Source organism: Hypomesus transpacificus, unplaced genomic scaffold (assembly GCF_021917145.1).
Source record: "Hypomesus transpacificus isolate Combined female unplaced genomic scaffold, fHypTra1 scaffold_30, whole genome shotgun sequence".
Lineage (NCBI taxonomy): Eukaryota > Metazoa > Chordata > Actinopteri > Osmeriformes > Osmeridae > Hypomesus > Hypomesus transpacificus.
The window spans coordinates 2,095,342-2,215,027 of NW_025813826.1; the positions used below are offsets into that span (position 1 = coordinate 2,095,342).

General features: G+C 42.1%; 5 protein-coding genes and 3 long non-coding RNA genes across 8 annotated transcripts; 5 read left to right on the forward strand and 3 right to left on the reverse strand.

Moving 5' to 3' along the window:
- The first annotated feature begins 1,861 nt into the window (after window positions 1-1,861).
- Window positions 1,862-2,866, forward strand: LOC124463643 (gamma-crystallin M2-like). Its single transcript, XM_047015453.1, has 3 exons — window positions 1,862-1,935; window positions 2,171-2,413; window positions 2,540-2,866. Exons 1-3 carry the CDS (start codon window positions 1,903-1,905, stop codon window positions 2,831-2,833), a joined length of 570 nt encoding a protein of 189 aa, XP_046871409.1. The 5' UTR covers window positions 1,862-1,902; the 3' UTR covers window positions 2,834-2,866.
- A 9,405-nt stretch (window positions 2,867-12,271) lies between these two features.
- Window positions 12,272-38,333, forward strand: inpp5e (inositol polyphosphate-5-phosphatase E). The gene is made up of 10 exons (XM_047015370.1): window positions 12,272-13,923; window positions 14,780-14,903; window positions 15,089-15,186; window positions 16,617-16,741; window positions 28,281-28,400; window positions 28,733-28,840; window positions 29,008-29,169; window positions 36,241-36,356; window positions 36,439-36,575; window positions 37,153-38,333. The coding sequence occupies exons 1-10, from the start codon at window positions 13,082-13,084 to the stop codon at window positions 37,283-37,285; spliced, it is 1,965 nt and encodes a 654-aa protein (XP_046871326.1). The 5' UTR covers window positions 12,272-13,081; the 3' UTR covers window positions 37,286-38,333.
- Window positions 38,334-38,493: 160 nt separating this feature from the next.
- pmpca (peptidase, mitochondrial processing subunit alpha) lies at window positions 38,494-46,387 on the reverse strand. Its single transcript, XM_047015371.1, has 13 exons — window positions 46,291-46,387; window positions 45,492-45,694; window positions 45,307-45,386; window positions 45,051-45,133; window positions 44,806-44,900; window positions 44,519-44,619; window positions 44,120-44,383; window positions 43,935-44,027; window positions 43,724-43,842; window positions 41,099-41,189; window positions 40,852-40,914; window positions 40,620-40,764; window positions 38,494-39,588 (listed from the first exon to the last, which is right to left on the reverse strand). The coding sequence occupies exons 1-13, from the start codon at window positions 46,335-46,337 to the stop codon at window positions 39,419-39,421; spliced, it is 1,554 nt and encodes a 517-aa protein (XP_046871327.1). The 5' UTR covers window positions 46,338-46,387; the 3' UTR covers window positions 38,494-39,418.
- A 2,753-nt stretch (window positions 46,388-49,140) lies between these two features.
- Window positions 49,141-50,511, reverse strand: LOC124463640. Its single transcript, XR_006955586.1, has 2 exons — window positions 50,351-50,511; window positions 49,141-49,629 (listed from the first exon to the last, which is right to left on the reverse strand). It is a non-coding gene; the product is annotated as an uncharacterized LOC124463640 (long non-coding RNA).
- Window positions 50,512-50,937: 426 nt separating this feature from the next.
- LOC124463650 lies at window positions 50,938-51,964 on the forward strand. The gene is made up of 4 exons (XR_006955589.1): window positions 50,938-50,967; window positions 51,191-51,241; window positions 51,368-51,418; window positions 51,915-51,964. It is a non-coding gene; the product is annotated as an uncharacterized LOC124463650 (long non-coding RNA).
- A 262-nt stretch (window positions 51,965-52,226) lies between these two features.
- Window positions 52,227-53,344, forward strand: LOC124463648. Its single transcript, XR_006955588.1, has 4 exons — window positions 52,227-52,264; window positions 52,467-52,522; window positions 52,794-52,890; window positions 53,269-53,344. It is a non-coding gene; the product is annotated as an uncharacterized LOC124463648 (long non-coding RNA).
- Window positions 53,345-53,366: 22 nt separating this feature from the next.
- Window positions 53,367-56,252, forward strand: LOC124463567 (G2/M phase-specific E3 ubiquitin-protein ligase-like). Its single transcript, XM_047015315.1, has 6 exons — window positions 53,367-53,522; window positions 53,722-53,977; window positions 54,103-54,254; window positions 54,414-54,652; window positions 54,804-54,920; window positions 56,179-56,252. The coding sequence occupies exons 1-6, from the start codon at window positions 53,425-53,427 to the stop codon at window positions 56,250-56,252; spliced, it is 936 nt and encodes a 311-aa protein (XP_046871271.1). The 5' UTR covers window positions 53,367-53,424.
- A 34,889-nt stretch (window positions 56,253-91,141) lies between these two features.
- Window positions 91,142-108,598, reverse strand: LOC124463568 (C5a anaphylatoxin chemotactic receptor 1-like). The gene is made up of 3 exons (XM_047015317.1): window positions 107,733-108,598; window positions 91,415-91,589; window positions 91,142-91,240 (listed from the first exon to the last, which is right to left on the reverse strand). The coding sequence occupies exons 1-3, from the start codon at window positions 108,596-108,598 to the stop codon at window positions 91,142-91,144; spliced, it is 1,140 nt and encodes a 379-aa protein (XP_046871273.1).
- Window positions 108,599-119,686: the final 11,088 nt, after the last annotated feature.

Below are 119,686 nucleotides of genomic sequence, written 5' to 3' on the forward strand. Positions count from 1 at the left end.
TTTTTCTTACTGTAAATAATTTAGTTTTTCATTCATACAGTAACACTAGTAAAAGCTGTGAAAAACTAAATCCTGTCCAGTTTCTTTCAAACAATAACCCACATACAGTAATATGTAAATTAGTACTGTTGAAATTGATATATGCCATGTAGAAGAAGTGCAGCCTTGTGCATTTTCAATAAAGTAACTGTCATCCAAACTGTAGCCTTAGTACATCAGGTAATACTGACAAAGTACACTGTTACATTGACAACATGACAAAAACAAATTACTACCTTGTTCGTAAACAATGACACAATGACTTTTCATTCTGAGGCCTATTCCATAAAGTGAGTTTACCGAATAAGCCAGACTTATGTCAGTTAGTCAGACTCATTTCTTGTTCATTCGGTTCCATAAAGCTAGCTCAACGTAGTTCGAACTCGGTTACTATTGCAATTTAGGCTACGAAACTAGTCTGGTCAGGGTCAGACTAACTGTCAGCCTTAGCGTGACTTGGTGCTTAACCAGACGTCCCTGTAACACTGACCCAATGAGAAGACGATGATTTACCACGTATATTCTCATTTTCTTATTCTCATCAGTTAAACATTGATAGAAAATCAACGTAAATAGCCTACATAGGCTACAACATTTAGCCTGATGCATTAAACAATGATGAACAATGCTTTGATAGGGTACACCGTAGCCGTTAATGCTAAATGTATGGATGTTAGTTTGTGATTTCAAATGTTTAGGCTTCAGGCATAGGCCTACATCTCGATCTAAATTATCGAGTATAATTATCATAGCAATATAATTGTTAACAGTAGCCTACAATTGCAAAACAAACCTAAATCCGCCCTCCATTTCCCCGACACAAAACCCATGTTAAAAAGTTAGCACTAGGCTACTGGATAATATTTTAATTAATAGTAGGCTATTTATTTTAAACGATGTCAAAAAAGTCAATTTAGATGAGTTTAGAGGGTATTTTTTAATCAACGAAGGTCTTTTCGTTCATGTCGTCAATCATGGCGTGTCATTTTACTTTGATTGAAGCGGTGGATGAGGGAGCTGTCATTGTACACGATTTAAAGGGGACGTTCTTTCTGGAAGAAGTTATGTGGCCGTGTGCATTGCTTTTGCCGTGGTGGATTGTATGATCCATGTTTTACCTCTCGGGCTGTTAAAAAATAGGGTGCACGCGCAATTAGCTTGACTACGTAAATCTGACTTGAATTAGTAGGACTGCGTGAGTTGAAATTGGCCTTTATGGAACCGCTTAAGCCCCACTTGACTATTTAAACTTATTCAAGTCTGGTTTAGGACTTTAAGTCTAGCTTTTTTGAGCTGCCTTTATGGAATAGGCCCCTGATATGTTCATTGACATAAATATTTACTCATGAGAGATGAACTAACGATTTTAAGTGGGTTACTAGCTTTAGCAACATATCCATTGTGTAAAGCTGTTTGTACAATTTTTTTTGAGAAATGCACTTACTATTTTGCACATGTTAGGGATGATGTGAAAAACGCACCAAAGCGACTGAGAAAAACAATTATGCGGATGTCATCTTAACATATATTTTTTTTAATACCCTGGTTGTATTAGCGATGTCATATGATTTCACTTAACCAGACCTAAACACAAAACAATAGTTACTGTAACTGAATAAAAAATGTATCACATGCAGAATATACAGTAGCTATGACTGAATGTCATTGTTAACTTTTTTGAGGCACCCCGTCTCTGGAAATATAGACAAACCCTCACAGCTCCATGCCCTTCTATGGCATGTTGCTGGCTCAGGATTATTTCACAATGGGCCTCTCTGCCTGTTAGGTATAAAAAGAAAGGGTTAAGCAGGTATGAGTCAGTTCAGGATTAAGAGCAGTAACAACAGCAACAGCTGAGCCAAAATGACCACCTCTAACATGAATATGATGAGCAAGGTAGGTACCACTTTACTTCGCTGATGTTTACACCAGTATTGATCACCAGTATTGATGTGGATTGCACAGCTAGGAATGTCTTGGTGTATTAACTGTAGATCCTGCTGCCATGTTGGAGTTGAACACTTTTTTACTAGGCCAGTGCCATAGATCAACTCCTGAGATTGATATTTATTTGTCAGACTGTTCAATTAAAACCATTGTAAAACAATTTATTTCTTTTTTTTCTATTCAGATCATCTTTTACGAGGACAGGAACTTCCAGGGCCGGTCCTACGAGTGTATGAACGACATGTCTGACATGTCCTCCTACATGTCCCGCTGCCACTCCTGCAGGGTGGAGAGAGGATGCTTTATGGTCTACGACCGCACCAACTACATGGGTAACCAGTACTTCATGAGGAGGGGCGAGTACTCAGACTACATGAGCATGATGGGCATGAGCGACTGCATCAGGTCTTGCCGTATGATCCCCATGGTAAGAAGTAAACCTACTCTCCAGGCACTGGGATGCCTCCGTTGTTATGTCTATGTATCAATGTCTTTGTGCTATGGGATGGGGTTTCACTTAATATGCACTGTTTAAATCTGTGTCCTACTACAGTACAGAGGAAACTACAGGATGAGGATCTATGAGAGGGAGAACTTTGGAGGTCAGATGTACGAGATGATGGACGACTGTGACTCCATCATGGACCGTTACCGCATGTCCAACTGCATGTCCTGCAACTTGATGGAGGGCCACTGGCTGATGTACGAGCAGCCCAACTACAGAGGCAGGATGATGTACATGAGGCCTGGAGAGTACAGGAGCTTTGGACAGATGTTTGGAGGCATGGGAGGCATGGGCGGCATGAGGTTCATGAGCATGAGGCGCATCATGGATTCCTTCTACTAGATCTTTTGCACTTAATAAAGGAATCTTAAAAAAACAAAACAATCTGTTTTATTTAACATGAACCATGAAAACATTTTCTTCACAAAGCCATTTTTATCGCTATGACACATTTTGGGTAAATTGGGAAATCTTTATGTGTGCTGTAGGCTGACATGAAAGTGTACTGTACCAGAGCCTGTCTACAGGAGAGCATTTTCACTCCCTGTTAAGCCCCATTGTACCGAACGCTGTTGCAGTTACACCAGAGTTCCACTGGGAGTGATCGCGGTCCAGTGCAAAATGACACTTGACCCCGGATACCCTTAAATAGGCTGACCAAGTGATCGGGCCAAACTAGCCTGGCTAACGGAGGTCGCCTTCTCAGGCAAATGACGAATGAAACAGGCTCGGTTAAAGAAATCCGAGATGCTGGCTATCTTCATTAGGCTCATATCTACATTAGGCAGTCCTCCCTGACGTTTCTGATGTAGAATGGAGTGAAATTCAACATTGTGCACACTGCCAGTGAGCGAGTCTGACTGAGGCTAACGTCAAAACAGTGTAACGGGGACGCAGTCTCACTCAGATTGCCAGTTTAAACAAATCTGAAAAATAATCGGACCAGCTGCCTACAAGCAGAATTCCCATATCTCTTGAAAGTTGCCCTGCTTGGCGTTTTAGATGTACAATTGACTGTAAAACTGTAAAATTATGAACTTTGTGACATGACGTGAAGATATGGATGCCGCTCGATATGCGGTCTGTACCGGGCGACATTCTCACTCAAATTTCAAGACTTTTGTGACCCAAATCAAAATTCTGATGCGAGAAATCAATGGGTAATCGCTTTCTTTCTTATAGGCAGTCCTCTTCAACCTTTTTGGTCTTTCTAAATCTAACTGTTTGTATTATCCGTGTGGTCCTTTTGCCATTTTAAATGCCATCCTTTCCCAGTTTTCTGCAACTATGTTGCGCGCGCATCCCGAATGTTTCTAACAGCCAGCAGTGTGTATGGCGTATATATGGCACGTGTAAACCCCTGTCATTGATACGCAGAAGTATGAGACGGTTGGCGGAGCGGACGCCATGCCGACTGCCATGCCGAGTCTTCACTCATAATTCCCGCCTCTGAGTTGAAGCCACGCCCCCTACGCAAATTGGGGCCAGAAGTCTGAAACTGAAAAAAAAAGAAAAATTAAAAAGAAACTGAAAGCAAAAAACTCAAACTCAAAAAATACAATTGAAGCCATAAAAAAAAAAATGAAACTGAAAGCATGAAATGTCAAACTATGTGAAAAAGGAAAATTAATAACTTATTTTAAATATTTCCAGAATTTTATCGACATTTTATTCAACCTGAAAAAAATTTGGTACACTTAACCATGTATTAAACATTTTTTTTTTTTTTGGACCAAAACGTACATTTTCAATGTCAAGCTTTAGTTTTTCTCGATTTTTTATCAAATTAACAAAACATTTGGCCCTGATTTAGCTCCATATTTTTGCAGCGCGTTTCTATATTTGCAGCGTGTTTATGTATTTGGTTGTGTTGTGTGTATTTGCAGTGCATTTCTATATTTGTAGCGCGTTTGCTGCGCATGTGCTGCGCGTTTGCTGCGCATGTGTTGTCAAATACATGAAGATGTTTTCTTAATTTCCATGTGTTTTGTCAATTTGCTTGTGCTTTGTCTATTTGCAGCGCATTTGCACATGTCGGCCACCGTAGTACAGCTCCATAGACCTCCATTCATTCCAATAGTATGAACCTGCAGAGCCGGAGACCCTGGAGGCCCCGGGAGAGCCGGAGAGCTGCAGTTTCAGGACCGCAGTTTCAGGACCGCAGTTTCAGGACCGCAGTTTCAGGACCGCAGTTCTAGAACCCTGACAGCGTTACTACATCGCAACAAGATATTATATAGAAAGGTATAATATTTGAAAATATGTTATAATAATATAGAAAGGTATAATATTTGAAAACGTGTTTGAATACTAAATATTGGATAATTAAAGACATTTTAATCATATAAAATTTGAAAAAATGTGCATATTTCAAAGATGTCGTGATTTTTCTCACGTCAAAGTAAAAGTTTCCCCCATCTAACTCGATTAGCCTAATATGGGTTATCTATCAGTTACATTTTAGGGTATTCACGTTTATAAACTTGCCAATTAATCTTTATTGACTTGGGAGTTCGCCCTTCCAACTTCATTCAATGTATCTACTTTTTTAGGGCCTACTGATATCTACAGGTTAAATAAACTAATGTCAAAATGCTGTAGGCTTAGTCGTGTTTTTCCATTTATATTTGTATTAGTAATATTATAATATCACATCAATAAATTGTATTGGCCCCTTAGTGTGGTGGTGTTGCTGTAAGTTGTTAGCTAACTGATAGTGCTTATAGATTCAACATTCCATTGAACTTCTTTCACACATCTGTAAAAATATATACATCATGGCAATTCTAAATGTGCAGAGGAAAATGGAATGTGCAACTGAAATGCAGGGATAGCAGCATGTGAGGTTCTTATGCACTGATGATCCTGTGCACCCTGCTCGGTCCGTGTACCTTGTGGCCATTGGTTTTTCTATTTTGCAACCCGTGTTGACAAACGCAAAATAGGGCCGTAATATCGTTTTGTCATTTTTGTAACTCAAACACACATTTAAGTATTACGGCTTGTTTTTGGTTGTTTTGTTTTTTTGGGAATAATGAAATAACCATATAACACAAATGGTATAACGAGCCATTAATCGTTGTTTTGATTATTCCATATCCTTCATGTTAATATCGGCAAAAAATGAACAATTGCCTCGTAATATCGTTTTGTCCAGATTGGATGTCAGAACCAGATTATGGGGAAAGGCTTGGTTTCCGTTGTTTTGTTTCATTTTGGAATTACGGAATAACCATATAACACAAACGGTATAACGAGCCATTTACTCATTTGTTTGATCTGCCGTATTATGCATACTGGCATAAGTGAAAAAGAGAGAGAGGGGGAGAGACGTGAAATGATTGGGGGTGTTATTACTATCGAACACCAGAGGGCAGCAACGACTAGCTTTTTAAAACATTTTCCTGTGATCTGTAGGCCTACAATCTTGACGGATTACCAGCAGGTTCTTTAGTAAAAGACACACACCAAACTGGAGGCACATGTTGACCGAGTTTGCTAGTTGCTACTTAATTAATAAATCTTTGATGAACCCAAGTTTCTTTAATATATATTAGAAACATTACAAGACGGGGCTCCAGTATCAGTTGAAAAAGATAATCACCCTTGCAAGAAACACTCCACGCCTTAACCCTCCCTCCCTCCCCCCACCTAAATTACCGGTTTCAGCTCTGTTGTACGTTTTAATGAAGTGCATTGAGGCAATCATAGTGAGCAAGTTGAGGTATTGTGGGCTACCTTTGCATTTTACATAGACACACAGCTGACAGAGGCACTGTTTTGGATACTTTCAAAGTTCTGATCATATTCAATGTCCAAATTCAACTTCTTCAAAGTCCAAAAACAGCACGGAGCAGCAACGAGAGGGTTCCCAGGAAAATCAGATTTCCTTTGTCTGTGCTACACCTTTTATATCCATCAAATTACACCCCTGAACGTTTAAAACAAATCTTTTGGCCTACTACAATTGTAAATAACCTATAACTTCTGCTCCAATTGGGCCTTGATGCAATGCTATGTCATATTTTCTGCTGTTTCTGCAACATTTTGGGGGACTAACCAGGGACCAAACCAGTTCCTCTATTCTGCCCTACTACATGTGTTTTCCAACACCAGTTGCTATCCACCCTGGGTTATAGCCCTTCACCATTGTATGGTGCCATTCATTCTTCACAGGTCACAGGCATCAAGTCAAAGTGAATAGTAACTGGTCCAACTCCATATCCAAGCCCATGGTATCTGTGGAGGAATACAGTCATCACACTTGTCAAATCCTCCCCACACAAGTCCAATGACTTTAATAACTTGTGTGTAGGCCCATACTATAGCAGTTTGCTGACATACAACACAGATGAGACTGAGGAGAGTGAATTAGAGATAATGGTAATGGGAGGGTGTTGCACTTTTCTGCTTCTCTTTTTCTCCACTCACTTTACCTTCTCACGCTTTCCAATTGTTTAAGTCTCTATACTCTATTCTCTCTGTATCCTGCATAAAAGATGACTGTGTACTGTATATCAAAACAATCCGGCATATCAATCCATCTGGATAAGAGCGCCTGCTAAATGACTAAATGCATATATCTCCACACTCAGATCCCATCACCGTTCCCCAGCCCACTGCTGTTTTCAACTAACTTACATACTACAACAGCATATAACAATCCCTGAAATTCAGATATGGCTTTTGATTTTGGAGTGCCACCCCAAGATTTCAGTAGCCCCATCTGGCCACTCCTATAAAACATTTCTGTGGGTGCCACTGCTTTTGCCTGTTTATGCTTGCACTGCAATGAAGAAAACGATATGACAACAATAATGTTTAATGTAACTGGCCCCTCTAACAGCACCACTGGCCCCAATGTAACTGCCCCCCCCCCCCCTCCATGGTCAAGAACCTCGCCTAGCTACATTGCAAATCGAGACAAGAGCCTTTTCATAAGGCCCAGTGGCAGACATGCTGTCTGAGGCTGTCAAATATCAGCACTGATGGAATGCCTCCTGTACAATTAAAGTACGCCTACTTGGTTGGAACTAACTTAATATTTAAATGATGAACAAACAACAAGAAAAATTGTATGTAGACACAGCCGCCCCTCTAATTGCATTCATTCTCATTCCCGTGGCTACGGTGGTCTCAAGCTAGTATACTAACTTTAAGCACAGAAGTATAGGCTAATATATGAATCGTCACAAGCAGAACAGTAATTTTCTTTCTAAGGACATTTTAAAATGGTGTGTAACAGCGTATGATTGCATTGATGTTGGCTAAAACGTGTTGTACATTGATGGAAAAATATATGTTTTTTATTAATAAAAAGGGAAGATTTGCTCACTGATTGCCTCAATGCACTTCATTAAAACGTACAACAGAGCTGAAAGGTAATTTAGGTGGGGGGAGGGAGGGTTGGGGAGGGTTTCTTGCACAGGTGTGATTGTCTTTTTCAACTAATACCATCGGGCCCTTTTGGCCTTGTTTGAACACACACTGGAGCCCCGTCTTGTAATGTTTCTAATATATAATACAGAAACTTGGGTTCATCAAAGATTTATTAACTAAGTAGCAACTAGCAAACTCGGTTAAACGTGTGCCTCCAGTTTGGTGTGTGTCTTCTATTAAAGAACCTGCTGCTATGTCGTCAAGAGTGTAGGCCTACAGATCACAGGTCGTTGCTGCCCTCTGGTGTTCGGAAGTAATAACACCCCCAATCGTTTAGCATCTCTCCCTCTCTCTCTTTTTCACTTGTGCCAGTATGCACAATACGGCCGATCAAACAAACGAGTAAATGGCTCGTTATACCGTTTGTGTTATATGGATATTCCGTAATTCCAAAATGAAACAAAACAACGGAAACCAAGCCTTTCCCCATAATCTGGTTCTGACATCCAAAATGAACAAATCGATATTACGAGGCTATTTTTTTGTTGTTGCAGATATTAGCATAAAGGATATGGAATAATCAAAACAACGATTAATGGCTCGTAATACCATTTGTGTTATATGGTTAGGCTATTTCATTATTTAAAAAAAACCGAAACAACCAAAAACAAGCCGTAATACTTAAATGTGTGTTTGAGTTACAAAAATGACAAAAAGATATTACGGCCCTATTTTGCGTTTGTCAACACGGGTTGCAAAATAGAAAAACCAATGGCCACAAGGTACACGGACCCACAAGGTACACGGACCGTACACGGACCGTTTAACAAAAGTTTCTGAAGGCAAGACTAATATTATTTAAATATATATCATTTCCTATTGTGGTTAACAGTTACAGTATTAATCTTCATCTTTGCTCCAGATAGACATGTCAACAATCTATGCTCGCGCTTAACATAATATCTTTGCCATCATGTCATGAACGTTTTTACGAAAAATCCATTCCGTTTTAAAATAACGGGAATAAACTATATTAACAACATTTCATGTATGTGTGACAACGATGTGCTAAACTTGCCACAACAAGGCAGGCAACTCAAGCCATTTCTCCCTATGCTCATGCAATTTAAGTCTATGGCTCATTCAGCTCAATGTAAATCGGCTATCGGCCAATGTGAACTTTGGTGCTCTTGCCCTGTTAGTATCCGCAAGCACATTTGCAGGCAACTTTTATTGACGTAAGCAAATAAATGGGGTGCTAGTTTACCCATTTCGGATTGGTCTCAAATTTAAAGATTATTCTATGAAAAAGCTAGTAGTATGAGCCAGGTTCAAGAATCGAACAAAAATTATTGGGGGAGATAGTTTTGTAAATGTTGACTGGAGTTAATAGAATAAAAACGACCGGTAGAGTCGGAAACCTAACCGTAATGCAATACCACCTACATCCACTGGGGCCGTTGCTTCAAGCCGAGGGGCGAGGGCTTGGGATAGCCTACCGAAGTTCAGTTAACCAATGTCGTTAGCGATTCTAGCTAACGTTAGTTTGCTAGCTGTATATAGCCTAACATTTGGGTCTTGCCGCTGTTTGATTGACTGCAATTATTATCAAATGTTATGTTCTACTAGCCATTTGCCTACTTTAGCAAGTCACAGTATTTCCAAGCCCTGATAATATAACTGAGAAGTCAGTAAATAATTCCTCTTTCAAGTAATGAGCTAGCCTGACGTTGTCATACTCATAATTGTAGTCAGAATATAAGTCTGAGAACTCTCCGTTGGGCTTTGACTACAGGGCGTGTTTCAAACGAGCCTAGAAAACAAATGCCTCTTCGCTCAATTGGATAGATCTACAACCAATCAGTGCAACAGAGTATGTGACGTATGTTAAGCACCGCATAGTTGTTGTCAACAGAACTAAACTACAAGCAGACTTGAAGTATGCTTGAAGAATGAATACAAACGATTTTTGCCGGTGTTGTAAAATTAATTTAAGGGTAGGGAGAGTACTTGTTCACACGGTCAACCTTTGAGCGAAACAATAATGGGCAATGCATATACGAACAAGTTCTCCGTTAAGGATTACAACTCCATCGGGGCCAGCTGATAAATTAAACTTTTACCGAATCCCGTAGGAAGGACGGCAAAAACATATTTTCCATTGACAAATGCCTTGATTGCGTCGCTCTGTTCCTCTTTCAAAATTAATGCGCTGTCGATGTCTTCTAAAACAGACTCGATGGCAGAATCATAACATCCCAGATCTCCAGCGGTAGCCATGTTTGTTCAAAACGAATTCAACTTCAGCGCTCTTTTGTGTCGTGGGTGATTACGTTACCGTTGATCATCTGTCCATCATCGTATAAAGCCCGCCCTGGCAATTTCATTGGTTCGCCCAGATTCTGGTTTTCTGTAGTTGGTCCCCAATACGAGACCCTCCAGACCCAACTTCCCGACCAAATTTTTTTGGGGGCGGGGAGAAGTTGGGCTGGCAGCCAGGCTAGTAATGAGCCCCCGTTCAAGTCAAATTAGCTGCACGGTAGTGATGGGAAGTTCGGTTCTTTTTACTGATTCGGTTCTTTGAATCTCGTTCAGTAAAATGAACGAATCTTTTTTCGAGTCATTTGTTCATTTCAGGGGGGGGGGGGGGGGGGGGGGGGGGGGGGGGGGGGGGGGGTTGGGAGCTATACGTCCACTGCAAAGGACGTATAGCCCCTATACGTCCACTGTAGGTTAGTGCATGACATGTGCACCAGCAAATACTATTTCAAAATAAATTCCTGCATTAAAATAATGTATCATGAGTTTGTATGATTTGGTCATGTATTATCACACTAGCATTTAATTATCACGTCAAACAATTACACTGCACTAAACTGTAAGTGTAAATGTAAAGTGAAAATAACAAAACCAGTCAGTATGATGACTTGAGCGAATATCATTCATTCACGTCTTACTAAAACAGCGGCCACGCGAAAGGGAATAAGGAAACTGTTTCCTCTACTAAAAAATACAATGCAGGTCACGTGAAAAAAGGATCCAAAGACTCGTAGAAAGACCGAGTCGGGGAAGGAACTTATCATTCGTTTCCTCTAGCTACAGAGCCTATGCAGGTCACGTGAAAAATGATCCAAAGACTCGTAGAAAGACCGAGTCGGGAAAGGAACGAATCGTTCGTTTCCTCTTGCTACAGCCTATACAGGTCACGTGAAAAATGATCCAAAGACTCGTAGAAAGACCGAGTCGGGAAAGGAACGAATCGTTCGTTTCCTCTACCTACAGAGCCTATGCAGGTCACGTGAAAAATGATCCAAAGACTCGTAGAAAGACCGAGTCGGGAAATGAACGAATCACTCGTTGAGAGGACTCGTTACTCCCGAGTCCTTATAAGGATTCGTTCAAAATGAACGAATCGTTCACGAACGACACATCACTACTGCACGGTCTGTAGAGAAATTGGGACGAAGCTGCAATACAGTAGGCCTACATAACAGAAAGTGTTCCATTCTGCAGAAATTGTGTAAATGTTTAATGTAACAAATACAGTTTTTTATAACACCTCAATTGTTATAATTTGTATAATATTACAGCTCATCTTCGTTGGTCAAAGGCACAATGTTTACCCGGACGTTACCCGGACGTGACTTTTGTGCATGGAAAAGTGAAACGTAAATGTAGGCTAGTGTAGTGCCTCAAAAAGTAATGTCAGGCACTGAATGATCTCTAGATATAAAGAAAACGCTGACTTTCACTCGGTGCTATTCACTGACAGTAAAAATAAATTGTATATGTGCACTGCTGTTCGTAGACGAGCTCCAGAGGTCGTTGCTGCGTTGCTAAATGATAGCAACTCACCAGGAGGACGCTTCATCAACTCTCCACTCATTCTCCTCGGTACAATGAACCGTTTAATAAATGAATCATTTAATAAATGATACACAAATCATTTATCTGGCTTTGACGGCCGGCTGCGGGCCATCACAAACATTAGTGGTTCTTGCCACCTCTTCTTCATTCTGGTCAGTCGCCATAGTTTTAGTAGGCTACTACTAGACTGAGGAGGCTACAGTACTCTGCTCCACGAGTCCCCAACGTGACGTCATCGTCGATTGCGCTATTATGCTAATACTAACACAAAAAATGACAAAAACTGGTCTTAAAACACGAGTTTGAGACACGATTTTGAGATTTCTTGTATAATATACATATCTTGAGTGCTTTATGTACACATTAATCGAGAGTGGTGGTTAACCTGCCATATGGCCTTTAAAAAAGAGTGATTCACTCTTTATTATGTCTATGGTTCTCCCTATATTAGACATTCTCTGACTAGAGCGGCTCTTCTGCAGGCATTTTCTTTGTCACGTAGAGGGCGCTGTGATTTACAAAGCTACATGAATTACCATACTGCTCTTTGTTGGTAACGAAAACCTTGTTGTAAAGCGTTGCTAAGGAAGTATTTGGATTTTGAGCTAGCTTGACATGAAAATAATATGAAGCCAAAGAAGTTGCTGAACAAAAACGTAGCTTACGCTGAGGTAATTTGTCTAGATAACGTTTGTCATCAAGGCTAAATGGAATCGTGTGGATTTGTCTAGCTGTCTACTAGCTTGCTATAGTACTGTACTTGTAGATGGGAGACAAACAAAACAGCTAGACTAGCTAGCTCTACTGTACAGTACCAAACAGTACTACTAGCACTGTACTGTAGCTGGGCTAACTCGTAAGCTTGTAGTTAGCTAGCTAACTACGTTATCTCAATCAACGTTACTCAACGCTATTTCTAGCTAGGTTCTTTTTCGTGAGCAATATGTCACGTGCTATAGGAGATGCTGCTTCAACAAAATATTTAGACATGATAGCTAGGCTACTGTAGTCTACTGTATACGGTCTATTTAACTTGCTAGAAGTAGTAGCGACTGAATACTGTGTCTGATTAACGAGCAAAACCATTTAAATTCAAGACTGTGTTGTTTTTTTAGCAAGCCACTGAGAAATATGGATTTCCAATATAGCTTGTATTGTTAGCTAAGCGGCGGAGAGAAATATGTTTTCACGAACCGCTTAACACGGTAGTTAGCTGTCGGTCAACTAGAGCTAAACATCTTGTTAGCTACCCAGCTTCCCCATTTTCTCTACATCAATCAAAACTAAGTAATACGCGAATGAAGTCTCCGGGTCCTACAGACGTCTGACCAGAGGACATAGAGGATGAAGATGACCGAAGATGGGGAAGACACCAGCCCCTCTCACCCAGCTGCTTCTGTCCTGCCTGGAGTAACAGGTGGGAAGGACCCAAGTAGGGTCAACAATAACAAGGAGCTGTTTACGGCACCTACACCAGACGTTAAAACCTTCAGGGCCCACAGCGACACCCAAATCACCCCTCAAGAGACACGGGACATGAAGAGCAAGTCCACTACTTACCAGCCTCGCCCACCCCTTCTGCCCAAGCCATCTGGCCATTTGAAGGTAGGCAAGAACAGTTCGCTGGAGGAGAAGGGGAGAAAGATACGGAGATCTAGTCAGGAAAGCCTAACCGACCCCGCCGAGACAGGCTCTTCCACAGACTCCCTTAAGGATGACCATGCAGTTTCAGATGTGTTTACCTTTAGTGGTGCTGCCACCTTGAGGAATGAACAGAACTCAGCGACTGTAAGCGCCCAGGTTCCTACACGGTCTCCCGTCTTCAGGGGTAGGGGCCACAGCCTCTCAGAGTACGAAACGCAGCCCCACAATCACCAGAGCGAGTCTGCAGAACAGCGGGTGAGGTCTTCCAAAGTGCGCCTCTCCCCCCTGGATCCCTCAGGAGCACTTCCTGCCCTGGAGCAGAATTTGGTGTCGGCGACCTTAAGAACGTCTAATCGGATTGACAGGGATTGCGTGGATTATGGCATGCTGATGGGGAGAGGAGGGCCTGGAGAGAGACTGCATAGGAACCTGAGCGACAGCCGGCTTCTAGAGAACATGGTGTCTGACAGCTCCTCCGTCAACTCCATGAAGTCCACCTTTAGCGTGCTGAACCCCATCAGACCCAGAGACGTGAGAAACAGGTGGGTTCAGGACAGGAGACTCTTACCTGCACATACGGAGGTTGATGAGCTTTAGTGCAAGTGGTTACTAGCAGGTTTATCCTCTGGGTTGATAGGCTACAGTGTATACAAGTGTGCTGTTTTTAGGCTTTCTTGAAGCTTTCAAAGCAGAATTTGAGGTTTTGGCTTTAGATATGTTTCTGATACCCCATTTTTAAGGGAAGGTCTACTGGAATACACTAAGTTACATGGTTTACTTAAATACATTCAGAGAAAAATACTTCCTGTGATGTTGCAAATAACATCAAATTGCAACCCTTCACTACGATTACACTACATCACTGGCCACAGTTCACCTTTGTTGGACTTACAGCATGTTAAGATGTGTGCATGTGATCCAAGAGCTTGCTTTAACACAGAAAATTGTGAAAGATAAGATAAAATGGTTTGTGTGAGGAGATTGACCATGTCTGATTAGCACACCTATTGACAGCTGACCTGGAAATAAGATGGGTCTTATTGGACAACCAGTATTTTAGCAGCAGGAATCAGTGCTCAAGCATTTAAGGGACTTATACTAGTATATGTGCGTTTAAGAACTGATAGGTACAGTACTCTGTATTACACTACACCACACAGTACATCACTGCATACATGCTACATTACACAGGTGCAGGCATCATATTGCTGTGACAGTTCTTCCTCTGGGCTTTGTTCAGGCCCGTAACCAGTGTCTGAATTTTAGAGAAGTCCAACCACAGATGTAATTCATAACAGAAGGGCAACATTTAAATAAATGGTTTTGTGGATGCTCTTTATCAAGGTCCAAACCTTGGGTACCTCATATGTAGTTACGGTCCTGTCTGTGTTGTTGCAGGAGCTTTCTGGAGGGAAGTGTACTAGGCAATGGTGCATTGTTGGGGGCTGAGGAGCTAGACCGCTACTTCCCTGACAGGACTCTGGGAATCTACGTAGCAACCTGGAACATGCAAGGAGAGAAGGTTGGCCAACCAAACTCAGCACACAACCTGCAACTGATGGTTTTGGAACACTGAGAAACACACTGGGAAACACACTCTTCTCCTTGCTAGTACTTCTTCTACTGTACATGAATATCTATAACAACATCTGACCACCATGCTAACATATCATGCTCAAATCATATTAACAAAAGTATTATTTTCAGGGACTTCCAATAAATTTAGATGACCTGTTGCTCCCAACGGACTCTGAATTTGCACAGGACTTTTACATTATCGGCGTTCAGGAGGGATGTCCAGACAGGTAGGAGTCGTTTATATTGCTTTTCAAGCTTTCCAAATTTTTACGCAAGGGTTAATTTGTTGTGTATACAGGAGATTCAGCAATCCATAGTTAAGACAAAACACCCCTGTGATACAAATTCATAAGACTTTAAAACAAATATCATTATAGTATTAAAATGTAGGAATGCCTGAGTGTGACAAAGTGCCTCTACACACACATTTCTGGAATAGATGTGAGTGCAGTGCTCGTGATGCAGCTGGTGATGACAGTTCTTCTCAGTGGCTTTGGTACCTATTTCTATTATCACAGTTGAAATTATCTACATCTCTGAAATACTTGTTCAAGCTCCACATCATCTATTCTAGTCACTTATTCATGTCGTAATAGCAATTTCTCATGATTTTAAACAAATTTAAATGCTGTGGGAGATTCATGCAAATTATTATGTAACCATCATTTGTCTGGTGACATTACCTACGTTATCAATTGCTTATGTTATGTTGATCAAAATGTATTATATTGGTTCTGTAAAATTGTCTTACCACCACAAACATTGAAACTTTTAGGTAACCAAATTAACTGATCTATACTGAAAGTATATCCACTTTATATTGTCGTTCTGTTGGCTAGCCAGCAAACCCCTTTGAAAGCAGCTGATTATCGGTTGTACAAGCGAATTTGCTTCTAAAAAATTAAACAGAATTTCCCTATTTTCCTTAATACGAACTCCGGCACTCATTGCGAATGCTTTTGTTAATTGCATTAGTTCAATCGCGGTACTGCACTCCGTTGGATTATGAAAAGGACACCTGCAAAATATGAACTTTGCAGAGTGCCCGGCTATTCAGATATACGTAGGAAACGCGGACAAACAGACAGACACACAGAATCAGAATCAGAAAGGGATTTATTCGCCATTATGGTTGGCACAGACAAGGAATTTACTTTGGCAGGAAGGTGCATACAATAAACATATAGGAACCTAAATTTAAAATGTGTGGACTATCTATACCAAGGGTACATAAACTAGCAGTACTAAGTGGAATTAGAATTAAATAAAATGTACAATAAAATAAAATTTTAAATAAAAGTTGCCATAAAATATAAGTTGCCAATTACAGTATGAAAAAGAAAATGATACAAATATTACAAAAGATACAAATGTACAAGATAGAATTGTGTAAATGCAATGTGTTTTAAGCAGGAAGTCATTTAGAGTCAGTGTGGACCCTTGGCCTTGTTGAAGAGGCCAACAGCGACAACAGATTCCTGGCATTATTAGAGATATGGTAGTATACTGACCTTGAGATTGTGTTGTTGTGTGTGTGTACATGTGTGTGTGGGTGTGTACGCATCTTGCGTTTGTTGTGCATGTGTGTTCACGTCTGTTTGGTTGCCGTGTGTTCGTGTGTGTACACCTGTGTGTGTTTGGTGTATGTGTGTGACAGGAGGGAGTGGGAGATTCGTCTCCAGGAAGCCCTGGGACCATACTACGTCATGCTGTATGCTGCATGTCATGGCGTTCTCTATCTCACTGTGTTCGTCAGGAGGGACCTCATCTGGTTCTGCTCAGGTGAGTTTTATGCCACACACCGGCGCCATGGAAACACCCTTGAAATGGGTGTGTACTATGCATGTTATATGTGATACTACGCGTGTTTGTTTACGCCAGTGGTTCTCAATCCTGGGGCCTGTAGTACGAATCAAGATTTGTCGTTAGCGAGGTAACTTTAGGTTCAACCCAGGGTTTTTCTGTACTACGACGGTGGATCACTTGTTACCGGGGTAGATCGTCATGGTAAAACATGCTGAACGCCTAACCTGGTCGGGAGCAGGTTAAGTTGGAGATCAGAGATCAACCGGTATAAAATCCCCGCCCACTCTCATTCTTGACGATGATGTCGTCACCGTTAAGATCCTGTGGAGCTTGTGGTGCGCGGATAGTGAGAGGTGCGCTCAGAAGAGCCAGAACATTTAGAGACTGACAAAACCCTTTTGCATTCCTTCATGAGTAGGCCAATCTTTATGAATGATGTATATTCTTAGCAGAGGGAATTACGTAGCCTATCTTTGCCAGCTTCTTGAGCTTTATGTTGCCAATGCGACACATTGCTCTGCACTCACAGTTCCACAGACTGTATGCATAGTGTTTCGTTATTTTGCTATGGATACTTTTATAGTGGGTGATGCGGAGAACCTGTGCAAGAACACGGTTTGCCATGCAATTTGCAAAGGATGTTCTTTCTTTAATGGCTTTTGCCGCCATATTCTGATTAATGGAGTGATGAAAAAGTGCCCTTGGTAAAAACTTTGGACTCTAATATGTTGACAAAATGAAACAAGGATTTTTACTCAATGTTCTGATTTCCGTTCTGGAAATGTATGCAAATGATATCGTATTTTACAACTTAATGCATCATTTGCTAATTTAAACGTACATTTACAGGAAACTAGTAATGAAAACAATATTTGACCTACTATTAGTTATCAACTGGGGAGGTTTCATGTTAATATGTTATACATATTCACTGGGGTGTCTCCCCTTAACCCCTTTGTCCTTGGGTTGATTTGATCCATTTTCTAATCATTTCCATATCAGAAATTGGGGTTTCTTTCAACCAAAACATTTCAAACCAAAAAGAACAATGTGTATCTGTACAATGCTCTTCACAAGTTAAATAAATAATCAATACTCACATTGAATTTTGATGTTTCATTCACTTTTATAGCATTTTTCTAAAATAATAAATAGGACAATAAAAGAGAGAAGTAGTGAAAACCCCTACAAAAGACTCAAAAGGCACAACAAAAAAGGTATAAAAAGACCAAAACGCAGAAAGAAGTTTAACAAATACATCCTCATGTCCATCCTTCTCCCTTCCCTAGGAACACAGAAAAAGAATGTCAGTGTAACTAAGTTTAGTGTCTACAACCACATTTGGCATACATACTGGCGTATGACTATTAGTTTCACTGTTACCTCTGTATGGCACAGTGAGACGACAGTGGGTGGTGGCAGCAACACCACTGTATTTCACTTGAACTGCAGAGAACAGTAATACATTTCACTCCTACAATATTCATAAATAATTCTTGAATGAACGTGGTCACAGAGATTACTTGAAACATACATATGCATGGGTTTCCGAGCTGCTACCTCCAGGGTCTAAAGAAATGCCGCCTTCCACTCCTTCCATGATAGGGTGACCCTGATAGCTGGAGAGGGACAGCTCCTCGGCAGGAGTGAAGTCCCGTGGAGGAGGGCCCCCCCAGTTTTCTTTGCCAAATTTTTGTTCCTGTTGGCTGCAAGCAATTTCATTGTTCTATAGGCCCTTTGTAGCTGTACCAATATCCTACAAAAGGGACTGACGCAGGCAATTCAGCCTTGTACTTGTTGGCCTTAAAATATGAGCAAGTATTGCCTACTGCTACTTACCGTTTTGAAATATGGTTTTAGATTGATTTTTTATTTGCTCCCATGATAGTTTGCCACTGCCAGGGTTGCAACTAAAATAATACAGCAACAAAAGTTTAACGTTATGGAATGCACAAGGATAATTATGGTCACAACTTGTTATTCTGGCCTGCCAGCCCAACTTAGCCCCGTCCACAAAAACATTTGGTCAGGAAGTTGGGTCTGGGCTCGCTAGTTTTGGCAAAAAGTATGTCCAAACAAGGGCTGTTCGGACCAATCAAATTGTCAGGGCGGGCTTTATTTGATGATGGACAGATGATCAACAGCAACGTAATCCATAGACATAATAAAGAGTAGACGCAGCATCGACCGCTACTGCCTACTGGCGCTGACGAGCCGTGGGGCCGCCATCTTGGAAAGGGAAACCGCTCCACTCTGTGTCATCTGTTTGGCTGGGGCAATGAGCTGTCAGCGCATTTAATTAATCTTACCGAACTCAATACCGAACTGATTTTCAAGCGGTATGCTTTGCTGTAAAGGTCATACATGTAGTTATGATGCAGGACATGGGTATTCTTTTCACAAAATAAAACCAATAGTATGGTAATGTTAAATTTTACTTGGGAAAAGTAATCCCCCGAGCCCTGTTTGCGATGCACAGTTCTGGTATCTTGTTTATTCTGGTGCTAAGCAACTAGGAATTTGGCGCAAGATGGCGGCCGCATTTCTCTCGCCCAGCAGCCAATGCGGCATCTACTCTTTAGCTGCGTTCGACATTGACTGACTTCATGCAGCGCTGCAACCAGCTGCAGGCGGCTGACTTGAAACAGGAATTCTGGTTAGACTTTTTGTCCGACTTGAGACGGCGTCGAGGCTACGTCGCCACCGAAGTACCGTGAAATCAATTTGAGAACTGCCGGCTGTGTAGCCGAGCGCATTTTCTCAAGAGCAACTGCACGGGTTCTAATGACGACACAGCTATTTCATGATAGGTCAGACTCCAGACTCACACACAAAAATTTTGACGCGCGTTTTGTAATTATTCTGACACCTTCAGTTTCGCTAATGTTCAAATCCGGACCAAACTGTTTAATTGAATTAAACATTTGTTCAAGAAAAGGTTTTATTCCGCCTCCCCTGTCATGCATGTTTTTAAAAAAGACCGTGAAGGTAGGGCTGGGCGATAAATCGATAAAAATAACTATCGAAGTAATGACTTCCCTCGATAAAGATATCGTAACATTAATTCATTTTCAATAATATCGATAATGTCGATAGAGAATAATTAGGAACAGCAGTCCATTTAATTTCTGTGATGCAGCAGGAAGTTGCGGAGAAAAGGTAGCCTACGCTCACTAAAATATACTGAGCACCTCAAGTGGAGTAGCTAATGTTAACCGCGGAAAATTAGTATTATTGCCGAAAACAGTGGCAGCGATAGCCATGGCGAGGGAGGAACTTCCAATGAAGAAATTATTGATTAAAAGGGTTCGTCTTCTTCAGTTATTTCGAAGTTGTTTGGCTTTTAGAAATCCGATAAAGAGCAAAACAATGTGGTAATACGACAAACTGCAAATGTGGACTTCTTGTTGACGTCGACCTACGGTCTCGGTTAACAAACGTTTTAAGAAATCTCTGCTTTCAAAGGTGTTGGTAGATCTGTCAAAGTCCATATTTGTTTTTTATATAATATAACAACACGTAGGAAAATCCCAAATCAAACACGACGAATCTGGAGCAGACGCCATGTTGTCAACATCTCCAACGCAACCGCTTGCTAGGTCCGTAAATCGTTTGCTGACCCCTGGAGAGGTCTGCAAAAGGTTTTTGCGGATTTCCCAGTCTCTGGACCAATAAGAACAGCGTATTGGTCCAATTATAATACTAATATATAAGAAACTTTTTTTACCAAGATCACTCGTTGGAACATGCAGAAAGTGTGAGTTTGCGCTACGGTATTGCTGGGTAGGCTATTGATAAAAAGCAAGGTTTTAAAAAGCTTAAGTTACTTGACCCCAGGTATGTGCTCCCTGGTCGCAAACATTTCTCTCACACCACTCTGCCTAAACTATGCCGAGTGTAGGGAAGAAGTTGAGGAGGAGACTTATTTAGCTACCTCTACAGATCTGTGTTCTATAGTTTAATTATCGTTATCGAATGTAATTATAAATACATTGCTCCAGACTAACTTTTTCCCTTGGTTGCACTGGTGCGCCTAACTTTTTTATTTAGGTGCACCAGCACAACATTTAGGTGCACCCAATTTTTTCCTTGCTTCACCACAATTTCAAGGTCACCTTTTTAATCACGCTCCATATACATTCATATATATATTATGTAAATGATCTTAAACAAGAATAAGGTGTAGGTAAATATTGGTTTTATTTGAATCACAATAAAAAAAAAAATCTTTTAAGTGCTTCACTGAGCTGCCAAACTAAAACATTGCAAGCAAAATAAAACATTTCAAAATAGAAAGTGCTACTGACCTAACATTTCATGGCTCAAAGTCTTATAGCGGGTCCCCCCTTGCTGTACCATACCCTTCAGATGGCCAACACCTGTAATTTGGCTTTCTTGCCCTTTGGCCTTGGCTAAACCATTTTGCCACACTCTTCCCTACCATCAAAATCTTAGCTCCATGGGTTAGCTCCATGGGCCAGCTCCGTAACTCCGGAGCTAATTTTGACAAGGTGCCACATGAAAAACTTGAAATGTGTTGGAGGGCAATAACTTGAATTTAATTCTGCTCACTATTCATTTTCCCCCATTGTAAAAAGCAGTAAAGTATATATTTTGATTAGCTGCTACTGGTTATCAGAAGAATAAGGATATTCTGTAAATAGTTATATAAATATTTTACATGTTGGTCAACTAGGAAAAGACTATCGAAGTAACAGTAAAAACTAAAATAATCATTACATTAGTGTTTCTTTTATTTTTAAAAAGGTAATCTTCACAAAAACTGAAAAGTTGTTTTGCAGTATGTTAAAGATATGCAATTGATCAACTTTATACAAAAAGCAATACTTTTTTTCACTTCCTTTTGTTCTGTGAGAGGAATCCAGTGGGTTTGAACAAGTGCATCGAAATCTGGCTGAATGTCTGAGGTGGATATGCGAAGGACAGTTGCAGGTGATGATCCGGGTCTGCAATTTAACTAGCAAACCATCAGCCCGCCCCCACTGATCAGTCAAGTTCTTATTATGTCCGCGTTAGTTATTTTCTTTAGTCCCTTAGTGCCGATTCAAATTATAATCCTTCAACACAGCGACTTTAGCGAACAAGCGCACATATGTAAATCGCCTGATCACTAGTCTTTCAGGACTAGATGTTTACTAGCTCTCAACACATTTATTTATTTTAAATTTTTGATTTACCTCACGCGGGCCGGATTGGGACAGCCTGTGGGCCGGTTGTGGCCCGCGGGCCGTACAATGTTCAGGTCTGCCATAACTGATTCTCTGGTGCTCAGGTCGTAATTTCAATCACACAGCACGGAGCAGTGTAGGCCTACAGGAATATCTAGACCACAGCCAATCAAACACAAAGACCCGCCCCACCTCTGTCTCTGATTAGTTTAGACCACGATATGATCCACGCGCTCGCATTATGTGGAATTCCTTTCTAGCAAATCAAACCCTGAATACGTTGTTGGTTTGGGCTAAGCCCCGAATGTTTACAACGTGATTAACACTCGGATCGATAAGCAGTCTTAAAAATGATAGCAATATAAAAAATAATACGATCCCTTTTCGTATTCATGATACCCCCCCAGAAATTTGTGATGTCGTTCGTGAATGATTTGTTCATTTTGAACGAATCATTAGTGTGACTCGGGAGTATCGAGTAGTCTTAGTCTAATCAGAGCGATTCGTTTATTTTCTCGTGTCCAAGAAAGAAAGAAAGTTAAAACAACAAAACCTATAATTATCACTTGTGAACAAATATAATTCACGTGGATACCGCCTTATTCCTAGCTCCCATGATCCATTTCCTGGATTATGGGCACGACTTCCAGAGCTGGCGATTGTCATGGTACGCTCAAACAGTCATTGCGGTAAACTAATTCTGATGCGAAATAAAACATGTGGGGACAAACAGCCTGTTACACCTGAAACGGGACAATTTGATCATACCTCTGCCTTCTACTATCGAGGGATGGGAGGATGACCTGAATAAAGGTGGCCTCAAATAACGTACACTAGCGTATTTAGCTACTTTATTAACTCAGTTGCTACGGACGGTGAAGTGATGAATAACCTGAAAACCTCTGAGTCTTATCCGTAGCTACCTCCACAGCAATAAAGTTGGTTGCGTTTTAATAAAGGAGGTGGAACACAACCATGTCTACCTTAAAGCAGACAGAGCCTAGTCAGAGCCTCAAAGTCCCACATCACCGGTCCCGGATTTTAGTTTCATCGTCAGGTGAAATACAAACGGCTGGGTGCTCGTGTTGCTGGACCAGAGGCCTGTTCCATAAAGCGAGTTTACCGAATAAGCCAGACTTATGTCAGTTAGTCGGACTCATTTCTTGTTCATTCGGTTCCATAAAGCTAGCTCAACGTAGTTCGAACTCTGTTACTATGGCAACTTAGACTGCGAAACTAGTCTGGTCAGGGTCAGACTAACTGTCAGGCTTAGCCAGCGGCGTAACAAGGACTTGGCGGGCCCGAGTGCAGATCTCACCAACGGGCCCCTTACCGACCTATCGTCAGGCGAAATTATTGAGTTTTCAGTTTAGCGATGCGCAAGGAAATTTAGGCTACTCATGATGTACAATTAAGGGTAACGACTGCTCCTTCTATGTGAAGATAGATTACGGTTTTCAAAAGTGAACGGCTCTGACTCGCGAGTCTCTGGCTCTAGATTATGCTTGCTACAACACGGAATGAGTATAATGGAACAGTCAGTCATGAGCCGACGTATCTGCGACATTTGAAATAGAGCACAGAGATGAGAAGAAAATCTGATCATTTACCAAGGCTTATCCGACGTTATGAATGACGTTTCGATCTGTCATGTGTGCTATCTGGGTACTAGTAAAAAAAAACTGTCACTTCGATGGTGAATATTTGATTTTATGTTCGTTAAATATGCTAGTTTACATTTAGTCTATCTAGCTTCAGCTATTTTCCGACTACATCCTGCACATAGTTTACTATATCTAACCTGGCCGCTGCCTGGTAGCCTAGGCCTATATGTGCATTTTTATGACGTTTAATAGCCATGTCAACTGCATACACCAGACAGTAAACGTTATGTAATTATTAGCCTACCCTGGTGGCTGAGTTTCACACTCATTGCTGTTGCCGAGCTGGGGGTCAGACGTAGCGTCCTCTTCAACACGCTTCGCCACAATCCAAATGAGGATAGTTTTGACAGCTTTGCCCCACTTACAAATTGCTCTTTTCGTTCCTGCCGCTTTCTGGAGCCACTTTTATGTTAAAGGGCATGGCATGGGGTAGCCTAATTCGCTTCAAAACGCTAATGCAACACAACTGTAGTATCCCAACAACAACTGTCTGTGGTATTCCAACAACTGGATGGGAACAATCGTGTGTGGGTGGGCGGGAATCTTTGACAACAATATTACCCAGACATCCTTGCTATTTTTCGAGGGCAATATTACTTAATAAAAACGACATTTGTTTCATTCAGCAAAAGGCCAATGAGGAAAAATTAATTATTTGCTGTTGTTAACACTGACTGTTTTTAAAATGTTTATTGGGCAGGTGATAGCTCATAATTCTGAATAACTGACACCATAATTGAGAAATGTTTGCGAATTGATAACACTGGATCATATGGGATCTTCAACTTACGGTTTTACAGCGGTGCAAGGGGCCCGGTCAGATTGCCTCAAGGGGCCCGGTCAAGTTGTCTCACTTTAACGGTGAGATCGAGGACGGGCCCCCTTTCGCCACGGGCCCTAGTGCAGCTGCACTCCTTGCACTCCCTATAGTTACGCCACTGGGCTTAGCGTGACTTGGTGCTTAACCAGAGGTTCCTGTAACACTGACCCAACGGGAAGATGATGATTTACCACGTATATTCTCATTTTCTTAGTCTCATCAGTTCAATATGTTCAACATTGATAGAAAATCAACGTAAATTGCCTACATAGGCTACAACATTTAGCCTAATGCATTGAACAATGATGAACAATGCTTTGATAGGCTACGCACCATAGCCGTTAAATGTATGGATGTTAGTTTGTGATTTCAAATGTTTAGGCATCAGGCATAGGCCTATATCTCAATTTAAATTATCCGAGTACAATTATCATAGCAATATAATTGTTAACAGTAGCCTACAATTGCCAAACGAACCTAAATCTGCCCTCCATTTCCCCGACACAAAACCCATGTTAAAAAGTTAGGCTACTGGATAGTGTTTTAATTGATAGTAAGCTATTTATTTTAAACAATGTCAAAAAAGTCAATTTAGATTAGTTTAGAGCAGGGGTGTCGAGCTCCGGTCCTCGAGGGCCGCTGTCCTGCATGTTTTAGATCAGGGGTGTCAAACTCATTTCGCATCGTGGGCCACATACGGCCTAGGGAGATGTCAAGTGGGCCGGACCATTAAAATTATACCATACTCTGCTATAAATAACCAAAATATCATGTCTTTCTTCTGTGTTATCTAGTTTAATTGATATAAAGACCATATCGTATAAAGTCCGTCCAACCGCTTTAACAAGTAATGATCTCTTCGGTGGTGTAGTTGGTTAAAGCGTTGTACGACTACATGTTGTTAATGCGAATCTGGGATCCCAAGTTCGCGCCCCAGTCCAGTGAATCTCGTACGATATTCTTTAACTTTTACTGTGAGAAAATGACATAATTCTAAAGGCCTACGGATGTATCACAACATTTTAATGTGTGAGCACTAATATCAGATCAAAATGAACACATGTAGCCTTAATTAAATATTGAATAACGTAGGGTAGTCTACCGTCGGAGACAACCACTACACCTCATTCAGCCAGTTTAAACGGCTGCTAGATGACGCTGTTCATTTTCAAAGCGCCGATAGTTCGGCTCTTTGGGCCGGCACAATCCGGAAGAAACCACCAAAGCTTTACAAGGCATCGTTCGCCCATCCCTAGTAGAGACCAAGGTATTAATTGATACCGTCTGCTGTTTTCAGTCTGTCTCAGTGATGCGGCTTGTCTTCTACTCTGATGGAAAGAGTGCGCCCCTTAGCGGATAATCCATGAATTGCAGCGAATTAAAAATATTAATTCCATGTCTTTTATGCATTTTTTCCACTTTCAAATTATCCTGCGGGCCTGATCGAACCTCCTTGGGGGCCGGTTCCGGCCCGCGGGCCGTATGTTTGACACCCCTGTTTTAGATGTTTCCCTGATCCAGCTCACCTGATTCGAATGAATGGTCGTTATAACAACCCTTTTAATCGAATCAGGTGTGTTGGAGCAGGGAAACATCTAAAACATGCAGGACAGCGGCCCTCGAGGACCGGAGTTCGACACCCCTGGTTTAGAGGGTATTTTTTTTTATCGGTCTAAAAAAGTCCTCAACCTATCCTATCGTTCACGACGTCAATCAGGGCGTGTCATTTTACTTTGATTGAAGCGGTGGATGAGGGAGCTGTCATTGTACACGATTTAAAGGGGACGTTCTTTCTGGAAGAAGTCATGTGGCCGTGTGCGTTGCTTTTGCCGTGGTGGATTGTATGATCCATGTTTTACCTCTCGGGCTGTTAAAAAATAGGGTGCATGCGCAATTAGCTTGACTACGTAAATCTGACTTGAATAAGTAGGACTGCGTGAGCTGAAATTGGCTTTTATGGAACCGCTTAAGCCCCGCTTGACTAATTAAACTTATTCAAGTCTGGTTTAGGACTTTAAGTCTAGCTTTTTTGAGCGGCCTTTATGGAATAGGCCCCAGGGCACTACTAACCCATAACAATTCCTATATGAACACTTGCATCCCACCTTTACTGGCAGAACTGCAACTAAATCTGTGGAGGTCTTTCGTAGCCCAAACTCAAAGAAGAATGTGGATTTCCTCCGTCGGCTTTTTGTCCACAAAATGAAATGAGTACACATACACATGTCTCTTCAAGGCTAGGTTTTTCAGTCCTCATCAGTTGGCAGGCGATGGAAACCACCGTTTGTCACAAGAACAATCCCTTTTTGTTGTGGGTGTGTGTTCAACACACTGTCGTTGAAGCCACAGATTGAGCCAAGTCTGGTTGTTAGTAAAGCCGCGAACACCGCAACAGGTAGGCTCCGCAATTACATTTTATAACAATAATAAGTTTTACATTTAACAAAGTTTTTGTAAAATTACAGTTGAAATTACTTTCAAAGAATCACATCATTACAAAGAATCACTGTTGAGCTGGGACTAACGTATAGCAAGACGCAACTTCCGCTACTCATCGGTATTTGCACCCATAATAATTTCTACAGTAGACCGCCTGAGAATAAGGTGGCTCAGAAGAGGAAACAGAAAGGATTTGTTTACATTTAGTCATTTAGCAGACGCTCTTATCCAGAGCGACTTACAGTAAGTACCCCGAGGGCAGTAGGGTGAAGTGCCTTTCCCAAGGACACAACGTCATTTGGCTTGGCCGGGAATCGATCTGGCAACCTTCTGATTACTAGTCCGACTCCCTCACCGCTCAGCCATCTGACTCCGACGACTACCTTGTTTACTTTCGCGTGACTAGGTTTAGTAAGACGTGAATGATATTCGTTCACAAGTAATAATTACAGGTTTTGTTATTTTTACTTTTTTGTACTTTACTTACAGTTAAGTGCAGTGTAATTGTTTGCCGCGATAATTAAATGCTAGTGTGAAATGACCATTTTGAGTCATACAAACTGTGATTATGCATTATTTTAATCCAGGAATTTATTTTACAATAGTATCTTCTGGCTACCCTAACCCTTGAGGGGCGGTTCTATGGGCGTATGTGAAGCCCTCTGTGACATGCTTGCGTGTAAAAAGGGCTATACAAATACATTTGATTTTATTTGATTTACATGCAGGTCTACATGAGAATATGATAAATGTTTGCAGTAGACGTATTTAGGCCAGGGAATTGGCAAAAAAAAAAATGACCCCCCCCCGTATGACGTATACATAATGACGTTGCCAACATAATCAACACACAAACTTAAGACAATAACACAAAGACAATTCCATACAGCTCTATCTAGCATTCTCAAATGGAACCGGAGAGTCCAGCAGACACCAGCACTACGCAGCTGATGGCCCTGAACCCCCAAGAACATCCTTCAACAGACAATTTTATAGCACACAGTTCTCAAAAGTCATTGGTCCATAATACAGACATGCAGCTATACCGAATATCTTCTGTCATTGGTTAACTCCTTAGAACAATGCAGTTGAATCCACATTGTCTTCAGACCAACTGTCTCTTCCCCCCGGGTGACGAACTCTCAAGTCACCCAGACTTCACGTCTCTAGCTCCTAGTTAGGTGTCATAAAACTACAGTTGGCATCTCTGCCAAATGGAGTTGAATCAACATTCATTGTATCAAGAATCTTAGCCAACTGTAAACTTCTTTTAAAACAGCCAACAGCCCAACATTTCTTTCACATAACCTAATGCTGTGTACTTGTTTTATATGCCTAATACATATACACTTGCTTTCATGCGCTGTACTGTAGCTGTAACTCTTGCTTTTCCTTGCGAGCAGAGGTGGAACATGCCACAGTCACAACAAGGATCATCTCCCAGATCAAGACCAAAGGGGCTGTGGGCATCGGCTTCACCTTCTTTGGGACCTCCTTCCTCTTTATTACCTCCCACTTTACCTGTGAGTGGACAGGAAGGCACCCTCTGTTTAGGAATGGAAGTAATTGAATGTAAATAGGAAGTAGAATGTGCATGCCCTTGGATGAACAACGATAAATAATAATATTAGTATTATAAAACATAGCAGACACTTTTATCCAAAGCAACATATAGGTGGGGATTTGAACCTGCAACCTGTTGATCTGCTGTCAAACGCAATACCACTGAGCTATACCTATCCCCTACATTTATTTATATCGGCGTTAAATGGTTTATTTTGCATCAAAACTCATAGAATGCACAGGGTAAGTGTTGAACAGAGCAACCAGTCATTCCCACATTGTTCTTTCCCAGCCGGAGATTCCAAAGTGTATGAGAGAGTACTGGACTACAACAAGATCATAGAAGCTCTGGCTCTTCCTAAAGGCCTCCCAGACACAAATCCATATCGCTCCACTGCCTGTAAGTCAACTTGCTCTTCTGCTAGTAATTTTGAAGCATTTTTGTGACAAGTATTTCACTGCTTAGTAAAACATTTCTAACCAAAACCTTATGTCTGGATAAATACTAAATATAATAGTGTTGTGTTGTGTATAACGTTAATAAATTCTGTAAATGATCATTCTCAGCTGACGTGACCACGAGGTATGATGAAGTCTTCTGGTTCGGGGACTTCAACTTCCGTCTGAGTAAAGACCGCGTGGGAATAGAGACCATTTTGAGGCAGGCGTCCGGCGTGGACATGGCACCCCTGCTTCTGCACGATCAGCTCTCCAAGGAGATGAAAGATGGTAGGCTGTCATGAGGCACGCTGTGTGTGTGTGTGCGCGCGCATGTGTCAAATACAAATAGTAAATAATGATCAGAGCTGCCAACATACACAATTTTGGCGTAGCAGATTTACGATTTCCAGGCCCCAATTACGCTGCCACGCTTGACTTGAATATCCTATCCTTGGCTCCAGACTGCGACCAAATGGTCGCACTTTGCGACCAGTTTTTGAGGCAGTGAGAGCATTTTTTACAAGTGTAGCATCCAAGGTGTAAGGCCTGAATATCTCGTGGTATTGGACAAAAACTCATAGAACTGGTAACTCTTGGAGCTCATAACCATCTCTGTTTATTTTCTTTCTCCACACTTATTCACCCGTCGCTCTCTCTCAACGTCATCAACCTGTCACACTGGTCTTAGTAACAACATTATAACTGACAACCGAACACTTTGTTTCAACTCTACATACGTCCCCCCTTATTGAAAGAAATGTCCACATTTCAATCCCAAAATAACAGACCCAAAACATACCATGTATACATACAACAATGCATATACACCAAAAAAAACCTGATATATATACTCTGTGAAAATGGAAACATAAGCACAGAGAAAAATACAAACACAGTCCTGCGCAGTCCCCAACCTAGGGCACAGGTGAGGAAACAACAGACATGTGACTCTTACACACGTCAACACAACCAATAAAAAATTTAAATACATCCGAGGGCACAACGTAAGTTGTACCCTTACAATAACACATCAATTCAACAACCAAAACCCTAGCCCAATGTAATCCATAAAACGCTCTGTTGACCTCCCAGCCCTAGTTAACCCTGTCGAGGCAGGAACCTGTTATGGCAAATCCATAAAAACAGGCCCTGGTTCCAGCAAAGTCCATGCCTACCCCGGCAGGTGAGCCTGTAGAGCTCATGGGGTCGGCCAGATCTCCTTGCAGCACAGCAGGTGTGGATAAGTAAAGGGGGTTTTCGGCGCGCCCTCCCCAACAGAAACCTCTGGCAAGTTGTAAGGGCGTAGCCTGTCATAATGGATAGTCTGGAGAGGAGGCTCGTCCCCGAATGGGATACTAATCTGGTAAGTGACCCCCACATCATCCCCCAGATCCAGTTGTTTCCGCACCAAGTATGGCCCCTTCCAGTGCGGAGCCAGTTTACGGCGGCTCTCTGTAGGGTCATTAAGCCACACAAGATCCCCAACCTCGTATGGCTTGTGTCTCATCTTCATATCATAGTGTGTCCATTGCTCGCTGCCAGATTGTTGTCCATTGTCTGCCCAAATACTGTGTCCAAACTGGCGAGGAGGGAAGAAGCAAAGCCTCCCGGAGCGCCTCGAACAGGGTTGCACTGTGTCAACGGACCCAACACTACATCCACAGGTGTCCGAGCTTCCCGGCCATGGGTGAGGAAGAACGGCGTAAACCCTTTGCTGGCATGGACACTGGTGTTGTACGCAAATGCCACCTGCAGAAGAAAAGAGTCCCACTCCCCTCTGCAAGATAGTAGAGTCTTCACCAATTGGTCAATCAGTGTCCTATTAAATCTCTCCACCATGCCGTCAGATTTAGGATTGTACGGTGTTGTGTGTGTTTTTCAAACCCCCAGCCTCCCGCACAAAAATCTAATCACATCGGACTCGAACTGCCTGCCCATGTCTGTATGCAATGTTTCCATGACACCATGTTCCAAAATGTACTTAAAAAGACACTCAGCGACAGTGGTGGCATTCTGGTCAGGGATGGCATATAGGTTGACAAACTTTGTGAAGTAGTCCTCGACAACCAAAACGTACCGGCCGCCTTGAGATGTAATCGGCAATTCCAGTATGTCGGCCACAACCCGTTGGAACGGTCTCTCCACTTGTGATATTTTCATCGGGGCATGATGTCGGGGTACTGGCAACTTTCGTCTCTGACAGGCATAACACCATGTTCGGATACCACTGTGCATAGAGGGCCAATAGTACACACTTCTCGCCCGTGCCAAGACACGTTCATAGGCAAGATGAGCTGTCAAAGGGGCCCCATGGAGGTGTTTCAGGACCTTGGGTACCAGGACAGCAGGAACAACGACCTGGTTGGACTGACCAGTCTCAGCCCGCCAAACCGCTCGACATAACAGGCCATCCACGAATGTCAATCGCGGAAATTCATGCCACAACATCCGCAGACCCTGACTGGCACCCTTTAACCTCCACCTGGGTGGTCTCAGACCCATTTCCAGCCAGGACAGAACTTGCTCAATGTCTGCATCCTTCCTCTGCAGCGCCTTGACATTTAAGCCATTGTGAGCCATTGTGAGACAGCGTATACATCAAGGCCTGGTCTGTGAGAGTGCCGGGGTCAGGGGCTGCCTGGAAGCAGGAGCCATTATCAGCGGCCTGTGTATCAACAGAACACACTTTACTATAAACTTTGTCTAATTTTATTTGGCGGGCTGAGGCTGGTCAGTCCAACCAGGTCGTTGTTCCTGGTACCCAAGGTCCTGAAACACCTCCATGGGGCCCCTTTGACAGCTCATCTGGCCTATGAACGTTTCTTGGCACGGGCGAGAAGTGTGTGCTATTGGCCCTCAATGCACAGTGATATCCGAACATGGTGTTACGCCTGTCAGAGACGAAAGTCGCCAGTGCTGGTGTTCACTAGAGCAGTGTTTCCCAAACCTTTTTTCTGGGGACCCATATTTTAAAAGTCACAAGCCTTCGCGATGCAAGCCAATAGACATTATTCGTAAATCACAAAATTAAGGTGGATTTGACCATTATTGAACAATAATGAGGATATTCCATTGTTATTTTATTGTTATTTCAGAACTTGTAGGCCTACTGCCATTGTTAATAAGCTATCTCAGACTGAGTGATCACTTCTCGCTGAACAGTTGAACCAGCAATATTTAAAGAAGTTATCCAATAAGTGCCTAATTGGACTATAAATATAGACTATAAAAAAAAAACATATAGCCCATTTCTTCTTATTTTCAACATTCAATTGAACCAGAAATATTGGTACAAATATGTAAAAATTACAAAAAGATTACAAATTATACAAAACATGTACCATTTCAACATTGCTAATGGGGTAGGTAGGCCTGTCTGCGTTTTTGTAGCGCGTTCCAATCTGGGGTGCAGGAGGAAAGCGCAACACGCATATCAGGCGCAGCATTCAGTCTGTTTTTGTGCTTTGTCTTCATTTTTGTGAGCACAGAAAATCCAAATTCGCACATGTACGTGGAAAGGAATAAGCATAGAAATACTGGCCCTACTGAGGATAGGATATTCTGACGAAATGCTTATCCAGAATGACGATAAGGTCACAGATCCATAGGGTCAGTGCTATCGCAGCTGAGCTGCAACAACTCTTTTTCTTCTGCAGGACTAAGCGTCAACTCAAGCAAAGTATCAGGACTCTAAAATTCGAAGGGATTTTGCATCCTATGTACAATTACCCAGTTGTATGGGTCCAGCTCCAAGGCCCAGCGGCTGCGACGTCCTGTCCGGTCGTTGTCGATGGTAAGCCGCCGTAGGCCCAACAAATGCTCTTGACGAAGGCTGTCGCATTTTTTCTCTCCCTCCCCTGACCTTCCCTGCTCGGCTTTTATCGTATTGTCTTGTCTTGTACATACTCGAGAGACTCTCCGCATCACTCTCCGAAGCAAGAAGCATGGAATTGATTAGCTGGTCTCTCAACGCAATTGACACCATCTTGGAGGCCATAATGATGAGTACACTGTACTACCCCAATCTTATCTGCTTTCGGCCCCTCAGGCCTTGGGCAAGGCCGTTGCTGGAACAACAACTCCCCTGGAGAGCGCTGCAGTGAGACTCTGTAGTCTCTTCCCTTCCCCCTCCCACAGACACCTGTGGATCGCGTCTCTGTCTTGACCAAGGATGTCTCCATGGCAATACTATCTGCGAACTGAGAATCTGACTGATTGTGGACTAGGCGAACCCAAGCACACACCCCTTCCCCCATCCAACGCCTTCGCCTGCTTTTTTTTTATCTCCCTCCCCTCCCCTGACCTTCCCTGTTTGGCTTCTATCGTATTGTCTTGTCTTGTATATAATCTGTAATGTTGTACAATGTATGTGCTTATGTGCTGAGGTGTTTTTTGCCTGTTCCCACACTGTATTCCCCTTGGAGCATAGACTGGGGGTTGCCTTTTTTCTCCCCTCTCCTCATGTAATGCTGAAACCTTCTAGATGGCGCTGAAAATGGCTCCCTCGGTAGGCTTCTTCCTGCCAAAGTAAATTCCTTGTCTGTGCAAACTTTCATGGCGAATAAAACTCATGGATATTCGTCAGCGTTGCCACAACCGCAGAATAGCTTCGCTCGCATCTTTCTCCGCCGCCATTTCTGAACTACAACTCAAACTAGTGCACAACATCAACGTCATCGTTCTCAGCCACTCCCTCTGTTTGCTGATTGGACCTACAAAAAATGTGTTTCTGAAAACCGACTGATGCACTGAAATCCTAGCCTGGCTGCCAGCCCAACTTAGCCCCCCCACAAAAAATTGGGTCGGGAAGTTTGGTCTGGGATTGCTAGTTTTGGGAAAAAGTATGTCCGAACAGGAGCTGTTCAGACCAATTAAATTGTTAAGGCGGGCTTTATACGATGATGGACAGATGATCAACAGTAACGTAATCAACCACGTCACCAAAGAGCGCTTGGGTTGAATTAGTTTTCAACAAACAACATATTACGTTGCTCTGTTTGGTTGTAGGTCTATCCAATTAAGCGAAGAGGCATTTTTTTCGGGTTCGGTTGAAACACGCCCCATACTCACAGCCCAAAGGAGCGGTTTAAGACTCATATTCTGACTAGAATTATGAGTATGACAATGTCAGGCTACTGAAATCCCAGACCTAGTTTAGAAGCAAAATCCAAATTGAGCAGAAGTACGTAGGAGGGCAGAGCCAGGCTAGTGTCATGGATCCTAGCAGCTAAATACTTATTTAGTACTATCATTGCTACTGTATCCCTGCCTGTGTTTGAGCTGTTGTGCTGTTATTCTCAGCAAGTATCATGTTGTGGTGTCTGAGGACTGATCAAAAAGTGCATTATACATTTAAATCAGTTAGCTAAGACTTGCATGTACAGTACGTAATATCAAATTAAATAATGCATTTAAACTCAAGCTTATATGGTGCGTCGCTGTATATCAGTTGTAAAAATGACAGTAAAAAAAACGGACCCATCTGCAACCGACGCAGGCACACATTTACATTTAGTTATTTAGCAGGTGCTCTTATCCAGAGCGACTTACAGTAAGTACAGGGACATTCCCCCGAGGCAAGTAAGGTGAAGTGCCTTGCCCAAGGACACAACGTCATTTGGTGTGGCCGGGAATCAAACTGGCGACCTTCAGATTACTAGCCCGATTCCTTAACCGCTCATCCACCACACCCCACAATTTCCCCAGAAATTGTACCAGGGGCGATTCTAGGATCAGACCTTTAGGTGTGCTCAGTCCCCAATGAGAATGTGACATAAATACAGTGCCTTGCAAAAGTGCTAAACCCCCTTGCTAATATAAATCCCTAATTTCACTGGATAACAATTAATACATTTATGTATTATTGTGCAAAATATTGAATGAATGAAAAAACTAAGGATGTCCCTTTCTTCATGAACTACCAGCATCAAATGATAATAAACAATATATTTTAAAAATATATATAATTTTTTGGGGTGCTGAGATAATTTTTAGGGGTGCTTGAGCACTCCTAAAAAGGGTCTAATTGCCACTGAATTGTTAGCCTGACGTTGTCATACTCATAATTCTAGTCAGAATATAAGTCTGAGAACTCTCCGTTGGGCTTTGACTACGGGGCGTGTTTCAAACGGGCCTGGAAAACAAATGCCTCTTCGCTCAATTGGATAGATCTACAACCAATCAGAGCAACAGAGTATGTGACGTATGTTAAGCGCCGCATAGTTGTTGTGAACTAAACTGAGAGGCAGCTAAATCTTTACTGACTAAACTGCAAGCAAACTTGAAGTATGCTTGAAGAATGAATACAAACGATTTTTGCCGGTGTTTAAGGGTTTAAGGGTAGAGGGAGTACTTGTTCACACAGTCAACCTTTTTGAGCGAAACAATAAAGGGCAATGCATATACGAACAAGTTCTCCGTTTAGGATTACAACTCCACAAAAGAAAAGGAGAAACCACAATGGCCACTGGGTTTTCATTATGTCCCATCTTCTTCGCGACCATCGAGGCCAGCTGATAAATTAAACTTTTACCGAATCCCGTAGGAAGGACGGCAAAAACATATTTTTCATCGACAAATGCCTTGATTGCGTCTCTCTGTTCCTCTTTCAAAATTAATGCGCTGTCGATGTCTTCTAAAACAGACTCGATGGCAGAATCATAACATCCCAAATCTCCAGCGGTAGCAATGTTTGTTCAAAACGAATTCAACTTAAGCGCTCTTTTGTGTCGTGGGTGATTACGTTACTGTTGATCATCTGTCCATCATCGTATAAAGCCCGCCCTGGCAATTTCATTGGTTCGCCCAGATTTTGGTTTTCTGTAGTTGGTCCCCAATACGAGACCCTCCAGACCCAACTTCCCGACCAAATTTTTGTTTGGGCGGGGAGAAGTTGGGCTGGCAGCCAGGCTACTGAATTGTACCCTCTCTAGTTACAATAATAAATGCATTGCAGGACAGTATAAGGTGTGCCCCTAAATTTTTGATTGCACTCCAAAAAGTGTCAGTTAGGGGCTACTGTGCTCCTAATAAAAAAAGTTAGTCTGGAGCCCTGCATTACACAAGAAATCAATGTCATTCTTTTAGCAGGCAGCCTTGTGCATGTGTTGACATCCAAACAGCCGTAAAGCTCACATACAAGCCGTCATATGTTTAGTCCCTTACGTCGGCAAAGAGCCAATACAATCGGCCGAAGGCAATTTTTTTTTTTGCTTGCTACTACCTTCAAAAACAATGTTGGCAGCTCTGAATGATATACTTTGACCTTTTTTAAGTTGAATTGTGTGTTGGTGTGCGTTTTGGTATTGTGTGCATATCATCAGATGCGTTTGGGGCTGAGACTGTTGTCTTGTATTCTAGGTTCTATATTTAAAGGTTTCCAGGAAGCACCCATCCACTTCCCACCCACCTACAAGTTTGACATTGGTTGCGATGTTTACGACAGCACCTCCAAACAGAGGACCCCGTCATACACGGTGAGCTTTGCTGCTCAAGGAGTCCTATCACAGAAAAACCACAGCAAAACCAATAAATGTATTTTCTCTGTGTGCATTCCAGGACAGGATACTGTACAGAAACAGGCAGGCGGACGACATCAAGGTGGTCAAATACACCAGCTGTTCATCCATTAGGACGTCCGACCACCGGCCTGTTATGGGCATGTTCCAGGTCAAACTGCGCCCAGGGAGAGACAAGTAAGCCCAGCTGGAACTGGATCCTAGCTGGACAGCCTGCTGGCGTTTAGCTCTCCCAGTTTAGATACAGCAGATGATGCCCTGCATAGCTCTAAACCCCAAAAAAGATGACAAGTATTATTTTTACAAAACAATTATTATATATGTGTATATAATATATATAATCTGCCAACGCTGAACCAGGTCGTCACCCGGAATCCAGTCTCCATGACGGCCAACAGCGAGTTTCCCGGTCCCATCCAACGTCTATAAAGCCGAACAATGGATTTTGGTGTTTCAAAACCCATTGACACTGTATGACTATGTTTAGCTTGTGTTCTGCTCCTCTCTCTTACCAACCGTCTCTGGAGGAGGGGATCCCTCTCTGAATTGCTCCTCCCAAGGTTTCTTCCATTTTTTCTCCCGGTGGGAGTTTTTCTGGGAGTTTTTCCTTGTCTTCCTTGAGGGTTTAGGTTGGTTGAGGGGCAGTTCTATGGGCGCATGTGAAGCCCTCTGTGACATGCTTGCGTGTAAAAAGGGCTATACAAATAAATTTGATTTGATTTGATTTGATATAAATGTGTGTTGTGTTTTACAGCATTCCCCTTGGGGCGGGCCAGTTTGACAGGAGCCTATACCTGGAGGGCATCAAGAGGAGGATCACCAGAGAGCTGAAGAGGAGAGAGGCTCTGAAGAACCAGGGCAGCAGCACCGTTTGCTCCATCTCCTGAACGTGCGTTCGGACCAAACTCAACCTGAACAGACCATACTCAACTGGACCAGACCAGACTCAACTGGACCACAACAGACCAGGCCGTTCTCTCTGGAAAGAACCAGACTCTATTCAAACTTACACACGACCAGCAGGATTGAAAGGGACACTGTTGTTTGTCTGTCAAACCCCAGAATCGTGTAGTGAAGTTATTGACCTCTAGTGTGCTTTGGTGGGACTGCACAAGGTGGAGTAGGCTAGTCCTTGAAGACAAACAGCACACAAAACAGTCTGGTGTATATTTATACAACACTTTTGTGCAATGAGACCTTAGAAAGCTTTCCAGTGAAAGAAGAAAATCAGATGACCTTGGAGGCAGGGTGTCTACACTAGGTTCTTACACAATTTGAATTTAACAAGCCTGGGTGACATGGACCATTCCTCTATCAGTATTCTAAATGCCTTGTAAATGCATTTCCATCACTAGCTTCCTTAACAGTACATGCAGAAGCCAACTAGGTGGGATTCATGTCTTTAAAGATTGTTTCTATTCTAGATGTTCACCAAAGTTAGAATTGCACTTCAGAAATCTCTTGAGATCTGGCAAGATTTTTTGTAAAACCCCACTTTAACCACTGAAAGCTTTACAAAAAAATAATGTAATTTATTTTAGAGCTTGATGAAAATACATTTTCTGCAGTACTCTAACAGTTCATAATATTCGGTGTGTGGTAACCTTTCCACTTGTCCACGGTCTGTATCTGGATTTAAGATGATCTGCTTAAATGAGGTTGGAAAATGTTGTATAGGTCCCTTGTTGAGTTCGAAACAGTGTGTGGTTCAATGCCTTAACATTCTCTTGACTAAATCAAAACCTTTTGCAGAACTGTACTGTGGTGATAGGAGATCAGTAGATGGGTTGTGCTGGTGAATCATGAGTCATCCATCACTCGTTAAAAGTGCCTGTGATCTTGTCCTCAGGACTCAATATTGTTAACAATCAATATGTCTTTTTTAACTGTTTTTTTGTGACGTAACATCACATAATAAATATATTTTATTCATTCTTTATTTTCAGCCACAGATGTTTCACAGCAAGCATGTGATATTGTGTAACCTTTACAGGTAGTGATAATCCACTTATGACCTTTAATTTGTCATGTAAGCCCTTCCAAGCAGTACTGAAAGTCAAATTACATTTGAAGATGTTTATTTATAGTAATAATTATGTTTTAATGGGTTCGTCAACAACATCCCACACGGAAGACAATGGGCCTGCATGTGGTACCATTAGATAAAGAATACTGTGTTCTTATATTAACATGGTTTTATACAAACTTCATTTACTGCCCATATAAATGGTAAAGTACTACATATACTTTATGCTGCCCCATTTTAGGTCAAACACAGGAGCATTATCCAATTCCTTTTTCCAAGCACCAAACACTTCATCAGTGCAAACACACAATAACACATACATTCAGGGCATTACACAACAGGGTGGTTATAAGCGGTTGAAGGGCATGGGGACAATGTACATTCTACTGATAAGAATAGTTTTTCACATCCCAGTCATTCTGAGTCTAGTCACAAGTCTTGCCATGAGGATTGCAAAAGGTTTGTTTCTTTCAATAGTTCCTGTGCAGTACAGAGGAACTGAGTTCATCTGCAGACGGAAGAGGTGCTAATCAGCTGAGGGTGCATCTGTAAAACGATTACAAGAAACTCAATTACAAAAAACACTCTCAAGTGTGTCCTTGAGAGGGTCGTCTGTAACTACTGTGCGTAACACAAAGGAAGCAACTTCCTAAACGCTACAAACATTAGAACGTCAAACTCAGCCATTATCCTTTATAAAAGTCATTTGGCAGCTTCTCTTCTCTGCATGGGCCTAAGTGTTGGCTTTATCAGTTCACACACACACCCTTAGAGCTAGAACCCACTGAAAGCAAACGCAGCTGAGGAATTTCCTCAGACCAAAAAGAGAGAGAATGTAAGTGTAATAATATTTCTTGACGAGGAAAAACAGCAATAGTAGTCCAGACTTCGTCCCCTTTCACAGAGCTCCACCAAGACGGATAAGTGTGGGATTAAGTGTCCAGTATATACAGTAATGGTAGCTTGCCACTGGCTCGTTGAATAACAAGGCTATCTATCGGAAGAGGCGGTACATGCGAGGCAGGCGCCCATCCTTACTGGACAGGGCAGCCTGGATGTGTTCATAGGAGGGCATTTCTGTCAGATCCCCCAGTGCTGCTACAGCCGGCTTGCTGCGGAGCATTTTGGCTGTGACCTTCTTAATGTCGCTAGAAGTGACATTGCCTGAGAAAAGGGGAACCGAAAAAGAATGTTTATTAGAATGCACTTCTAACTTTATCAATATGATGTTAGACTTTCCTCTCAACGTCAAAGGTGGCACAATACTTTGCAACACTGAGCTACGAATTGGGTGGGTAGAGAAACTGTTGGTTAGAGCTATAGTATATCTATAAAACATACATAGTCAAATTCACCTGAAACACCTAAACAAGGCATACCCAAAGAAAATTAAAAGCTGTTGGAGGTGACATTGAAGTTATTTCCCCTGTTGTCAGAATCCCTGTAAGTGCTAATGGTTTTGAATAATGGAACCTTAAAACACAAATATAGTTGCAAGCCGAAAAGAGGTGGCCAAGCAGGTCAAATGACCCAGAAAACCTTAGACATCCTCAGAAGCAATGCAGCAAGTTTGGTGTGAATACATCAAAGATTTGCTGAGATGCGACCCAATATCCTGTTTACCGGCTTTGCTGCAAATTGGCTGTTTGATTGGCTGCACCGAGTAAACGGTTTAGAAAATTGAAAAACCATGTCATAATTTTTGTGAGGCTTGATAATCTCTGCCAAACTTTGTAGGAGTAGAGGAAAAATAATTTTTCTTCAAATCAAACGCACCTTCAACTTCTGACCCAACATGGCTGCCACAGACTCCAATGGAAGAAGAAGATGCGTAATAATAATGATAATAATAAGGTACAAAACACAATAGTGGCTTGGCAGCTTGGCCACCAATGAAATAGAAAACACTGAGAGCGCCCTCTGTCCAATGTCGCCAGGAGGGTTTGGAGAGTTAACATGATTAAGTCATATACTTTATCCATACTAGGATAAAAGGTTTTAGTTTTCATAATTCTTGGCTCTAATTAAAAGGTGGTACTTAGAGCCATCATATCCCATATCCAAATCCCCCATAAGTATTGCTGACACAGCAACTGAAGCATTATAGGGCATTTTCTGATTCCTCAGTATTTATTTCTGATACTTCCCCAGACTATTAAGAGTACAGTGGATGTTTCCGAGATAGCAGTACTCACTAATGAGTGTGCACAACTCATGAGGAAGCTTCCTCTTTCCCGTGGCGAGAACCTGGCGGCCCACATCCTCAAAGATTACCGGCCTCGACTCTAGATTCATCATCAGCATCGACTTGAGCTGCGTCTTGGCTCTCTCCAACTCCATCTGACAAACGAACAGATTCATGGTAAGGTACAATTGTCACAAAGCTTTACCGTTCAAACAAATGAATACTGATGATTGGTTTGTTACCTCTCCTGCAGTCCCAGCCATCTGAATGAACTCTCTGGTTATGATCTCCACCATTTCCCGAACCTGAAGCCACACAACAGAAATCAATTATGTGTTATACAAAAGCTGTAAAATACAGCCAACCAAAGTAAGCCTGGTCTAAGGTTCTCCACAATACTTTTACATGCCCCCTTTCTCTCTATAGTACAGATGCAGCCCAACCACAACACGCAAATCTGGGTTTGTTCAGGTGCAGGGCGCAACCTACCTGTCTGGGGTCCGCACTGGCATGGATGCACAGCAGACCATTGTCCTCATAGCTATGGTGGTAGGCTGTAGCGTTGTACATCCAGTGATGCCTGGACAGCAAAATACAAGAGCATTATGTCCAAAAGGAACATTTTACTCATTACGTTTCCATGATGTTATCAATTCGAATCTAGCTTTATTCGGACAATGCAATTTTTTGGGGCAACTAAAATTATCCTAATATATACAGTGCCCTCCAAAAGTATTGGAACAGTGAGGCCAATTCCTTTATTTTTGCTGTAGACTGAAAACATTTGGGCTTGACATCAAACGATGAATGTGAAACCAGAGATCAACGTTTCAGCTTTTATTTCCAGGTATTTACATCAGGATCTGATGCACAAATTAGAAAATATCACCTTTTTGTTCGAACCCACCCATTTGTCACGTGAGCAAAAGTATTGGAACATATGACTGACAGGTGTGTTTTGTTGCCCAGGTGTGTCCTATTACATACATTATTCAATCAATAAATACCACTGAATGTCTACACTCAGGTTCAGATTGGGTAAGATAGGTTTTGTCTATGCAGACTGTATTCAGAGGTGAAAACAACATGAAAACCGGAGCGCTGTCTTTGGGTGAAAAACAAGCAATTGTGAGTCTTAGAGAAGATGGAAAATCAATCAGAGCCATTGCAGAAACATTGGCCATAGCCAGTACAACCATTTGGAATGTCCTGAAGAAGAAGAAAACTACTGGTGTACTAAGTAACAGACCTCGAACAGGTAGACCAAGGAAAACATCAGCAGTTGATGACAGAAACATTGTGAGAGCTGTAAAGAAAGACCCTAAAACAACTGTTAGTGAGATCAGCAACAACCTCCAGATGGCAGGAGTGAAGGTATCACTATCTACTGTTCGCAGAAGACTTCATGAACAAAAGTACAAGGGCTACACCAGAAGATGCAAACCACTCATTAGCAAGAAGAATAGGAAGGCCAGGCTGGAATTTGCCAAAAAGTACAGAGATGAACCTCAAAAATTCTGGGACAAAGTTTTATGGACTGATGAGACAAAGATTAACTTTAACCAAAGTGATGGAAAGGCTAAAGTTTGGAGAAAGAAAGGAACTGCTCATGATCCCAAACACACAAGCTCATCTGTGAAACACGGTGGAGGTAATGTCATGGCTTGGGCTTGCATGGCTTCTTCTAGGACGGGCTCATTAATCTTCATTGAGGATGTAACACATGATGGCAGCAGCAAAATGAACTCGGAAGTCTACAGAAACATTTTGTCTGCCAATTTAAGGAAAGATGCAACCAAACTGATTGGCAGAGCCTTCATCATGCAGCAAGATAACGACCCAAAACACACTGCCAAAACAACAAAGGAGTTCATCAGGGGCAAGAAATGGAAGGTATTAGACTGGCCAAGTCAATCTCCAGACTTAAACCCTATAGAGCATGCATTTTACCTGCTTAAGAGGAGACTGAAGGGAGGAACCCCACAAAACAAACAACAACTGAAAGAGGCTGCAGTGAAAGCCTGGGAAAGCATCAAAAAGGAAGAATGCAAAAGTTGGGTGACGTCAATGGGTCACAGACTTGCTGCAGTTATTGAAAGCAAAGGATTTGCAACTAAATATTAAGTCTTATTCACTTAAATATGTTTTAAGTATATCTGTTCCAATACTTTTGCTCACATGACAAATGGGTGGATTCAAACAAAATGTGATATTTTCTTAGTTGTGCATCAGATCCTGATGTAAATACCTGGAAATAAAAGCTGAAACGTTAATCTCTGGTCTCACGTTCATTATTTGATGTCAAGCCCAAATGTTTTCAGTCTACAGCAAAAATAAAGGAATTCGCCTCACTGTTCCAATACTTTTGGAGGGCACTGTATGGCAGTGAATAAACCGAATCATTGGCCGAAAGCATGTCATATCCCAGTAGGATACGTAGCGCTGTTTTCATTACAACTAGTGGTGATACAGCCCTTTCCGCTTGACTTCTTAATCACTACCAACAACAACATCATCAACATTTCGAGAAAGACGGCGAACGGAGAGCAAATTGAAGCTGTCACTCTACATTTCGTGCATGATGACAATAGGAGTACTGCTAATGCAAACGGCGCTATTGGCTCGCGTTGTTTGTTTGTTTCTGCCGGGCAGGCTCCCTGCAGCGACAACTTATCGTCTTTTTCGACTTCCAGGTCACGACTTGGGATGGAGGGAGGGGGGAGGGCGGCGGGATCTCAAGCATGCTCAAAGACGCAGAGTCCAGTTCATAGCCTAATTCACCATTTACATGCATGCGATGGTCAAATTATCAACCGACTCGGACCAAGTTATCTCGGGGTGTCGATCGGATCGTAGTCGCAATTATTCTAACAAAGGTGTTTACAAGAAAGGGATAATTCTATTTCAGTCCAAATAAGCCAGAAATTCGAATCCATGTAACCACGGTGACTGATCAGAGGTCATCATTTTGCAGCAAATGCAACTTTGATTCTGCTCTCACCATAAGACACAGACATTGTATATATAAATAGATAGGTAATAAATTCATTCCAATAGGAAATTTCAGAAAGTTATTGAAAAGTTGCTTCTTTGTTTCAGGTTTGACACCCTCACCTATTGAGCACGTTCAGGTAAAGGCGGGTGAACATGCCTTTCCCAGGGCCCCCTGCAGAGAACGACCCTCCTCCCCCCATCATCATGTTGAGGACAGCAAAAGGGATGAAATCATCTTCCTGTCACACAGACAACAGACACGTTAAGCAACAAAGACACCTTCAATAAACAGAACAGGACAGGTAGCAGGAAGTGGGAGGAGCTAACCAACCAGGAAGGAGCAGCTCTCCAGGCCAATCATAATGTGCGTAAGCTCAGGGATGGGCGTGGGGCCAAGGCTTACATCTGACATGTCCTTTTCCATCTGAGAGGAGGAAAAGTGGGTTCTAGCAATCAAGTAAAAACAAACTATGACATGAGTTCAAAAGCAGACAACGACGAACAATCTGCTCTCACCTTGATAATGCCACCAGTGTATTGTGCCACAGAAAGGTCAACATTGGCCGGAGTGCTAGTTCCCCAGACTGGTTTCACGTCCAGTAGGTACTTCCTGGCACACTCCACTAACTGCTCATGTTCGATGCCCACGCCTGCTAGCACCATGCGCTCGGGGCAGAAGTAGCTCCGCAAGTAGGAATGAAGCAGCTTCTTGTCAATCTTATCTATGTTGTCTATGGGGCAGAAGCGTGGCAAACCCACTGTGTTGCCCCGGTATGCAGCCTAGGCCCAAGAGGAAGAGTAGTGAAAAATGACAATGTCAGCACTTTCACAATTACTTTCAACTCAAACTATTAAGGAAGTCCGGAAATAATTGACACAGTGGAAGTGAGATTGAGAGAGAAAGGCATGACTCACTGCATGGATCATCTCAGTCAGCAGAGGTTCAGGGTCAGGGCGCATGCTGAGGTCCTCCAGCTCAAAGCGCACTGCCATCCTGGTCATCTCTATCTCCTCATCTAGCACAACCCATCAACAATAAAAAAGAGACTTCAGCCAAGTCAATTTTGACACACAGACACGCTCACAGACCGTCAAACTCTTGACACGTTCGCATTTTAATTGATTTCAGTATGCCAGGTCTATGTTAGAGGAAACTAATTATAAGCTGTGTCTGTGTCGTTCAGCGTACAGTTTGCACTCACCCAGAAGACGAGGCTGCAGGACAGCATCAGAAAGAAGACTGACAACAGTGTCCAGTCCCTTTACCTCAGCAGAGATGGCATACATAGTGGTGTCTCTGAAGTCAAATAAACAGGAAACAAGCTACATGAATTTAAATGTGCTTACAAGTCAAATATGCCATGCTATGAAACATTTTATAAAACCATGCCTATAATTTTGTCTAGTTAGTCTTACTGGTGGCATACTTGGCTATAAAAAAGCATACCTAGATGTTTGGCAGTCACATATCCCTCCATGCTTTTCAAGTGTGAGGAGTATTTCATCTCTACTACCATACTGGGCTGTGGACTGAAGAATACATGTTTACTGTAATTGCAAGAGAAAGGCCTACAATTATAATGACCATTTTATTATATGAACCATTTTACAATGATAAGGGTTTATTCTGTTGGCTTGTTTAATTGGAGTGAGGGTATAGGATTAGTGTATCACAAGAATATATAAAACCCCTTGCCACTTACAGAAAAGGCAAGTTTCTCCACAAAGTGTGAAATTCCACTTGGGTATTTTGTCTCATGCCTGGAACCTGAATTTACTAAGACTGTAGAATGGGAAAAAACAGAGTGTATGGGCGGCTCAATTAATTCAGGTTTTTAGTGAAATGGTTTAAATAAGACTGCAAATATTAAGTGTAGCAGGTACTTACTTCCAACTGTGCAGAATTGACCAAACTTATTCTGGGAAGCAACTTTTAGACCATTTTCTAAAGTCGTGATTTTTGTCTCATATTTCTCATGACCATCCACTGATGCAAACACGGGTTTGGGGATCCCAGGCAAGGGTGAAGAGAGTGAGATATTTGGATATCCACTGCCACTGCTGTATTTCCTGTATGCTGCGATCCCACACCTTGAAGGCAACGACGACTAAATTATGTTGTTGTTGTTACTTGTAATAAAAATATGTTTTCAACTAAACAGTAGCTTTGCTTTTTCTATAGCCATGCAAGGGTAGCTAGCTAGCTGAACACAATAAACTACTGCAATGAAATAACTTCCAAAGATCCTCTGCTGTAGATGTCGATGTTTGGTTAGTTAGCTGACTAGTTTGGGACTTGTCATCTGTAAATGACTAAATGTAAATGACTAAATGTCTCACACCAAGCCCCTGATGTGACTACTTCTAACTAACGGTAGCACTAGCTATCTAACAACTTGACGTTCATTCCCTTGGGTCTCATCAGCGAGGCGAGCTAGTTTGACCACTGTCTGGTTTGACTGTCGAGATTGACAGCCAGCTGAAGGTAGGTAGCTAGCTAGCTAACTAACACCCCCACCTCAGAAAGCTATGCAACTAGCACTAGCTAGCAGTTTGCATCGTTACAAGTATTCACGACCAATCGATCGGGTTTGAGGAGCAAATCTAAACGTAAATAACGTTGGTCAAACATCAAAAAGCTTAGAAGACTCACAACACTTTGGTTAATATAAATAATAACTGAATACCTTTGGACACGTCCCCAAGTTCTACACCTAGACATGTGCGATGCCATCTTGGATTCGCTGTGACCACTAAATAACCCGGATCACGTTGGTAGGGCCAGTAACACTTCCTCTTCATCAAATCCATCAAATTATTTTAACAGAATCTAGCTGTTCGTATTAGATGTAGGCTAGTTTGTTGATGTGTCTCTTCCATTTATTATTTCTTTACAAGTAGACTTATGTGCTCTTAAAATTGATCCTCAGACCAATTATTTGTTTGTAAACATACGGGATGCGTGCGAAATGTGGTTGCAGAAAACCGGGAACGGATAGCATTTAAAACGGCAAAAGAACAACACGGATCATACAAATAGTTAGATTTTAAAAGGCCAAAAAGGTCGATGAGGACAGGCTTTAAGAGAGAACGCGATTCCCAATTGATCTGTCACATCAGAATTTTGATTTGGATCACGAAAGTCTTGAAATTTAAGTGAGAATGTCGCCCGGTAGACCGCATTAGGCGGCAGCCATGTCTTCCATGTCACAAAGTTCATAATTTTAGTTTTACAGTAAATTCTGCATCTAAAAAGTCGAACAGGGCAGCTTTCAAGTGATAGCCTATGGGAATTCTGCTTTTAGCCAGCTGGTCCAATGATTTTTGTGATTTGTTGAAAACTGGCAATCTGAGTGAGACTGATCGATCTGCGTTTTGACGTTAGCATCAGTCAGACTCGAGTCGCTCACTCACTGGCAGTGTGCACAATGTTGTATTTCACTCCATTCTACAGAAATGTATGGGAGAACTATATACGAGCATGCTAGCCAGCATCTCGGATTTCTTTAACCAAACCTGTTTCATTCATCCTTTGCGGAAGCAAATCAGTGCACTGAAAGTACCCGGATGGCGCACCGGAAACGGTCCAAAAAAACAGTGTACAACGATGGACCATGGAGTTAATATATATGGCAAGCCGTTTTATCATTTAACCAATGAATTCTTGATATCCAAAATTCGAATTTTTGATATCAAGAATTGAATTTTGGATATCAAGAATTCCAATTTTGGATATCAAGAATTGCATTTTGGATATCAAGAATTCGCATTTTGGATATCAACAATTGCATTTTGGATATCAAGAATTCGAATTTTGGATATCAAGAATTGCATTTTGGATATCAACAATTCGAATTTTGGATATCAAGAATTGCATTTTGGATATCAACAATGTATGCTAATGACTTTCATGTGGGTGGGAGTAGGCAGTCTACGTAAATTCTGTTTGCAAAGGCGTAACATTTTCTACGCTAAGAGCGTTGCCCACTGCGGCCATTGTAGACTTTGCCATCCGTTGGCGTTCGGTTTAGTTCAACATTGATTTTGAAATGGATGAAGTTGGATGTTTAGAGACCCCAAAAAACGTAATCATTGTCCTTTTTTTTATTTTTATGAATGGATTGTATGTGTAACATAGTTTTCTGGGTTCAGATTAAATTCAACTAAATTGGCAGAACTACACCAACATACGCACGAAAATGTATGAGACTATACCACCCAATACTTTGAAGCACTACTGGCATACATTAAGCTTTCAATTATTTGTAATAAAACTACTAAACTTTCCTCTTGGCCTATGTTTTTCATGTGGGAGGGAAAAGGCTGGCATTGTGTTTTATTATCTCGCAAATATGTTGAAATAATGCAGTTCATAACAAAAGATGCAGTCATTAATTTCTAGGACTGGCATTTCCAATGGGTGTTATTAAGTGCTTTGAGCGGCTAGTCAAATCATTCATCTGCTCCTCGCTGCCCCGCTGCCCCCCACCCTGGACCCTATGCAGTTTGCATACCGGTCCAACAGGTGTACAGACGATGCCATCGCTCTGACTATGCAGACCGCTCTCTCCCACCTGGACAAAGGAAATACGTATGTGAGGATGCTGTTCCTTGACTACAGCTCAGAATTCAACACCATCATCCCCTCCAGACTGGTCTCCAAGCTTGTGGACCTGGGACTAAGCACCTCCCTCTGCAAGTGGATCTTCCACTTCCTGACGGGGAGGCCACAGGTGGTGAGAATCGGTGACCACACCTCATCCATACTGATCACCAACACAGGCACCCCCCAGGGCTGCGTGCTCAGCCCTCTCTTGTTATTCACTAATCAATAGAACTTTCACAAATCAATGGATACTTAGTGTGTTCTCATGTGAGTTTGTTATTGATAAGAGTAGATTGTGTGTAGTCAGGTTGAATAGATGTTCAGGGTCACGAAAAAGTACTGGGTGTACGTCCCTTGTGATGACGGGGAGAGCTCCACCTATGATCTCTCTCTGCCCTGAGTGGTCATGGGCTGGGAGCTGGAAATCTTTCTCTGTGACCGTTGTAACACCATTAATACCTGACTATCAATATCCATGTTGACTTTATTTGACCCTATAAAACACGTTCCCCCGACCTTTGAAGCTGGGAAACATGATTGAGACCTAAGCTTGGTGTTGTGCCGTCATTTATTGTCAGAGGTCTGTTTTCTCTCCCAATCTGCAGATCAATAATACATGTAGTCACTTATAAAAATACAGAACTGAACTTAAGTCTCCGTTAATGAAGACAAACAAGACACTTTCTTCATCAAAGGTGAGTTCTCTGCTGGGGATCACGCTGGACAGCTTGGAGAGGGAGGCTGAGAGTAGCTGATGGCCATCATGGACAACCCATCTCATCCCCACAGTGATGATACAATGGAGAACCCACAGCAACAGAATAGACAGCCACAATAATTACAGGCCACAGTACAATTCATTAGCTAGTAAGATAAATGCAGATATGATACATTTTATGAATACAATGAAATAAACACAATGGAGATGGTGTATTGCAAACAAACTTTATTAAAAGAAAGCGATTATAATTCTTACAATATAAATGTGACTTTGGATTCATTTAATAGCTTCACATAAAACATTACATTGATACCTGCTCCCTCTAATAACTACTTATCCCTGGCACATGAGATGTAAAGGTAAAAGCTTGTAAACAATCTGGGCACATTCCTCTGATCTAAGGTTGCTGACATATCAAATATCAATCAAATAGTAGTCGGAGTATGAGGTGTTGTCTTCTGCTTCTGCTGGTGAGATCAGATTGGATTACCATTACAGTCACATTTATATTTTTGCACGTTCAGAAGACCAGCAGCTCAATAAACATAGGTGAACTGTATCCTTTCTTCCGACTGAATCCAGATGAGCTGTTCAACCAGGTAGACAAGGTCCACCATGTGGGCTGTGGACAGCGGCTTTGGACAAGGTCAGCCTGGTGTTGTCAGGCCAGGTAGTCATGATCCAAGGACTCTGGGCCACCTACAATTCAATAGGAAACCAGAGAAATAAGAGGGACATTTTTTTTGATCAGGGGTATTCAACTTCCATGCAATCTTGATTCTGCAGTCTTTCTGTTTTACCTCATCCCCGTCACTCACCCACCCAGCAGTGTCACAGATAAAATGGATGCCCTGATTGGAGCCTTCAAATGAATACAAAAACTAGCTTGTCCAGAGTTACATATTAAGGGACTTAGATTTAAAACAATTCCATCATCAGAATTGTGACTGACCTTATCCACATCCCACATATCAAGACGACATGTCTGGGGAAATTAGGACGTTGTGTCACCATACACCGTAGGCTACCAGAGAATGTCTCCTTAGACAGGCTCTGGCATTACTTTTCGCAAGCTACTAGTCTGTATACTCCAGCAGTCTCCAAACCTGTTTCTGAAGGGCTACTTGCCTGTAGGTTTTTGATACAACAACACTCATTTGACCTGATACGAGTTACCTGATCAACCAGATAATAATTAGAATCAGGGGTGCTAGTGTTGGACCCTAAACCTACTGGCAGGTAGCATTTCAGAAACAGGATTGGAGACTCGTATAGTCTATTATATTCATATCTTTTCACGTTTCATGATGAGCTAGCCTAGCTAGCTAGAGTACAGTAGCATTAACGTGTGCTTGCTAGCTCGACTGTAGTGCTAGTTATCGAACAAAACAAAGTATAAAAGCCAAAACTAGTACAGTACCTCTTTTGTTGGGTGGTCCACGTAGGTTTCTTATGAGATTGTGAGACTTTTTCATTACAAACACTTACATAGACATCTTCCAACCCGTCTGCTACGGTAGGAGCAGACTAAACCCAACAGAATACCTACTCTTGCGTAGTGTACGCAACGTTTTTTTAAACTCCCCCCACTCCCCTACCCATTGGTTTACAGCTTTAATGACGCAAATGTATGCTAACTTGATATCCAGAATTGCATTTTGGATATCAAGAATTCGAGTTGTTGATATCCAGAATTGCATTTTGGATATCAAGAATTCCAATTTTGGATATCAAGAATTGCATTTTGGATATCAAGAATTCCAATTTTGGATATCAAGAATTGCATTTTGGATATCAAGATTTCGAATTTTGGATATCAAGAATTGCATTTTGGATATCAAGATTTCGAATTTTGGATATCAAAAATACAATTCTGGATATCCAGAATTCGAATTGTTGATATCCAAAATAATTTTGGATATCAATAATTCATTCTTGATATCCAAAATTCGAATTGTTGATATAATTATAAAAAAATTATAAAAATATAAAAAAGCCTATATAATTCCACGTGGAAACCTCTTATCTGGAAGTCAGGTGTGTTCAAAGTATGTGTTTTGCATCTGAAATAATATTTTATGAAAGTTACACTCTGTCTCCTAGCACTCCACATTTGTATGATGCTATGAATGTGAAGTGTTTCTTTTTTGCGTGACATTTGAAATTGGTGATGGAGTACACATTGGAATGAGGTATAACAAAGTTCCTATTACATTGGACGAGACTGAAGGTACATAAGTGTGGAATGTATTTTCAATAGATGTCTGCAGCAGTGGTCAACCCCTCCACCACACCTGCTCAGTCCAGCCAAGTAAGTTGCGTTCACTTACTCCAGTTTAGTTTTAAGGCTGACATGAACATTAAATTCAGATTCTCAAAGTTCCTATTACATTGGACTAGACTGAAGGTACATACGTGTGGAATGTATTTTCAACAGATGTCTGCAGCAGTGGTCAACCCCTCCACCACACCTGCTCAGTCCAGCCAAGTAAGTTATGTTATTTTAAAGGACAGTTAATCCCAAAATAAAGGCAGTTTGTTTGATCTACTAAACATGAAATTATGAACAATCGATAGAATGGTGTAAATTGGGGGCCAGAAAGATCCACAACAATTACAAAGGGTTGACTGTGTTCAGAAAGACCCCGAATCATTTAACCAGACAAAGCAAAAAGTGGTCAGATGAGTGAGACCATGCGTTACAAGCGACTTCACAATTAATGGACAAGTTGAAATATAACTTAATACACATAATATTTCCTTACATGACATATCATGTGGTCAGCCTGTTTGTATTCTAGAAAGGTCATACCTGACAGTATCGTAACTCATTGAACCCTGTTCCCTGAAACAAGTAAGGCCCTTATGTGGACTGGGGTGAGCTCCACATCATGACCTCTTGGCTTAGAAGGAGAAAAACCTCTTTCTCACAGAAATTCTGCATATCGATAATATGAAGTAATTATGTAATTATTTTACAACAGATGTCAGCAGCAGCATTAATGGAAAATTCATTAGAGAGAGACATGTCATTTCAGGTAAACTCAAATTAATGTTGTGTCATCATTGGCCACGTTTCCTAGATTTGTTAAGAAGCTCTTAACGCTAAGAGCTTCTTAGGAGCGCTGTAAGAGCGTTCTAGAGCGCTCTTAGAGCACTCCTAAGAAGCTTGTAGTGTTAAGAGCTTCTTAAGGAATCTGGGAAATGCGGCCATTAACTTTTATTGTCTTACTTAGTTAATTTAATGAAATGAAAATGGAAGAAATTGTTTATATTCTTCTTATAGCTGGAGACATTGGACCCACTAGAGTGGCAGAATGCAGGAACGCCTGATGTGAGATATTTACGTGGCGTATGTTATAATGAACAACAGAAAGCAGGCATTGTTTCAAGTTTAAGAACATCTTTATAATTGTAATCGATTGGAGGGTTATATATGATAAATTCTGTAAACTTAAAGTACCTTGGCTTGTTTGCATTTTCATAGATTTTCGTATATTTATGTACAGTTTGTATCAACAAAACCTTTTTTGTAGGTGTTTTACAAAATTCCAACAAGCTCAGCAGTGGATGCCTCTCAAATTGTAGACAGGTACTTGCTGTTATTGATAAAGATATTACATTATGTATTTGTTAATGTATTTATTTGTGCCTGAATTTAAATCACCTCCTTATTTTGTGAGCTCCTCGGCACTGCTTACTAGTCAGCATAAAACACATGGCATTGGGTCTCATGTTATACTACCCTATAATACTTTACTTGTATTACACTTGTGTAATTGTGGGTTAGAATGCCCCAGGTTTATTATAATTGTGTATTAGGGTGAGTGAGGGTTCATTTGAGTTATTTTACACATTTGTAGAAATGACTTCATGCTGGCTGAAAATGATGAAGATAATGACAGCAGTGATCATGACAGCAGTGGTCATGACACAAATGACGAAAATAATTTCACCACAGTAAGTCTGCTTCATGCTATGGTAGGTCGGTCGGTCTTTTAATGAATAATAATCCTAAACCCCTCGGTGTAGCGGTCTAAGTCACTTGCTAAAACTGTTGTAGCACACGGTGCCCAAGCCTTTTTTTAAATCAGTCACAGAGAAACTTTGATCAATCCTGGAGAAATTGTCAGGGTGTTGGACGTGGTTACCATGCACCTCCTAGCGTGAAGCTGCGGGAGTTATATACTCTAACAAAAGGTTCTGTAGTTGGTCTGCAAAGTTACACCCAAACTAGCTGTGATATTAGCAAGGAAAAAATATTTAGGAAATGTTTCAAAAGGTCAGCCATCAGCTCTGTTTTTAATTAATCATTTTATTTTCATATATTTCCTCAAGGATGAAGATCTTAATCTTGCCACAGTCCTCAAATGTTTCCAGAAACAACACTTCTGCCAAGATGAAGAGGACAGCCAATGCAGCTCTTCCGACTCTGGCAATGACCTCCATGTTATTGTCCATAGGAGGAAAGTCCTATACAGTGCTTTTAAAGCAATGTCATCACCATCATTCTGCTGGAAGAAATCTCCAAAGGTGGAATTTGTTGGGGAGGAAGGAGCAGATTACGGGGGGCCACAGAGAGAGTTTTTCCGGTGGGTGATAAGTAATGCAATGATATTAAGAATTATATTATATTTTTATCCCATATTTTTCTCCTCCCAACTTGGTCATGTCAATCTCACTACTGACCATGAATTGGCAACTCTGAAATTAAATAGTCTGAAGGCCAGAGAATCTTTATTTTGTAACTCATTATTGATGCTTTGTGAAATTGTATTTTCTCTGTCAAAGACTCTTGATGCAGGATGTGCAACAGTCCGGTGTGTTTGAGGGTCCATCTAAGGAGCTACTGTTCACCTACCATCAGGGCCAGGAACAAAAGTACCTAAAGGTTGGAAAATGCGTTGGCTGGTCGATCGTCCATGGGGGACCGGGATTACGAGCCCTCAACAAAACACTGTTCGCTTGCATGTGTGGCCACAACCCATCCTTTAGAGATTTCCGTTGGCAAAATCTTGATGAAGATGTACAGAGTAAAATCAAGAAGGTATGAGCAAGCAGTATAACATTTGATTGACACTGAACTAACACATTAGTGTAAAACTGAGAGGTTGATCTGCGTCTACTAGTTGAGAATTGCATTAAAAACTCGAGTATATTTGTCATTGTCAGATTCTCAACTGCAAAGATGAAAATGAGTTTGCTGCCTTGCTCCAGGCCGAAGTTCTAGGCAACTGGTTAGCTGAGTGTGGCATATACATGTCAAAGAGAGAGGAGATCCCAAACACAATTGCATACATATGCAAACATTATGTGTTCATGAGGTAGTGACACATCATAATGACACATAAATATTTTTTAGTTGATAACTTTTAAGCTGACTTTACAAACATGTATGCAATCATCTCCGGAGGTTTAGAAATAATACTGTACTGTAACTATGTCTGATATTGCCCATGTTAAGTAATTACATCCATTTACAGAGTTGCAAACATCATCAAACAATTCACCGATGGATTGAACTCATGGGGGAATTTGTGGGATGTGGTGAAAGCCAACTATGCTGCCTTCCTGCCAGTCTTCACCGACATGTCCGTCCCTCTTACTCGCCAATCCCTCAAGTCACTCTTCAGTGTCAACTACAGTACCAGGGGCACCAACCGACGAGAGCAGGAAGAGGACACCATCTTCAGCTGGGAGGTGTTTCTCAAGATGGTAGAAGGTAAGATGCTGTTGTCTAGAAACACATTGACAATGTCAATAGAGTTTTGGATTACCCTAAATGAAATGCTAAATATAGCCAAGTAAATGTATACAAATGTTAACAACCGGTTCAGATGGTTAGGGTTAGCTTTCTGATCCTTTCTCAACAGACAGTCAAGCAGATGTCACTTTTGAGGACATCCTCATATTCATCACCTCAGCGGGCATGATTCCTCCACTTGGATTCCAGGAACAGCCTACCATTGACTTTTATGACCAGGAACAAGGCAGGTCCCGAATGCCATATGCATCCACTTGCGCACTGACCTTTTACCTTCCCAGAGGCCTGGATAGCGAATATACAATGAAGGAAATGGTCACTTCAGCCATAAAAAACAGCTTAGGTTTTGGAAAACCTTAAGTTACTGACAAATGAAATGTACCTATGCTTTGATAATCTTCAGTTACTTTTCTTATCCCATCACTTTGATAATTGCACTTTTGTCTCTCCTGTTCATAAAACTCTGTTCTAAAACTGGTACTTTAGGAAGCATTTTATCTGGCCTTTCTGGTTTTGATCTCAGTGTCGCCTGTAATTTGGCTGCTGATTTCAGACCCAATGTTCAATTGCTTTTCTTAACTTTGGGTTTTATGTAATCCGTTAATGTTTGATCTTTTAATGGTATTTTCACAGACTACATTGTATACAGCATGTGTACAGAGTTTATGGCATATTGATTCGACTGTAGGCTATAACAACAAGTTCACAAAATGATGTTTTAGGTTTGTTGAAAAGGAAGTGTTGGAATGGATGGCTTTTAAATCACCTCCTATAATTAAACAGATTACCTCATTGCTACAACTTGAGCTACAAGTCTGAGCTCTTTGAGTTTCTTGTGATAGGAATAATCAAATTCTAAAAAGGATAACATCTTGTTTCTCCCAAATGCAATCGTTTTTCGAACTGTCTGCACGTTGGTTAAAGGTACATTCTCCATCTGAGCCTGTTGACCTGTCGATGCATACTTGAATAAACAATGTGCAACTGAGTTATTGGTTTATTTGATTGCAAAATACACCCATCATTGTAGGTACATGTAGGATTACAGTTGCCATATTACAGTGCACTAGGTTCTGATTTACAGACAAAACACAACATGGTACATTATAAAAAGTATTACTGCTGCTTCCCCTTTCATTCACACGTAATATAAAGTATTCAAACATTTTGCACTTCGGGATACCTCAGCATGCCTGCAAACCTTTGCCATGCTGCTGCTGTACACATGAAGCCTAGTTGCTAAACTTACATTATAAAACATGGACAATTTTCCTTATCTATATAGCTCTCACAATGCTACACGTGTTTCCTTATTCCTTTCCTTACAAGAAACATACAGACTATCAGCTACAACACTTGTCTTCCTGTGTACCTTACTGCAAGAAACTGGACGACTCACATACATTCACTGTCCAATGCCAAATTCACTCAAAACTCTACAGCAGCTTTGATACCTCGGTTTTAAATCTGTGATCCCCGTCAAGGCATCCTGAAGAGCCTGCTCTTGTTCAGGCGTCAGAGCAACCGGAGGTGGTTCTACGATGACAGCCCGGTCTAGGTCATCATTATCAGCTTCAGCTTGCAACCGAGGTAGCTGAATATCATGGTTTCCCAACATCGTTTCCAAGCTTTCCTCTGTGTACGGATCCTCCCCAAAGACTCTCTGCACAGCTGTGGCATTTTGGTGAATGTTTCCAAGCATGCCATCCATCCAGATTTGATTGGGTGTGCAGTTGTGCTCTGTGCGTAGACTGTGACTGTTCCATGCAACTCTGAAACAATCCAATCTATTTTGGATTTCAGGCAGGTATGTCTTGTGCAGTGAAAACCTATGGATGTGGTCATTTGGTCATTTGGATGTGGTTTTGGATCCAAAATTAGGTCTTCCTCAAAAGAGTAAAAGAGATTGTAGAAACTGTGGATGACCTGGATGAACACATCTCTCCAAAGACGTTCAACCCGCTGGTTATGAACCGATCTGCCAGTGATGTGGCTACCACGACCCTGTCCATTTAACAAAGTCATTAGCAGTGCAACCAAAGTGTTTTCACCTCCACAATCTGACCTCACTCTTGATGGGACTCCATATTGACAAGTGGCTCTGACAAAATGTGAAAGCACAGTTGTAGCAGTGTTGTTTGTACTGCATCTCAGGAACGTGATCACACGAGAACGACCATCAATTCCAGCGTGGGTCACAAACCCCCATCTAGGAGTGTTGTTACCAAAAAAGGAAAAATTTATTTAATTGTACAGTCATCTTAATTTTATATGAATGTACCTATAAATTAAAGACAGATGTGTACATGCGGGCTTAATTCATGGACTGTCATTTAAATGTTTCTGTGGTTATACTACCATAATTCTAAATCAAGTTTCTCTATACAAATCACAAAAACATGTTATGTGGTCACTAACACATTGACACCAAGATAACTGAGAATACGCACTTGAAATGTTAAACTAAATAGCATTAACTAATAATTTGTGATTACCGTATGAGACACATGTGGCCATCTATGTGCCATAAACTGTTTGGAAATGGCACATGATAACTGCGTCTTGCAACAACGTTGCTCCACCTCTGGGCTGCTGCAGCTGGGTCCACCCTGGTCAGCATCTCACGAACCCGTCTTCTTTGAACCGTTATCCCCTCAGCCCGAAGGTATCCCTGCATCATCTGCATTTGAGAAATCAAATGTATTAAACAGGCAAAATCATACCGTCAAGACTCATCTGGGTTTTTTTGTGGAGTTGAAGGCTCAGTTACGCGATTGTGGCCGGGTCCCATGGAGCCTTCAACCTGGCTAAGCTTATGACAATGTGGCAGTTTGTCCTAAATTCTGTTTGCTCAGATTTACTTCCTGGTTAAGGAAATTAGTCTAAAAAAGCAGTCTGGCTATTTGGACAGGTCTTAGATTAAAACATGCCTGACGCAAACTTTGCTGAAGCTGTGAGACTGTAGCAGTGACAAATTCATATAGAATAGGACACTGGAAAAGGTGGTAAAAACAAGCTCTTAGTGTAAGACAATATTAAATGGTGTAGTGACCAAATAGGTTTCATATTATTTATAAATGTTTTATGTAATGAATATCGTCAGGAATTATAAAAGGCCTATAATAATTACCGTTATGCCTGATTGTGGACACTGTTGGTGTAGTCTGCTTATGTGTTGCTCAAGCTCATCATCGCCAATAGTTCTGAATCGATGACGCAAAGATATACCCAACAATATGGATTTTTTGTACAGATAGGAGGATGAACAACCCATGTTCCTGGCCATTGCTTTAATGGTAAAACCCTGTCTTTGGAGCACTTGTATCTGAGCTCTGGTGACATTAATAGATGGTCTCCCTCTTTGGCCTAAAACACAAAACATGTTTTACTTAACAGAAAAAAACATATTTTAGAAATATACCGTAGTTACACTTCTGTATCAAAATAAGTTCAACTGAATCTATCTAGCTAGCCTACTGCTAGCCATAATGGTCCTAGAAAATTCATGAGGTTTAGGAAGTGCTGCAAAACTTGCATTATTTTAAATATTTATTACAAAACACAGCAGTTATTATACTAATACTATCTGCAACAAATACATACAATTCATTTTTACGCTTAAACACATAGCTACCTGTTCGACTGCGTGGAGCTTGGTAAGACAAGCTAGCTGGTTCATGTGAATCCATGCATGACTTCAACTCATTCAAACTTTCTATAAGCTCACGAAACGTTTCAGGTCTGAAATGGTGTTCTACTCGATACAAGTTTGGAATTACTAAAGAAATCATTTGCAATTCACGGTGTCCTGCGGATCCTTGGTTCAATGCTCTTTCAATTGTTAAAATTCTCCTTCGGACTTGATTCAGTACACGCGCCGCCATGTTAACTAGCATTGGTTAATTGATAAAACGGCTTGCCGAATATAAAATAGAACATGCAAATATAATCCCGCCCCCATTAAGATCATTAACATACATTGTTGATATCCAGAATTCAATTCTGGATATCAAGAATTCGAATTGTTGATATCCAAAATGCAATTCTTGATATCCAAAATTCGAATTGTTGATATCCAAAATGCAATTCTTGATATCCAAAATTCAAATTGTTGATATCCAAAATGCAATTCTTGATATCCAAAATGCAAATTCTTGATATCCAAAATTCAATTCTTGATATCCAAAATTGGAATTCTTGATATCAAGAATTCATTGGTTAAATGATAAAACGGCTTGCCATAAATATAACTAGAGTAAGCTACTTTTGTCTTCCAAGATGGCGTCCCCATTCATTTCTATGAAAAGTGCTCAGTGGCGCAGTGAGGCAAGCGAGATTGCGAGACTAAACGCGGCCATCTTTCCACTTCCGTGTCTTCCTGTCTAACTTTAAACAGTGGCTCTTTTTTTCCCTAGCTCCGAGAGCTCATGTAAATCGTCTATTGGCCAATGTGAACTTTTGTGCTCGTGCCCTGTTAGAATCCGCCAGCACATTTGCAGGCAACTTTCATTGACTAAGCAAATAAATGGGTTGCTAGTTTACCCATTTCGGATTGGTTTCAAACTTAGCAAAAATCGGGAAAAATTATTCTATGAAAAAGCTAGTAGTATGAGCCAGGTTCGAGAATCAAACAAAAATGATTGGGGGAGATAGTTTTGTAAATGTTGAATGGAGTTAATAAAATAAAAACGACCGGAAGGAAACCTAACCGTACATGCAATAACACCTACATCCACCGGGGCCGTTGCTTCAAGCCGAGGGGCGAGGGGTGGGGGCTTGCGATGGACACTACTCGCCCTAAACGGGCGCCATCTTGGCTACGTAGCGGAAAAGGAGGAGCCCTTTCGTTAGCTTTTTCCACTTGAGTGGAGAAGCGCATTCATTTTGGCGGGTGTCGCAAACAGATTTGCGTCCGTCACTTCCACCAGGTGTTTAACGTAAGTGTTCCATTTGGGACAGCACTTATTAGCGACGGAGTGCACTGAATATATAAGTGCACTGTTTTGCAGGGCACTGTGTTGCAGTGTACTTCATAAAGTGCGCGGTAGTACACACAGCCAGACATTCACTGACTGCAGAGAAGATGGATGGATGGATGATTGAGTTACCAGTTCTGCATCAATGAATTTGGTTTTGTACAGCCAACTGAATTTATTTCTACAGAAAAGTATTGTTTGTAAAGGAGTTGGAGGACAGGCTTATTCAATTAGTTCCACTGTCACCATTCTTATGTTTCTATACTGCTACTGCACCCTTTGGACCCTGCATGACTTTGTTGTTTATATAAATGGCTTACTGCTTTATCTGGTGTAGAGAGGACCTTAGCATGATGCTCCTAATAGTCTTTTTTCTCTTCCCTCTGCTACTGTATGTCACCATCTCTGGACAGGGCCAGGTTAAGGTCATTGTCTTGTTAGTCTTACTGGTGGCATACTGAAACAAGGAACGTGGTGTTCACTAGGAATTGATAAGGAATCGGAATTGTAATTTTTTTTATCAGTACTCATCCCTAGGTACAAGTCCGATCAAGAAGCAGATACATGTGAGCTTAAGGAAAATCAAAATTATTAGTATTGTAGTCAGGGGCGGTGCGTCCCATTGGGCAAGACGGGCAGTTGCCCGGGGCCTCGGCCACCAGGGGGACCTTGTCGTATAGTACAATTTTCTTTAAATAATAATACAAATAAATTACTTGTCATTGCAAATGAATGGCAATTCGTAAGACAATAAGACCCAAAGACACGGACGCGGTCTCTTTTCATAATCAAGCAATAAGCCCCAAGAAGCTGTGGTTTACGCTGATTTTAGAAGGGGGTTGGACTCGCGGGGTTGGTTTCATCAATAAAAACAATTAGAAACAAAATAGTTTAATAATAAACCGTCATTCTTCCACTACTACAAAGTATAGTTCCTACATAAATCGTTGCCACTTAAGTTGATAATATCGACTTCCAAAAGTTATGAAAAACCAGGGAGAGGAATGCCAGAGATGATCTGAGTAAAGGAGGCGCTTGTGGTTGGCAAAGCTCAACCAAGATCTACGAGGGAAAAATATGGACAACATCCGTATTTGTTCGGCACATTTCTTGTCAGGTATTGTGAAATGTTTATTTCAGCGGCTCATAACAAATTTTCTATTGTAATGATAATATTTTTTATAGTAGGGCCTAAATAGTAAAAACAATTACTGCTTTTTTTATTTTACTGTGTGCTTATTTTACTGTAAAGCTGACATTGACAAAATGTAATTCATATCAAACTACTGCATGTGTATGGGTTCGGCGAGAAAACCAGGTAGTTAACAATATCGGGATATCCAACTGAAGGCAGAATCACCGGGTCGTCACGGATCCAAGTAGAGGGAGCTAACTGGTAGGGATCTGCACCGCCAATAAATCCTAATTTCTCAAAATATCAACCCTTTTCTTGTGGTCCAAGTCCTTCCCTATATGCCTTTGGATCTTGGGCGCGTTTCGATGACCATTTTGGTTGTTTAGACATGGCTACAGTTGTACCAAAGAGTATAGAATATACGTTCTTTGGTTGTACTCCGTTCAGTTGTTTACACCGAGTGCCTCCAATATGGCTGCGCATCCGGGTTACCGCCCAGAACGTGACGTCGGTGAAAACCCTCTATGGTTAACAGAATATATCTGTAGTGCGGCCGGGTGTGATTTGATTCATCGTCCACACATCGCCTGGAAGTCAGTTTTGATCAAATGCCAACGATCTCCATACTACATCTTGCCGACGTATCTTTTACGTATCTTTTTAGGCATGTGAAGCCCTCTGTGACATGCTTGCGTGTAAAAAGGGCTATACAAATAAATTTGATTTGATTTGACTTTTACACATCCGGCCAACTTCGGCAAGACGTATGTGTGCTATCCCAGATACGTATGTGTGATCTGGGTCTTCCTCCAACCAGTGGCGTGTTCAGGGAGTGGCCTAGGGTGGCACGGGCCACCCCTGATATCTGATTGGCCACCCCAATATCTTAAAATATGATTGGCTATATGCCCAGTCAGAAGCGGGCCACCCCTTGTGCCACCCCTATCAAAAATGTCTGGACACGCCCCTGCCTCCAACTAGCAACTCAGTTTGTTCGAAGGGAAAGTTCGGTCGTTCTGAAATCGTCTACTTTTTCCATTGAAAGCAAGCTGTTTCACCTTTGTCCAAGTTCAGACTGTAGTATATTGCATAACATTTGCTATGTTATGCGAGTTCGGCATAGACGCCATCTACTGTTAGGATGAGGTAATACCAGAACCGGAAGTGGGCTGGTTAGCTATACTTGTCCTCCCGAAAAGGTACCTTTGAAAGAGCCAGTAAAGCAAGTGAAAGGTGTAACGGAGTCGCGTCATTCTTTTACTAAAATATTAGTCAAGATATTACAGTGGCGACGAGGATGGGATTCTTGCAGTCAAAAGAAGATTGACAGGAACGCGCGAACCGAAAGCTAAAATAAAAATAGCGTGGTCGCGCAACCAGTGAATGACGTTGAGCCGAAGCTAACTGGCGAAAACATGGCCGCATTCCAGATCGGATGCATAACCGAATATAAAGAAGGACAGGAGGATTTTGAATCTTACCTAGAGAGATTAGAGCAATGGATGTTTGCAAATGATGTAGAGGATGGAAAAAAGGTCAGTGTGTTTCTTTCAGTGATAGGAGCAGAAACTTATCGTCTGCTGAAAAATCTCACTATGCCACAGAGACCTAGCACCTTGAGCTACGCTGAGCTAAGCGGGAGACAAGCAGCTCATTATAAACCTAAACCTCTCATAGCCTAATTGCAGAACGTTTTAGGTTTCAGAAAAGAAATCAGTTGGAAAATGAGCCAGTGGCAGATTTCATAGTGGCTTTGAAACAGTTATCAACTCATTGTGAATTCGGAAATCACTTAGATGAAGCACTAAGGGACAGATTTGTCAGTGGGTTAAGAGTGGAAGCCGTTCAGAGGAAATTGCTAGCGGAGAAGGACGTTACATTCAAGAGTGCGTGTGACATAGCAATATCCATGGAAATGGCATCCAAAAATACACTGGAATTTGCAGGAAAAATCAGAGAGACTGTAAATCAAATAGGCCCAAGGGCGGATCTAGAAAAACATTCATGGGGTGGCAAGAGGGTGGCAGGAGATTTTGAGGGGTGGCACCCCCATGGCAGAAGTATATATGTTGATTTAATCGCAGTCATATCAATCAAGGTTTATTTGGAATCAATGTTTATTTGGAATGCCCCCAAATTAAAACTTTTTAACTCAAAAACATTAGGCTACATTATTATGGCACATTATTAAAGCCTTAAATCAAGGATATTGAGAAAAGTAATCAACATGTATGTTTTCATTGATTTCATTGATTCAATCAAACCGAAGGTTGGACAACTTGGTCAGCTAGTAGTAGAAGAATGTGCAAAAAGTTAGAAGTTTGTATGGTCGATTTTGACAAACATATTTAAGAAACACTGAAAATTGTGTGTATTCAAATGTCTGTTAGGTTTTTCGGCATTCAGACTGTCTACTCTTTTACCCCGGTCCCTAAATATGACACAGAGCCTGAACGGAGGTACGAATGAATGAATGTATGTATGAATGTCTGTTGAATCTCGAATATAAGGCAGATTTCATCTTGGGCTCAGCGCATTGGGAGGGTGATTGGAGTTGTCTAGTGCTGCATTAACTTGCAGTGGGATATTAGCAGGCCCAAACGTAATTCGCGAGAGCAGAATTCCAACAAAAACCCGCGGAATTTCAAATAGAATGCATTGGTCTGAGGCAAACATTTAATGAACTTGTCCACTTGTATTACGTCTCTATTCTTTCAAAATAATTAACCTTTAAACAGAGCCCATTTCCACCAATGTAGGTAGTAGGTCTGTGATAGCAATCAAAGGAAGTTTGTCAACCCTGAAACTGATACAGTAATGTTCACGTGTGTAGACAATATGTAAACATTAAGTCAAAAATACCCAGATTCAGCCCTGAAGAATGACACGGAAACACTGACCCAAAATTACAGGAATAGATAGGGCCAGGGAGTTTTCAGGCAATCTTTATGAGAATGGATCAATACTTTTCTGCAAAGTCTGTCAACATTCAATCGACCATATTCGGCGTCAAGCTGTTGTGGAACATCTTCGGTAGCTCTGACACAAGAACAGGAATGCAATCGGAATTCTGCAGATTTTCACTCTGAATAACCCCAGAAAATGTAAAAAATATCCAGATTGTGTTGGAGCTTGTATATTAGAAATTCGCTCTCGCAAATGTCCGACTTGGCGGAGTGGGGAGGGGGGTTGGAGTCATCTAGTGCTGCATTCACTTGCAGTGGGATATTAGCAGGCCCAAACATGCAGTGGGATATTAGAAATGCGCTCTGGCAAATGTCCAACTCGGCTGCATTCACTTGCAGTCGGATGTTAGAAATTTGCTCTCGCAAATGTCGGATGAGTCGCAACTTTTCTTTGTTTTCAAAGCTTCCAACTGGGGTGGCAGCTGGGGTGGCAAGGATATTGGCAGTTGCCACCCCATGCCACCCCGGTAGATCCGCCCCTGAATAGGCCAAAATAAGGTAAATACAGGAGGTTGGAAAGGGAAGATGAATGAAGGTCCTAAAAGGACACTGCCACCATTATTCTAAGATCGGACACATTGCTAGGATGTGCCGGAATAAAAAGCTGCACGGACAGACCCAGTATGTCCAGGAAGAGATAAAATTAGAGGATGATGAAAATGAGAATGAGCTGTTTGGAGTGTATACAGTTAACACTGCATCAGATGGAAAACAGGGCATTGAGTTGTCCATGAACATAGAGGGAAAAATGGTCGACATGCAGGTGGACACCGGAGCTGCTGTGACACTTGTATCTGAAGTAGTGTACAAGGAAAAACGTTCCCACTCAACCATAGTGAAAAGTAACATGCAGCTTTCTACTTTCTCCGGTCAAAACATACCAATAGTAGGCCAAGTGAAAGTGAATGCAGAATACTAACAACAAAGAGTCAAACTACCTCTGGTGATAGTCAAGGGTGAAAGACCTGCATTGCTGGGACGGAATTGGCTGAATCACATTAAACTGAACTGGGCAAACACATTTTCAGTGGTGACTATGAGAAATGCAGTGGATGCTGATGTGGAACAAATTCTACAGCGATATGAGGGAGTATTTGCTGAAGGTCCAGGAAACATATGTGAGTTCAAAGCTAAAATCAACATGAAGCCTAATGCAAATCCTGTGTTCCAGAAAGCAAGGCCAGTGCCATATGCACTGAAAGCTGTTAAGAAAGAATGGGACAGACTTGAAAATCTGGGTATTATCTCCAAAGTAGAAAGAAGTGAATGGGCTTCTCCAATAGTGTCTGTACCAAAGGCCGATCTGCGGTGATTACAAGGGAACAGTTAACCAAAGTGTGGAAGAGGAAACCTACCCGTTGCCAAACACTGAAGACCTCTTCGCAACACTGGCAGGTGGTACTTTACACACCGGGGACTGTATGTATACCATCGCCACTCATATGGTGTTGCCAGTGCTCCATCAATATTCCAAGGTGTCATGGATCAGATTCTGTAGGGATTAGAACATGTGACCTGTTTTCTGGATGACATTTTGATTACTGCACACACGAGAGAGAAGCATTTGGAGATACTGGAGGAAGTGCTACGCAGGTTACAAAGGTATGGAGTGAGAGTGAAGAGGGCCAAATGTCAGTTCATGCAGGAATAGGTGGAATATCTAGGCCATCTGATTGACAAGGGAGGGCTACATCCAACTGAAACAAAAGTGGAAGCAGTAGTGAAGGCACCGACACCCACAAATGTTACAGAACTGCGCTCTTTTCTGGGAAGGTTAAACTATTATGGACGGTTCCTGAAGGATTTATCCACTTTATTGCAGCCGTTACATGAACTTTTACGAAAAGGGTCAGAGTGGGCTTGGTCACCTGACTGCGAGGCAGCGTTCGAGGGTGCAAAGCATCGATTGCTGCAGAGTACAGCGGTGGTGCATTATGATGTCAAGAGGCACATTATGGAAGATAGACAAGAAAAACCTATAGCTTTTGCATCACACACTTTGACTGTTGCAGAGTGCAAATATGCTCAAATTGAGAAGGAGGCGTTGGCCATTATCTTTGGAGTAAAGAAATTCCATAAATGTCTTTATGGTCGGAGATTCATCCTCACTACGGATCACAAACCACTTCTGGCAATCTTGGGGCCAAAATCTGCAATCCCCACACTGGCTGCTTTGAAAATGCAACGATGGGCACTGATTTTGATGGCATATACTTATGACATTGAGTACAGGAAGTCAGAAGACCATGCCGATGCGCTATTGAGATTGCCAAGACCAGGAAAAGACAGTACAGCTGAAGAAAGCTGCATTTTTTATTTTTCGGTTGTGGAGGAATTACCCATACATGCAACAGATGTTGCAGTGAGCACTCGTACAGATCCAGTTCTTAGCCAGGTGCGGGACTACACTCTAACTGTTTGGCCGAACTATCTGCAGAACGAAGCCCTGAGGCCTTACTTTATCCGCAGATCGGAGTTGTCAGTGGAACAGGGTTGTATCCTGTGGGGAATGAGGGTGATCATTCCACCATCCTACAGAGCAAGACTCTTAAACAATCTTCAACAAGGGCACCCAAGTATTTGCAGAATGAAGTCACTAGCGCGGAGCTATGTGTGGTGGCCAAGCCTGGACAAGGCTATTGAGGAAACGGTTCAGACCTGTGGTGCGTGTCAGGCATTGTTGGCCATGGCTAGCGCGTGTATGGCAGAGAATACACATTGACTTCGCTGAAAAAGACAGACAGCACTTTTTGGTACTAGTTGACAGTCATTCCAAATGGTTGGAAGTGATCCCAATGTCCACAACCACGTCGGCAAAAAACATTGAGGTGTTGCGCAACATCTTTGCTGGTCATGGTCTTCCAGAGGAAATTGTGTCGGACAATGGACCGCAATTTACCTCGCAAGAGTACAGAGGTTTTCTGAGTAGTAATGGCATTAAGCAGACATTAGTCCCTGCTTACCACCCTGCTTCAAATGGAGCAGCCGAAAGGTCAGTACAGACAGTGAAATCTGCCCTGTTGAAACAAGTCCTGAGTGAGGGGACACAAAACCCTAAGATTACACTGCAACATCGTTTGGCACATTTTTTGTTGATGAACAGGACTACGCCACACAGTGTTACAGGCTATGCACCGGCTGAACTTTTTCTGAAGAGACAGTTTAGGACAAGATTCAGCTTGCTGAAACCTAAACTGGCTGGATTGGTTGAAGACAAACAGAAGAAACAGAAACAAAACCATGACAAGTTTTCTACCAAGCTCCGACGTCTGGCGGTGGGGGACACAGTCCGTGTCCGCGATTTCGGTGAGGGAAAGGAAAAGTGGAAAAAAGCAAAAGTCATTAAGCGACTCGGGCCAGTTACGTACCTGATATTTGATGGAGAACGGGAACGTTGTGTGCACATCCACCACATTCTACATTCAAGGGAAGAGTTTGAGGGTTCTACAGAGGGAAGCCGCCAGGAAACAACACCAGAGTTCACTATGCCAGCTGAACATAGTTTTAAGGATGGTTACAAAAAATCTAACGATTCCATGACAGGAATAACGCATGCTCCGAAGACACCAGCAAAAGAGCCGTTAACAATTCCAATGCCCAGTCTGGGTAGTGGTGGAATACCTGTTACACCAGTGGTTACAGAAACAACAGCCAAACTTCCAGAATCAGCGGTACGCCGGTACCCTCAAAGGATACGAGTACCACCACAACGTTTTGACATGTAGTTAGGACACAAGTCTGGTTGCAATAAGGGCAGAATAATCCCTTAGACTTGTGCAGCAAGGTTAAGGTAGTCTAAGCCTTCCTTGTTTAGTTAGTACTGAAAATAAAAGAAGAAAATAAATATACTAATAACAAACTGAATGTAAAAGAGTTCCAGAGGAAGAAAAAAACCTGACAGTTTTCTTAATTGTGGATATTGTTCGGGTTGACGCTATCGAAAGTAACAAAAATAATTGTTGAGAACAGTTAAATGATTTTGTGGTTTTGTAGAGAACAAAACATGTAAAAGGGGAGGAGTGTAGTATATTGGTATTTGCTATGTTTTGCGAGTTCAGCATAGACGCAATCTACTGTTAGGATGAGGTAATACCAGAACCGGAAGTGGGCTGGTTAGCTATACTTGTTCTACCGAAAAGGTACTTATGAAAGAGCCAGTAAAGCAAGTGAAAGGTGTAACAGAGTCATTCTTTTACTAAAATATCAGTCAAGATATTACACAGACAAAATCTGAATTTCCGCAATCTGAATTTCAGCAATCTGAATTTCAAGAAACTGAATTCCTGCAATCAGAATTTTAGAAATGTGTATTTTTTTATCAAAATAATTCCGTTTTATTAAATTCGGCATACAAATAATTCTGATATTATATATTCAACAGCAAAATATTTCAGTTTCATGAAATTCGACACACAAATATTTCAGATCTTTCAAATTCAGATACTTTTTTCCGCCTTTTAGCTCCATAAAGCTAGCCGTCTGATTATTTAGGCTAAACGTGGCAAACTGAGCCTTGATTTACGAAGATTTTAATTTATTTCATAAAACTTGATGATGATTGTTTGTTTGTTATGAATTTCTACAACTTAAAACTCACCTTTTCTGACAACGTCAGAGCAGTTTTTATCGACAGAATAAAACAACCGTGACCGTCTTTTAAGTGCAAGAAAGTGCAGGCTCAAGTGGCAGGCGCGTGCAATACCGCAGAGTAAACAGAGTAGGGGGCATACCCCCTCCCCCTTGTGACTTCCACTCTCGTTGCCCATAGGCTTATCGATTGGAAGTGAATAAGGTTACTTTATGAAATGTTTCGGGCACCTGCCCCAGTATAAATCTGCTGTGCCCCAGTTTAAATCTGCTGTGCCCCAGTAAAATCTAAAGTTTGAGTTTTAACAATTTACTTTATTAGTCAGTGCATTTATTTAGATTGATAATCCCGGAATAAATAAACGCAGTGTCCCAATCAGCGCTAGTAAAATCAAAGCAGTTTAACTGAAAACATGAACCGATGCCCGCAGAATTCCATGTCAGTGCATTCTTCTGAGCTTGCCAAATAGCCACTGCAGCACGCACACAGAACTCCAGGTGTAGGACTCGGTCAGAATTGAGGTAGACTCAGAAAACATTACAAAACTCAAGAAAGTTTCTAAATGATATAGGCCTACCCATCATCTTATTTTGACTTAAACATAAAAACAATATTAAATGAAGCTCATGTATCTTATTGATGTCCCTGCCAAAGCTGAACTTGCGTCCCTGAACTGTTGTAGAGTGGGTTATGCAAAGGGATTGTGTGCAGCAAGCTTGAAACAAAAAAAAGGGATATGAATAGGGGCCTGTGCCCCAGTAGTTTTATGTCTAACAACGCCCCTGTGAGGCATAGGCCCTACCGTCTTCACTTGGCAAGATAAGTATAAGTAGCCTACAAATTGGTAGTCAAGTCTTGGAGCGCCACCATGCTCTCCAACTCCACCGTGCCTCTGTCGGTAACTTTCACAAGCCCGGAAGATTTCTTTATCTTTATTTTCCATATTTTATTCGCCACAAGTGCGGTGCTCCTGGCGGGTTCCGTGATCATAGGTATATTCAGTACCAAATCTTTGCGACAACAGAACCGCTTCATCTTCATGCTGAACACAAGCATCAGCGACACATTAACTGGCTTTTCAGTTTACTATCTCGGCCTGTTTGACGTCCAAGAAGGTTACCCTTCTAGAAACGGAACATATTATATTTTGCCTTCATTTCTGGGAGTTAATATTTTCACTTTTCTGTTTGCGCAGTTTGACCGCTATTTTGCTGTGTGCCATCCTTTCTTTTACAATCGCATCATTACTAGATCTTTTGTAATTGGAGTATGTGCATTTTGCTGGATAGAAACGTATTCTATTCTCACGGTACAAAACATGGTGCCAGTCTACATAGCGGCACAAATTAACGCATTCGCTGTCATGACTCTACAGATTATTGTTATTACGAAAGTGCTGATGACAATAAAGTTATATTTTGTTGCCAGAAACCAGTTGGGGCGCGAGGTGCCCAGCGCGGAGAGAGATAACAAGAAGGAATCACTGCGCATAATTTTGTTTGTTGTCATCTGTTTCCTAACTTTGTGGTCTCCTTCTTTCGTTAACATCATTGTAAGACAGTTAACTAAAGGGGGCCTCAGGTTTAGGAACGAAGCCACTAATTTGTTCGCTATTATGGCACGTTTTAACGCAGTGGTTACACCAGCTCTTTACATCTGGGGCAGCCCGGCGCTGCGCGCGGCCGTGTGGAGAAACGTGTGGCGGAGTGTGTGTCCATGCAGGCGGAGAGAAAGGTAAGCACTCTTGCCGTTAAGGGTTTGGGCTTTCATTTGCAAATGCTATAGCCTACACATTTCACAAGTATAATATATAGAATAAATGACTACTTTTATTGCTTGATCTGAGAGGTCAATGAACACTGACCCATCTCCTTGTTTTGTACAGGACTGTATTTGACCAGAACACAATGAACAAAGATTGATGAGGAATACTGCACAGAACGTGAAAGTGTGTGGAGGGGGAGGGGGTTAAAGAATTAAAGGTCTTAAGGAATTAATGGTGATCAAATCTACTTATTGATTTTAGGTGCAATTTCTTCCTTTGCTATCTATAAGCCTTACGCCATTAACAAAACGGACAACTACATTTATTGGAAAATAACATGCTTGAAGGCTACTATTTAGGCCACTGTCATTCGAGGCTACTGTCATTCGATTAATCATGCAAGATCGGTTTCATAAGAATGGGTGGCGTGGGTGACATCCCTTTCTGTAGTAAGTGCAAGCTTCTCAACAACGTATGTACTAGCAGGCTACAACTATACTGTTTGTGAACAGTAACAGCCGGCTTCGGCTTTGTCAGTTTCAAGTCATCACCAATTTACTGACTGTTCTATTAGTATTCGGGAAAGCACACGTGGAAAGTAGAATAAACTTTTTAACTGATGAGACTAAACAAATCAGGCTTAATTAATTATAGCTATACATTTTTTGGGAGGTTAATTTCATTTTAATGGCCTATTTCATGTTATTTATTTGAGTAATTAGTTTAATGATTTTAGCTTAGTTTTGAGCTTGTATGCCTATAATTGCTCACAAGTAATTTGTGGTAAAAAGAAACAAAGTGTAATACTTTATTGACGACACGTCTCCAGCAATCGTTTGTGCTCTCCGTTTGAGTCAGCAATTTGAACAAAGAACATACCTTGCCCAGAACATTGAATACAAGTTTTTCAAGACTTCACCTTTACCACAAGAGTAGAAGGTGGAGAATTATGAGAGGGATATTTGTTTGTTTGTTGTATATTTGTTTGTTAATTAAATGTTGTGTATACTGTAATCCTGATTCTAGTAACAACTCCTTCTTCCTGAAAGATAACCAGTATCTTGGTATCTACACAAAGCTAACACAATAAAACAATCATTCAACTATATATTGTAAGTGTACCAAGATGTCCAGAACAATATTTGAACAATCTTATGAACCATCCAGAGACCAGTTCACACTTTTGGTAGGTGTGAAGGAAAGAGGGGGAGTTGAGAACCTAGCTTCCCCGTAATTAACTTCTGTCTTCAGACAGGTCCTCCTCCTAGACTCTGTATACAACACAAAACATTAAGTTTGGCAACTCTCAGGCAGCAACAAGAGCAAAAGCATTTAAACATAAAAACTTAAAATATATTTTTTAATTAAGTAGATGATTTGTATAAATTAAAAAATTGAACACATTGTAAAATATATACAAATTGCACATTAATATTGGCCTATACTTTGATTATTAACAATATATATATTGCCCCATGTGGTTAAGTTGGGATCGTGCTGCATTAATTTCTCAAAACAACTTAATTTTTACGTTATGGGCAACAATTTAAATTTTACAATGACTGAAGTAGGCCAAATTACATATACATGTATTCATTTAGCAGACGCTTCTATCCAAAGCGACTTCCAAGGGAGAGCTTTACAAAGTGTATAGGTCACTGAAACTAACAACAAGATAGCCCCAAAACATGAAGCACATATTGTGGACAACTACAATAAGTGCCAAGGGGAAGAACCACAAGAGCATGTAGTTAAACAAGTTACAATTAAACAACATGAACCGCTATAAGTGCAAGTGTACCTGTGGAAAAACAAGCAGCAATAAAAACAATATATCACAGCGAGTAACTCAGTTACCACTAACCATAAGAGCAACAAGTCTCTAAGCAAGAGTCATTGTGATCCTTGAGGAAACTAACATCGGGTCAAGTAAACCATTCCTAAGTACCGTTGTGCTCCCAGAACAAGTGCGTCAAGTGCGGGGGGCAAATATAGGTATATTTCATTATTCCAAAAATAATGAATGTAATGACAAATTACAAGTCATGGGCCACTCGCCTGAAGTTAAGCCACGCGCAGCCTCATTACGTGCGCGCTTTCAAGTGGAAAAAATGGGCATGTCTGTTATGCTCAGGTCACACCATTGATAGGCCTATTAAAGGCAGGATAGGTACGTTTTGCGAAACTATCAATATTGGCTTGAGTTTGAAAGTATCCAACCCCAAATATCCCATCCCCTCCCTTCAAAGCCACTCCCCCAAAACACATGAACACGTTGCCTGACTACTGCTGGGATTGATCTGATACCGAGTAACTGATGCGATTGACTAAATCAGTTTGATTGCCTTGATTTCTATTGGAATGTCCCTAACTTGACGCGAGCGACGCAACGTTTCGCTGAACTTTTTGTCGTTGAAAGCTGGTGCAGTGGCGGATCTAGAATATTGACATGGGGTGGCAAAGGGGTGGCAAGAGGTCTTGCCAGGGTAAACCCACAGGTGTAGATTTAGGGGGGGACGATTTCCTATTATTGACCGTCGCCCAGAAAAGTGAAAAAAAGTTAACCAATGCGCGCTCGAGCCTGCGAGCCAAGATTATGTCATTTAATTGGCTGAAGTGGCAGAGTCAGAAACACTCCGTGAATCTTGACTTGCAGAAAGAGAGCTGTCAGTAGTCTGACATGGTAAACTAGTAAATACGCCAGGAAATAATAAAGCCTCATACTAGTATTTCGTTTGGTCTCAGCATTGATATTTTTGACCCTTTTGTGCTTTGTAGATAGGAAAATGTCACACAAAAATAAGAGATGTAGCCCATCAGAAGTTTTTCACCACCCAGAGAGTAAATAGCTAGCAAGATCGTTGTTAGTTAGGTAGTAGGAAACTACCCACACAATTCTACAATGGAAACATGTTTTAAAAGTTGTTAGTATAGTAGAGCATGTAACTTTTGCTTGAATTAAGTCTATCCCTAGCGTCTGCAATCTTTCGACCAGTGTGTTAGCAGCAGCTGGTCTTGTTGAAGCCAGAAGGATAAAGCTAACCTACCCACATAATGGGACTGTGCTAGTTTAGTACCAGCAGGCTAGCAACTCAAAAGTGATATTAACTGGTAATAAGTAAGCCTATATGATCCCTCGGATAGTAATATCCCCATAATCTCGGCCAATGTCAGCAGTCAACTAAGCATGGTTAGTGTCTGTATTAAATTGATGAATTACTGTGCAGGAAAAACGGCACCCTGAAGCTACAGATGTAGAGCAGGTTGGTGATGAATCAGCATCAGGGGTTCAGGTGAGAAGTTGAATTGTCCATTTTGGTAAAGATTGCACTAAATTGCTGTTTTTTAAGGGATGTTTAGACAATGTTACCCATGAATGTTATCATTCACACTTATACTCGAAGGTAGTAAAAAGGTATAAATATAAATCATAAATGGCATCATAAATCATTATTTAATTGCTTAGAAGTCCAGTACAGCTCCATAAAACCTGAACCAGTTACCTACATATAATTTGTAGCGTAACTGTGGGCGTTCAGTTTCCCTACCAAAGCTGAGACCAAACCTACGCCCTAAGGTACGTGGGAATCCCTGTGAATGGCTTTAACAAAACAAACACAAAAATACTTTTAAACTACAGTAGTTAATGTTTAATAATGCCCTTACACACTACAAGCTTTTTTAATTCTCAACAGGAAAAAGCCTGGTCAGGGCCGGAGTGGGACCCATTTTCAGTTCGGGATTGTATTGGCCAAAACCCAGGGCCGGCCCTACTACATTTGGCGCTCAAGGCGAGCTTCACTCAGAAGCGTAGTAGGACGCACAGAACAATAGCGACTGACTCTCTTGAAACCCAGGCGTAAGAGAGAAAGCTAAAAGGTTAAACCTGGTCCTAACAATGCCCCAACCTTTCAGCCCAACCCCCCCATGTCCCTCCACCAACCACCAGGATGCCCTGCAAACGAACATTCTGTGCATTCCTGTGATTGGCAGATAGCAGGTTGATCGGCATGTTAGACCCCGCGAACACTGAACAGTGGCCCCAAAACACAACAGCCCAACATGCCACACACATCTGTCTGTGCAGGTCGCTACACAGCCCCCCCACCACAAAGAAACAAACAAAGTCTCTGAAGCGACCCGGAGGTCTCCATCGCCTGCGTGACCGTATAGGTTGCAGAGTGTCCAGATGTGGAACAGGAGGCTCCACACCTGGCAGAGGGCTGACCCGCTGAGAACCAGGGGACAAGGGTAGGGATATGGGGGACAAGGAAGCAGGAACGGGGAATACAGTCCACGGCTCCGGGGAACTGCACGGGGACACAGGGAGGGAGACAGGGGGCGTGGGCCGTCTGGAGCCTGGTCTGTGGCGCTTGGGGGTGGGTGCCTGGGGAATGTCATGGCCAGAGAGGGGGATTGTGGGGGTCCCTGGGGGTTTGGGGGGAAGAGGCCCCTCTGTATGGGGCTAACCTTTCCCGGTGCAGTGTCACCTTTCTCCCCCTGGGAGGAAGCTGCACCCGGTAAACCACCTCCCCTACCCTCTCCAGGATGCAGCAGGGTCCCACCCAGTGACTGTCCAACTTGGGGCATCTTCCCTTTTTCCTTAGAGGACTGTAAACCCAGATCAGCTCCCCATCCACAAAGTGCCTACCCCAGGTGTGCACATCGTAGTTCCTCTTCTGCCTCACGCCTGCATTCACCAGTTGCCCCCTGGCGAAGGTGTGGGCTGTCTCCAGCCGGTCTTGGAGTCTCTGGGCATACTCCAGTCCCGGGGGAACAGGAGGGCTATCCAGGGGCCAACCAAACGCCATCTCCGCAGGGGTGCGGATCTCTCTCCCCAGAATGAGGAGGGCAGGCGTGCAGGAGGTGGAGTCTTGGACGGCGGAGCGGCATGCCATGAGGACCATAGGCAGGTGCTTGTCCCAGTCACACTGGTGTTTGGCAGAGACGATGGCCAGTTGCTGTCCCAACGTTTTGTTGAAGCGTTCCACGAGGCCATCACTTTGAGGATGGAGAGGGGTAGTGCGGGTCTTGTGCATACCCAGCCTCTCACACATGGTGGCGAACACACGGGACTCAACGTTTCTGCCTTGGTCACTGTGGATTGCTTCTGCAGCTCCAAACCTGCTGAACATCCCCCCTGTCAGGGCGTCTCTGCCTCCTGGTCAGGCAGTGCATAGGCCTCGGGCCATTTTGTGAAATAGTCCATGGCCGTGAGCACCCAGCGGTTTACACTGTCTGTGGTGGGGAACGGCCCAACTACATCCACTCCCACCCTCTCCATGGGAGCCTCCACTGGGAACTGTTGGAGCTGAGCGTGAGAGCGGCCTGTGGGGCCCTTTCTCGCTGTGCAGTTGTCACAGCGGCGGCAAAAGTCCTCAACATCCCTTTTGTGCTGCCCCCAGTAAAAGCCCTGACGGAGGCCCTGACGGAGGTGTCCAGTCTCCACCCCCCCATGAGTACTCTGGAGCACAGCCTCCCGCAATGCTTTTGGGACCACCACCTGCCACATCTCCTCCCCTGTAGCTGACTCTTTCCATGCCCACTGGAGCACGCCATCCGCCAGCCACAGTCTCTCAAACTTTGACCACAGCCCTTTGGTTGCAAGTGAGAGCGCTGTTACCTCTTCCAATGGTGGCCTCACCTGTGCCTCTACCCACTGTAGCACTGGCTGTAGGTCTGCATCCTGTCCCTGCTGTTCCCCCCATAAAGCCATGTCGACAGTCTGCAGCTCAAAGCTGACAGGCCCGCTCACCCGACACTCTTTGGCACAGACCCCCTCCTCTGCACACAGCTCCCTCTCCCGTTCCTCTCTCCGCTCACAATGGCGGCAACCGTCTGCAGTACAGGGCCGGCGGTACATGGCGTCGGCGTTGGAGTGGCGTGCTCCTGCCCTGTGCACCACTGTGAAGTCATACGGCTGCAGCGCTTCCAACTAGCGAGCCACCTGACCCTCTGGCTCTCTGAAAGACAGGAGCCACTGGAGAGCAGAGTGATCAGTCCTAACAGTAAAGGGCAGGCCACCCAGGTAGTACTTGAAGTGTCTGACAGAAGCCACCACAGCCATGAGCTCCCTTCGGGTGACACAGTAGCGGCGCTCGTGTTTGTCAAAGGTTTTACTGAAGTACGCCACCACTCTCTCCCCCTCTGGCCCCACCTGGGCCAGCACCCCACCCATGCCCACATTGCTCGCGTCTGTGTCCAGGATAAAGTGCAAGGTGAGGTCAGGGGGGGGCGAGCACGGGTTGCCCCGCTCAGTGCCTGTTTGAGGGCGTTGAAGGCCTTGTCACACTCCATTGTCCAAGTGAAGGCCTGGTCCATCGGAAGCAGGAGGTGCAGGAGAGCAGCAATGCTTGAGAAGCCCCGTACAAACCTCCTGTAGTAAGAGGCCAGGCCCAAGAAGCTCTTCAGCTGTCGCTGGTCGGTGGGTATGGGCCAGTCTCGGACAGCCCCCACCTTGTCTTCCATGGTGCTGATCCCCTCCTTCCCCACTCGATGGCCCAAGAAGCACACCTCCCTCCTCATGAAGTGGCACTTCTCGGGGTGAAGCTTCAGACCTGCGCCAGCCACCCGCTTCAGCACACACCGTAGCGCCCCCAGGGCTGACTGGAAAGAGATGCCATGGGCCAGGATGTCATCCAGGTAAACTAAACACTGCTGTCAGGGAATGCCATCCAGCACCCTGTCCATCAAATGCTCAAACGTAGCTGGCGCGTTGCACAGGCCGAAACACAGGACCGTGAACTGCCAGTGTCCTCTGTGGGTGGAGAACGCAGTTTTGGTTCTGGCCTCTGGGGAAAGAGGCACCTGCCAGTAGCCACTGCAGAGGTCCAGTGAGGAAAACCAGGAAGACCCCCTAACCAGGTCCAGTGACTCATCGATACGAGGTAAGAGATATGAATCCTTCCTGGTTACCTCATTCAGCCGCCTGTAGTCCGCACAGAACCTCAGCTTGCCTCCCTTCTTAGGAACCATGACGACTGGTGCTGCCCAGGGGCTGTCAGAGGGTTCTATGAAACCCGCCCGCTGCATTTCCAACACAACCTTGTCTGCCGCCTCCTGGTGTGCCAGCGGGATACGGCGGGGTTGCATCTTGATGGGTCGAGCATCACCTGTGTCGATGTCATGCTGCACCAGATGAGTCTAACCCACCTCATCCTCACTCAGCGCAAAGCTGTCTCTGAATTCAAACAGCAACTGCCACAACTGTTCCTGCTGCTCGGGGTCGAGACCAAGACAGTTCCTCTCCCATTTTTTCCTCACTGCAGACTGTGTCCCCTCCTCACCCCTTTTGGATAGCTGGGCTGGGGGGGCGCAGCCCAGGCTCAAAGACGGGTGTGTCTTGGAGGCAGCTGGAGGGACATAACACACAGCCGTAGGTGCCAGGGGGGTAGGGGAACAGTCACACACAGACGTGGGGGGGCGGGGGCAGCCCTGAGTCTCTGCTGCTTCAATCATCGGAGTAACGGGTTCAATGGATTGAGTGAATGCAACATTAGGGGGAGCCATGGTGACTTCTGGCAGCTCAGTGTGCCCCCATGTAGGTCTAACTGGCAGCCTGTATTCCTAAGAGAAGGTGATCGGCTGCAATCTGCCTTCCCTCGAGGATCTGCACACCTCGAGGTCCCTGAGGCGAGCGAGGAAGATTGTGGCCGACCCCTCCCACCCTGGACACTCCCATTTCCAGCTACTCCCCTCCGGCAGAAGGCTGCGGTCCATCAAGACCAAAACCTCACGCCACAAGAACAGTTTCTTCCCAACCCCTGTTGGCCTCTTTAACAAGGCCAAGGACTCACACTGACTTTAAATCACAGTCTGCACAATGACACCCTGCACATTGCATTTTGCACTATTGTATCGAGATTGTAAATTAGGGCTACTTATATTTTATTTTTTATTCCCCTTAGTAGTAGCTAGACCCCCCTTAGTATTAGCTAGATTTTGCTCCTTTTGTATAGTTAGTCCACATATTTAAGTTTTCAATATTCCTATATGTTTAATGTATGCACCTCCCTGCCAAAGTAAATTCCTTGTTTGTGCAAACATTTATGGCGAATAAAATCCTTCTGATTCTGAAGAAAGTCCAATCCCAGGATACAAGGGTCCTGCACAGGCGCCACCCACACAGGATGACGCACAGACCTGCCCCCTACTGTCAGAGTCTTCACTCCCTTTCATGGGTGCCAGCTCACCTGTGACTGTGTGGAGCTGTACAGTTGTGGGCTCAAACTGAGTCCAATCTGGTACAATGTCTGGCCTCACCAGGTTAACCGTAGACCCAGTGTCCACCAAGGAAAAGCAGGGCACCCCTTCCATTGTGACAGGGACATGACAAAAGTCCCCAACACAGCTCCGGCCCACCACAACAACAGGCTCCATCCGCTCGCCCTCGTCTACTTCTGGGGAAAGTGAAGCCTCGCTTCCCCGGAGGACCTCTCCCGAAGATGACGGTGGTCGGGAAAGGAAGCCAAGGGTCCGCACCACCCGGTTTATGCGGACCCCGAGCCGTATCCCGGAGCTCTGGGGGACATGGGGCAATCCCGCCGCAGGTGACCTGGCTGGCCACAACCCCAGCAGACCCTGGGACCCAGGCGTGTGTTTTGCGCCGCCTGTAGTGACACAGCCCGAATCATCTCTGTCATCTCAGCCACCCATGCAGGCTTTTCCGGCTCTGAGCTGCTCTGACCCCCAGCCCGCACTGAGGGTCTGTCCCCCTGCAACCCCATCACAGGCTCTCAATGTCATTAGCCAGCACCCGCAGAGACTCCCCAGGCTGCCTGCGTCTACCACTCAGTTCGGAGCGCAGCAGCCCAGGCTGTACACACTGTCCATAGCGCCTTCTCAGGGCTCCAACCAAAGCGCCATAGTCATGTCTGTCCTCGGGGCTAAGCAACAGAAAACAGGCCAGGGCATCATCCGTGAGGCATAGAGCCAACTGCAGTGCCCTATCTTCATCTGACCACCCCCGAAAATGAGCCAACAGTTCAAACTGAGCATGAAAAGCTTCCCAATCCACTTTACCGGAATACTTTGGGGTCTTAACAGACACGGAAGATAACGGGAACTGGACGCTTTGTTTGTTTACCATCAGATCCCCAGATTCTTCGTCCCGCCGAAACATCGACGTCACCACTTCGTCACCTTCCATAGAGATCATTTCATAGCATTTTATTTTTTGATTCGAAATATATTTCATTACAATATTACTGTAGAAATGTAGCCAATTTCTGTCTTATTCAGTTTTGGATTATGTTATTGTTTTGAACTGAAGTTTAACAGTTTTGAAAACAGTATGTTAGCATGTGTTAACATACTGCCTGTAGGTACATAGAGTTTTGGCAGTTGTTGTGTCGAAGTGAGAAAAGAATGAATGTAATTTAAAAGATGTAGTCATTGAATGCATTTCAAGTTCAAGTCTTTTATTTGTCAGATGCACAGAACAACACAAGGTTAGACTTGGCACTGAAATTCTTAAGACAAGACAACGCAAGCACCTGATATAACAACATACAGTGCCCTCCAAAAGTATTGGAACAGTGAGGCCAATTCCTTTATTTTTGCTGTAGACTGAAAACATTTGGGCTTGACATCAAACGATGAATGTGAAACCAGAGATCAACGTTTCAGCTTTAATTTCCAGGTATTTACATCAGGATCTGATGCACAAATTAGAAAATATCACCTTTTTGTTCGAACCCACCCATTTGTCACGTGAGCAAAAGTATTGGAACATGTGACTGACAGGTGTGTTTTGTTGCCCAGGTGTGTCCTATTACATACATTATTCAATCAATAAATACCACTGAATGTCTACACTCAGGTTCAGATTGGGTAAGATAGGTTTTGTCTATGCAGACTGTATTCAGAGGTGTAAACAACATGAAAACCAGAGCGCTGTCTTTGGGTGAAAAACAAGCAATTGTGAGTCTTAGAGAAGATGGAAAATCAATCAGAGCCATTGCAGAAACATTGGCCATAGCCAGTACAACCATTTGGAATGTCCTGAAGAAGAAGAAAACTACTGGTGTACTAAGTAACAGACGTCGAACAGGTAGACCAAGGAAAACATCAGCAGTTGATGACAGAAACATTGTGAGAGCTGTAAAGAAAGACCCTAAAACAACTGTTAGTGAGATCAGCAACAACCTCCAGATGGCAGGAGTGAAGGTATCACTATCTACTGTTCGCAGAAGACTTCATGAACAAAAGTACAAGGGCTACACCAGAAGATGCAAACCACTCATTAGCAAGAAGAATAGGAAGGCCAGGCTGGAATTTGCCAAAAAGTACAGAGATGAACCTCAAAAATTCTGGGACAAAGTTTTATGGACTGATGAGACAAAGATTAACTTTTACCAAAGTGATGGAAAGGTTAAAGTTTGGAGAAAGAAAGGAACTGCTCATGATCCCAAACACACAACCTCATCTGTGAAACACGGTGGAGGTAATGTCATGGCTTGGGCTTGCATGGCTTCTTCTGGGACGGGCTCATTAATCTTCATTGAGGATGTAACACATGATGGCAGCAGCAAAATGAACTCGGAAGTCTACAGAAACATTTTGTCTGCCAATTTAAGGAAAGATGCAACCAAACTGATTGGCAGAGCCTTCATCATGCAGCAAGATAACGACCCAAAACACACTGCCAAAACAACAAAGGAGTTCATCAGGGGCAAGAAATGGAAGGTATTAGACTGGCCAAGTCAATCTCCAGACTTAAACCCTATAGAGCATGCATTTTACCTGCTTAAGAGGAGACTGAAGGGAGGAACCCCACAAAACAAACAACAACTGAAAGAGGCTGCAGTGAAAGCCTGGGAAAGCATCAAAAAGGAAGAATGCAAAAGTTTGGTGACGTCAATGGGTCACAGACTTGCTGCAGTTATTGAAAGCAAAGGATTTGCAACTAAATATTAAGTCTTATTCACTTAAATATGTTTTAAGTATATCTGTTCCAATACTTTTGCTCACATGACAAATGGGTGGATTCAAACAAAATGTGATATTTTCTTAGTTGTGCATCAGATCCTGATGTAAATACCTGGAAATAAAAGCTGAAACGTTGATCTCTGGTCTCACGTTCATTATTTGATGTCAAGCCCAAATGTTTTCAGTCTACAGCAAAAATAAAGGAATTCGCCTCACTGTTCCAATACTTTTGGAGGGCACTGTAGTTACAGCCACTACGAGCAGTCCCTCAATGAGCTTTCCTCAAAACGCGCTGTTTCTGTGTCTGTAGCTTTAAATGCTAATGAGGAGGAGAGGGGTGGAAACATGCGCTAATGTTTACAACGGATGTATCGCAATGGCTCGTAGCCCCCGTTGCTGTAAGATGCCTCGAATTTAGCCATTCTCATCTGATCACCCTGGTTTGCAGAGGTGCACACTCATAGTCATTTCAATGAGGAGAAAGGTGGATATCGCGAGCCATAACACCAACAGCAGAACAGTTATCCAAATAACAAAGAAGTGTACAACACTGCGTTACAGCGTTTGTATTCCCACACACACACGTTGCTATTCTACCTTTACATTAGCAACAGTAACTCAGCTGTTAGCTGCAGAGCTAATACAGCCACATTCTAAGGGTAGCAAGCTAGGTAACCATATACAGTAAAGTGTTAGTGAATGAAGGCTGCCCCCTAGAGTCTAGGAGGTTGGGAGTTGTACGAAGTACAGATGAACACGTTTCAGTAAAGCTCCAGTCATCTGTACCAACCCGGCGTTGTGTCTCATTCTACTTTCGTTATAGGGTCTACACCTAATAACATAATATGGTGTCAGAAGTGTGTTAGACTGCGAATGGACCTGTTTTGAAGTTCTTAGGACTTTTGGAGTCCTACAACGACCGGAGTTAGCTTCTTAGGTAAGGGCGCGAAAAGTTCTGCCTAGTAGTGATGGGAAGTTCGGTTCTTTTTACTGATTCGGTTCTTTGAATCTCGTTCAGTAAAATGAACGAATCTTTTTTCGAGTCATTTGTTCATTTCAGGGGGGGGGGGGGGGGGGGGGGGGGGGGGTTGGGGGCTATACGTCCACTGCAAAGGACGTATAGCCCCTATACGTCCACTGTAGGTTAGTGCATGACATGTGCACCAGCAAATACTATTTCAAAATAAATTCCTGCATTAAAATAATGTATCATGAGTTTGTATGATTTGGTCATGTATTATCACACTAGCATTTAATTATCACGTCAAACAATTACACTGCACTAAACTGTAAGTGTAAATGTAAAGTGAAAATAACAAAACCAGTCAGTATGATGACTTGAGCGAATATCATTCATTCACGTCTTACTAAAACAGCGGCCACGCGAAAGGGAATAAGGAAACTGTTTCCTCTACTAAAAAATACAATGCGGGTCACGTGAAAAAAGGATCCAAAGACTCGTAGAAAGACCGAGTCGGGGAAGGAACTAATCATTCGTTTCCTCTAGCTACAGAGCCTATGCAGGTCACGTGAAAAATGATCCAAAGACTCGTAGAAAGACCGAGTCGGGAAAGGAACGAATCGTTCGTTTCCTCTTGCTACAGCCTATACAGGTCACGTGAAAAATGATCCAAAGACTCGTAGAAAGACCGAGTCGGGAAAGGAACGAATCGTTCGTTTCCTCTTGCTACAGCCTATACAGGTCACGTGAAAAATGATCCAAAGACTCGTAGAAAGACCGAGTCGGGAAAGGAACGAATCGTTCGTTTCCTCTAGCTCAGGGGTCGGCAAGTAACTTGGTCCGCGGGGCAGTATTTTTCCTCGTCACTAGATGGCGGGCCAGAGTCTGGGTTACAGCCTATTTAGACGCTGCGATAGGTGCCCTTGCGATACGTGCACTCGCAACAACTAGGCCTACATGGAGAATGGGTAGGTATACTACAAATAACTAATGATAATGAACCATGTGAATGAGCCCATTGGTGGTCTGTTTGAATAATTTCCTTATTTTAACGAACAATCTCTATCAACATGGTCGTCACTGTCATCCCAATGTGGTGGGTCGTCATCGTTGGTGCACATAGCCTAAATACTGTCTCATCCAGTGAGAATAGGATTACTAGGACCTAGTCAAGGTTTTGATGTGAGGTGAAATCAGAAGTTTACGTTAATGCGAGCGCGCACAGCGCGCGAGTGAAATTTTTTTCATTATCGGAAATATTTTGACGGGCCAAACAAAATTGCTGGCGGGCCACAATTGGCCCGCGGGCCGCCTGTTGCCGACCCCTGCTCTAGCTACAGAGCCTATGCAGGTCACGTGAAAAATGATCCAAAGACTCGTAGAAAGACCGAGTCGGGAAATGAACGAATCACTCGTTGAGAGGACTCGTTACTCCCGAGTCCTTATAAGGATTCGTTCAAAATGAACGAATCGTTCACGAACGACACATCACTACTGCCTAGCATGGAGCGATTCCAGATTCCCTCACCGCCGAAGTTTGATGTCTCGAAACCAGAGGGATGGCCCAAGTGGAAGAAAAGGTTTGAAAGATACCGGATAGTATCGGGGCTAGATGCGCAGCCAGATGAAAACCAGGTAAACGCCTTGTTGTACACTATGGGAGAGGATGCCGAGGATGTAGTGACATCGCTTCAACTTACCGAGGAGGCTCTTGCAGAATATCACACTGTGTTGGAGCGGCTAGAACGCTTCTTTGTGGTGAGAAGGAATGTGATTTTTGAACGTGCAAAATTTAACCTGAGACACCAGGAAGAGAAAGAAACTGTTGATAGTTTTATCACTGCACTTTATTGCTTAGCTGAGCACTGTGGCTACGGTGCTTTACATGACGAGATGATACGTGATAGACTCGTCATGTACGGAAGCAAATCAGTGCCATAATGTTTTGAATTTTAAAAGGCATCGAATACTTAATATTGAAATTTTAACAACACTGAATTCTCATCTGAATATATTTCAATGTAAAATACAATTCAGGTTGCTCAAATTCGAGCCTAAAAAATTTGATCTTAAGAATTCAACCATAAAAAACTCGACCCTATCAAATTAGATCCGAAAATTTTCGAGCTGAAAAAATTCAAGCCTATCAAATTCGACCTGAAAAATTTCGAGCTTAAAAATTTCAGATTTTTAACATCCGGGATATCGAGGACAGGGAGAGCATTCGAGCCTCAATGCAATCGAACCAACTTCTGACCTATCAGAGCACAGACCTTCAGTCAAGCACTCCGAGGAACATTGAAATATATTCAGATGAGAATTCAGTGTTGTTTAAATTTCAATATTAAGTATTCGATGCCTTTTAAAATTCAAAATTCAATATTAAGTATTCGATGCCTTTTAAAATTCAAAACATTATGGCACTGATTTGCTTCCATAGTCGTGGGACTGCGTGATAAAAAACTATCGGAACAACTTCGAATGAATGCAGAGCTCACTCTGGACTGAGCAGTCACTCGTGCACGTCAGAGTGAAAGAGTGAAAAAGATAATTTCAGCCCGGACACAAATGCAAACGTAGACAGTGTTCGTTTTCAGCAGAAAGGCTATACTAGAAACAAAGAGAAAGTACGATGGCAAGCAAAAGGAAATATGCATGTGTAGCCGGTGTGTGGTGAAACTCACTCCTCAAGTATGTAACAGGCCACCCGCGTCAACGAATTGCTAGCTTTTCGTTGGCGTAGTTGGTAGTGGTGGTGCTTGGGAAGTCAGAGGTGGTGAGTTCGACTCCCGTTCGGAGCGGACAGTGGCCCGTATACCTCTGACGGAACTTGCAAGACCACGTCTGTTACACATGTAGCAAAACAGCAACACGACAAGGGAAGTGCTTGCAAGAAGTGCGGGAGAGCGCCAGCGCACAGCACACAGCAATGCCCTGCTTGCGATGAAACCTGATATAGTTGCCATAGGCGAGGTCATTATGCCAGGGTGTGCTTGAACAGAACAGTAGGCGAAATTGAAGCAGCTACAGGAAGTAATTCAGATGAAGAGGCTGCATATTTGGGTTTAGTTAACTCACAAGTTCCAGACAATGGGTGGGTGACAGATCTTCAGATCAACGAGCAGGAAACAAAACTGAATCTGTAACGGATCTCCCTGAGTCAGTGTACAAGGCGTGCAAAGACTTCCCACCATTACAGATGTCTGACAAAGTCTTATACGGGGCAGGAATAAACCGCCTCACAGTTAAAGGAAAATTTACTGCCACACTGAAGAGTATCAGTTTAAACAACTCCAGTGAGCAGAGGGTTTATGTCGTACCAGGGCTGAAGTCAGGACTACTAAGCCGCAATGCTAGTGTAGCACTGGGACTTGTAGCCAGAATAGCTGGCATTAATGCTGCCGGCAGTTATAAAGATGTGAAAGAACAATTCCCATAGTTATTCTGTGGATTGGGAAAATTACATGGAGAGTACAAGATAAAGCTGACTCCAGACACAAAGCCATACCCGTTGTCAACCCCAAGACGCATACTGCTACCTCTCATGGCCAAACAGGAACTGAAACGCATGGAAGATCTAGGAGTGATCTAAAAAGTTCTAAAAAACAACCTACCGACTGGTGTGCTGGTATGGTCCCAGTTCCAAAACCAAACGATGAGGTTTGTATCTGTGTAGACTTGACAAAGCTAAATAAGTGAGTGAGGCGAGAAAAACACATGCTGCCATCAGTTGAGCATACTCTAGGTCAACTAGAGGGTGCCAAAATATTCTCAAAATTAGATGCAAACTCAGGATTCTGGCAAATTCCTCTTTCTGAGGACTCCAGATTAATACCACATTCATCACTCCGTTTGAACGGTACTGTTTTAACCGCTTGTGCTTTGGAATTTCATCAGCACCAGAGCACTTCCAACGTAGAATGTCGAGGATACTGGAGGGCTTAGAAGGAGTGCTATGCCAGATGGATGACGTGCTGGTCTATGCTGAGACGCAGTCAATCCATGATGGTCGCCTATGGCAAGTGCTGAAAAGGTTGGAAGAGAATGGCGTGACACTGAAAGCAGGGAAATGCGAGTTTTCAAAAAGCTCAGTGAAGTTCCTGGGTCAAGTTATCGACGCTCAGGGCGTCAGAGCGGACCCAAACAAAATAAAAGCGGTGACTGCCATGGAGGAGCCTAGAGTTGTCAGCGGGGTGAGACGTTTCCTGGGCATGGTGAACCACCTTGGGAAATACATACCTCAGCTGGCAGAGAAGACACAGCCACTGCGTGATCTTCTGTGAGACAAAAACATGTGGACATGGGGTCAACCCCAGCAACAAGCGCTTGACAGGATCAAAGGAAAGCTCAGCAGTCCACCTGTCATGGCGCTGTACAACACACAGGCATATACTGTTGTGTCTGCCGACTCATCCTTGTACGCCTTGGGAGCTGTCCTGTTACAGAGACAAGAAGACCACACACTGAAACCAGTGGCATATGCTTCCAGGGTTTTTCCTGGGTCAAAATGGGTCTTCGGTGCTCCAAAAAATATAGATGTATATATATATTTTTTTTTTTCTTATTTTTTCAAATGTATTTATTCCCATGTGTTTTGCACCCCCCCCCCCCACACACACACACACACAAACACACATATATTTTCGTCCTATTTCCCCTAAAGCAATAAAGTTATAAAGTATGTTCTAAATGCCATAAATGCTGCCATTTAATAATTGACGTAACAACTTATTGTAAATGGTCAGTAGCCTAGCCTATCGATTAAGGTAGGCGACTCTTAAGCATGTACACTGCTTCATTTGATCTTGATAGGCTAAGCATTCTGTAGCAAATATTAACAATAAACCCACTTTTTATTAATTAAAACTACTTCAGCATAATAATGCACCTAAAATACAGACCTGAGAAAGCGCAGCAATCGCTATCAAATCAACAGACATGTGCAATTTAGCTAGCAGGGGAAGAAAACAAACAACGAAAATCACCAGTTAACTTGATTTAAATTTGCAAGAACTATAGACTTAAGTCTATAGTTATATACCATAACGGCAGAAGAACTGACAACATAAGTTATACGATTTACAGTTCTCAAGGACGCACACACGGAATCTCAACTGCGGTGTGAAGCGCGTGTCTGTGCTATTCTTTGACATGCACGCTAACAATCACTGCTGATAGGCTATACGGAACTTTTGTACAGCTTGATTTCTAATACAGTGGCGGCAGACATTTAGCCATAGAGGAAACACTGCACTTTATGTTATCATTCCAGGTTAAGAATACCAATGGAGGCTGCGTTTGAAATCGTAAATCAAACGTTTGTCAGCATTTTGAGTGGAAATGTAATTTGCATTTTTAGGCTACAGGTGTTCACGAATAGTAATTTGTGCACGTTGGGCTGGCCCTCGCAGCGGAACGACAGTTTACTGGCCGCTCGGTCCATTCACGCACCTCACAGTTGCGTATTGATCAGATAAAAAGGCACGCTTTTCAACTGGATTATTATTGATCAAAACAGAACGAGGGTTCGGCTGTAGCCTACTTGAAACATACTATTGAGAACATTCGCTGACATGCATTGCACGCGTGATGAACACAGGTTTTATTTTTTCTTCATCGCTGACTTTTTTTGCCTTTGGCGCTCGGGATTTGTCATTGGCGCTCGGGAAAACGGCTTTGGCGCGCATCAACATTTACTCTATGTAGGAAAAACCCTGCCTTCACGTTCCCTCAGTGACACAGAAAGAAGATATGCCCAGATCGAGAAAGAAGCCCTAGCAGTCACATGGGCATGCGAACGATTCTCAGACTTTCTGGTCGGCATAGACTTCCACATAGAAACCGACCACAAACCACTTGTACCGCTGTTAGGGGTAAAAGACCTGGACGAACTTCCTCCACGAATCCAGAGACTGCGTATGAGACTAATGCGATATCGTTACACAGTTGCACATGTGCCCGGAAAACTCATGGCCACTGCAGACGTCCTGTCAAGAGCTCCCCAGAAAGGAGAGCCTGATACTCACCTGGAAACGCAGCTGAACCAGTATGTCAACATGACCATGTCCAGCTTGCCAGCCACTGAGACAAGACTACAAGAAATCAAAGTACACCAAGACAGAGACAAAGTACTACAGGAAGTGAAAAAGTACTGCCATGAAGGATGGCCTGATAGATTTAGAATAGAGGGGAGAATTTGTCAGTATGCACCGTTTGCAGGAGAGCTAACAGTGGAAAAAGGCCTGTTACTGAGAAATAAAAGACTTGTCATACCGAAAACATTACAGGCCGACATACTGGAGAAACTGCATGCGGGCCACCTCGGCATAGTCAAGTGCCGGGACAGAGCCAGACAATCAGTCTGCTGGCCAGGTTTAAGCACCCAGCTCAAGAAACTGGTAGAAACGTGTGACACCTGTGCGAGGCACAGAGTCCACCATAAGGAGCCACTGATGCCTTCTGACATCCCAGAGAGACCATGGGAGGTTGTAGGAGCCAATCTTTTTGAGTGGAATCAGCACCAATACCTCCTATTCCCTCAGAGTAACGGGGAAGCAGAACGAGCAGAGTCTGACCCATATCTAGCACTCATGACCTACCGAGCCACCCCTCTATCCAATGGTCATAGCCCAGCTGAACTGCTGATGGGTAGACGCCTTAGAACCATATTGCCTGTTGTACCATCTTCTCTCCGTCCCAGATGGACGAATCTGCAGCAGTTAAGACAAAAGGAGCAAGACAGCAAAAGGAGACAGCAGCGCAACTTCAACAGACGACATACAGCTCACCATCTGCCTGGGCTCAACACTGGAGATCATGTCTGGGTGTCAGACACCAAGGAATGAGGGACAGTGCTGAAAACTGCCCACACACTGAGGTCCTACCTGGTGGAGACCCCCAGCAGAGTTCTTTGCCGTAATCGAGGGCATCTCGTCAACACATCTGTTGGCCCAGGAGAGCCTGAGGACTCGCCTGATGCTCCACCGGACACCGCTGCTGCAGAACAACTGCCAGTAGTGCACAATCCTGCCGAACAGGAACTCTTGGAGCCCAGCAGTCCTGGTCAAAAGAGATACCCGACTAGAGAGAGAAGAGTACCAGGACACCTGAGAGACTTTCTTACTAGTTAGAGTACTGAGTGGCCCAAGGGGCAGAATAATCCCCTCACTCATTTGAAGGACTAAGCGGTTTACCTCACCTTCATAGTTAGTTGTGTGATGTTCAGTGTTTTGTAAAAAAAAAAGTGTATTTATCTGTAAAAATATATATGTCTGTATGTTACAGGTTTGGTGTATTGAGAAAAAAAAGTGCTCAAGTTTCATGTGGAGGAGGGTCTTGAGAGTAATTTCTGTTGTGAACCTTTGGTTGAAGGGAAAGAATATTACAGGTTTAGAGTATTACATTGAAGAAAAGGAAGAAAGAGTTCAATCACGAGTTAACAGTAAAACAAAGACTATTTGATACTCAGCTTAAATGGTTATTGCAGAACGTAGAAAGGGGGATGTTATGTTAGTGAATGAAGGCTGCCCCCTAGAGTCTAGGAGGTTGGGAGTTGTACGAAGTACAGATGAACACGTTTCAGTAAAGCGCTTTACAGTTCTCAAGGACGCACACACGGAATCTCAACTGCGGTGTGAAGCGCGTGTCTGTGCTATTCTTTGACATGCACGCTAACAATCACTGCTGATAGGCTATACGGACTAAACTTTTGTACAGCTTGATTTCTAATACAGTGGCGGCAGACATTTAGCCATAGAGGAAACACTGCACTTTATGTTATCATTCCAGGTTAAGAATACCAATGGAGGCTGCGTTTGAAATCGTAAATCAAACGTTTGTCAGCATTTTGAGTGGAAATGTAATTTGCATTTTTAGGCTACAGGTGTTCACGAATAGTAATTTGTGCACGTCGGGCTGGCCCTCGCAGCGGAACGACAGTTTACTGGCCGCTCGGTCCATTCACGCACCTCACAGTTGCGTATTGATCAGATAAAAAGGCACGCTTTTCAACTGGATTATTATTGATCAAAACAGAACGAGGGTTCGGCTGTAGCCTACTTGAAACATACTATTGAGAACATTCGCTGACATGCATTGCACGCGTGATGAACACAGGTTTTATTTTTTCTTCATCGCTGACTTTTTTTGCCTTTGGCGCTCGGGATTTGTCATTGGCGCTCGGGAAAACGGCTTTGGCGCGCATCAACATTTACTCTATGTAGGAAAAACCCTGCCTTCACGTTCCCTCAGTGACACAGAAAGAAGATATGCCCAGATCGAGAAAGAAGCCCTAGCAGTCACATGGGCATGCGAACGATTCTCAGACTTTCTGGTCGGCATAGACTTCCACATAGAAACCGACCACAAACCACTTGTACCGCTGTTAGGGGTAAAAGACCTGGACGAACTTCCTCCACGAATCCAGAGACTGCGTATGAGACTAATGCGATATCGTTACACAATTGCGCATGTGCCCGGAAAACTCATGGCCACTGCAGACGTCCTGTCAAGAGCTCCCCAGAAAGGAGAGCCTGATACTCACCTGGAAACGCAGCTGAACCAGTATGTCAACATGACCATGTCCAGCTTGCCAGACACTGAGACAAGACTACAAGAAATCAAAGTACACCAAGACAGAGACAAAGTACTACAGGAAGTGAAAAAGTACTGCCATGAAGGATGGCCTGATAGATTTAGAATAGAGGGGAGAATTTGTCAGTATGCACCGTTTGCAGGAGAGCTAACAGTGGAAAAAGGCCTGTTACTGAGAAATAAAAGACTTGTCATACCGAAAACATTACAGGCCGACATACTGGAGAAACTGCATGCGGGCCACCTCGGCATAGTCAAGTGCCGGGACAGAGCCAGACAATCAGTCTGCTGGCCAGGTTTAAGCACCCAGCTCAAGAAACTGGTAGAAACGTGTGACACCTGTGCGAGGCACAGAGTCCACCATAAGGAGCCACTGATGCCTTCTGACATCCCAGAGAGACCATGGGAGGTTGTAGGAGCCAATCTTTTTGAGTGGAATCAGCACCAATACCTCCTATTCCCTCAGAGTAACGGGGAAGCAGAACGAGCAGAGTCTGACCCATATCTAGCACTCATGACCTACCGAGCCACCCCTCTATCCAATGGTCATAGCCCAGCTGAACTGCTGATGGGTAGACGCCTTAGAACCATATTGCCTGTTGTACCATCTTCTCTCCGTCCCAGATGGACGAATCTGCAGCAGTTAAGACAAAAGGAGCAAGACAGCAAAAGGAGACAGCAGCGCAACTTCAACAGACGACATACAGCTCACCATCTGCCTGGGCTCAACACTGGAGATCATGTCTGGGTGTCAGACACCAAGGAATGAGGGACAGTGCTGAAAACTGCCCACACACTGAGGTCCTACCTGGTGGAGACCCCCAGCAGAGTTCTTCGCCGTAATCGAGGGCATCTCGTCAACACATCTGTTGGCCCAGGAGAGCCTGAGGACTCGCCTGATGCTCCACCGGACACCGCTGCTGCAGAACAACTGCCAGTAGTGCACAATCCTGCCGAACAGGAACTCTTGGAGCCCAGCAGTCCTGGTCAAAAGAGATACCCGACTAGAGAGAGAAGAGTACCAGGACACCTGAGAGACTTTCTTACTAGTTAGAGTACTGAGTGGCCCAAGGGGCAGAATAATCCCCTCACTCATTTGAAGGACTAAGCGGTTTACCTCACCTTCATAGTTAGTTGTGTGATGTTCAGTGTTTTGTAAAAAAAAAAGTGTATTTATCTGTAAAAATATATATGTCTGTATGTTACAGGTTTGGTGTATTGAGAAAAAAAAGTGCTCAAGTTTCATGTGGAGGAGGGTCTTGAGAGTAATTTCTGTTGTGAACCTTTGGTTGAAGGGAAAGAATATTACAGGTTTAGAGTATTACATTGAAGAAAAGGAAGAAAGAGTTCAATCACGAGTTAACAGTAAAACAAAGACTATTTGATACTCAGCTTAAATGGTTATTGCAGAACGTAGAAAGGGGGATGTTATGTTAGTGAATGAAGGCTGCCCCCTAGAGTCTAGGAGGTTGGGAGTTGTACGAAGTACAGATGAACACGTTTCAGTAAAGCGCCAGTCATCTGTACCAACCCGGCGTTGTGTCTCATTTTAGTTAGTTATAGGGTCTACATTTACATTTAGTCATTTAGCAGACGCTCTTATCCAGAGCGACTTACAGTAACTACAGGGTGAAGTGCCTTGCCCAAGGACACAACGTCATTTTGGCTCGGCCGGAAATCGAACTGGCGTGTTCAGATTACCAGCCCTCACCGTTCAGCCACCTGACTCCCCTACACCTAATAACATAACATAAAGCAACAAAATGATATAGCGTTAGTTAACTTACTTGTCCAAGGTTTGTAGCCAGACCAAGGAGATTTAGTAATTATCCAGAATTTAATTTCAGCATGGCCAGCTTTGTGTTGGCTCAAGTTGAGGAAACAGTAGTGGCTGAAATGTTTGGCGCAGACATACAAAACTTTTGGAAGTTGTGTCGGCGCATTTCCAGCAAAAATAACATTAAGTTACTGGTTGTGCAGAGGCTTGGATGAAGGAACAAAAAAAAAATACTTTTGATTTGTACATCCAAACACTGAGCATGCTTTGTTCGTATGCTAGCCATGATGTCTCTCCAGGAAAAAACGATATCGCACTTGCCTTCGCACGATCGTAGCTCACTTTTTCATGGGCGGGCCAGATTATCTGGCTCCTTGTGACGTCGCAAGGAATAGATTTTCAAACAGAGCGTTTAAGCCTTCATTTTCTCAAAGGCGGAGAAGAACACCCAGGGCTTGGTTTACACCTATCGAAAATTCTAGCCACTGGGGGACCAAAGGCAGGCTAGGGGAACTCATATTTATGTTAAATAACCTCCTAAAGTGAAGTTTTCATGTAATGTGACCTTTAAAGCTTCTTCTGAGTTCCTCTGTGATTGTATCCAAAAAAGTGAAGAACACCTGGGCCCAGTAGAACTCAACATTTTGCGATTAACAAAGGCATTCACAATGAAATTTAACTAAGCTTGTAAGCAAAATAGGGAAATTCTGTTTAGTAAGTAAGCAAGTAAGTAGAATTTATTTATATAGCACATTTCATACAGGAATTACAGCTCAAGGTGCTTTACATAAAATCAACAAAAACAATAATACAAGTGATAAAAGTAATAGATCTAAAACATATAACAAACCAGACTAACCGCACTCTATCTGCAGTCTCTCGAATCCGTCTTGGATCCGAGCTGCCTCGTGCAGTTTCCAAACATATAACAACCCAGACAAGCCACACTCTATCTGCAGTCTCTCGAATCCGTCTTAGACCCTAGCTGCCACTTGCAGTTTCCACATATATAACAACCCAGACAAGCCACACTCTTTCTGCGGTCTCTCGAATCCGTCTTAGATCCGAGCTGCACTTGAAGTTTCCAAACATATAACAACCCAGACAAGCCGCACTCTATCTGCGGTCTCTCGAATCCGTCTTAGATCCAAGCTGCCTTGTGCAGTTTCCAAACATATAACAACCCAGACAAGCCACACTCTTTCTGCGGTCTTTCGAATTCGTCTTAGACCTGAGCTGCCACTTGCAGTTTCCACACATAACATCCCAGACAAGCCACACTCTATCTGCGGTCTTTCGAATCCGTCTTAGATCCGAGCTGCACTTGTAGTTTCCACATATATAACAACCCAGACAAGCCACACTCTATCTGCGGTCTCTCGAATCCGTCTTAAATCCGAGCTGCACTAGCAGTTTCCAAACATATAACAAAACACATGCACTCTCGCAACTCTTTAGTTATTAAGAAGCGAATTTGCCTTTACAACTGATATTCAGCTGCTTTAAAAGGTGCTGGCTAGCTAATTGAACAACAGTATATGGATACTTTCAGTAGCCTATAGATCTGTGGATTTTGTTACATGAATTAATGTGTTTACTGATGTAAAAACTGCCTTAACATTGCAAATATAGCTACAAACGCTGTATGGTGATTTAGGCCTACAAATATGACATCTGGCTCAACCATTGTGCATGTAATGACTTCTGTTATTAACTAAATGTTTAGATGTTTGTGATGGTATAAGGCAATTTAACAGATAACCTATACAGTAGCCTACATTTTGATCAACAATCAATTTATAACATAGGAAACAGCAGACAAATGAAAGCTACATAATAATTTGCATGACTGTAGGCTACCACAGAATTGGCAATTTGACTAAAATAGATACAGAGGTTGAAAAAGTACTTCAGAGATGACAGAGAATTTCAATTGTGATCCAATATTTGTCAAATATAGGCACCAAAACCACTGTCATCACCAGCTGCATCACGGGCACTGCACTTTAAATCTATAATTCCCGAAATCTGTGCGTGTCCGACATCAGCGCAGGCACTGTGCCCATCTATAACTCCAGAAATGTGTGTGTGTGCCACCAATTTGATCACGGGCACCATACACTAACTATAGTTCAAGGATCACCAACTGCATCACGGGCACTGTGCTCTAGTGGAAAATAAAGATAAATACATCTTCCGGGCTGATGAATAACGGACAGCGGTATGGTTGAGTTGGAGAGTATGGTGGTGCTCTATGAGACACAAACTACCAACTAGAACTACTTGTACTAAATCCTACAGCAAGGTGAAAGAGTTTTGCAAGTCTTGAACAAACCTCTGGGCCCGGTTTTTCAAAAGGTTCAATCCGGATAAAATTGATCCGGATTTAGTAATCCTTTTTTTTGCGATCCGTGATCACGTAATCTAGTTTACTTTTGAGCCAGTTTTTCAAAGCAACATCGGATTGGATCAATCTGATCCGGATAGGAACTTTTCAGGATCACCAAATCTGGATAATCAGTGCTCAAACAGGATAGGAAATTACAATGTAGAACCATAGATATGTAAAGAGCAACAAGTATAATAGCCAGTGTGGGGTCAATATAAGTTTATTTGTATTTGAAAGGAAAACACACACATTTTTTTTATTTTTATACTTTCGTTTTTATTGAGTTTTTAGCACATCTCAACTACACATAGTAAGATCAACTTGCAGATGTTAATTCAGTGCAGATAAAACAAACATACAGTAATGAACAAACAATTATAACAAAAACAAACAAAAACGGAGCCTGCGGGAAAACTTGGTGTAGATAAAAAGATGAAATACATACCTATTTAAAGATTGAGCGCAGCTCAAGTAGCTGCCTTACACTTGAATGCAAACAGACTGTGAGCCAGTGTCCTTATAGTTCGTCGAAGTAAAGTATCCACTTCTGCCATCTCTTAGCATACAAATCTAACCTCAAACGTATCACACAAGTCAGTCGTTCCATTGTCCTTATTTCCTGAATGACATCAAACCATTGTTGCTGTTTAGGTGAATCAGGTTTATACCAGCTTCTAGTTATGGTTTTCCTTGCTGCTGTAAGGAGTACTTTTACCAAGTATCTGTCCCTCTGTAGAGTAACCAGTGAAATGTGACCTAAGTACAAGACAGTGCATGACAAAGGAATCTTATATCCAAGCACATTAATTAAGATTAAATGTACCTCTTTCCAAAATGACTTCAGTTTTTCACAACTCCAAAAAATATGTGTGTGGTGTGCTTCTAAGCAGCCACACTGTCTCCAAAATGGTTGGGGTGTTGAAGATGCTTTACTGCTGATTTTAGGTGTACTTAAAAAACCGCACCAAATTTTTCCAGTTGAAAACCCTCAGTTGTTGGGAATTTGTGGAAGTATGTTGAGTTTCACACATATCGTACCATACATCTGATGAAATGTCTACATTTAATTCTTTTTCCCACCTTAATTTTAGATACAACGTTGAGTTGCCCTTACATTCCATAATACTGTCATAAAACATGGAGATTACTTTTATACTTTTACTATTTGGTTTATATGCATTGATCATATTCTTTATAACTGGGTTTATTTCGTGAGAAACATCCATCTTCAATTCTTTATTATAATAATCTCTAAATTGTATATACCTAAATAAGTCACGATTATGAAGAGAAAATGTTTAGTTTTTAGAAAGTCTGTAATTCTTTGTTTTTTTCCATCAGTGTACACACTGCCTTAATACCTTTTACTCCCCATTGCTTAAATATGGCATCATTTTCTCCTGGTCTAAATTGAGTGTCAAAGGCTAACCATCCAAGTACTTTCTGGTCTTTCCTTAGTTTGAATTGCCTTACAAAATCAAACCAAAACTCCAGTGAGCCGGAGGTTATTGAATCTATTTGACTTTTGACTAATAGGGGGATTTCTTTTTCTCCTAAAACCAACTGGATCTGATAACCCTCAACATATGTCTCAATTTCCTTCCATCTAGCAAAATAGTTATCATTACACCACAGAAAAAGGGGATGGAACTGAGCTGCATAAAAGTAATCTTTGGGATTTGGGAGTGCCATACCTGCTTTATGCTTGGCCAACAGCAGTGTTGTGTATCTTATTCTAGGCTTCTTTCCATCCCAGATAAACCTAGAAATAAGTCTATCCCAGGTAAAGAACTGGTGTTTAGGAACCCCAACTGGCAAAGCTTGAAACAGGTATAGCAATCTAGGCAACATGTTCATTTTAATTACATTTATCTTACTGCCAAAATCCAATGGATAGGTGGACCATCGTTCAATATCCTTTTTTATATTCTGATTAATCAAATTATAGTTTGCCTCGTATAATCTGTTCAAATTTTTTGTAATGATTACGCCTAAATATTTTATTTCTTCCATATCCCATTTTAAATCATGCCTATGTTTTATTTCTTCTGAAGGCTTGTAATTAAATGACAAAGGGTGTGTCTTTGTAATATTTAGTTTGTAACCAGCATAATAATTAAATTCTTCGAGGATGTCCATCAATATGGGGAACTACTTCTCAGGATCGACTAAATGGACCAAAATATCGTCCGCGAATAAACTAATTAAATGATCTCTATGTCCGATTGTGATGCCTTGTAGTTGTTCATGTTGACGGATTGTCTGGGCTAGGGGTTCAATATAAAAAGCAAATAATGTGGGGCTGAGACAACAACCTTGTCTAGTTCCTCTTTGTAATACAAATGATGGAGATAATGACCCATACATTTTAATTTTTGCTGTTGGCTGTTGATAAAGTGTTCTTATTAGATCTACAGATTGCTCATTTTGATACAGGATCAAGTTTTATTCAAGTTTGATACAGGAATTGCCAATTGACCCGATCAAAAGCCTTTTCGGCGTAGAGGCTTAGCACTACTGCCTTTTTATTTTCCCTTTCCATTCTATCCATCAAATGTAGAGTCCTTCTAATATTGTCATGCGTTTGTCGGCTTTTTACAAATCCTGTTTGGTCCTCGTCTATTAATTGTGGGAGAATAGCATAAAATTGTTTTTAAAACCCACCCCATCCTCTTCCAGCAGTCTGCTCATCTGAGACCTACAACACATACACTGTACATTTTGGATATTCATAACAAGTTTCAAATATAGATGTATTACATTTAAAAAAAGGACTTAATGTCAAATACATGGGTGGGGTCAGATGGCTGAGCGGTGAGGGAGTTGGGCTAGTAATCAGAAGGTTGCCAGATCGATTCCCCACCGTGCCAAATGACGTTGTGCCCTTGGGCAAGGCACTTCACCCTACTTGCCTCGGGGGGAATGTCCCTGTACTTACTGTAGGTCGCTCTGGACAAGAGCGTCTGCTAAATGACTAAATGTAAATGTAAATACGCTTGTCTGCGCGTAGCCTTTAGGAGGTGGATTTCAAGTCTGGCCTTGGTTTGTTGCAGTTTGTTCCTCTGCCAGACGAAGCTGTGCTTCTGCCCTTTCAGTCTCTTTTTGCAGAAGTGCATTGTAATCCTCATGTTTGTTTGATGAAGGGCGCTTTAAGCTTTTCTTCTGAGATCCTGTGGCAACTTAGCCTGACGTTGTCATACTCATAATTCTAGTTAGAATATGAGTCTGAAAACTGTCCGTTGGGCTGTGACTACGGGGCGTGTTTCAACCGAACTCGTAAAACAAATGCCTCTTCGCTCAATTGGATAGACCTACAACCAATCAGAGCAACGTAATATGTTGTTTGTTGAAAACGAATTCAAGCCAAGCGCTCTTTTGTGACATTGTTGATTACGTTACTGTTGATCATCTGTCCATCGTATAAAGCCCGCCCTGGCAATTTCATTGGTCCGTCCCGATTCTGGTTTTCTGCAGTTGTCCCCAATACGAGACCCTCCAGACCCAACTTCCCGAACACATTTTTTTGTGGGCGGGGAGAAGTTGGGCTGGCAGCCAGGCTAGTGGCAACTACCACTGGCTCAACCAATGAGGATCCAGCTTCTTCCTCAGGAATAGAGCTGAGATCCAATATAAATACGCTCTCTGGATCAGCCTCAGGAGGAACTGTCAGATTCTCCTCCTCCTCAATCCAAGGCTAGCTATCCCCTACAACACCTTCAATACCATGGAGAGCTAGCGACTTCTCACCTCCAATGATGTCGAGGACCACATCGGTGTAATCTCACCTCTTAAATGGCTTGTTGCCTGTTTGTGGGTTTTTGGCTTCAGCATGGTCCTTTGTTGCCCTGGCCTTAAGATTCTTCCACCACAATTTGATTTGGTCTGTGGTACCACAGAAAGCATGCAACATAACCCTTGCCTGTGTGTCCTACACAACATCGCTACTAAGCGCAATGTCCCTCTCTGTGCTGACAATGATGAACCTGAAGGCCGAAATATGCTTCTGCGTCTCCGTTTACGGATGGGCGGGCGCACGGATACGCACGGATACGGATGGATAGACTGCGTTTATGGTTATACGTAGGCTGTGGGTGCTGAAAACAATTCACCGCCAGAAGAGTAGGTGGCGCAACGTTTTTTGTGAGACCTAGTCGAGTGTTTATTTACCTAGGTTACCGAGAAGTCGGAGCAAATTTACAAATTAGCCGTTTCATCAATAAAATATGCACATTTTCAGCAACTACACTGCCCATTTCTCGTCACATTTTAATTCAGATGCTGATTTACATGTACTGTTTAGCTGAAATATGAATTGTAAAAACTTACAGCAATAGCGGTCAAAGGATTCTGTTCGTCCTGTTTTTCACGGCAACCCCACCCCTGACGCAAGCGGTTCTTAATACTGACCAATCACAGCCAAGGGGGTCTCCGTAGCTCTCCGTAGCTCTCCGTAGCTCTCCGTAGCTCTCTAAAATTACAACGGATAGTTAGAAAATTCAGGAGGTGCACGTCAAGCTCTCCGAGGCTCGTAGAGGCTCGTAGAGGGCTGACGGAGAGCTTGTAGAGGGCGTTCCACGGAGACGAGGGCGTTCCCATGTGTCCGTTTTTCGAAAAACGCAGAAGCATATATCGGCCTTGAGCCCCTTGGAGACCCTAACCAACCTCCTGCATTCTGCCAGAACAAGCAAACAGGACGTGCAACAAGGAAAGCAATACTTAGACACTATTTCTGATTTGGATTTGTTTTGGATTTCAAAAATCAGTGATTGCCATGAATATATATAACAATTAGTGACAGAATAAAATTGATTGTTTTTGGTCAATTTTGACAGCTGTTTGGGGGATTATTTTATGAGGCCACAACTCTTGAGGCTGAATATGTTAAAGCCTATCTAATCACTGTAGCCTGACGGATGTACAAATGAAACCTTATAAATAGGATATCTTATCAGATACTGCATGATCCAAATATAGTATTATTTGATACATGTTTTTACGTTTTCATTACATTTTGGGTATGAAATCTATGCTGAATCCACCCTTCAGATGGGATCAGTTTAATCCCGATTTTTTTGATCAAAGTGATCCAAATCCTACAAAAAAGTTCTGAAAAACCCAAACTAAAGGTTTGATCCGGATCAAAACCAAGATTGGATTACGTGATCTAATCCGATTATGTAATCCGTTTTTTCTTTTTGAAAAACCCATTTTCAAGACTTGATCCAATCTGTTATCCAAAATCCAAGTTTAGGATTACTTTTGAAAAACCGGGCCCTGGAGATTCAATGAACATAAACCTAATGAAGCTTAACTTTGCGCAAGTTCAGGAGGACCACATGTCACGCTAATTTCAAATGGTTGATCTATTCAAATAGAGAGAGAGAGAAATTTTGAAACATGCAATAGGCCTAGCACTTGGCATTCCTTTTGATTTGGCCCAAACATTTTCTGCGTGGCTGTATTATTTACACTAAAATAATGTGTTCAAACGAACAGGGATGTGTTTCCCGATAACGATGGATCGTAGCTGTTACGAGCAGGGGCGCCGTATAGGGGGGAAAGGTTAGGACGATTCTAAGGGCCCCTGACTGACAGGGGCCCCAAAAAATTGAAAAACTAATAAAAATGATCCAAAAATATAACTATATTTTCTTTTTCATGGGGCCTAGAATTCCTGGCGGCGCCCCTGGTTACGAGGGTTCTCCACGATCAAAATAACGATCCATCGTTATTTCTTGTGCGTTTCCTGAACATGCTCGTAAGGACAAACCATCTTACGTATCTCTTAAGTTGCACTTAACAAGACTGTCCATTGTACCGAAATGTGATTCTTCTGACGCAACTTTAAGACTTTAAAATTAAAACGTTAACCAAAATACTTGACAAATTACGGTACACCAAATATATTTTTTGTCGCTACAGAAAACTTTACATTTAATATAGGCTACTTATTGTAGTACTTACATTTACTATAGGCTACTTATTTTTGTACTTTTCAATGTAGGCTACTTTGTATGATGCTCAGGGACGTGCACAGGAATTTTGAAGGGCAGTTGCTCTGGCTGGAAAAAAGCCCCCCCCCCCCGCAAAAAAAATAAGAAATTGCCTGCCTACTAATGATAATAATTCATGTAATGCATTACTTCCATCATTTATTCGGTAACACTTTAGAATAATGGTCCGTTGTTAATGAGTAGCTATGCAGGAAGTAATAAGTAGTTCTACATTAACACTGAATTTAATACTATTAACTAATATGGAACCAAGATTAACTAAGCAGTAAGTAATAGCGAATTTAGTACGAAGGTAGTTCCTTGGTAGGTATTTGATTATTACTAAATAAATATATCCTCATTGAGAACTACTTGTGAACTATGACCAATCAAGAAAGAATAACCAATGAATTACTAATCACAAAAGTAACGTCTACAAAGTGAACAATTGTTTTGTTTTTTACTCTTAACATGGTCATAACATTTCAAAAGCTTGTGCCTGAAATTAGTTCTTTGTGGAAACCAGTTTATGAATATTAACGTTATAACACGTCCCTGTATGATTATGGGACAGGTCCCCCCAATATTTGATCATACTGTATGATTATGGGACACGTCCTCCCCAATATTTGATCATACTGTATGATTATGCGGGCAATTTCGATGTGTCTGCTATTAGGTCTTTCTACAGCTCAGAAAATATCAAATCACGGCCGGTCCATTTTCCAAATCCAGTCGACTTGGCTTACCAAAACCTATTTGTCCTTTATCCATGTCATGTTTTCCTCTAAACCTATACTGGTGCAACGTCAACGAGTGAGTTTGAAGCGCGAAATCATTTGGCAGTGGCACATTTTTATGGATTGTAAATATCCAGTATTTGGCTAACATACGACAACAACGACTAGGTGAATTTCACTAGAATTTGGAATTGTAGAATTAGTGCAAATTTGGAATTGTAGAATTAGTGCAAATTTCGATTGCACAGTTTGTATGAGGGACTTTTTACAAGCTAGCCACAACTGTAGCTAGCGTTTTGGGCCATGTTCCTGTTCTCTGAATTGGGTTATCTAGCATGTTATTTTATGGTCCTGCCATTTGTTCTTTCTTCCTTAATCATTTTTATTCCTTTGGGAGCGTTGCTGTTGTAGTGGATAGGCCTATACGTTGATTTGGGTTAGGGTTAGCCATGTACTTACTTATTACTTATTTAGCCATTATGTTTGACTCAGTTTATCATCACATTTTGTTGAGTGTGTTTAATGTTTAATTCCAAAATACAGAATTTTTGTTTAAATGCTAGGTTTCATCATTGTGCAAAACAAAGAATGTTTAATTCAGACATATTTTACAAAATGCTTTATTCTTGCATGCCCATGTGCATTTTTGCATTATGTAGGATTTTCGACTTCATGGAAATCTTCCAGTGCATATAATTAAAAGAAATGTTATCCAATCACTGCAGTTGTTTTATGTTGTATATCTTGTGAGGTGACAAGTTAGTGAGGTGTTAACATGCTTTTCACTTTAAAATAATGGTCCACATCACAAGTAGTTACTGCAGGATTACAAGGTAACGCTTAAGTAATTAGTGAGGAGTTAACATGTTTGTCACTTTAAAATAATGGTCCACATCATAAGTAGTTCCTGCAGGATGACTATGTAACACTTGAGTAATTAGTGAGGAATTAACATGTTTCTCACTTTAAAATAATGGTCCACATCACAAGTAGTTCCTGCAGGATAACAAGGTAACGCTTGAGTAATTAGTGAGGAGTTAACATGTTTTTCACTTTAAAATAATGGTCCACATCACAAGTAGTTCCTGCAGGATGACAAGGTAACGCTTGAGTAATTAGTGAAGAGTTTTACTGGTTTTCACAAGTAATAGGCCTATAATAAGTCTAACTTTATATTTGACACATACGGTACAGGCATACATTTCTGTGAGGCACTAGTGATATTCTAACAAACATTGTAATCTGGAAGATGCGGTTTTGCGCTTATCGCAACATAAATGCAGGATGCAAATTGTTTTTGAAAAGAGAACATCAATGTTTATATTCATATCCTAAAGAGAAGTCCTCCTCAGGCGGCTACTGTAACATAAAGGTAGGTCTTTGGAGTCTGAGACATTGAACTGACACTCAAGAGCTCATAATAGCAAACTAATACAAACATGAGTGTCAGCATCACTTCCTAATTATTAAAAATGTTAAACAAATTATCATTATTTGTATTATGCCATGTTTAAGTTTGAAATAAACAGAGAACATTCGTCCATCCTTTGGTAAGAGTAGGCAAAATCTCAACCTGTAGTCAACGTATTTGGGGGATATAATATTCATAAACTGGTTTCCACAAAGAACCCATTTGAGGCACAAGCTTTTGAAAAGTTATGACCATGTTATGAGTAAAACAACCACTTTTTAGACATGTTACTTTTGTGATTAGTAATTCATTGGTTATTCTTTCTTAATTGGTCATAATTCACAAGTAGTTCTCAAGAGGATGCATTTATTTAGTAATAACCAAATACCTACCAAGGAACTACCTTTGTTGTAAATTAGCTATTACTTACTGCTTAGTTAATCTTGGTTCCATATTAGTTAGTAGTATTAAATTCGGTGTTAATGTAGAACTACCTATTACTTCCTGCATAGCTACTTGTTAACAACGGACCATTATTCTAAAGTGTTACCATTTATTCTTATTGTTAAAACAAAATGTTATAAACTAACCATCAGCGGACATGTAGCTTAGTTTTCCTACCAAAAGATTTGCATGTATAACGGGCTGGTTGGCTGATAGGCAAGCTAGCCGTCTGATTATTTAGGCTAAACGTGGCAGACTGAGCCTGGATTTATGAAGATTTTAATTGATTTCATAAAACTTGATGATTGTTTGTTTGTTATACATTTCTACAACTTAAAACTCACCTTTTCTGACAACGTCAAAGCAGTTTTTTATTGACACAGAATAAAACAACCGTGACCGTCTCTTAAGTGTAAGAAAATGCAGGTTCAGGTGGCGGTCGTGTGCAGTAGCTACCGCAGAGTAAACAGAGTAGGGGGCACACCCCCCTCCCCCTTGTGACTTCCACTCTTGTTGCCCATAGGCTTATCGATTGGAAGTGAATAAGGCTACTTTATGAAATGTTTTGGGTGGCGATTTTTTTAATCTAGGTCTACATTAAATTCTGCACCTGTTTAAATTCACCATTATTTATTTATTTTCCTTGGAGGGGCACTTTGACTCGAGGAGGGCAAACGGACAGTTGCCCGGGCAACCTTAGCCATAGCGTGTGCATGTCCCTACATGAAGGCAAAACAAGGTGAACGTGCCAGCTATGCTGCATCTGAGTTTTACACTGGTGTCAGGACCCTGCAATCAGCGACACAAAATACTAAATACCAAGAGAAGGCCTTGGAAATTAAGTGGGCTCGTCTCCAAATTGAGGTGAGGAAGAACTTGTTTGAAGAAATGAAGTTCACAAGGCCCTCCATTTCTGTGCTTATTCTTCTGCCAAATCAACAAGGTAGTGTCAAATTTAGCTTACCTATGCCTAGGCATACAATGTTTATTTAAATTAAGTAAAGGCTGAATTGTGTATTGTATCATATATTCAGTGTTGCCTGTCCAATCCTTACATGTTTTTTCACCTTATAGATCCATGTGAGGAGCAGGAGCAGGGAGAACAAACTCCCATAAAACTATTTCTCATATTACTTGTGCCTTGGTTTTTAACTCTTCTTGGTACTCCACTTTCCATAGGCAAATATATATATGAGTCCTATATTTACTACTTGAATGAACTACTGGGTTAAAAAAACATGCATATAAATGTTATGTCCCAGCTAGCAGCCTTAATAATTCAATGTACAAATACAAGCATCTCAATTCAACAAATGTACTGTCTTATTTTCTAATGTTGACTATATCTACAATCTCGCATAGGCCATCAGCTTTCCAAGACCATGTTTGCAATCTCATGATTCTCACATATTGGCCACAAATGACATTGTGACAAATGACAAACACATAAGTAATGAATACCCCATGTCTTCAAGATGGACTCATTGTTTATGACATGGATAATCAACTCTACTTTAATTGATGGTTGATCAATTATACTCATTATGAGTGTAAGATATGTCAGATGACATCATGATATCATGTTGCTCCTGAACCTCATAGAAGCAGACCTGCAGAGGCTAACAAGGAGGTCCTTTGCACTGAACCCTGCGACCCTATTGAGAGTGTAGGCTCTATGCCACTGGCAGTTTTCTGGAGGTTCTTGGAGATGGACATCGGCTCTCCAAGGCCTCAGTTTCAAGATCTGTGCAAGCTGTGACAACTGCATTACTTTGCCACATCCCAGACCACATCCAATTCCCCACAACCAGAGGGGACAAGTCAGCGGTGCAGGACTTACTCTATCTTTAATTGCTTTTATGATTTTTTTGTGAGTTTTCACTCCCTCCCAGCCCCTTCACCCCGTGTGCCTTCCCAGTCAACAGTGTGGAGTCCTTCCATTTCCTGGGCGCTACCATCTCCCAACATCAGGCTCGGTTCTGCCACCAGCCTCTTCATCCACCGGGCTTGGCGTGCTACCAGTCCTATAATTCTAGTAAACATCTTCAATGTTCAATTGTTGTTGTGTTATTGCACTCATAAATGCGTTTCGTTAATGCATTTCTAGTTACTATTGCACATTACAATAACCACCATATTTCAATTGTATAGTACATGGGCATCGCTGCAATGTAACTTGGGGGGGTCACGTCCCCCCCACTTAAAAAAAAAGTTGTTTGGACCCCCCCACATTTGCGATCAAAATATTAGTGCAAGAGGTATACTAGTCCAGCGATCTTTCCATTGCTTCACAATCAAATCCGTTCCAATTTATCAGTAGGGAGAATACCCATAGCAATAGAATTCCACTCCACATTTTCTAGAAAAACAGCATCACGCACGCTGATTGAACTCCCATACTCTTTGATTGACGCATCGCGCTTGCAGCTAGCACTTCAGACATGACTGTCTGTTCCGCAGACGAGATGGACATAAGGAAGGTTTTTTCGAGGAAGAGCAAAGTAAGTCAAAGTTGCCCAAGTTTTCCCTTCAGTGGCCAAAGCACCCTTATGAGACATTCTCTGACTATAATAGCATTAGCTAAGTCACAAATTTCCTTCTGCAACCACCTATGTATTTTCTGAAAGCTTTCATCCTAAGGATGTGACCTGTGGAAAAGACTGCAGGTTTGAACACACATTTGATCATTTCTGAACTGTCCAGTCATGCTTTAGGGAGATGCTATTTTTTATGTAGCCTACATAATTATTAGGCTACTAAACCTATACCAATTGCGAATTTGATATGCTGATAACATGATTTACATCTCAGAAATCTTCATATAAACAATCTACATTAAGCTTATTATTATCATTATAAAAGAATGCTCAATGCATCTCCATGTCTCCTGATATAGGTAGTTGAGATTGAGAGTGCGTCAGAGGCAGGGGCAGCATGCAGGGGCAGTGGAGACAGCTCTGTTGCTGAGCTGAGTGCTGAAAGGTGACAGGTAGTTGAAGATGTCCCATTGCTTGTTGTGAAGTTTAGTTTTCAAAATATTTTTATGTCCAGCCCCTTAGTATATGTATAACAACTATGGTAAATAGTTGTTGTAAATGCACCAGAATGCGGGAAATTGCATCTACATCTTTAAATAAATTCTGGGGGAGAAACCCCTAGCCCCCCCGGCAAAATGTGTCCCCCCCACTCTCAAAATGCTGCTGATGTCCATGAAAATTATTTCATGTAACCTCAATTTTATTGAGAATAAACCGGATTCAGATATTTTTTCGGCACTTAAACTTATATGGTTCACTAACAAATATCAGTTCCATCGTAGCTGGTGTAAAAAGAGAACCAAAATAATCTTCTCATGGTCGGCCTACGTGTGTCTCCACTGAGTCTCTTTGCTACGATGCATTTAACGATGGTCTGGAGCTCTCGTTAATCTACGAAGATTTTCAAGTGCTTCTTTAGCTACGATGGTTTTGGGAAACGGCCCGACAACTAAGATCCATCGATGATGGACTCAACGATCAATTTACGCTTACGATGCTCTCGGGAAACGCAGCCCTGGCTAGATTACTATTAATTAAGAATTTAAAATATTGACACAATTTCAAAGAATAATCTCAGTGAATTTCTTCAATTTGGTCATTGTTTGTTTACTTGCCGAATAAAATTGTTCATAAGCTAACAAAATATGCCCTATATGATTCCAAATGAAAGGTCGATAGGCCTATAGGCTATTACAGGCTTGCCCCACTCCAAAACACACACTGCCTTATGCCAATTTAAACTTTTAGAAAGCCGAGAGTAGACATCGATAATGTCACGCATTAAAATGACAATATTTTAGGAAATCTGTATTTAAATGCAGCCCAATACTGATTGTGAAGAGTCAAATCGTAATCATTCAAATCAGCGTCATCACTCCTCATCGCCTCATTTTCATGACAGAAGCATTGCGTTTTCACGAGACAATATTCATCACACAATTCAATGTAGGCCTATTATATATATATGCAACATAATTAAGGGATGCCTGGCCCTTGACATCGTTAACATTCACAACATTGAACAGCAGGGGAGGTGGGAGGCAAACCTCGTCCTCTCCCAGTCCCTCTTCCCTATATCAAGTTCCAACCGGCTGCCTCAATATCCTTCATTGGTAACACATGTCTCGTCAGTGTTTTCTCCCAATGTCTCTGTCAAATCCGATCCTAGAAAGAATAATTAAAGTTAGGAAGGGGAGTGGATATTTATAGAGATACACAAACAGCATCATAAAAATAATTCTCTCAACATTTGTTAATGGAGTTTACTCAAAGACCAAAAAAAACGATCTGGGTTGGATTGAAAAGGATCCCAACAATTGCTAATCATATTTTACCTTCTTCTCCGCCTGCATGGACACACACTTCGCCACATTGTTTTCCACACGGTGGCACGCAGTGCCGGGCTGCCCCAGATATATAGTGCCGGTGTAACCAGCGCGTTAAAACGTGCCATTATGGCGAACAAATTTGTGGCTTCGTTCCTAAACCGGAGGCCCCCTTTAGTCAACTGTCTGACAATTATATTAACGAAAGAAGGAGACCACAATGTTAAAAAGCAGATGACCACAAAAACTATGATGCGCAGTGACTCCTTCTTGTTGTCTCTCTCCGCGCTGGGCACCTCGCGCCCCAACTGGTTTCTGGCTATGAAGTATAACTTTATAGTCATCAGCAATTTGGTTATGACTATAATCTGTAGAGTCATTACACCGAATGCGTTAATTTGTGCAGCTAGGTAGATTGGCACCATGTTTTGTACTGTTAGAATAGAATACGTATAAATCCAGCAAAAAGCACATACTCCAATTACAAAAGATCTAGAGATGAAGCGATTGTAAAAGAAAGGGTGGCACACAGCAAAATAGCGGTCAAACTGCGCAAATAGAAAAGTTAAGACATTAACTCCTAGAAATGAGGGCAAAATGTAATATGTTCCATTTCTAGAAGGGTAACCTTCTTGGACGTCGAACAGACCGAGATAATAAACTGAAAAGCCAGTTAATGTGTCGCTGATGCTTGTGTTCAGCATGAAGATGAAGCGGTTCTGTTGTCGCAAAGATTTGGTACTGAATATACCTATGACCACGGAACCCGCCAGGAGCACCGCACTCGTTGCGAACAAAATATGGAAAATAAAGATAAAGAAATCTTCCGGGCTGGTGAAAGTTACCGACAGAGGCACGGTGGAGTTGGATAGCATGGTGGCGCTCCAAGGGGTGACTACCAACTCGTACTTATACCAAATGCTGCAAGATGAAGGTGGTTTTCCTAACCTCCAGAGACTCAATGAATTTGCAATAGCTGCGGTGAATTATTGGATCAGGGGTGCGTTTCCCGATAACGATGGATCGTAGCTGTTACGAGGGTTCTCTACGATGAAAATAACGATCCATCGTTATTTCTTACGTGCGTTTCCCGAACATGCTCGTAAGGAGAACCATCTCTTAAGTTGCACTTAACAAGACGCTGTCCATTGTACTGAAATGTGATTCTTCTGACGCAACTTGAAGACTTTAAAATTAAAACGTTAGCCAAAATATTTGACGAATTACGGTACACAAAAAAATATTTTCTGTAGCTACAGAAAACTTTACATTTATTATAGGCTACTTATTTGAGTACTTTTCAATGTGATGCTACATGAAGGTAAAGACAATAAGGTGAACGTGCAAACTATGCTGCATCTGAGTTTTACACCGGTGTTAGGACCTTGCAATCAGCAACACAGGATGCTAAATAACAATAGGAGGTCTTGGAAATTAAGTGGGCTCGTCTCCAAATTGAGGTGAGGAAGCTTTTGTTTGAAGAGATGAAGTTCACAAGGCCCTCCATTTCTGTGCCTATTCTTCTGCCCAATCAACAAGGTAGTGTCACATTTAGGTTACCTTATAGCCTAAAGCATACAATGTTTATTTAAATTAAGTAAAGGCTGAATTGTGTATTGTATCATATATTCAGTGTTGCCTGTCCAATCCTTACATGTTTACCTTATATATCCATGTGAGGAGCAGGAGCAGGGAGAACAAACTCCCATAAAACAACTATTTCTCAAATTACTTGTGCCTTGGTTTTTAACTCTTCTTGGTACTCCACTTTCCATAGGCATATATATATGAGTCCTATATTTACTACTTGATTGAACTACAAGGTTAAAAACAATGCATATGAATGGTATCACACATGGCATGTCCCAGCTAGCATCCTAAACAATTCAATGTAGAAATACAAGCATCTCAATCCAACATATTTACTGTCTTATTTTCTAGTGCTAACTATATCTACAATCTTGCATAGGCCAACAGCTTCCCAAGACCATGTTTGCAATCTCATAATTATCACATATTGGCCACAAATGACATTGTGACAAATGACAAACACATAAGTAATGAATACCCCATGTCTTCAACATGGAATCATTGTTTCTGACATGAATAATCAACTCTACTTTAATTGATGGTTGATCAATTATACTCATTATGAGTGTAAGATATGTCAGATGACATCATGATATCATGATGCCTCTGAACCACATAGAAGCAGACCTGCAGAGGCTAACAAGGAGGTCCTTTGCACTGACCCCTGTAACCCAACTACTGGCAGTGTTAAGGTTCTATGCCATTGGCAGTTTTCTGGAGGTTATTGGAGATGGATATGGGCTCGCCAAGGCCTCAGTGTCAAGATCTGTGCAGGCTGTCACAACTGCATTACTTTGCCACATCCCAGACCACATCCAATTCCCCATATCAGAGGGGACAAGTCTGCAGTGCAGGACTTAGGCTATCTTCAATGGCTTTTATGATTTTCGTACGGGTTTTCACTCCCTCCCAGCCCCTTCACCCTGTGTGACTTCCTAGTCAACCCTGTGGAGTCTTTCCATTTCCTGGGCGCCACCATCTCCTAACATCAGGCTCGGCTCTGCCACCAGCCTCTTCATCCACCGGGCTTGGCGTGCTACCAGCCCTATAATTCTAATAAACATCTTCAATGTTCAATTGTTGTTGTGTTATTGTACTCGTAAAAGCGTTACGTTAATGCATTTCTACTTTCTATTGCACATTACAACAGCCATATTTCAATGTTATAGTATTTTGAATAAGACTGACATTTGTTTTTTAAATACCTTCATTGCATGCGCCAAACCCACTAAATCAAATTATTTTGTGTAACCTAAATTTACTTGAGGATAAACCGGATTCTGATATTTTTTCGGCAGTTAAACTTGTATGGTTCACTAAGAAATATCCCAGTTCCAGCGTAACTGGTGTAAAAAGACGACCAAAATAATCTTATTTTCCATCGGAAGTAACTTTCAGCATGAGTTTAATGTAGTTTTCATGGTCGGCCTACGCGTGTCTCCACTGAGTCTCTGTGCTACGATGCACTTAGCGATCTACGACTGGTCTGGAGCTCTCGTTGATCTACAACGATTTTCAAGTGCCTCTTTAGCTACGATGGTTTCGGGAAACGGCCCGTACAACTAAGATTCATCGTACGATGGACTCTACGATCAATTTAGGCTTACGATGCTTTCGGGAAACGCACCCCAGATTAATAAACAGATTAATGCGCGTTTTGTCTTCAGTCACAAAACCTACTTGCCACGGATTTGCCTCTCCTCCTTGGTTTTCGCGACTGTGACACATTCTTGCTCAATGTAACACAACCAAAATCAAATACACCAACTGCACAGTGCCCGTGAAGCAGTTGGTGAATAAGATGTCAGTGAAACACACAAATACAGATTCCTTGAACTTCCTTGATAGTGCCCGTGATCAAATTAGTGAAACACACACAGATTCCTGGAATTGTAGGGCACAGTGCCTGCAATGATGTCGGTGACACACACAGATTTCTGGAATTATAGATGCCCGTGATGCAGCTGGTGATGACAGTTCTTCTAAGTGGTTTTGGTACCTATATTTCTCAGATCACAATTGAAATTCTTTGTCATCTCTGAAGTACTTGTTCAACCTCCACAACAATTCTAGTCAAATTGCCTATACTGTGGTAGCCTACATTTATACAAATTATTATGTAGCCTTCATTTGTCTGTTGTTATCAATTGCTAATGTTATGTTGATCAAAATGTACTATAATGGTTCTCTGTTAAATTGTCTTACCATCACAAACATCTAAACATTTAGGTAAACAGAAGTCATTACATGCACAATGGTTGAGCCAGTTGTTAAAATTGTAGGCCTGTTGTCGTTCTGTTTGCCAGCCATCCTCTCTGAAAGCAGCTAATTATCGGTTGAAAAAGCAAATTTGCTTTTTACATTCGCAAAATGTCCCTATTTACCTTAGGCCCTACTATGCTTAGTAAGGATTACTATGACGCATTGGTTAAATCGCGGTAGTTTAGGCTACTGCACTCTGTTGGATTATGAAAAGGACACCTGCAAATTATTACTTTTGCAGGGTTCCTGGTTCTTGAGTCCAGATATAGGAAACTCTCTGCAGACCAGATGACCAATCAGAGTGAAGGGGCTGTGACCCCAAGAGAGCAAGCCAAACTCGCTGGCAATTTTTTTCTTCTTCATAATTTTACAGTGGCGATTTTAGACAATTTTTAGGGGTGCTCAAGCGTAAAACAATTTAATCTCAGCACCCCTAAAAATAATAATAATAAAAAATAAAATTATTATTGTTTATTATCATTTGATGCTGGTAGTTCATGAAGAAAGGGACATCGGTATTTTCGACCGATGATTGTTTTCATTACTTTCCGTTTGGCGCAAGGGCACTCAATACTGCACTTTGATAATGGCAATTGTTGTGGTTGCCACCTGTGGAACCTATTCTTTTACTATTTGTTGTTGGCGAGATACTGTTAGCTCTGTCTCGCAAACAGGTCTACGAAATGATGTTAGACTGTACAATATTACGACAATGCAAAATTGTAGCTGGGTTGTTGTTGTATGTGCTGTTGCACTGCCTGGAAAGTATGTTTCTATTGTTGCACTGTATGCATGGTCGAATACAGAGAGCTCCTTGACGCAAACCATCGAAATACTGCAGAACACTTCCGATCGTTAACTTTCTATGCATTTTTGTCGCTTTAGATAAAAATAGTAAATTATGCAAATACAAATATATTTTTCTTTAAATAATACTGTAGTTAACTAAGCAATCAAGTTGAGAGACAGATATAGCCTATTTGCAAGGAAAATCTGAGTTCCATAAATCGCACGACTTCAAAAAAAGCTGTAGGCCTATAGTTCATTATCATCCGTCTGCTTCCAACATTTCGTAGATCCCATCCCAACCTAGATCCTAGTCCTACATTCAGTTACCTTAACTCATGGGCGTAGATTTAGGGGGGGACGCTAGGTACTTGTCTCCACCAACATTTGAAAATGACAAAATTGTCCCCACCAATATTTTAGGGAACTCATTTGTAATGCAATTTGGATCGATTCCGAAAAAATATTTTTGCACAATATATTTGCAAAATAGAAAAATGAAAAAAGTTAACCAATTCGCCCTCGAGTCTGCGAGACAAGATTATGTAATTTACAGTTTTTTACAATCACTTTGACACAAATTTCAGAACCTTGATGTCCTTTTACAAAACTCTAGACACAAAACTCACAACTGATGATCAAAATGCATTTTTCAAAACGCTAACGAAAATGTTCAATCAGTTGTGAGTTTTGTGTCTAGAGTTTTGTAAAAGGACATCAAGGTTCTGAAAATAATGTCAAAGTGATTTTTCAAGACAAGCATTTTATGTAATGCACAACAGCATGTAGCCTACAGTTGTGGTTGTACGTGTAGGGGTACAATAGAGACCATGGTGGCTTCCATAACATATTTTTCACGTGTCAATCTTCCTCAAATCATCGAAAACATTACAGTAGGCTAATTGGAGTCCATGGGAATTGTGACCCTGGTGCCCGCACCATGGCATTGCACCCATGACGGATTCAAAATACTGCGCTCGCGCAGGGCGGAATCCGACAGGGGCCCCGACACTGTCCAGAAACGCCTAGGTGTCTGCCACTTTGTCAGACTGACTTTGACACGCTGCTCGCTGTCTCGTAGCTTGCATTCTCTTTGTCTCTGCCTCGATGAATAACGACAGTGTGCAGCGTCTATCTACCGTGTTGCCGCTCAATAGTTTGGGCAATGTGCTGATGTTTCTCTTCAGCATCGCGCTGGCAACCGTGATTATTTTTCTTAACGTCTCTGTCTTCCTGTCGATTATGATAAACAGGGCGCTGCGCAGTGAGAACCGCTTCATGTACATGCTCAGCACCTGCTTCAGTGACATTTGTTCTGGTGTTTCCTATTATTATGTTGGGGTTCTTGATGTGCGGGACAGCTATGACTCATCAAATAGAACTTTCTACATCGCACCCACGTTTTTAGGTCTGTCCTACATGGCCATTCTGGCAGCCCAAGCCGACCGGTATCACGCCGTGTCGGCACCTTTTAAGTACTCACAGAGAATGACTAGGAACAGAACTTTGCTGGTTATCTTAACCTACTGGGTCTACGCGTTTGTTATAGTGGCCGTTAACAATCTGGTGACTGTTGGAATCGCCAAACGGGTGACTGGTATTGGTACGTTTGTGGGTAACATATTCACGGTGATCATCATGATAGGGTTGAATATCAGACTGTTCTTAATAGCAAAATTTCAGTTGGAGAGAGAGCACCCCTCGGCAGAGACAGAGAATAAGCGCTCCTCGGTTTACCTCATCATAGTTGTAGCTGTGTTTTTCTTAGGGGCATGGTTACCAATATTCCTGCACATCATCGTCTGTAATTTTGTGGGCTCCACGTGCTATGCGTTTAAGAACGAAGGAACGGACCCTCTCCGAATTCTACCCCGACTAAATGCTGTGTTGACGCCGCTCCTTTATGTAAGAGGGTGCGCAGGGCTCAGGGCTACGCTGTTTGCCAAGATCTGGAGATCTTTCCGCAGGAGGTGGGGAGAGGATGCTCCTGTGAGCGCATAAGCGATCAGATTGTTCCTATTTAGCCTACCGTTTTTTTTCCTAGCATAGGCTATGTTAAAGGATATTGATGTGTATTTGGCCGATTACTAAAATGGATGGTTGAAACATCAACGATAGTGCAAGATTTAAATCGTATTTTGGATATTTGTATTGCCTATAAGGGATATAGACAAGCTCCTACCTGGGGGTTGTGAATGTGTGTGTCAAAAGCAACAACAAGAACAAAAACATTGTATCGGCTCATTAGGATATTAAAATGTATATAAATATTAAAGTAGGCCAATTCTGAAGAGCGCAGGCTAATGTAACGTATGTTTTTGTATCATTTTCAGCGTGAATCCTGGTGCGCAAGGATCCGTTACTAACAGACATCCAGTTCTGACAGGATTCAAGACGTGATGTCACAGAAAAAAACGTTGAGGATGGCTCCAAAAAGTGGATGAGTCATTATTATTTAGACGTAGACCTACTTTTATTTGAACACGTCTTGGTATAGCCTTGGCCTTACTTTGACACACCTTTGTATTGCTTCATGTTTTGGACACAAGACAAATTCTAGAATTATGTTTGTCAATGTTTGTCAATTATGATTATGATGTCACTGGCGCTGTCACAGGAAACGTCTGGTAGGCCTTCACTTTATTTTACAGTTTTTTACAATCACTTGGACACAAATTTCAGAACCTTGATGTCCTTTTACAAAACTCTAGACACAAAACTCACAACTGATGATCAAAATGCACATTTTTCAAAATGCTAACGCAATTTTCAATTGCTTGGATACAATACACATTCATGTTAGATCATTTGTTCATTGAATCATCTGTTCAAAATGACACAACTAAACATCAAAGTATCACCATTTCAAAATGCAAATTCACACATAACATCTGAAAAGTCTGTCATTTCCTTACATTACAATGATCTAACGGTCAATTGATACTACTGCTCAAAATGATAAGTAACTGTTGCATTACTCTTAATGCATAGTTTTATAGGACCTGACAAACGATATTTCAAGTTTAGAACATGAAAGTTTCAGTATAATGAGATCCCTTGACACCAATTACTATGAAACATGAACAAATTTGTCAAATGAAAACATCTATTGCGATGTGAATGAAAACTTGTGGCCAAATCCACAAGACAGGGGTGATGGATATAATCAATCCTTTATTTTGCTTCGTTTGTTTTTTTAGCCAGGCGAGGAACACTGCAGTACATGTTCACATACTGTAGCATAGTTTTCTTTTGCAGCTAATTATGTTTGCTTTGATACAAAAAAAAACGAATTACTGTAATTTGATTGTATTTCATCAATACATTTCAGATTTTGCTCAATGATTCCACTGTCTGGAGTATTTTCTTTTAGTCCATTTATGGTGATGTAGTGTCTTATGAAACATGTATCACATATTTTGTAGTACAATATTTAATGATTGTACAAACAACTACATGGTGAAACTATGGGTATATTGTGTGTGGATGATCTAAGTGAATGTTCCTATGGTATTTCATGATAAATTCATTTTTTTAACTTATGATTCTGCATGCGCAAGGTGTCTTTAAAGATATGAACATACAATGCTTTGCTTTGAACATGTGGCAGTGTGTGTTACAAGTACTGACTGTTTCGAGTTTTGTATCCAGAGTTTTGAAAAAGAACATCAAGGCTCTGAAATTTGTGTCCAAGTGATTGTAAAAAACTGTAATGTGAGCCTATTTTCTTTTATGTTGGCAGAAGTATAGCCCAATCAGCATGTAATAATAGGCTAGGCCTAACTGTTGCCCTGCAATTCTGAAATTATTATCAAAACAACACATAGGCTCACTTTGAATACTAGGATTAAAGTTATTTTTTTTGTTTAATGTCTACATTATTATCTTATAGGCTAAACTCGTTATTATATCAAATGGTCAATCAATCATTTGAATAAAGTTTATGGTCTTTCAAATATTGCCTCCATTAGAATATACTATTATGCAGACATATGTATCGCCAATGAAATGCCTTTGATGTGATTCAAAGATTTTTTTCGGGGTGTGAATTATAAGGAAGAGAACGTTTGAATTTGGGGCCCCGCCAATAAGGCAGACATGGATACCTTCAAGGTGCACATAATGCGTGCCTATAGGCCTAGTCACCGGATGCAGTTTTCATGGCAACCACCCAGTGTCAGGAGTGGTCTTTGGCTTGGAGCCATAACCAACTCTCTCAGACATCCCAGGAATGTGCTCCATGGCTGACCCGTACTTCTTGTATTATTTGCTTAACGCATGGAATCCTGTCCAGGACTTTCAATAACATTTGCCATAAGTCCCCTCAATATCCTCCCCTCTCAACCATCCATATACTGTACCATCAAAACTGTTGCAGATTTCAGTGATTGACTTCTTTCTTTATAGTAAAGCAGATAAAGCCGACTGTATTTATTGACTTGGCACGCTAGACCACCTGTGATACAACCCACTTATAGGCCTACAGACCATAGTGCTTTTTGGCTACATGTTGATCATGGGCTCGCTTGCATTTGTCAATGTACAGTATAGACAAGTGGCTCAAGAGGGAGGAAGATATCGCAGGCAGAGCCAGTGACAAGAGGCGGGGTCGGAATATTACATCACTTCCATTTAGAACATCTGGTGCTAGAGAAATCTGCAATAACCTTCTTGGCTCTTCAGCGGCCTTTCATGTGTTCATGGAGATGAACATATTTGTAAGATATACATTTCAAATAGTTAAAAGTAATAGTAATCTAAAAAGGCGTGCTCAGTCTAGCAATGATTGGGCGAATAAGATAACAGATGACAGCCGTCCAGGTCTAGTCGAGACCAGACCCCCACCCCTTGGCTTGAGGCATCAGCCCCGGTGGATGTTGGTGGTATTGCATTTCCGATTTGGTAGCCGACTCGGCCGGTCGATTTTTTTCTATTACCGTAACTCCAGTCAACATGTCCAAAACGATCTCCCCCAATAATTTTAGTTTGATTCTGGAACCTGGCTCATACTACTAGCTTTTTCATAGAATAATTTTTCCTGACTTTTGTTACGTTTAGTCATTTAGCAGACGCTCTTATCCAGAGCTACAGTAAGTACAGGGACATTCCCCCCGAGGCAAGTAGGGTGAAGTGCCTTGCCAAAGGACACATAGTCATTTGGCATGGCGGGGAATCGATCCGGCAACCTTCTGATTACTAGCCCGACTCCCTCACCGCTCAGCCATCTGACTCCCTCCTCCTTGTTAAGTTTGAAACCAATCCGAAATTGGTAAATTAGCACCCTTTTTATTTGCTTACGTCAAGAAAAGTTAATGTGCTCGCGGATACGAACAGGGCACGAGCACAAAAAGGAACATTAGCCGATCGCTGATTTACCTGAGCTGAATGAGCACAAGGAGAAACTGCCTTGCTGTAGCCAGTTTTACAAAGGGTTGCATACATACATAGTTCATGGCATGACAAACGTAATTATAGCCTAATATAATTAGTGATATCGTGGCATGTTAAGGGGTCATTATAGATTGTTGACATGTTCTTCTGAAGCAAAGACGAAGATGGATAAATCATGTCTGATAACCACAATATTGTTATGGTTATGCAATGTTATGTCTGTTAACACCACCATGATTAACAATAACAATAACTCATCATCATCATAATAGTGACATAGGCCTATTTAACTTAGCTTTCTTTGGCGAGCTAGAAAAACGAAGGAGCCAGATATTCAAGTTTACAGTTTCTTTAATCCGACACAATACTTAAGCAGTCATACTAAAAACATGAAGCAAAAAGAACAATGTAGTCTGAGTCGTATGTGGAGCATATGTTCCATCTAGAATAGGAATATTTCAAAAAACCAAGTGAACGGAATGTGATAGTATACAGTGATAGTATTGATTTAGATTGAGTTTGCGTCATACTGGTTCTTTATCTGACTTTTGCCCCATTCTACAAGTTTTCTGACTCTACTGCAATGCCTTAGCTCACGCGCTCGCAACCAGATGTCGCAAAGTATGACGTATATAGCTAGTTGCAAGCATGCACGAGTCTCAGAGCTAGGATCAAGGTGAGTCACTGTTCTGTGCAAGACCGCACGAGCCGGAACTGGAAAGATGGCGCGGTCCGTTTCAGGCTCTCGCTTGCCTCACTGCGCCACTGAGCAGTTGCCATGGAAATGAATGGGGACGCCATCTTTAAAGGGGTCATTGAATGCAAAACTGTGTTTACCTTGTCATAGCTGAATAACAACAGTTTGGTGGGTGTAATGGACATACAGTGAACCTCAAAATCTATTGACGCCTCTTTCCTTTTCAAATCTCAAAATTTGAAACTGCCTCTGTAAAATGGGCGGTTTCCAAAAAGTTCACCTTATTTGGCTCTGGTCTGTACCTTTGTCCAGTGGCGTGTTCAGGGAGTGGCCTAGGGTGGCACGGGCCACCCCTGAAATCTGATTGGCCACCCCAATATCTTAAAATATGATTGGCTACATGTCCAGTCAGAGGCGGGCCACCCCATGTGCCACCCCTATCAAAAATGTCTGGACACGCCCCTGCCTTTGTCATGCCCCAAAATGTACATACACATCCGACCGTATGCTCATCACAACTGCAAGCTGTAAGTATGATTTTGTTGCTAACAGTTATTAGCAATGCTAACGCATCCTGTATCTACCATAGGTAGAATGTGTGATTATTTAGTTTATTGGCAATGGGGCGTTATTTCATTTTCCTGACTGTGTTTCATTTAAAAAAATATTGTGTGTTGTCATGTCAATCTACAATTCATGATGCCTGTTTGGCTATGTTGTGTCTTTGCTCCGCAGCTTCGCTCTTTGTAAATCAATCAATCAGTGCGCAGCTCATCTAAATATTCATGAGCATACCATAAAAGAGAGAAAACCTCTTGTTTCATTCTAGGGCTATTTCACAGGGTTGCATTAGGGCGCATAGAACAGCACCCAGGCCATTTTCAGCCCAACCAATTGTACATACCTTATTTGAAGACCTTAAAGAACGGTGTGAAATACCCTATAAAATCAGTATATGACCCCTTTAAAGAGCAGTCTGGCTGTGTCTACTGTAGGGCCTATATACGTCTATGGTCTTGTCATGTCATGACGCCATATGCCTAGGAGCCTACCTGGGACAGCCTAGCCTACTATAACATACAGTAGACCTAATTATTTTGCATCAGAAAATATTTATCTAGGTTCGAAAACTTGATTAACTATCTTAGACAAATGGTAGGCCTATCGGGGCTGGAATACTGGTGTGACCCACTAAAGCCGTAGGTAGTTTACAGCACAAGACAGGAGAAAAAAATCC

Coding starts and splice junctions, on each gene's coding strand:
- inpp5e (XM_047015370.1), top strand. CDS start 13,082: ATGAAGATGACCGAAGATGGGGAAGACACCAGCCCCTCTCACCCAGCT. Junction 14,904..15,088: donor GGAACATGCAAGGAGAGAAG/GTTGGCCAACCA, acceptor TATTATTTTCAG/GGACTTCCAATAAATTTAGA. Junction 28,841..29,007: donor TCCATATCGCTCCACTGCCT/GTAAGTCAACTT, acceptor GATCATTCTCAG/CTGACGTGACCACGAGGTAT.
- pmpca (XM_047015371.1), bottom strand. CDS start 46,337: ATGGCATCGCACATGTCTAGGTGTAGAACTTGGGGACGTGTCCAAAG. Junction 40,915..41,098: donor CCAGTGCGGACCCCAGACAG/GTAGGTTGCGCC, acceptor GTGTGGCTTCAG/GTTCGGGAAATGGTGGAGAT. Junction 39,589..40,619: donor TGAGTTGTGCACACTCATTA/GTGAGTACTGCT, acceptor CCCTTTTCTCAG/GCAATGTCACTTCTAGCGAC.
- LOC124463643 (XM_047015453.1), top strand. CDS start 1,903: ATGACCACCTCTAACATGAATATGATGAGCAAG. Junction 1,936..2,170: donor ACATGAATATGATGAGCAAG/GTAGGTACCACT, acceptor TTTTCTATTCAG/ATCATCTTTTACGAGGACAG. Junction 2,414..2,539: donor CTTGCCGTATGATCCCCATG/GTAAGAAGTAAA, acceptor GTCCTACTACAG/TACAGAGGAAACTACAGGAT.
- LOC124463567 (XM_047015315.1), top strand. CDS start 53,425: ATGTCATCACCATCATTCTGCTGGAAGAAATCTCCAAAGGTGGAATTT. Junction 53,523..53,721: donor CCACAGAGAGAGTTTTTCCG/GTGGGTGATAAG, acceptor TCTCTGTCAAAG/ACTCTTGATGCAGGATGTGC. Junction 54,921..56,178: donor CTTTTATGACCAGGAACAAG/GCAGGTCCCGAA, acceptor ATCCCCGTCAAG/GCATCCTGAAGAGCCTGCTC.
- LOC124463568 (XM_047015317.1), bottom strand. CDS start 108,598: ATGCTATCCAACTCCACCGTGCCTCTGTCGGTAACTTTCACCAGCCCG. Junction 91,590..107,732: donor CCATGCAGGCGGAGAAGAAG/GTAAAATATGAT, acceptor TCTTTTGACCAG/GACTGCTGGGCTCCAAGAGT. Junction 91,241..91,414: donor CTGCTGGGGGTCTCCACCAG/GTAGGACCTCAG, acceptor TAACTGCTGCAG/ATTCGTCCATCTGGGACGGA.